Source organism: Rhinolophus hipposideros, assembly GCF_964194185.1.
Source record: "Rhinolophus hipposideros genome assembly, chromosome: 3".
NCBI lineage: Eukaryota > Metazoa > Chordata > Mammalia > Chiroptera > Rhinolophidae > Rhinolophus > Rhinolophus hipposideros.
In genome coordinates, this window is record NC_138049.1 from 105,439,165 (window position 1) to 105,582,022 (window position 142,858).

At 43.3% G+C, this 142,858-nt stretch overlaps 6 protein-coding genes and 1 pseudogene across 15 annotated transcripts; 5 read left to right on the forward strand and 2 right to left on the reverse strand.

Annotated features, from left to right (window-relative positions):
* Positions 1–644: 644 nt before the first annotated feature.
* On the reverse strand, positions 645–36,123 carry LOC308494688 (HLA class II histocompatibility antigen, DP beta 1 chain-like; the record flags this gene model as incomplete). Its single annotated transcript, XM_081042582.1, has 6 exons — positions 645–658; positions 1,444–1,554; positions 2,031–2,312; positions 3,053–3,316; positions 34,077–34,200; positions 36,085–36,123. The coding sequence occupies 6 exons, from the start codon at positions 36,121–36,123 to the stop codon at positions 645–647; spliced, it is 834 nt and encodes a 277-aa protein (XP_080898708.1).
* On the forward strand, positions 15,305–31,882 carry LOC308495489 (HLA class II histocompatibility antigen, DP alpha 1 chain; the record flags this gene model as incomplete). Its single annotated transcript, XM_081043831.1, has 5 exons — positions 15,305–15,404; positions 18,413–18,655; positions 19,015–19,296; positions 19,513–19,659; positions 31,821–31,882. The coding sequence occupies 5 exons, from the start codon at positions 15,305–15,307 to the stop codon at positions 31,880–31,882; spliced, it is 834 nt and encodes a 277-aa protein (XP_080899957.1).
* Positions 36,124–43,431: 7,308 nt separating the features above from the next.
* Positions 43,432–44,784, forward strand: LOC308494690 (immunoglobulin alpha Fc receptor-like; annotated as a pseudogene). Its single transcript has 2 exons — positions 43,432–43,451; positions 43,982–44,784. The product of its transcript is annotated as an immunoglobulin alpha Fc receptor-like (transcript).
* A 14,947-nt stretch (positions 44,785–59,731) lies between these two features.
* LOC308495483 (HLA class II histocompatibility antigen, DO alpha chain) lies at positions 59,732–64,773 on the forward strand. The gene is made up of 5 exons (XM_081043814.1): positions 59,732–59,818; positions 61,273–61,521; positions 61,944–62,225; positions 62,319–62,454; positions 62,679–64,773. Exons 1-5 carry the CDS (start codon positions 59,737–59,739, stop codon positions 62,683–62,685), a joined length of 756 nt encoding a protein of 251 aa, XP_080899940.1. The 5' UTR covers positions 59,732–59,736; the 3' UTR covers positions 62,686–64,773.
* Positions 64,774–79,944: 15,171 nt separating this feature from the next.
* Positions 79,945–91,786, reverse strand: BRD2 (bromodomain containing 2). 7 transcript variants are annotated; one of them, XM_081043451.1, is made up of 14 exons: positions 91,332–91,472; positions 87,517–88,822; positions 85,664–85,967; positions 85,324–85,415; positions 84,921–85,058; positions 84,297–84,435; positions 83,999–84,213; positions 83,528–83,902; positions 82,882–83,010; positions 82,442–82,690; positions 82,032–82,297; positions 81,101–81,405; positions 80,745–80,867; positions 79,945–80,649 (listed from the first exon to the last, which is right to left on the reverse strand). In XM_081043451.1, exons 5-14 carry the CDS (start codon positions 85,029–85,031, stop codon positions 80,513–80,515), a joined length of 2,049 nt encoding a protein of 682 aa, XP_080899577.1. In that variant the 5' UTR covers positions 85,032–85,058; positions 85,324–85,415; positions 85,664–85,967; positions 87,517–88,822; positions 91,332–91,472; the 3' UTR covers positions 79,945–80,512. The 7 variants fall into 7 exon arrangements, with proteins under 7 accessions (XP_080899577.1, XP_080899576.1, XP_080899572.1 ...); XM_081043450.1 differs by lacking the exon at positions 91,332–91,472 and adding an exon at positions 89,222–89,941; XM_081043446.1 differs by lacking the exon at positions 85,324–85,415 and having other exon boundaries at positions 91,332–91,786.
* Positions 91,787–103,769: 11,983 nt separating this feature from the next.
* On the forward strand, positions 103,770–107,559 carry LOC308495470 (HLA class II histocompatibility antigen, DM alpha chain). Its single transcript, XM_081043757.1, has 5 exons — positions 103,770–103,921; positions 105,166–105,450; positions 106,328–106,606; positions 106,850–106,978; positions 107,304–107,559. Exons 1-5 carry the CDS (start codon positions 103,834–103,836, stop codon positions 107,306–107,308), a joined length of 786 nt encoding a protein of 261 aa, XP_080899883.1. The 5' UTR covers positions 103,770–103,833; the 3' UTR covers positions 107,309–107,559.
* Positions 107,560–116,176: 8,617 nt separating this feature from the next.
* LOC308495433 (HLA class II histocompatibility antigen, DM beta chain) lies at positions 116,177–123,082 on the forward strand. 3 transcript variants are annotated; one of them, XM_081043634.1, is made up of 7 exons: positions 116,177–116,486; positions 118,283–118,345; positions 118,943–119,224; positions 120,447–120,731; positions 122,078–122,194; positions 122,356–122,391; positions 122,714–123,082. In XM_081043634.1, exons 2-7 carry the CDS (start codon positions 118,291–118,293, stop codon positions 122,731–122,733), a joined length of 795 nt encoding a protein of 264 aa, XP_080899760.1. In that variant the 5' UTR covers positions 116,177–116,486; positions 118,283–118,290; the 3' UTR covers positions 122,734–123,082. The 3 variants fall into 3 exon arrangements, with proteins under 3 accessions (XP_080899760.1, XP_080899759.1, XP_080899761.1); XM_081043633.1 differs by lacking the exon at positions 116,177–116,486 and adding an exon at positions 117,807–118,092; XM_081043635.1 differs by lacking the exon at positions 116,177–116,486 and adding an exon at positions 118,071–118,179.
* The last annotated feature ends 19,776 nt before the right edge of the window (positions 123,083–142,858 follow it).

A 142,858-nucleotide genomic window follows, 5' to 3' on the forward strand; every position in this document is an offset into this window, starting at 1 on the left:
AGAGAACTGTGTTATGCTCTTGTACCTGTTATTTATAATTCTGATCTTATGCTGATTGTTACTTGGAAAGCATATTCTTAGTAATGGACATGCTTTATCAGTTCTGTATGAATTGTAGTGGTAAGTTCAGGCTCAGTGTCACTCCCATCTGGGATCATTACAAGTGATAGTTCCACTCCTCACTGGTAAGAGTACAATAGGAATTTGGGCACCTACAATGAAATAAAGCAAATTTTAGGAGGTCTGTTCTCAGCTGCCTTTCTATTCAACAGGAAGGATTGATCACCGTGGAGAAGTTTATTTCTCCGTGCCTGGATAAAGTAACAATGGCAACCCCAGGCTCTTCACTGGACTCAGTGGTCACCAAAGCCTTTCGACATAAACATGGCCACAAGAACGTACCCTTCCTCAGGAAGAAAGGAGGACAATAATATTGGATTTAGGTGGTTCATGTTCCTCAGGAAAGGGCTCTCTACAGTTTGGACAACTTGAGAAACAGGAAGTACTTTTAATTAAAATGCAGACACTCAGAAACTGATGTCAGGGGTACAGTTTAGTCATAATGGCCTTTTTGGAGGTGGGAGCTTGCTGGGCAACAAAAGTATCAGAAATTCTTGTTCCAAGGCTTCCTGTGATGTTTGGGATCAGTTCAGGAGCTCTGGGAAGAAGAAGAAGAATTAAAAACAACCCAAGCGTGGAGGCTACATTTCCTTTCCCTCTAGAGTCCTAGGAGGAGAAAAAATATATAGAGAGGCTGAGTGTGGGCCTGGTGAAAAATGGAAGAGAGTTTCCTTCAGCAATGGGGCAAAGTCATGTTCACTGCTTATACCCGCCAAAATATGAAAATGGGTCCAAGAGTTGGGGGCAACTGGCTCAACTTGAAAAAGAGAGACAGCCACTGAGAGTTTCTCTTTATCCTCAGGGCATTTCCTATGATATATCGTGAGCATAGAGTACTCATTAAGTGTTCCCAAACTCATGTTGCAGTGAAACAATTGCACCACAAGAAGGAAGGGAGCAGAAATACCACCTACTGGTTGAGGTCCTGGTCTGCCTGAAATGAAAGTAAAAGGGACGACGAACTCAATAATCGAGAGAGTAAAGAGCAACAACATCTTAGAAAACTATACAAACATTTGCATCCCATCCCCCTGTCACTGGGAATCAAAGCAGGGCCTAATCTGTAGATGTAAGCCTACCCCAGGTGTTAAAGCACACACTACAGAATAGGGTAACTATTCAGCAGTCTCAGGTGTGTTACTGGGCCAAGAGCTCAGTGTAGGCAGCTTGCTCCCCATAGGGCTGTTACTGCCTTATCAGAGTCTGATGTCAGTGGCCTCGTTTTCTCTGCCATTTTGCTTTTCTGTCTCATCGTCATCACTAAAGAATAGGAGAATGAGATAGTGGAAAGGCAATATCAACCACTTTCCAGGAATTTCTTACCTCGTCGGCCTTTGAAATGGAGAACGAAGCTCAGCATGAGGGCAGTGAGCCCCAGCACAAAGCCCCCGAGTCCAGTCAGCATCTTGCTCCTGGCAGAGGCTGACTGTGCCTCTGGGAAGAACAGATCTTGGGTCAGTCTTACCTGTTGCGCTGCAACCCCTGGCCCTGTCTGACACTCAGAGCCTGAGCTAGTATACTGTGGAGAGAAAGGGAGAGGGTAGAGCCAAACTTGGAATCGCTATGGAGAAGGAGCAGATGTGGAAAGCATCCCAAAGTTCTGGGTCTCAGACTAGTGACGTTCACAGGAGGCAAATGCTAATTCTAGGTGAACCCATTAAGTCCAAGCTTAATGAACAGAAGGGAGAGGCCGGGTCCCATGTCTGAGGGCTGATTGCTTTTCTGGGGTTTTCTGACAAGGAGAGATTCTTTAGGACCACTCAGGGCAGGGATAAATGTCTGCTAGAATCACCAGATCTCCATTGCCCCCATTCCAGACCACACTTAAGGCGTTGATGGGGACACATGGGGGTAATGTGACTCCAATGTGTAGTGAGCAGACCCCAGAGTGTCATCAGGGAGTAACTCACTCCACTCTACAGTGACAGGACTGTCCAAGCTGGGGTGTTCCACTTGGCAGGTGTAGACGTCTCCCCTCTGGGGGGTCATTTCCAGCATCACCAGGATCTGGAAGGTCCAGTCTCCGTTATGAATCAGGTTGGTGGACACAACCCCAGCTGTTTCCTCCTGTCCATTCAGGAACCAGCGGACTTGAATGTCACGTGGATAGAAATCTGTCACGTGGCAGACAAGCAGGTTGGGGTGCTGCAGGGCTCCCTTCTTGGAGGGAGAGACGTTCACTTTTGGCTGGACTAGGAATGGAAAATGAATCTTGTTATGACAACTGAGACAGCTAACGTAGCGATTTTCTTGACAAATTGACTTCTGAATGTTAAAGATGAATATATCATCAACCTATTTGGAGGCAGAAGATGAGGAACAGAGTAGGAAAAACAGAATAAAACATTCAAATGTTCCAAGAATGACCTTGTCATACACAATAAAGAAAGAGCAGGGAAGAATAGGAGACAGTCAAAGGTGGCACTCTATAACACTTGTGCCAGACATGTAAAGCTAGTGACTACTGTTCTTGGAACAGAAATGTTGAACCAGCTATGAAACTGCCTAAATTTACATTTCCCTGTCTTCTTCAAAAGGATGCATAATTCTTCCAAATATTATCTTGAAGTCAGAGTATATTTAGTCACCAGTATTCCTTTGATCTATCAGTCTGATTTCCTCATTAAAAAGAAAAGATGAAGAAATGAAGTACCTTTATTCCTTCTTCATTTAACCTGTATAGCTCCTGGCCATCTCTACCCAAATTTTGTAGCAAGATCCACAAACCAAATATTCTTAGCTCTTTAGTGTTGGTTTAGCAGGGAGTCTGGCACCTTCCCATGTGATCTGGCCCCACGCCCCAATGAAGCCCTTTGGATTCCAGCCACCCAGCCTGGGGCACATTGGGGCTTGGAGATGGGAAAGAGACCCCTCCCCTCCTCTGCTGCCCAGCCCACCCCTTCCAGGGTCTTTTTCCCACCCAGGCCCTCACCTCTGCGCTTCAGCGTGAAACCCTTGTCCAGCTCGTAGTTGTGTCTGCACACCGTGTCCACCGCGCTCTTCCTCAGCTCCAGGAACTCCCTCTGGATATTCCACTTCTTGGCAGTTATGCGCCCGAGCTCCGTCACGGCCACAAACACCCCCACAATGCTGTCAAATTGGATGTACACTTCTCTGTTGTAAATGTATTGCTCCAAGAAGCGGTGCGTCCCATTGAACTCAAAGCAGTCACTCCTCCTCTGGTACACGTAAAACTCTGGAGAGGGAAAGGCCAGGTCAGGGCAGAGCTGGGAGAGGCCCCAATGCCCACAGGATGCTCTGCCCTCTTCTGGTGTAAGCCCTTCACTGGGAAGTTGAGAGGCTACATCCCGGGCCATGTTTTTCCCGTCTTTTGCCTCTTTTCTCCTGGGTCGCCATCTTCCTTCCAGCACAGTGCCCAGTTACAGAGCTCAGAGGGGTCACTCTGCCCTCTGTCCAGCAGCACTGACCCAGGGCCTCGGGCATGGCCAAAATAAAGACTTTGTGTTCACCACGTTCTCAGTATTTTCTCTATCTCTTCCCCTCACCTCCACTCTTAATAAACCAACAAATTAATACTATATTTATTACTGTTGATATAAAGGTATTTTGCTAACTACCCCTACACCTGTCACCATCCAGGATTAAATTATAAAATATACATTTTCTTATCCCCAATCATGTGATCTTGGATAAATCACAGAACCTCTCTGACTCAAAGTTTTCTTACCCAATAAGTGGGGGATTTGACCGAATAATAAAGAGCCACACCTCAGAGAACCTAAGGTCTAAGGGGGAGACAACAGGTGAACACAGCGAGGACATGGTGACAGGAGGGGTCTCAGAGGGATGGAAATAGGGGTATAGGAGGGCAGGGAGAGCGTCTTGAATTTGCTTAGAGTTGGAGGCAGAAGGAGATAGAGGGCTTCCGGGCTGCCGAGGGAGTTGGCATTCCACCGGGGGTCTAAAAAGGAGCAGAATCTCACCAGAGAGGAGAGAGTAGTATGCCAGAAATGCCCAGAGACCAGAAGGGGCAGCAGGAGAGTGAGAAGTGTGTGGCTGAGGTGACAGGAACCAAGGATGGCGGGCAGTGGTGACTGCTTGCTGTCTGTACCGAGAGTTCAGGAGTTTGGGGACGTTTCCTGCAGGGAACAGATAAGCGGGAGTGATTTCATCTGGTCTGCTGTTCATTAGGAAGGCCATCCTGGAGGGAGCATGGGGAATGGATTGGACGTTTTTCCAATAACAGGAAAGAAGTGATGAGGGCATAGACCAGAATTAAGAATATGACAGAGAATATGAAGCAAAGGCTGTAGGATATAGGGAGTGGAAGGACTGCCTCTTTCCTTCCATAGCACCGAGGGGCAGTAAGTGTAATGTTTAAGACCATGGACTCTGGGGAGAGAGGACCTCGCTCCTCTTCTGTCTCAATGACTTATTAACTGTGTGACCTCAGTGAAATATAGTGTCCTCAGTACTAAAATGTGGACACTGATGTTTCCCTTCCCTGACAATGCTGTGTGGGTTAACTGAGGTCAAGAAGGTAAGATACAGCACGGAACTAAGGGTTCAGTTTACAATGACTGTGATCGCGTGCAGGCTTTTCTTCATGAATCTGGAGTGAGAACACAGAATGATAATACTCTTTCCACTCGACATTCTTGCCTGGCGACCACTCATCTCTGCTTTATTCACTTTCAAGCTCCTTAAGAGTATTGAGCATCTGCCAGGTCCACTTCTTCCCCGAACTTTCCCTCCTCAAACTCACACAATTGGGCATGTGCATTCCCCACCCCTCACTGTTCCAAAACTGCCCTGACAAAGGCACATGTCAAGGGCATCTCACGATCTGCCCATGTGCCCCTCACTTGTTGGTGTATCCTCATGCGTGTTCCTGACACACTTATGCACATTCTCACTTGGGGTTATTTCACTCACATCATTCCTTAAATATCAACCATAATAAGTAGCTCATGTGGGTACATTTCCACCCTTGTTCTCTTTTCTGAGTTCTACATGTGTCTGTCCTCATGGCTGCTGGACATGTCCTGCTGGACGTCCCATAGGAGCTTGGGCTTCTCCCTCACAGCTGCTTTTCCTCCTAAGTTCTTGGTGAATGGTATCACTGTTCACCCATCCTCTAGCTAAGAATTGCCAGTCACCCGGAACTCATTCTCTTCCTCACTCACTACTTCTGATCAGATACGAAGACCTGTTATTTTGCCTTGTGTCCCCCATCCACTGTAATAGTTAACACCGATTGCCATCATTCCTAATGTGGATTAATTCAGTGGTCATTTAACCTTTCTCCCTGGCTCAGCTTTGCCTCTTCTGGTTCATTCTCTGCCTAAGCCTGAAACACTTAAGGTCACACATTGCCTCAGTGTGACCCTAACATGGTGAGCAAGGCTTTTTATGATCTGATCCCTGCTTATCTAACCAGTGTCCTCTTCTGCCCCCAGACTCTTTTATTCAGTCATTCTTAGGGGTTTGTCTTTGTGATATATTTGCCTTTTTGCACTGCATATTTCACATTGCATAATATTTGCATATTATCCCAATAAAAATAAACAAACATACAAAATACATAATATTTTTTGGTTCTAATGCCCAAACTAAAAATGCCTAATTCCAACGTATCCTTCAAGACCGAGCTGGTGTCAACATTTCTGAGAGATTTTTCCAGTTTTCTGCTTCTACTCCCCTCCACTTTAACTCCTCTAATGTGTTGCAAATGTTCTCTGTGTATAACTCAACATCATGATTCTGACACTGTTTACAGACTGAACTCATAATCTTCATTCTCCCCTTGAAGTTCTTCTCTTCCAACGATCCCTGGCTGAGTCAACACCACCATCCATTTCCAGCAAGCTGGAAATGCAGTAGTTAACTTTAACCCTTTTTCCTTTTCCCACTCCAAACAGGTCCTGGGAGTTTATATCCCATGTTTCCCCTACTATGTGACCTCTTAGAAAGCCTACATAATAAAATCAGTGAAGTATTGGCACAAAACATCAAGAGTGAGGCAGAACAGAATGGGAGCTCAGTGTTTATGAACATATGAGATGGAAAACACAACAAAAGGAGCCCCTTAGCATATGGGGGGAGAAAAGTTATTTGGTAGATGGGGTTGGGAAAACTGGTTTATTATATGGAGGAAAAAAAAATCTAGATCTGTACTTAACATAAAAACTTGGACCCTAGATGGATTAAAGACCTAAATAAGAACAATAAACTATAAGGTTAATATAAGAACGTACAGGAGGCTATAATTATGAACATGGGGATGAGGAAGTATTTCTTAAGCAAATATAAAAACACAAAGATAAAATATAATCAAATGAATTACATTAAAATTTAATACTTCTGTTAAGCAAAGGGTATCACTAATAACTTAATAGACAAGGAATAAAAAGAGACTCACAATGTCTAAAACTGAGATAGGATTAATACCCAAAATATATAAGCAACTCTTAAATAAAAATGCAAAATAAAGGACTGCAATAAAAAAGTGAGTGAAACTGGAATGGGAATCAATAGGAGAGGAAACTTGCAAGGCTAACTATAATTCACCAGTGGAAAGAAAATTGCAAATTCAAATAAAAAAGAGAGAGAGACTGAGATCTATTAGACTTTGAAAAATTAGAGATCTGGATAACTCCAAGCCCTGGTGGATGGGGCATGGAGAAACCTTCACAGATTGCCGGTGGACTGTAGACCACCACAGATGATCAGAATAGCACCCAGGATATTTGGTTAAATTGAGTGGATTTCCATAATTTGCAATGAATCAAAAATGTTCACACTTGGGGCAGCTGGATGGCTCAGTTGGTTAGAGAGTGAGCTCTCAACAACAAGGGTGCAGGATCAATTCCCGCATGGGATGGTGGGCTGCACCCCCTGCAACTAAAGATTGAAAATGGCAACTGGACTTGGAGCTCCGCTGTGCTCTCTACAACTAGATTGAAAGACAATGACTTGGAGCTGGTGGGCCCTGGAGAAACACACTGTTCCTCCTAATAAAAAAATAAAAAAGAAATGTTCACATTGGTCCATAAAGGGACATTATTTGTGAAACTGAAGATTGGCAGTGATCAGTCAGTTTGATCATCCCTTGCACAGTAAATACCTAAACTATTGTCAACACGCACCATGGAAGATTATGCAGCCATTAGTTGAAACCATATAGCTGTACTCTTCACTAGTTAGTCAGATCTTAAAACCATTATGCTGTGTGAAAAAACAAAACAATATACTTTATAACATTGTGTAGGAACATTAAAAACACAGGCACATAAAAATACAGATTTTGAGAGAACATATACAAACAAAAACTATGTAGGAAACCCATTAGAATAGGTGGGTGCATTCTCTATCTATGTGTCTTTAAATCTAATCATAATGATCACACTTGGGGACATAGACAATGTGATTTTTTTTTCATGTCTGTTCTTGTTCTCTACACTTGAACATTTTAAGGCAAGTTGTTCTCTTATTCATATTTCTATACATCACCTAACCTAAGCCTTAGTAAATACTTATGAATCAAACAAAGAGTAAGCAGAGAATTGATTTTATTTTTAAAAAAATGTTTCCAGCTTTTCTCTTGGCAATCAAGAATTGTATATATTTAAGGTGTGCAATTTGGTGACCTGATATACGTGTACAATGTAAAACATTGTACCACAATATTTCAGCACAACCAAGCCAATCAACATATCCATCACCTCATACAGTTACCAGTTTCCTTTTTGTCTCTATTTTTTTTGTATTGAGACTACCCAAGATCCACTTAGATTTCAAGTACACAATAAAATATTGTCAACTATAGTCACATTGCTGTATGCAGTGCTCCAGAACTTATTCAGCCTGCATAACAGAAAGTTTGTACTCCTTACCAATATCTCCCCATTTCCTCCTCCCGCCAGCCCCTGGTGATTACCATTCTACTCTCTGTTTCTGTGAGTTTGACTAGTTTAGATTTCACAAGTATGTGAGATCATTCAGTACTTGTCTTTCTACATCTGGTTTATTTCACTGAGCATAATGTCCTTCATGTTCATTCATGTTGTAGCAAATGGCAGAATATCCTTCTTTTTAAAGGCTGAATGATATTTCATTGTGTATATAGACCACATTTTCTGTATTCATTCATCAGTCTATGGACATTTAGGTTGTGTGTATATATTGGCCATGTGAATAATAATGCAGTGAGCGTGGAAGTGCAGATATCTTTTCAAGATCATTTCCTTTGGCTAAGTACCCAGAAGTGAAATTGCTGTATCATAGGGTAACTCTATTTTTCATTTTTTGAGGAATCTGCATATTTTTTCCATAATAGCTGTCCCAATTTACATTCCTACCAGCAGTGTACAAGGGTTCCCTTTCCTCCACATTGTCACCAACATTTGTTATCGCCCATTTGTTGATAATAGCCACTCTAACAGGTGTGAGATGATATCTCATTGTGGCTTTGATTTTCATTTCCATGGTGATCAGTAAAGTTGAACACCTTTTCAAATACCTGTTGGCCATTTGTATTTCTTCTTTAGAAAATATCTATTCATGGCTATTATCAACAAGACAAGTAATAACAAGTGTTGGTGCAATTGTGAAGAAAAAGGAACCCTCATGCACTGCTTGGTATAACCATTATGTAAAACAGTGTCAAAAAATTAAGAATAGAATTACCATATGACCCAGCAATCCCTCTTTTGAGTATCTACCAAAAAATCTGAAAACATTTATCTGTAAAGATATATGTACCTCTATGTTCATTGTAGCATTATTCATGGTGGTCAAGACCAATCTAAGTGTCCTTCGATAGATGATTGGATAAAGAAGATGTGATATATATATATATATATATATATTATATATATATATATATAATATGTATATTATATATATATTCCACTATATATGTATATATATATGTGTGTGTGTATATATATATATATATATATATATATATATATATATATATGAATGATACTTGGCCATAAGAAAACATCAAATACTGCCATTTGCAACAACATGGATGGATCTTGAGATTTTCATGCTAAGTGAAACAAGTCATAGAATCATACGATTTTACTCCTTTATGTCGGATATAAAACTGAAAGTAACAAATGAACAAGACAAACAAACAAGCAAAATCTCATAAACACAGACAACAATTTAATGGTTACCGTTAAGGGGAGAGGTAGGGGAGAGGTAGAAGGGGGTAAAAGGAGTCAAATATATTGTGATGGAAGGAGATTTGACTTTGGGTCATGAACATACAATGCAATATATAGGTGATATATTGTAGAATTGTACACTTGAAACCTATATAATTTTATTATCCAATGTCACCCCAATAAGTTTAATTTAAAAAGTAGAGATTGATTGCCAAAAAAATTTGTCTATTCAGGTCCTTTGCTGATTTTTTAATGTTTTTTTTTTTTTTGGTGCTGTTATTGAGTTGTATGATTTCCTTATCTATTTTGGATATTAACCTCTTATCAGATATATGGCTTGCAAACATTTTCTCCCATTCCGTAGTTGCCTTTTTGCTGTGTTGATTGTTTTCTTTGCTGTGCCGAAGGCTTTTAATTTGATGCAATTCCATTTGTCTATTTTTGCTTTTGTTGCCTGTGCTTTTGGTATCATATCCCCAAAATCATTGCCCAGACCAATGTCAAGAAGTTTTTCCTTTATGTTTTCTTCAATGAGTTTTATGATTTCAGATATTACATTTAAGTCTTTAATCTATTTTGAGTTGATTTTTGTATATGGTGTGAGATAAGGGTCTTATTTCATATTTTTCTGCAGGTGGATACCCAATTTTCCCAACATCACTTATTGAAGAGACTATCCTTTCCCCATTGTATGTTCTTAGCACTCTTGTTGAGTATCAGTTGACTGTGAATGTGTATATTTATTTCTAGGTTCTCTTTTTTTTTCTTGCCTAATTGCTTTGGCTAGAACTTCCATAACTATATTGAAAAGAAAAGGCAAGAGTGAGCATCGTTGCCTTGTTCTTAGGTGAAAAGCTTTCAGTTTTTTCCCTTTGATTAAGTAAGCTGTGGGCTTTTCATATATGACCTTTATTGTGCTGAAGTAAGTTCCCTCTATACCTATTTCATTGACATTTTTAATCATGGATGGATATTGAACTTTGTCAAATACTTTTTCTGTGTCTATTGAGATGATCACATGGTTTTTTCTTTCATTTTGTTTTATCACATTGATTGTTTTCCCTACCATCCTTGCATCCCAGGGATAAATTCCACTTGGTCACAATCTATGATCCTCTTAGTATGCTGTTGAATTTGGTTTGCTTTTCTTTTTTTTGAGGATTTTGAATTTATTTTCACCATGGATACTGTAGTTTTTTTTTTCTTGTGTTGTGTTTGTCTGGTTTTGTTGTCAGGGTAATGGTGGCCAGAGAGAATTGATTAGAAATGACTGGCTGCCTGGAATCTAATTGGAAGTTGTTTGTTGAAGGAGTCTATAAATTGTAGCGTCTCAATACGACTTATAAAATGCATCATAAATGGAAACTCTAGACTGAATTTATCACGCAACTTCTCAGACCCCAGAAATGAGGGCAGAAGGAATTGGAAGAGTATGTCAACATGAGGCTCACCCTGTCAGTTCTGGATTAAGCTCAGGAAACCCAGGCTCCAGATGAAGCTCTTCTGCATGCTTTTCCTGCTACTCAGAAGCCTCCCTGACTGGATGTCCAGGAACCTTGAAGGTCCAGTAGGAGGAGGATGAGGATGTGAGGGTATCTGGCCATTGTCTCTGTCACTGCAGCCACCGCCAGAGTTAATCTGGGTGATCTGGTCAGTTCCTTCTCCTTCCACAGTGCTCTACATGCCCGAACTTGGAGCTGAACAACTGGTAGCTCAGACGGGGAGGGAATGGAGTTGGCATTAGGAGACCCCACTCCAGCCTCAGGGAACCCATACAACTGTTAGCCTACGAGGGTTCTAGTAGCATTTCATTTTTCTCTGATCTTCTGAGCCTGTCTTCCTGCCCCTTGCCCTGCCCCTCAGCCTCTGAGTTCCTGGCCTCATCCAGTTTGGGGTCTCTGTGACAGATGTTTTCTACCTGCCCTCCCCACTTTACTCCCCCACGTTTAATTCCGTTTCCTGCTCCACTAATAGGTTTCCCCACCTGTTTTTCAATCAGAACACATTTCTGTTAGTTCTAAATAGAAGTTTGAATTTTTTCTTTTAAAAAGCAATTGACTTTTGTCTGTCTAATGAAATCTCATTTGCAAAGCAGATAAATGTCACACAAAGTTCCCACAAAACAACTTATTGTGGTGTATGTGAAAAATATTAGTTTGTGAAACTCTTGAAAGCATCTGAACTTTCTAGTGTAAAGCCTGAAAACTTGTGTAAAATAAATCAGAACAGACTGTATTAAGAATATACAATTATCATAGGCTGTAGATAATATGGGCAGCACAGTAAGGATATCCACAGACCAGCTCTGTGACCGACAGGGCAAATACAGAACCTCTCAGAGTCTCAACCCTTTTACTTATAGAAAAGAATGTTATGTATTTTTCTACTTTGAAGGACTACTGTTAAAATTAAATAAGATGATGTAAATAGAGAATCTATTTACAATCTAGAGAATAGTGTCTGTCCCTGCTCTCTGGAGGTGAGAGCCCTTCCCCTTGTCAAAATGTTATGGGTTAGATTATGTGGCAACAAAGAGAAACACAAAGGACAAAGCCCTAGTTTGTTCAGAATGACTCAAAAGGAGCTGCCCTTGAGGCATGGCCTTAATGCTTGAAAAGAAGCTTTTATAAACTTACCGCTGATAGTTTCTTTGTTTGCACCTCTTCTTTCACTTGGGAAAGAGAGATAAAAGAAATGGAGTAAACAAATGTTTAAATCCCCTGGCTTCTGCTGCTGCCCAAATGGTGTGATAGGGTTGAGTTGCCCAGGGTTTAAATACCAGGATGGTGAATGTCATGAACAATGGATTTTTTCAAGAGGCTGTTAGGCTACAGGTCTGTTGCACCCATGGGTGGGATGTTTTCTTTCTCCATAATTTTCTTCATGACCCAAAAATCACTAGTGTTTTCCCAACAATTACTGCTTCATCCAGGCCTGTAAAGCCAACTTCTCCCCTTTCCATTTCTGCTCTGTTGGAAGTTGAAACCCTGAGGAGTTGGAGGAAGAAGGAAATGGAAGAATCTGCCCAACCCATCGGAACCCAGGCCCTGGACTCCACATTTTAGTCACCAATGAGTTCCTCAGTGTCAAAACTGTGCAGAGAGCTCTGTACCTGCTGTTTCTCTTCCCTCAGGAGCCTCTCTCACATGACGAAGAACACTCATTTCATTGCTTTTACTAATCTGAACCCACTGCCCTCTCCACCTCACCCCACTTCACCCACCTTCATCCACCTTCACGCTGCTCACTGTTCAGCCCACAGAACACCTGAGCCCTCATTTCCAGTAATTTCATACAGATGTCCACCGTTATCCCTGCTCTCGAGCACAGCATCTCCTGTGCCCATCCTGCACTTGCTCTCCTCTCACCCCGTTGGACACTGTCCCATCTCACCAGCTACTTCCATAGCCCCTCCTGATCTCTAAGACTCAAACTTCACCATTTCTTCTCTCATCTGCAGGCACAAGCTCCACAGTTTAGCTGCCCGTCTCCAAATTTCTGTCCATCCGAATGCTAACTGTCAGAAAATCTTCCCCTTCCCTCTATCTGAGAAATAGGTACAATGGGATGGGGTTGAACAGATAAATTTGAGAGTTTCAAATGCTATTAACCCTGGAAATTTGGGAAAAGCCTTAGAGAACCTGACTCTCAGGAAGAAGTGGGTCTGGCTTTGTGAGTTGAAATGAAGAAGTTGGGGAATTTTAACATAAACTACTTCACTGTTCTATCATACATGGGCTTGGTAGTAAATTGGAACAAAAAGATTCCATTTCCTGTTCCTCACTCCCTCTCTGGTCCTGTCCTAATGTGCTGGATGGATACGGGAGTTCTGGACTTGGGGACGTGGGGGACAGCCAGCTGCAGTGGATATCCTGCTGGCCTTAACCACAGCTTGTCACCATTATCCTCCTCTGCTCCTCTGGCCACCCCTGGTCAGGGGGAGGGGTCCTGCCTGGTTCTGTGGCAGGGGCCTCCACCTGGAGCATTCATCTACAGTGTGATCTTGGATCCCGGACACTGCAGACTAACCACCGTTTCCCCTTTCCGACTTTGACATTGAAATGTCGTCTAAATGACCCCTATATGAGACCCCTGTCCCTCCAAAATCATTCCAGACCACCAGGTACCATTGTGCCCTACAGACACACACACTGATTTCCTTCTCTCTCTGGTGGCAATAGTGGTCCCCGGGCAATGTTGGACCCCCAAAGCCTTTCTGTGGAGTGGGCCCACATGGAAAGCCCACTAAGGTCATTTTCTTGAGCTGGGCCCTGTAAGAGTAGCAGCTCTGCACTTACCTGGGGTGTCTGTGCCCTGAACCACAGGGGAACACAGCATTGCCAGGGACACCATCAGATTTGCCATCCAGAGGACCCCAGTGAATGGCAGGACCACCATCCTGGAGTTCGGGAAAGTGTAGAGAGAATTACAGTCAGAGTAGCTCTCACTCAATGTGCTTCACTCCTAAAATATTAGAGATGATGAGTTAGGACAGATTCATACATCCCCTGGGTGTGGCCAGATTCCAAAAAAGTAACCAATAGTAGGAACTGTCACTCTTTAGGCAGAGGTTTGGTGTAAAGCACATCGTATTTCCAGGTGTAAGATTCACTGGAGACAGTATAAGAAAAGGGATCCTCATTTTGAGCAACGGAGTAAGTCACGCGTTTTCGTTTTTAATATGTTTTCCTTGCTCTGGTACAGACACCAAGGCGTCATTCGCCCTCCACAGTGAATGCCACCCCCCTTGCATTCCCCAGAGCAAGTCCTAAGCAGTATGTTACAGATCTAGGGGATGAGATTGCCCACCCAGAAGTCTGAATTAGTCCTGGGGCTGCACACACAGTCATGCAGGGTCTGGAGTGCGTATTCTCCTCTCAGAGGTTCTGCTTGATCTCAGAGGTAGGTATTGAGGATACAGAATAGGGTCTCTGGGTTTTAATACCAGAGAAGACATGGAAGTAGGTGTACAATTTTGGGCAAATTCCTTGTCCTTTCTAGGCTACATTTTCTCATTTTTGAAATGGGGATGACAGCACCTGACTTCTTGGTAACTGTGAGGGTGAAGTGAGAGCATACATATAAAATGCCTCAGAAACTTAAAGATCTGAGTGTTTTTGAATAGGCCAATGAGCTTATCAGGGACCATCCTTTTTTTTGCAATTCAATATTTTTTTTGGTAACTTTTAAACACCAAATAATCCCCAACAAACAAATTTATAGAATTTTAGTTCCTGAATATAGAATATAGTTCCTGAAATGAAGTAAAATATACTCCCCGAACACAAACTTAAGAAAGAAAATGGCAAATGAGTATAATTTTCAACAGATTTATTAAGTACTTAAATATATAAAGTTATTTGACTTAGATTTTCCATTGGGAACAAGGATGCATTCTATTAATAGTAATGTGGTTAGACACAGGTTTAGAGTGAAATTTCCTGGCTGTGAAGCCCTTTCTTACTGTTTTCTGGCTTTCTGACTGTGGACAAGGCATTTAACCAGCTGTGGCTTAGTTTCCTCTCATGTAGAATGGAGATTATTGTGGAGCCTATGTCATTGGTTTATTGGGAAAACAAATTAGAATAATATTCAGTATTTGTGAATCTCTAAAACAGAGCCTTGCACATATCAGGTATCAAGAAACTTTCATTAATATAATGCAAGGCTAGTTCAGAACACCAAACAAGAAATACTCAAGGCTCAACTTCAAGGACATGTTTCTAAACAACCCCATTAAAAGGAAGGTGATTATGTCTCCATTTCAGTTTTCCACCTCTTAGTCCCGATCCCACGTAGGTTGAGGCTTTCTGGGCCATGTCAGTCCTGACAGTTGTCTCACTTCCTCTCCCAGCCATTCTAGCATGTTCTTTCCCAGCCACAGAGATGCCCCTTCTGACGTTTTTGGGTTGGCAGAGCCCATCAAGCTGTTCATCTCCACCCCTCCGCCCTCCACAGGGTACGGAACTAAGTCCAGGATTTAGCCCCCTGCTCTGCTCTGCCTCGTTTACTCCTCAGTGTCTGGCTCATGGCGGCCACTGCAGATGCCACCTGAAGACAGAAGGAGCCAGACCAGAGTCATGATGCTGAGGGCCATCACCCTGGCTGCCCTGCTGAGTCCCCATGGCACTGGGGCCATCAGGGGTGAGTGCTCAGGTGGGCCAGAGCGGGTGGGGACTACAGGAGGTTTTGTAGCCCACAGGCGCTGTTTCCATCCTGTGCCTCTTCTCTCTTCTTTTTCTTCTTCCGTGAGGTCATCTTTTACTTCCTCTCCTTCCATCAACAGTAATGGCCATCGTTTATTGAACACCTACCAAGTGCCAAATCTCATTTCATTTTCACAACAGCTTTTCAGCAAGATGTTTATTATTCTGATTTTAGAAGTGAAAAGGCTGAGGCTCAAAGAGAATAACAAATGTCTCATGAGCCCCAGGTCACAGCGCTGATGACTGAAGAGCCTCAGCTCTGCATCCTTCTCAGGACGGTCTCTCTCTTTGTCTCTCTGACATTTCAGAGAGGAACTTCTTGATAGGAGTCTGCAGTGTCTGTTTTTTACTTTCTCCTGGTTCATTCAGTTCTCAACCCACTGCATTGTCCCTTTGCCTCTCCCATCTCTGATGCCTCCATACAAACCAAGCCAGTGATCACTTCTCTATGTGTGTCTTACCTGTGTTATCAGTAATATTTGCAATGTGACCACTTCCTCCTTCCTGGACCTTTTCTCTTGTTCCTTGTCTTTTATGAACACACTTCCTCATTGTTTCTTCCTACTCTTTAAGCCTGTCCTTTTCAGCCTTTTAAAAAATATCCATATTTGCTGGGACCACACACTCAGATCCTGCTGTTATGCCTTTATGTACTTTTTCTTGGGTGACCTAATCCAAACTTATAACTTCCCCTACCATGAGGACTCGTACTCTACGTCACTCGTCCAGTCTAGCCCTTAGAGCTATCCACTTATTTCAATTTCCCTCAAATCAACTCTACGTTGTCCCCTGGAGATTGTCCTAAACTCAGAATGTCTTAAACAGAACATTTTCTCTTCTCTCAATCACTTTCTTATCCTCCATTACCTTTTCAGTCACCGAAGCCACAATTCTCCATATAGTCTGGTTCTCCTGGACTCCTTCACATCCCTGCTTCTACCACAATGATTACTGATTCCCGTGGCTTCTCATCTCTTTACTGCCATCCCAATCCACCTGCTCTCCTCCTTATTCTGTGTTACTGCCCCATCTACACACAAGTCACTTCCAACTTGATTGCTGAGAAGGCCTACTGGTCTTGCTTTCAAACTAGCCTCCTCCAATACATCTTTCCTGCTGTTGCCACCTCCAGGTACAAATCTGATCCTGTCACTCTCTTGATTCAGAGCCTTCCACGATTTCCTAGGAGCTGTGAAATAATGTCCAAACACCTGCAGTCGCACACAGGGCTAGTCGCAAGGGAGTCCCACACCCCTCTCAGCTTCATCACACGACTTGTACTTCTCCAAGCTCATTCGCAGCTCTCCACTCCTGAGCCCACTTCTCCTGCTAGAAATGCCATTTCCCCTTTCTCTCTTTGCTAACTGCAGGTGAACACCAGCTCTAAGAAGCCCCACTCAAATCTCATTTTGACTTTGATGCTGTCCTTTTGCTCCCAAACATGTGTATACCTTTTCATTACTCAGCAGTGATCAAACCATACTCGTATGTACAATAATTGTCTTTTCTTTGTCTTTCTCATTCTTTGGATTCCAAGCAGCTTGAGGACAAGCACCATGTCTTCTGAGTTTTACCTTTACAGCCTGGAGAGTGAAGCTTCACAACAAGTATTTCTTTGAATAAAAATTAACATTTTTGCTTCAAAATGTACAGACACTTAGTTCTAAGAATTTGTGAAAATGATAAAAATGAAATATCCTAAGTTTAACAAAGCACATCCATATAGCTAAGTCTGTACTCCATTTGCTCTCTCTTTTTTTTCTTTCAGCGTTTTTTCTGTGGGCGAGTGATTCTCTAGACACTAAATTAAATGGAGGACCCCAAGCAGTCATATGTGATGATGAATCCTGTCACTAGAAGTGTCTAAGGAGAGAATTGGTTTTCCAGTGTTGGGGCTATTCGGGGGAATCTTTAATTAGGGAGTTAGACCACTGAACCCTGCAATGTCATTTCTACTTAGTTCCTCTACCTTTTTCAACCCCAAACGCTCTCATTTTTATTGTTTTCCTGTAATACTAATAGATTTTTTTTTTGGTCAACCCTTTGTTGCTTCTTACAAATCAGTTAAAACTAAGATACTATCCCATAGGTGTTTTAAATACAACAACTTTTGTTTCCAATGGAAACTACACTTAAAAACATAAATTCAACAAGAAAACTTGTGAATGTTGTGTGAGTATTAAAACTTTTAAATTCAATATGCCTAAAATGAATGTGTTATGAACAAAATTACATAGCCTACCATTTTTTATTAAATGAAGAAAGTAACTTGAAGTCTATCAATAGCACCAAGACTCTGGAGGTCTTTTCATTTCCTTCACTACTGAATAAAATTTCCACTCTGAAAAATTTTTGTTCCCTTCTCCCCTCTTCCCTGCCCCACTCTGTGATTTGAGAACTAATTATATGTCTGATCTTGTAAGGATTCTGAGATCTCGTGGAAGTGGAGTAAGGAGGACGATTCAATATTACTTCTACCAGGAGTTGTGTTATCTTGAGCCAGTTACCTAACCTCTGTGGTCAGTTCCCTAAATATGCAAAATAAGGCTCTCCATAGTGGGAGTGGTGGTGAAGATTCAGTGAATAAGTTGAAAACATAGTAAGTATTCAGTAAATATTATCTTATTGTGCCCAATATTGTTACTGTTGTACTGGAGTGACAGATGCTTAAGTCTTCAAGAACAAGAGAAACAACATAAATTTTCAATAAGTCATTTCTCTCATTGTTTTCTCCCATTTCTTGTCTTGTCTTGTCTTGTCTTGTCTTGTCTTGTTTTGTCTTGTCTTGTCTTCTCTTCTCTTCTCTTTCATGTTGCATTTCTCATATTCTGTGGTATTCCTTCAAGTTCCCAATAACCTTCCCTTTATTTACTTGCTTTCTGTATTCCGTTTACTTTTCCTACTTATCGACCCATTCTCCAAACTCCCTTCTTCCACTTCATGCAGTCCATGTGTCAACCTATGCCGAGTTTGTCCAGACACACAGGCCCTCTGGGGAGTACATGTTTGAATTTGATGGGGATGAGCAGTTCTATGTGGACCTGGATAAGAAGGAGACTGTCTGGCACCTGCCGGAGTTTATTCATGCCTTTGATTATGATGCTCGGAGGGGTATTGCTGACATTGTCGTGGCGAGGAAGAACTTGAACACCTTGATCCAACGGTCCAACTACACCAGGGACACAAGTGGTACTGCTTTCTTTTGCTTGTTCTTCTACAGCCCAGCTGCAGGGGTGGGAGAGTCCCTCTGCTACACAGAGAATGGGAACCCAGATGCCCACTCATGATGAGTGGGCAGTACTCGGTCCACAAAGCAGGGCACAAAGGCTGTCAGAGTAGGCATATTTTCTTCTTATTCAAGAAACGTTGGGTTGAGGGAAGCCAGGTCAGAAGCATGAGAAGCTGGGATTCTGGCCTGGGAGCCCTGGGAGCAGGGGGAAGAGCCTGAGACAGGTGAACCCTAATCTGGAGAACATTGGGCTTGAGGTGGGGGAGCCTTTGAGATGCAGCCAAAGGCAGTAGACTCACCAGGTCCTGTGCCTCCTCAGAGCCCCCTGAGGTGACTGTGTTTTCCAAGGAGCCTGTGGAGCTGGGTCAGCCCAACACTCTCATCTGTCACGTGGACAAGTTCTTCCCACCTGTGCTCAATGTCACATGGCTGCGCAATGGGCAAACGGTAACCGAGGGGGTGGCTGAAACCATCTTCCTGCCTAGCACAGAATTCAGATTCCACAAGTTCCACTACCTGACCTTCCTTCCCACGGCCAATGACGTCTACGACTGCCAGGTGGAACACTGGGGCCTGGACGAGCCACTCCTCAGGCACTGGGGTATGGAGCTCTCTCCCTTTGCCAATACCATCCTGATATCATCTTATTTCCAGGAGCCACCTCTCTCAGCACCTACTTTCCTTAAAACCATGGTTTGTTGTCACTTTGTCCAAATGTCACCATCCCATGCTTTCTAATTCTAATTCTATGTCCTCACACCTGAGGCCAGCTCCTGCTCTCTGCACCTTCTGACTCCATCTTTCCTTTGTGCCCTAGAGGCCCAGGAGCCGATCCAGGTGCCTGAGATGGTGGAGACTGTGGTCTGTGCCCTGAGGCTGGTGGTAGGCCTGGCAGGAATCATCACTGGCATCATCATCCTGAAGACCAGGCGACCTGACAGCATTTGCGGGTTCAGGGGCCCCTGTGAGTCATCTCGGATGTGGGGGTATTAGGGACACCATGGAAAGAGGAGGTGGCATGTTATGGGGGGTGGATGTGTTACCTAGCAAGGGTCCACTGCCCTATGTGCATAGAAGCCAATACTATGGCACTGGCTTTTGAAAGAAGAAAAGGCTTTTATTTGACTGGCAAGGAGATAGGAGGCAAGGCTCCAATCTCTCTCTCTCTGATCCAGGTTTCGGGGCAGGGTTTTAATGGGTAATAGTTAAGGGTTTACAAGTGTTGCTTATAAGTGATGTATCCAAGGTTTAAACTTTGGTTCTGGGTCTTCTTAAAGCAGGATAGACCAGTTTGAGCTGCTTCTGCTTTACAGGTGGGAAGGAGAAACACTTCAATGGGGGTTCTTTGGGCCCTTTATGGTTTAGAGTCACTGAGCTAGATGAAAACAATAACAAATACCATGATAAAGAACATCAGCAGAGTTCCTTACTGTGTACCAGGCACTATTCTAGATGATTCTTATGTGTTCACTTATTTATATAGAGGGGACACAGACATGAGGAGAGGTGAAGAAATCTGTCCAAGATCACACAGCTTGAAAGATACAGAGCCTGGATTTGAACCTGGGCATGGGGGGAAGGGGCTCCAGAGGCTTACTATTGTACTGGAGTGACAGATGCTTAAGTCTTCAGGAACAGGAGAAACAACATGAATTTTCAGTAAGTCATTTCTTTCACTGTTATCCAATATGTAGATTATATCAGCAGCAGCCAGTATATCTCTCCCTTACAATCTTCAAAGCCTTGATTTTCTTCTGTTTTTATAGTGATGTCTAGAACCTCCAATACTAGTTAGATTTTTTTTTTAAAAAGCAATTTAACTTTATTTTTTAAATAATCTTTTATTTTTTCAATTACAATTGACATACAATATATTAGTTTCAGGTATATAACATAGTGATTAGACATTTATATGTTATAACTTACAAAGTAATCACCCTAATAGATCTAGTACCCATCTGATATCATACATAGTTATTACAATATTATCAACTATATCCTTTATGCTATACTTTACATCCCCCTGACTATTTTGTAACTACCAATTAGTACTTTTTAATCCCTTCCTCTTTTTCACCCATACCGCAACACCCCTCCTATCTGGCAACCATCAATATGTTCTCTGTATCTATGAGTTTCTGTTTTTTGTTTGTTTGTTTGTTTTTAAGATTTTATTGGGGAAGGGGAACAGGACTTTATTGGGGAACAGTGTGTACTTCCAGGCCTTTTTCCCAAGTCAAGTTGTTGTCCTTTCAATCTTAGTTGTGGAGGGTGCCGTTCAGCTTCAAGTTGTTGTCCTTTCAGTCTTAGTCGTGGAGGGCGCAGCTCAGCTCCAGGTCCAGTTGCTTGTTGTTAGTTGCAGGGGGCACAGCCCACAATCCCTTGCGGGAGTCAAGGAATCGAACCAGCCACCTTGTGGTTGAGAGCCCACTGGTCCATGTGGGAATCAAACTAGTAGCCTTCGGAGTTAGGAGCACGGAGCTCCAACCGCCTGAGCCACAGGGCCGGCCCAGTTTTGCTTTTTTTATTTGTTTTTTAATTTTGTCCTTTAGATTCCACATATAAGTGAAATCATATGGCATTTGTCTTTCTCTGTCTGACTTACTCCACTCAGCAAAATACCCTTTAGGTTCACTCTTGTTGTTGCAGATGGCAAGATTTCATTCCTTTTATGGTTGAGTAATGTTCCATTGCATATATGTACTACCTCTTCTTTATCCATTCATCCATTGATGTATACCCAGGATGCCTCCATATCATGGATATTGTAAATAATGCTGCAATGAACATATGGGTACACATGTCCCTTCGAAGTAGTGTTTTGGGTTTTTTTGGATAAATACCCAGAAGTGGAATTACTGGGTCCTACTTTGTCTCTTTTATAGCTTTTGTATTAAAGTCGATTTTGTCTAGTGTAAGTATTACTTCCCCAGTTTTTTTGTTTCTATTTTCTTTCTTTTTTAAAAAGATTTTTTTTTAATTGGGGAAGGGGAACTGGACTTTATTGGGGAACAGTGTGTAGTTCCAGGACTTTTTCCAAGTCAAGTTGTTGTCCTTTCAATCTTAGTTGTGGAGGGCGCAGCTCAGCTCCAGGTCCAGTTGCTGTTGCTAGTTGCAGGGGGCACAGCCCAGCATTCTTTGTGGGAGTCCAACCGGCAACCTTGTGGTTGAGAGGACGCGCTCCAACTGACTGAGCCATCTGGGAGCTCAGCGGCAGCTCAGCTCAAGGTGCCGTATTTAATCTTAGTTGCAGATGGCACAGCCCAACATCCCTTGTAGGAGTCAAGAAATTGAAATGGCAACCTTGTGGTTGAGAGCACACTGGCCCATGTGGGAATTGAACCGGCAGCCTTCGGCATTAGGAGCACAGAGCTCCAACAGCCTGAGCCACTGGGGCCAGCCCCTGTTTCTATTTTCATGAAATATTTTTCATCCCTTTACTTTCAGTCTGTGTGTCTTTCAATCTAAAGTGATCCTCTTGCAGGCAGCATATGTAAGGGTATTGTTTCTTAACCATTCAGAGACCGTGTCTTTGACAAAGCATTCAATCCACTTACATTTAAAGTAATTGTTGGTAGATATTACAGTTATTGCCATTTTGTTATTCATATTTTTTATCTTCCTCCTCCTCTTTCTCCTTTTCTCTCTCCTTCACCTTCTTCTTCAATAAGACCCTTCAACATTTCTTGTAGTACTGATTTGGTGGTGATGAACTCCTTTAGCTTTTTCTTGTCTAGGAAGCTCTTTATCTGTCCTTTGATTTAAATGATAGCTTTGCTGAATATAATAATCTTAGTTGTAGGTTCTTGCTTTTCATCACTTTGAATATTTCCTGCCAAATCCCTTCTGGCCTGCAAAGTTTCTGTTGAGAAATCAACTGACAGTTTTATGGGAGCTCCCTTGTAGGTAAGTAACTGCTTTGCTCTTGCTACTTTTAAGATTCTCTCTTTGTCTTTAACATTTGGCATTTTAACTATAATGTGTCGTGATGTGGGCCTCTTTGGGTTCATCTTGCTTGGGACTCTGCACTTCCTGAACTTGTATGTCTATTTCCTTCTTCAAGTTAGGGAAGGTTTCCATCATTAATTATTTCTTCAAATAGGTTTTCAATTCCTTGCTCTCTCTCTTCTCCTTCTGGTACTCCTATTATGTAAATGTTGGTACACTTGATGCTATCCTTAAGAGGCCCCTTAAGCTATCTTTGTTTTTTGGATTCTTTTTTTCTTTTTGCTGTTCTGGTTGGGTGTTTTCTGCTACCTTACCTTCTAAATCACTGATTCAGTCCTCTGCTTCATCTAATCTACTGTTGATTCCCTTTAATGTATTCTTCATTTCAGTTATTGTATGCTTTATTTCTGGAGATTTGTTTTCTATCTCCATTTTTATGTTTCCTAGCTCTTTGTTAAAATTATCCCTGAGTTCATTGAACATCTTTATAACCAGTGGTTTATTTTTTATTTTTTATGAGTGAGAGATTTTCTTTTTTTTAAATTATATTGGGGAACAGCATGTTTCTTCAGGGCCCATCAACTCCAAGTTGCCCTTCAATCTAGTTGTGGAGGGCGCAGCTCAGCTCCAAGTCCAGTTGCCATGTTTAATCTTAGTTGCAGGGGGCGCAGTCCACCATGCCATGTGGGAAATGAATTGGCAACATTATTGTTGAAAGCTCATGCTCTAACCAACTGAGCCATGTGGTCGCCCTTCTGGAAGTTCAGTGGCAGTTGATCGTCTTCAATCTACTTGTGGAGGGCACAGCTCACTGGCCCATGTGGGAATTGAACTAGCAACCCTGTTGTTCAGGGTTTGCACTCTAACCAACTGAGCTATGCGTCTGCCCTGTAACCAGTGTTTTGAACTCTACATGTGTTAGATTGCTTGTCTCCATTTTGTTTAGTTCTTTTTCTGGAGTTTTGTTCTATTCTTTCATTTGGGACACGATTTTTTGTCTCATCATTTTGGCTGCCTTCCTGTATTTATTTTTATGTATTAGGGACTGCTGATGTGTCTCCTGGCCTTATGTAGTAGGTGCCCTGTGTGGCCCAGTAGTGCAGTCTCCTTGGTCACCTAAACTGAGTCCTCCAGGTATGTTTGTTGTGTGGGTTGTGTGTGCCCTTTTGTTGTAGTTGAGCATTGGTTGCTATTTGCATGTCATTAGAAGGGATTGACCCATGGGTTTATCCGTTGTGAGGACAGTTGTGACTACAGTGGAGGAGCTGTTGTAAAGGCGCTTACACTATGGAGTAGGATTCACTTTAGCAAGGCTCTGGTGCCTGCCCCGTCTGCCTTTTTAGTATATCATCCTTGGAGGCAGCTGAGTGGTGGGTACTCTGTTCAGTCTGAAGCTGGCCACCGGGCATGCTGGTCCCAGGGCCTCCTGGAAGGGACCCCACTGCATGCCAGGTTCAGCAGTGGCCTGTGTCTTGCCTGGGACCACCTGGCATGAGCCACAAAACAATCTACAGGTGGCCGCCACCCACACTGGGCTCAGACGTGCCTTGAGAGGCCGAGTAACAAACTGAGACTGGCTGCTACTAGTGGCAGGTTTGGGGTTCCTCAGCCAGAGGTGTGGGCCATGCTGAAGTCAGATGCTGTTGGTTTTGGGTTTAGTGAACCTTGAGAGATTTTAGGAAAGTCTGCAACATGAGCCAAGACAGCCCATTTTTATGGAAAAGCCACTGGAAGCAGCTTGGGTGGGCCTGCAAGTGGTTGGGGCAGGTTCTCAGGGAATCATCAGGGCAGAGTGAACAGAGTTAGACAGTTTGCTGGAGACTCAGATATGGCACCCGCCTTCATTTGCATACCAGGAGTGGGGAGGCCTCAAAAAAGAAACAATTGATTCTGCCAGCACTTCTGTCTGGGAGAAAGCTGCACCTCCAGCCTTCATCCTGAAGCCAGACAATACAGTTCCTCCCCATGTGTCCCTGGTGCCTTTTGAGCTGCTGCCCAGTGCTGGAGCTCAGAGTGAGTCTGTTGGCAAATAAGTCTCTGCACAGGCCTTTTAAGAGGAATGCCTGGGACTCCCGCCACTCTTCATCTCACTCAACCACAATCTCCACTGGTTTTCACAGCCAGAAGTTGTGGGGACTTCTCTTCCTGGCACTGGAACCTTGGGCTGGGGAGCCTGGTGTGGGGCTGGGACTCCTCACTCCTCTAGGGGGGACTCTGCAGCTGAGATATCCCTCCTGATTTTCCATAGTCACACATAGGTATGAGACCAACTTGTTCCTCATCTCTGCCCCTCCTATCAGTCTTGAGGTGGCTTCTTCTGTATATCATTAGTTGTAGGACTTATGTTTAGCTAGACATCAGGTGATTCTCAATGATGGTTGTTCTGTAGTTTAGTTGTAATTTTGATGTGGTCATGAGAAGAGGTGAGCACAGTGTTTACCTACTCAACCATCTTGATCAGAAATCCTAATTAGACATTTGTAATAATAAAGGGCATCCTACCTTTTGCATAATCTCAAAGGGAATGTATCTAATTGCTCTATAAATATATTTGCTATAGATTTTTGGTTTATAGTTTTTACCATGTGGTGAAATTTATCAGATTCTGTTCATACATTTATTGAGTTGAATTTAGTTGACATTAATATTAATTTTCTTTTTTGGTTTACTAATTTTTTGGTCATATTGTAAGTTTCTTGACATTGAACTATCATTGCATTCCTAGGATTTTTGTGTAGGTCTCAGCCTATCAATACTGATGCTATCAGGTAGGAATGCCTGAGGCACTAACCTGGGCCCCACAGACATTCCAACAACCAGAGCCAATGTTGTGGCTGGACTGGCCCTTGTCCGTCTATTATATTGCAAGATGCATCTCAGTAACGACCATCAGGGAACTTTGAAAAAACAAAACAAAACAAGATTTATTACTGATATGTTGTAGAAGATATACAGCATCATGTCCAGGGCAGCACAGTGAGGTTTCTGGGAGGGAGGGAGAGGGGGATCAATTTGGGGGTCTTCCTTTATTGGGGTTGAGGGTGTGGTGCCAGGGTTTCACAGGTTGACTATTTATTGGTGAATTTAAAACAGTAGAGCAAGAATTAAAGCAAGGGAAGGGAAAAGCAAGGTCACTCAAGCAGTCAGTTATCTAGGTCAGCCAGAGGTTTCTAAAAGGGGAGCTTCATGGGTGGAGCGGTCTGGCTTTCTCTGGTTGTGTAGCCAGCAATATGTATATTTGAGGTAAATGACTTTGAATAGATGCCTCTGCAATCAAAGGCTTAATGTCAGGCACTTACATTACAATAAAAAAAGCTAATTGTAAGGCATCTACGTTATACTGGGATCAATCTTATTTGCTCAAAATGAATTATTTTTGTATGGATGAAATTATTTCATTATTTTCTTCTCTTGCACTATCCTTAGCTCTCTCTGGAAATAAAGATGCATCAGCCTCATAAAATGAATTGGAAAACTTTTGTTTATTTCTATGTTTTAGAATAACACATAAAGGAGTGGGATGATTTGTGTGCTTTTTTTTCTTCACAGTAACAACCAGATTTGTGGCTAATGCTCCAGTCACAGAGTACAGGCATTGGATCTTAACAATCATGTATAAATAAATAATAATGAGGTTTTGGAAGCCAAGTGTTTTAAATGAATTAAAGCTGTGTTATCTGTTAACCTAGTAACAACTTTCCAATTGAACAGATTACAGATGGGTAGCAAACCCAACAGTAAGAAGAATCTAAAAGACTATAATGAGTATGTTGTCTTTTCAGGGATTTTCATTGTTTCTGTCAGGGAAAGAACGCTTGCTGCTAGAATGGCTCCTGTGATCCCCAAATGTTTGTTCTCTATACCATGGGTGCATTACCAAAGATTAGGGGCAGATTCTTTTCTGGTCAGGGTAGGACTTACCAGGTTCCAGTTTTTGGAAAGAGCTGAAAAGAGGACCAAAGAAATCTGGGACTTACTCTCCTTAGGGATGCCACTGACATGTCACTTCACTACAGCCTGTTTGCTTTTTGCCTTGACAAAGTTGCAAGGGTATAATGTTATGGGACACCTCATTGATCTAAGGGCTGTCACTGAGGAATGATTTGTTTTTGAAATGTGGTTGAACTTTCCCACCTGCAATGTTATCAAGACAGGGGTCTTTGGGAAGGTATTCTTTGCTTCTCAGTTCAGTGTCTTTGATGTTCATTACTCTATTTTAGTTTTCTATTTCTTTTTGTAGTTTTGATCTTTCTAGAAATTTATCCATCTCATCTAAAATTTCAGACTTATTGGCATAGCATTGTTCATAACAATTTTTCTTTTCATTTAAAAATGCATGTATATATAATTATTTCTCCTTTTCATTCTGAATCTCCTACATTTTCCTGAACAGTCTCTCAGAGGACTATAAGACTCTTTAAACGTTCCATTGAATCAAAATTTGATTTTGTTTATCTTCCCTACTTTTTTTCTATTTCATTGATCTTGCCCTGTCTGTTATTTACATACTACTTTGCTTTTCCTGTTTTTCTACATTTTCAACCTCTTACTGGAAATGATTAGCTCATTTATTTTCAGGCTTCCTTTTCCTAATAAATTTGTTTAAAAGCTAGACGTTTCCTTTGAGCTATTGCTTTTGATATGTAAGTTTTCATTGAGTACTAAGTCTTCCATCATTTGTACTTTCATTCCCCTTGTTATTTCCTTGCATGTTTTAGGTATATGCAATTAATTTATTTATATTTTTAAATTGATTTAGGATTCAATTGCATTATGGCTAAAAACAAAGTTTATGTGATATTAATTTGAACATACTGAGGTTTCCTTTGTGGCATACTAAATGTTAAGTTTTCAAAAATATTCCATGTTTACTTGAAAATAATGTGTATGTTATATTCTCTTTGTTGGTGGTAGAGTTCTCTATGTAACTAATTATTTGAGGCTTTTAATTGTGTTATTCAGATCACCTATAACTGTTTATTTTCTCTTTGCTTCAGCTCTTAGTTTTTGAGGATATGTTAAAATCTCTAGCTACTATATTAGGTTTTCCATTTTTAGAGTCTTTTCCATGTACTTCTGTCATTTGTTGTTTTTTTTTTTAAAGATTTTATTGGGGAAGGGGAACAGGACTTTATTGGGGAACAGTGTGGACTTCCAGTCAAGTTGTTGTCCTTTCAATCTTAGTTGTGGAGGGTGCTGTTCAGCTTCAAGTTGTTGTCCTTTCAGTCTTAGTTGTGGAGGGTGCAGCTCAGCTCCAGGTCCAGTTGCCCTTTAGTTGCAGGGGGCACAGCCCAAGGGGAGTGGAACCAGCAACCTTGTGGTTGAGAGGACACGCTCCAACCAACTGAGCCATCCGGGAGGCAGCTCAGCTCAAGGTGCCGTGTTCAATCTTAGTTGCAGGGAGTGCTGCCCTCCATCCCTTGTGGGAGTCGAGGAGTTGAACTGGCAGGCAACCTTGTGGTTGAGAGCCCACTGGCCCATGTGGGAATCAAACCGGCAACCTTCGGAGTTAGGAACATGGAGCTCTAACCACCTGAGCCACCCGGCCGGCCCCAAATCATTTGTTGTTCTTATATTTTGAGGTTTTATTTTCAGGGACATATGTGTTCGTGACTATTATAGTTTTTTTTTTTCTTTTGCTTTTAATTTTCTTTTGGCAGATACTAGATTTGTTATGTCAGCTATGTTTGTTTCATATCTGCCTGAAATATATTTTTTTATTATTTCAACCTTTTTATATTCTCTTATTATGTTTGAATTTATTAGATCTTGTTGAAAATACAATCTGAGGATTTCTTCTTTTTAGTTGGTTAGCCAATTTATAGCAATTATTATTATATTAAAACTTTATTATCATATTATTAAAATGTATTTAATATACTTCATTCTTATTCATTTTTCTCATTTCTTCTATGCTATGCCAAATTCTGCTGTTATAAAAGTTGTATGTTCTAATTATACTTATAAAATGGTTTATCTTAATTTACATTTATTTACTGTATTGATTTTTAAAAAACCTGATGAGTTCCTGTATTCTCTCTGCTTCGTAAAAAAGACAAGTACTTTGCAGTACTTTTGTTTTCCCCTATTATTACCACTTACCACCTCCTCTATGTTGATATTAACTACAGTTTTAGTTTTTTAAATTTATTTATTTATTTATTTATTTATTTATTTATTTATTTATTGGGGAACAATGTGTTTCTCCAGGATGTCAAGTCATTGTTTTTTCAATCTAGTTGTATGTGTGTGTGTGTGGAGGGGCGGGGTAGGGGTGCAGCTCAGCTCTAAGTCAAGTCATTGTTTTCAATCTAGTTGTGGAGGGCACAACTCACTGGTGACCCTGGTGTTATGAGCACCCACTCCAATCACTGAGACATCCGGCTGCCCACTGGCAGCTCAGCTCTAAGCTCAAGTTGTTGCTTCTCACTGGTCCTTGTTTTTTTTTTTTTAATTAATTTTATTGGGGTGACAATTGTTAGTAAATTTACATAGATTTCAGGTGTACAATTCTGTATTACATCGTCTATAAATCCCATTGTGTGTTCACCACCCAGAGTCAGTTCTCCTTCCATCACCATATATTTGATCCCCCTTACCCTCATCACCCACCCCCCACCCCCTTACCCTCTGGTAACCACTAAATTATTGTCTGTGTCTATGAGTTTTTGTTTCTCATTTGTTTGTCTTGTTCTTTTTGGTTTATATACCACATATCAGTGAAATCATAGGGTTCTCTGCTTTTTCTGTCTGACTTATTTCACTTAGCATTATACTCTCAAGATCCATCCATGTTGTCACAAATGCTCCTATATCATCTTTCCTTAACGCCGAATAGTATTCCATTGTGTATATATACCACAACTTCTTTATCCATTCATCTATCGAAGGACATTTTGGTTGTTTCCATGTCTTGGCCACCGTAAACAAAGCTGCAATGAACATTGGCGTACACGTGTCTCTATAGAGAAATGCTTTTATATTTTGGGGGTAGATACCCAGGAGAGCCATTGCTGGGTCATATGGTAATTCTATTCGTAATTTCTTGAGGAACCTCCACACTGCCTTCCATAGCGGCTGCACTCACTGGTCCTTGTTGTTAAGAGCTTGTGCTCTAACCAACTGAGCCATCCGGCCGCCCCTTTGATTTGTTTTAAACACAGTTTTTCCTACCTTTTAAAAAATTCAGTCATAAGATAAACTTTGTTGAATAATTTGATATTTCTTATTTCCCACATTTCTTAGAGCATCCTCTTGGATGTGTTTCTCTTGTTTTTTGGGGGGGAGAGGAGGGTACTTTTTCTAAAAATATTTTAAAAGTGGTTCTTTGACTAGCCAAATATCTAAGGTTGAAATGTTCAAGAATATCTACATTGCATTAAAATGACCTTTGTTGGGGTATGTATTTTGGGATCGAATGTTCTTTTTCTTCACATCTATGAAAGTAACAGCCCATTGCCTGCTGGCATTAAACGTTGTTGATAAGAATGATGTCTATCTCATTCTTGTTCTTTTACAGATGGATCTGTTCTTGTTCTTTTATGAGTGGAACTTCTCTCTCTGCAAGTGTTTAGAATTTTCTTTGTTTTTGAAGTTCTTAGTTTCCTTATAGTATATCTAGATATGTGTGTTTTTTAAAGATATGCATTTCTAAATAATTTATTTGTCACTCAATGCACCATTTCAAACTAAATTATTTCATCTTTCTTTAAACACTAGACAGCTCTTCTTTTTTCCAGACATTTCATCTCTCTTTACTTTTCATCTCCTACTTTCTTAGTGTCAAATTATCAAGATATCAGAATGTCTATTTCTATTCTTCATGTCTCATAGCTTTTCTTTTATATTTCCTATTATTTATTCTCTCATACTGACATCAGGAGTTTCTCAGTCTGACTGTGTATTTATTAATTATTGTCCCACTGCAAAAGTCCCACTAGTTATCTCATTTTAATGTTCTTTGTTCCAACCATTATTAAAACTCAATATTTCTGCTGGATTTATTGGTTTCTTGTTTTTACTTCAAATAACCAATATCCTTCTTTACCTCTCTCCTTAAACCCTTTTTACTGTCAACAGAAGACATATGTAAGAAATACACAAAACAATAATGTACAGCCAATGATTATCAAGCCAACACTTATATAACTAGTATCTAGGTCAAGAAATAGAACATTGCCAGCATCCCAGAGGCCCTGTTTTGACCAGAAGATAATTGGTGAACTTTGCAGGAACCAGAAGCTTTTTTTGTCTATAATGCCTAGCATAGTTCCTGGTACATAGGAGGTCCTCAGTACATGTCTCTGGTGTAAATGAGTAATTACTTACTTATTTAATACGTACGCACTGAATACTTTCTAACCTCCAAAGACTCCAACTCATTTGATTCCAAATCACATATCCATGTGACGTGCTTTGGACAATGGAATGTGAGAACTGATGTGTTATTTCCAGGAGGGATCATTAAGAGCCAGTGTACAGAGTCACTAGGTTCTCTTCACTCAGCTGGAGAGATTATGCGAGCAGATGCTGAGATAAAGGTCTGTCAACCTGGCTCCCCGAGTACCTGTGATCGCCAGAGCTGCTCTGCTGACTCTCACTGGACATGTGGCATAAGCAAAAACTAGATATCAGGGAATTTTTTACTTCAGCTCTGTTATATTATTCTTACTGTACAAAAGGCATAGAAAGAGAGGCATTCACAGAGACTTAGAAGAAGCAGAGAGGCAGGAAAATTACAAAAATATTTCATCACACATGTCAAGGGAGCAGCAATTTCAGGAAGGAGGACATAGTTACTAATGTTAGATGTTCACAAGCTGTAGCTAAGGGACGTGTCACTGAGCCTGGTAGTAAATGGCTATTGGCGCCCCGCTGTGCAGGCTCCCACGGTGTGCAGCTACCTCCTCCAACTTTCGTCAGCTCGCTGTTGGGCTTCGCTGCCTTTGGAATTTCAGAACGTGTGGGCTGTGGAGAGCTGGAGGGAGGGAAATGACATGTCCCTCAGGTGCCCCTGACTTCTCACTGATCCTCATCTGGGGCTAGCAACATCTGCTGGGAAGACCACCTTCTCCTTAGGGGCCTACGAGGGAAGAAAATGAAGGGAGTAGCTGTAAAGGGGTAGAGGATGCAATGCTGCATTGAGAGTCCTAACCCCCTATGTTTATCCTGCTGCAGGTGACAAGCTTTCCGTGACAGAAGAGGACATAGGGGAGACCCCAGGGTCAGGTCTACTTTAAAGCTTGAATCGCTTTGAATCTCTGCTCAACACCTCCAAACCCCTCCAATTCCTGCCTGTATGTGATCCTACTCACACGTAGCAACTTGCAAAGTCCTGACACATAGAAAGTACTCAATAAATGTTGAAATTTGAAGTGTGGTGAAAAGTGGTCCCCACCCTGGATGGTCTCTAAGCCCCGGTCTCTTCTGGGACTTCTCCCTACATAGCATCCTTCCTGAGAAATCCCAGAGACCTATAAATACCTGTGTGTCACAGCTAGATGTGTCTGGTGCCTTCTTTGCGACTCCAGGGCCTTTCTCCGGTCTCTCTATACTTCACTTTCTATGAACATGTATCCTGGACCTGCAATATAGGTGCGGACACTGGTGTCTGACTCTGCCAGGAGGCAGGTCTAGAGAATGTTCACTCTGCCCTGGGTACATCTCTAGCCTACAGTGTGAGGTAGAGACAACAAGGATGGTTGGTGCTCACTATGCAGCTGATTTACCCTGAACTATTCCTCACATCATCTCTGTGCAACGCTCACCTCCTTTGAACCCCCTGTCTTATTTCACCCAGAATTCTGATTGCTTCTGACTTCCGGGGCTTCCCACCTCTTCTAGGCCCACTAGACCCACTATTTTGCAGGAATTTCTCATAGTAAAGGTATTAAGTCCTTAGTGACTTAATGTTTTCTTTTACACCATAGCCCTCTCCCAGAACACAGAGACGTCTAAGAAGGGGCTGGGTCCAGGAGAAGGACAAGCGCAGTGTCATCTATACCGTATCCACTGATATCCCCGCCCCATCCCGCCAAGCTTTACTTTATTCCTCCCATTTTCTTCCAGGAGCATTTGCAATCAGCTTTGAAGATCCCCAGTATGTTATCTGGTTTACTGATGTATAAATCCCAGTTGTGGATTAAAGTCATATCTCTCCCACAAGGTACCTGGCCCAGAGCAAAGTGTGGAAATATAGATGAGAATCTGTTTCAGTTGTAGAATTTTAACATAAACCACTTTACCATTCTGTCATGCATGATCTGGGTGGTGAACTGGAACTAGAAATTAAGAAGTGCAAGGAGGAACCCAGAAGTCATAATTTTAAATTTTGCATAAGAGGCAACTTGAGGAGGAGGCCATTTCCTGTTTCTCATTCCATCTCTGGCCCTGTCCTAATGGGCTGGATGTGGCAGTTCTGGACGTGGGGACGTGGGGGGCAGCCAGCTGCAGTGGGTATCCTGCTGGCCTTAACCCCAGCTTGTCACCATTATCCTCCTCTGCTCCTCTGGCCACCACTGGCAGGGGCCTCCACCTGGATCACTGATTCTACAGCGTGATCTTGGATCCTGGACACTGCAGACTAACCATGGTTTCCCCTTCCCAATCTTTGACATTGAAATATCTTTTTTGTTATATTTTTTTGTTCTTGGTTTGTTTGTTTTTTGTTTGTTTTTTTTTGAGGTATAATTGACATGCAACATTATATTAGTTTCAGGAGTTGCTAAGAGTGTAAGTCTTAAAAGTTCTAGTTTCTGTTACAATTAATCAAAATTAATGACCAATTAAGAATTGTCAGGGGGTGGCCGGATAGCCCAGTTGGTTAGAGCAGGGTGCTCTTAACAACAAGGTTGCCGGTTGGATCCCCTCATGGGTCACTGTGAGCTATGCCCTCTACAACTAGATTGAAACAACTGCTTGACTTTGAGCTGATGGGTCCTGGGAAAACACACTTAAATAAATAAAAGTTTAAAACAATATATGTTTTTTAAAAACTTAAATAAAAAGAATTGTCAGATGCCTTTTAGAATATGTGGAGAAACAATCCGTAATAAAGATGCATTTCTCCCCTGAAAAAGAAAAAAAAAAAAGTTCTCATTACAAGAAAATAATTGTAACTATGTACAGTGATGGATGTTGATTAGACTTATTATGGTGATCATTTCGCAATATATACAAATATCAAATCACTATGTTGTACACCTGAAATGACCCTTCTGTGAGAACCTTGTCCCTCCAAAGTCATTCCAGACCACCAGGTACCATTGTGCCCTACAGACACACACACTGATTTCCTTCTCTCTCTGATGGCAATAGTGGTCCCCGGGCAATGTTGGACCCCCAAAGCCTTTCTGTGGAGTGGGCCCACATGGAAAGCCCCCTAAGGTCATTTTCCTGAGCTGGGCCCTCTAAGAGTAGCAGCTCTGCACTTACCTGGGGAGTCTGTGCCCTGAGCCACAGGGGAGCACAGCATTGCCAGGGACACCATCAGAGCTGCCATCCAGAGGGCCCTAGTGACCTGCAGGACCACCACCCTGGAGCCCGGGTAAGGCGGGGGCTGAGAGAATTACAGTCAGAGCAGGTCTCACTCAATGGGCCTTGCTCCTAAAATATTAGAGATGATGAGTCAGGACAGCCTCACAGTGTGGCCAGATTCTGAAAAAGGGGCCCATTAGTAGGAATTGTCACTCTCCGGGCAGAGATTTGGTGTAAAGCCAAACTTTGATAAGATACTTCAAGGCATAAGATTCATCAGAGATGGTATAAGAAAAGGGATCCTCATTTTGAACCACTGGGTGAGTCATAAGGCTTGTGGTTTTTGTTTGTTTGTTTGTTTTGTTTTGTTTTTAATGTTTTCCTCGCTCTAGAATGAGTCCCAAGGAATCTCATTCCCACTACCCGGTGATTGTCGCGCCCACCTCCCTTGCATGGACATGTTCTGGGAATGAGCAAGTCCTAAGCCGTGTGTTAAAGGTCTAGGGGGATTAGACCCCCTACCTCAAAATTCTGAGGACCACCTTTTCTTTGCATTTCAATATCTTTTTAAAAATAATTTTTAAATACCAAATAAATTCCCCCAAACAAATTTATAGACGGTTCCTGATATGTGGTAAATATGCTCTTGCCTAAACACAAAACCCAAGAGACAAACTGACACAATGAATATGTTTCCAACAAAAATGTTAAGTACTTAAATAAAAGCGAGTAAATTAAACAAAAGCATTTAAAATTATTTAACTTGTGGTTCTATTTGAGTGAGGATTCATTGTAGCAAAGTGATCAGACACAGGTTTAGAGTAAAATTTTCTGGCTGTGAAGCCCTTTCTTGCTACTACCTGGCTTTCTGACTGTGGACGAGGTATTTAACCAGCTGTGGCTTAGTTTCCTCTCATGTAGAATGGAGATTATTGTGGAGCCTATGTCATTGGTTTATTTAGAAATCTAATTAGGATAATACTCAGTATTTGTGAATCTCATAAAACAGAGTCCTGCACATAGCATGGTATCAAGAAATGTTAATTATTATAATGCAAGGCTAGTTAAGAACAGAAAAACAACAATTGAATAAATATAACACAATTAATTTTAATAAGTTCTATCATTTTCTTAATAAGTACCAGTGGCTTTTACTACAGTTCTACACAAATTTACAATAAAACAAAGAATTTATAAAGCAAAGAGTAAATTTTACATTCTGGGAAAATGTTAGGGAAACTAATATTTTTCTCTTATAAAACTAATAGTTTTGTCTTATAAAGAAGATAAAAATTTCAAGAAGAAATAAAAGTAAAAATAATTAGAAATTAAATAAATAAAATTTTACATTCTGATTATATGTCTGGAAACATCAAATTATTATCATATTCCTCCAAAATTATCAAAGATATGAAAGAGTAAATATCATGTCACTTGATAATCAAATTAATTCCTGTTGATACTAAGAATTAACATGAAATTATGAAAAAAATGATCCATTCAGAAAAATCACTACAAATGAAAAATACTCAAGGCTCAACTTCAATGACATATTTGTAAATAACCCCATTAAAAGGTAGATGATTATGATGTCTCCATTTTAGTTTTCCTCGTCCTTAGTCCCAGTTCCACGTAGGTTGGATCTTTCTGAGCCATGTCAGTCCTGACAGTGGTTCCACTTCCTCTCTCAGCCATCCTAGCATGTTGTTCCCCAGCAACAGAGATGCCCTTCCTGAAGTTTTAGGGTTGGCAGAGCCCCATCAAGCTGTTTCACCTCCACCCCTTCTCCCACCACAGGGGTGGGGAAATAAGTCCAGGATTCAGCTCCCCACTGCTCTGCTCTGCTTTGTTTACTCCTTGGTGTCTGGTTCACAGCGGCCACTGCAGGTGCACCTGAAATAGATAAGGAAAAGAAAACAAAACCGTGTCCTCGTCCTTGAGTTATGAGGATTAAATGAAGCCGTACATGAACTTGGTTACAGGAGCCATAGTTGATGTGCCACATCCGGGGCTTCTCTTCCTGGACTCTTTCACTTAATCTCTCTCTCTTTTCTGCAGGCCCCCACTGTATCTACTTCTGGGTCAGTCACACCCAGTCTGCACCTTCAGCCTCCACCTCTCTTGGAAATGGGGGAGCTGGTCCAAGATGCAGAGGGTGATTGGGGAGGGGAGCTTCATGAGGGGAGTACAGCCCTGGGAACTGACCAGGGCAGGGGTTGGGGAAACAAGATGCAGGGGCTGCTCCTAAGGACCCAGGGAGAGAGAAGCGTCCACTCAGCCCATCAGACATCTGAGCTCTCAGCACGTGCCTTGGGAGATAACACTTTATACTTTGTGTGAAAGAAACACTTTGACCAAATATGTCCCCTATCTTGACCTCAGGATAATTTAATATGGAACACAAAACCTACCATCAGTTTGGATTTAAAAGCAGGCCTATGCTTGAGACAGAGTGCTGCATATATTGCTTTGAGCCTTTTAAACAACAGGATGCATGTCCCCTTGTGTGAATTACTAAGACAGGAGGTCTGGGGGTGTCTGATGCATACAGACCTAGAGTTTGAGTCTGTGTCTTCTATGTGTCGTGCATTAAAAGCTTAGCCTTTTTTTTTGTCAAGGATCATTCATTATTGTATGTAAAGAAAAACGTTTACGTTTATTACATTATATTTCTAATTTTAAATTCTGATCTTGATTTACCATTTCTAAATGGTAATGATAAAACATGCTCTTAATAAGTTATAGGTTGAATCAGTGCTGTGTGAATAGGGGTTGTATAACCCAGCATTCATGGTCTGCTCATCCTTGAATAACTAAGAATAGTGGTCCCCAACCTACCTGGATGAAGTAGCTTCATGTTTTCTACCAACAATCTACAGCAATTTCACAGGGGCCGCTGTCCAATTCGCCACCTTACCCAATAGCCAGGATATCCCCTCTCTTCATGTTTTTCTTCTTGCCTATGTATAAACAATAATGAATTTCTTCATTAACTCTTACTGTTTACCGAAATCCTCAGAAATGAAAAGCAATGGCAGAGACGACTTGGTTCATATTCTTAAGAGAAAGCTGACACTGACATTGAATTTTTATTATTTGTGGAGTTAAAAAGAAGGGAACTTGGATGGAGGCCTTGTGAGAGAAATTTTGCATGAAATTAAAGAGAAGAACTATAAAAACTAGTTTTAGAGCAATTACTTGGCATTAACATCCTCTTGGGAAGCTGGGGGTCTGTCCCACCCTCTGAGACTGAAGAAACCCAGAAAAACACTGGTTCCAAGACACGTACAGTCTTTTGGGTCAGATTAGGTGGAGGTGAAAAAAAGGTGGAGGTAAAAGAAAAAGTTATCCTAGGTTGCTGACCCCTCTTCCTCTGAGTCCCAAAAAGAAAAACTATGGTGAGAGACTGAGTTAGCCTGATGAAAACCAAGAGTTTTTCTGGGTTTCCTTCATCAATGGAGCAAAGTAATAATGTTCATTTCTCACAGTCACCCAAGGGCTGAGATTGAAAGACAGGTTCAGGCCTAAGACTCTTCCCAGTAAGTGCCTCAGAGTCACAATACAATGAAAAGACTGACATGCATCTGCAACCGCACCTCCTTAAGACAAACAAGGCAGGAATATTACCTGTTTTTCAAGGGTGTTGTGAAACTAAAATGAAAGGAGGAAAGAGAATGTATTCAGCCATTAATACTACCTTAGACGACTAGATAAACTTTTCCATCTCATCTCATGATCCCATCACTGGGAGTTCAGGCGGGGGCTGTGTGAAGACTAAATGAACCCCCTGCACGAACCTGAGCCCCTGGAGACCTCATACATTTGGCTGGATAATGGACCAGCCTAGGGATTTCTCTCTTCCTATCCGCCATCTTTTTTCCCTGACAATCTAATTTCAGTGGCCTCCAGAACTCTCTGGCATTGTTTTTCTGTGTCAGTCCCTTACCATGGAAGATGGGTGAATAAGTCAGGGGAAAGGCAAACCTCAGTTATCTCTCAGGCTTTCTCACCTTTCTTGCTCCTCAGATGCACGAAGATGCCCTCTACAAGGAAGATGAGCCCCCCTCAAAGCCTAAGGTCCAGCCAACATCTTGCTCTGGGCCGAACAGACCACAGGGTCAGTCTCACCTCCACTTGCTGACCCCCTTAAGTACTGTCTGAGATTCTGGAGCCTGATGTAGAATACCAGCATGAGAACCAAGAAAGGTACACACCTTTCTAAATGGAGAAAGGACCCCTAAGTGCTGGGACTTTGGGTGTGGCCTCAGAAACAGCACACATGCTGATTCTGCTGATTCAGAAATGGCTAAGAGGCTGAAGGAAGAGAACAGTTCCCAGGTGTGAGGGCAATTCAGGAAGATGCTTGAGTTTCCTAGATTTTCCGACGAGTGTGGAGATCTATGAATCCTTAGCACCCCCTGGGTCAGGGATGGGCAAGTCTCCATTGCCCCCAGCTCTGAACTACTCTCAGGAGCTTGTATAATAAAAAGGTGGGGGCAGTATGACCCCAGCATATAGACTCATAAGGCAAGATTAGTGGACCCCAGAACCAAAGCATCCCTGCTCTTCAGAATGTGGAGTCCGGATGGTCATCAGGGAGTAACTCACTCCACTCTACAGTGACAGGACTGTCCAAGCTGGGTGCTCCACTTGGCAGGTGTAGACGTCTCCCCACTGGGGGGTCATTTCCAGCATCACCAGGATCTGGAAGGTCCAGTCTCCGTTATGAATCAGGTTGGTGAACACAACCCCAGCTGTTTCCTCCTGTCCTTTCATGAACCAGGGGACTTGAATGTCACGTGGATAGAAATCTGTCACGTGGCAGACAAGCAGGTTGGGGACCTCACTTCTTGTCAGGGGAGATGTTCACTTTAGGCTTAACTAGGGTGGGAAATTTTAAAAAAGGCAATGGCCTTTGAGATGATTATTTCGTAGACGTTTTCATTATAGAACTGATCTCTAGATATTTAAAACATAAATGCTTTAATTAGGTACTGAAAAGATGGAAGCAGAGCTTCAAAAGGAATATGCATGACCTTGAATTACATACTAAAGATTGAGAAGAATGGGAAAGAGACAAAGGCAGCACTTTGTGGCACATTTAGCAGAAACTTTAACTGTAAGTCATTAATTAATAGACACTGGACAAAAAAATGTTTAACCAGCTGTGAAACTACCTATCTTCTCAATGCAAAATTAATTTAATAATTAATTAATTAAAAATTAAATATACAGACAATGGCATTCTCTTGTCATATCAATCTAATAACTTTATTTTATTAAAAAATATAAAGAAAATATCCAGACTGAGTCAGAGTTGTTCCAAGATTTGTGCCTGAGAAGCCGCAAGCCCAAAGAACACACCAAGTGGCTGAGTGCAGGACGTAGGTTTATTGAGACTTGTGACTGGGGAGAGTCTCTGGTGGTGGCTGGCCAGAGGGGTAGTGTTCTGCCCGCAGGCAGAGAAGAAGCAAAGTTATACAGGTACCGCAAACAAAGCACATCCCATGACTGAAACCATCTGGCCGTTCCTGCAGGCCTGCTCTCGTGCACACAGCGTCCCAATGAGCCGGGAGACCCTGACTGCCTACAGCACATGTGACTGTGGGGCCAGGTCCTTACAGCAAATGAAGCAAGTTTGACATAACTTATTCTTAAAATAACTTAAAAATTTTCTGGACTCCTGTACAAAACCCCCAAATCTTCATATTTACACTGATATCTCCAAACCCAATATTCTGAGCCCTCATGTTAGATGAGTAGGAATTCCAGTCCTTTCTCAAGTTCCTCCTCTGCAATATGTCCTCTCAGGTCCCCAAGGGATCCCCCAAATGATCAAGGGTTATCGCACCTCTGCATCTCTCTATTTGATGTCCCTTCTTCTCCTTGTCCATCTTCTGTGTTACTCACAGATCAACTTCCAAGCTGCTGCCTGCTTCCTGGGACCTCCAGACACCCAGCACAGTTATTTCTTTTGGAAATCTGCCACTAGTTCCACTCTTCCCTCCAGAGGGCAGAAAATGCCCACGTGCCCCTAGAGAACAGGCTATTCAGAGGAATGTCCCAAATCAGAGTTTCTAGGTCCTTCATGATTTACTTCTTTTCTTTTTACTGTCTTTGTACACAAGCACCTTAGGGTGGGGCTGGATCAGGTAAAGGTACGGTAACTATACCTGCACCCATTGCTCCCTGTGATAGTTTTGCCTTGTGCTCAGTCTTATCCAACTGTCAGCTTTCTTCATTCAAAGTGATTTTTATTTAGGGACACTTTTTTTTAAATCTAAGCCTACTTCAACCACTTTTGTAATTCACAGTCAGTTCAACCCATGTTTGAATCCTAGTTGTGGATTAGGTTCAATTCCTCTCCCATAGGACATCTAAGCACCATGCAAATCAGGGGACATACACCTGGAAGTCAATTTTAAGGTCCCAGAACATTCCATGATTAGCCACTCTGCCTGGACTAGGAGCTGCTGGAGCTAAGTCTAGAGGCCAAATGGTTACATCTCTGAAATGTGACATGCAGCTCATAAGTGTACCTGTTGAATGCCCACAAAACATCTCAACTACTTCTCAAAGTTTGTTAGTCATTCACACTAGAATTTCCACAATTCCCCCTTCTCCCTTCCCCCCTGTTTTCTTCATCATTCTGATTTATGCTGTCATTATATATCTCTAAACAATAACAATAATAATTTCTTACACCATCGTCCTGATTCCAGTTTCTACTCTCCCCAATCCACTTCACATTTCTCTGAAAACACAGCTCTGATCTTGTCATTTTCCTATTTAAAAAAAATCCTCAGGGGTGAGTGATATCAGCAAGGTGGTGAAAGAGGAGGTTCTGGACTCCCCCGCCCCCCGCAGACACATTAAATCAATAGTTACACATGGATCAATTCCCTTTGCGAGAAATCCAGAAATTGTTCAAGAGTCTTGCGTACCAGGAAAGTGATAAAATACCTACAACAAAACTGATAGGAAAAACTTGCCATAAACCATGTGCCCAGGACAGCACCATACAATCAGGAGGAAAACCCCAGTTCTCAGTTTTTCTTTACGGAGCAAAGAGTTTGGACTGCACATGTATCACCCTAACTTTTCTGGGGCTACCTGAGGGTCTGGTTTCTAACTCACCTGTCTCAGAGAATTAGCAGGCCTAGTATTTGCTAGTTTTCAAGGGACACAGAGAACGAAGAGGCAGTTTTGAATGGGCGTGTGAGCACTTCCTGGAGCTCCTCTCTCTGGCTCAGCACAGAGAGAGCAAGTGGTAAAGCCCAGCTCCCAGATTTTCCTGGGAAGGGAGGAGACTGAACATCTAACACCCTAACTTCTCCAGCTGCTGACTGAGGGTCTGGCTTCTAATTCACCTGTCCTTGGCAGGGGGCTTGGAATTCCCTAGTCTCCTGGCGATTACAAAGAACAAAGGATGGTTTTGAATGGGCCTGTGGGTTCCTTCCCACCTCCCCTTGCTCCAGTGATTAAAGCCCAACTCCTAGATTTTTTCTAGAAGGAGTCAGACTGCACATCTACTATCTTGACTTTTCCCTTTGCTGCCCAAGAGTCTGGCTCCTAACCCTCTTGTCTCTGAGATCTGATGGGACAGGTGATCATTACTAGTCCTCTGGGGAGCTTGACCAAGTGTGTGGACACTCCCCATAGCTCCTCCCCCTGGGTGGCTCCAGCAATAAAACCAAGCCTCCAGCTTCTCCCTGGAAGGAGTTGGATTATACATTTAGCCTTCCAACATTTCCAGTTGCTACTGGAGGGATTGGCTTCTAATGCTCCTGTCTCTGAGAGCTGACAGAGCCTGGCATTTTCTAGAGAGCAAAGCAACGGTATAAAAGAGTGTTTGAATGAGAATGCAGGCATATGCCACAGCTCCTCTCCCTGGATCAGTGCAGAGTGAGCAGCTTCTTCCTGAGGTGGGAAGGAATTGGACCACACATGTAGTGCCCCAACTTTTTCTGCTGCTCGAGGTACTGGCTTCTACTTCACCTGTCTTGGGTCACTGACAGGACTCGTCACACTCTAGAATCCTGGGGGCTGCTAAGACCAAAACAAGAACAGAGGAAGTTACTGCAACACAATGAAAGTCATATATGAAAAGCGCACAGCTAACATCAAACTTAGTGGAGAAAACAGGAAAGCTTTGCTTTTAAGATCTGGTACAAGGCAAGAATGCCCACTCTCACTACTTCTATTCAGCATACTACTGGAAATCCTAGCCAGAGCAATTAGACAAGAAAAAAAAATAAAAGTCATCAAAATCAGAAAGGAAGATTAAAATTTTTAAAAAATGGAACTAAAATGGATTAAATACTTAAATGTAAGTTCTGAAACCATAAAATTCCTTGAAGAATACATAGGGGAAAAGTTCCTTGACATTGGTTTTGGCAAATGTTTTTTATATGACAACAAAAGCATGGGCAACAAAAGCAAAAAACAGAGACATTGGATTGTATCACATTAAAAAGCTTTTCACAGCAAAGGGAACAGACAACAGAGTTAAAAAGGCAATACATGGAATGGGAGAAAATATTTGCAAACCACATATCTGATAAGGGGTTAATATCCAAAATATATAAGGAACTCATACAACTCAGCAGCAAAAGTACAAGTATCTTGATGAAAAAATGGGCAAAGGACTTGTATAGACATTTCTCCAAAGAAGACATACAGATGACCAGTAAGCATGTGAAAAGGTGTTCAACATCATTAATCATCAGGGAAATGTAAATCAAAACCACAATGAGAAGAGAGATCCCCTCACACTGGTCATAATGGTTATTATCAAAATACAAAAGATAAGTGTTGGTGAGAATGTAGAGAAGAGGGAATCTTTGTACATTATCGGTGAGAATGGAAATTGGTGCAGCCACTATGGAAAATGGTATGAAAGTTCCTAAAAAATTAAAAATAGAACTAACATAAGATCCAGCAATCCCGCTTCTTAGAATACATTCAAATGAAATGAAATCTGAATTTTTGAAGAGATATCTACACTTCCATGTTCATTCACAATAGCCAAGACATAAAAACAACATAAATGTTCATTGATGGACAAATGGATAAAGAAAATGTGATATACACATACACAATAGAATATTATTCAGCTTTAAAAAGAAGGAAATCCGGCTATTTGTGATAATATGGATGAACCTGGAGGACATTATGCTAAGTGAAATAAGCCAGACAGAGAAAGACAAATACTACATCATCTCACTTATATATGGAATCTAAGATAAAGATAGTCAAATTCACAGAAACAAAGAGTAGAATAGTGGGTACTAGAGGCTGGGGGGAGGTGGAAATGGGGAGATACTGGCAAAGGTACGAAGTTTCAGTTATGTGAGATGAGTAAGTTCTGCAGATCTCTGTACAGCATGGTGATTATAGTGCACAATACTTGAAATTTGTTGAGGGTAGATCTTAAGTGTTCTCGCCCCCCCCACACACACACATAGAAAGAAAATGTGAAGTGATGGATTAGCTTGATTGTGGCATTCATTTCACAATGTATACGTATGTCAGAATATTGAGTTGTACACCTTAAATACATATAACTCCTATTCATCAATTGTACCTCAATAAAGCTGGGAGCGAAACAACTTCAGGGTCTGCCAACACTTACCTGGCTACATGGGAATCAGCAGGGAGCTAATTAAAAGTATAGATTTCCATGAACCAATCCTGTGGGGCAATACATGTAGACATTCTCTGACATCAGGCTTTGAGCACACGCTTCCTGTGCATCTCAATGTCTTGTAATGTCTGTCATGTGCTACTGTGTGCTAACGAGAGGCACACTGCTCTGAGGCTGTGTCAGAGTTATGGCCCCCAGAGACACCGTTTCTCCAAAGTCTCGTCTGTCTCGTGCCCTGTCTGACCCAGAAGATTCAGGCACTGGAAGGGGGATGTCCCATTCCTAAGACACCTGCGGTGCCCAGTTCTGTGATTCCCTGGAATGAGTCTGTGAAGGTTCAGTGCTGTGGAATCCCTGAGTCTTACCTGTATCAGCTGGAGATCCTGCAAAACTCCACATCCAAAGTGGTGGCGAGGAGATGGGGATTTCAGAAGGTAGCCGAATTCGTCATTAAGCACATGGATACAAACACTTCAGGGTGTTATCAGTGCTGACACAGGAAAACACTCAGCTGGTCAAAGCATAGCGCAGCCCTGGAGCTGGTGGTGACAGGCTTGAATGACAAAGCCTTCCTCTCCACTGATGAGGGCCTTGTGGTGATGAGCGGAGAGAATATTTCCCTCCAGTGTGGTTCAGCACACATCCCACTTGATAGATTTTTACTGACCAAAGAAAGAGCAGCTGCCTTGCCACAGCACCAAAATGGGGAACACCAAGGCAATTTCACTCTGGGTCCTGTGAACCTCAGCTTCTCAGGGAACTACAGGTGCTGTGGTTGGCAAGTGGCAGCCCTTACGTGTGGTCAGCCCCCAGTGATGCCCTGGAGCTTATGGTCACAACTACCATGACCCAAGGTCTCATGGTGGAGAATTAGATCCGAATGGGAGTGGCAGGGCTGGTCCTCGTGGCTCTCTTGGCCACACTGGCCGAAAACTGGCACAGCCCTAGGTTCCACACAAAGCACACTTAGAAGACTTACCTGAACTGACCTCAAGTACACAGAAGTGTCAGCCAGAATAGACCTTTGGACTTCCCCCTAATGACCACCAGGTTGACACTTGGTGCTGCAAGTGGAAATGAATCAGCACTTGTGAGGTCCTGCAAAGCTGCTTGGAGAACACAAGGGAGAAAGAGGCACTAAGAAGCTTGGGTCCATTTCCAAGCCAACCAAACGGTATTTTCTTATTTGGGTCTGATATATGTGCACCCCACCTTCCTGGACGTTGGTGATAAAACGTTGGTGATAAAACGCTCACTGTAGTCTTGGTTTAACTTACTTCCTGTGATAAAAATAATGCAAAGCATTCTCACTTCTCATTGCAGACGGGTTTTCACCCTTCCTCTATACGAGTTCTAGCTCATAACTTCAGTTTGTCTTGACTTCATCAGCAAAACCAAATATCCTTACATCCTCCTTTATAAGACCTTAACACTTAGAATTCCATTAATTATTAGTACTAATAATACATTAATTATTAATACTGTTTGCTAAGCACACCATATATTCCATGATATGTGTGCTTCTAGTTTCCCTACACTAAAAATTGTGTATTAACACAAGCTTTCCCCATTGTTAAAAAGGAGAACTAACTGGGTGGTGAACACACAATGAGATATATAGATGATGGATTATAGAATTGTACACTTGAAACCTATATAATTTTACTAACCAATGTCACTCCAATAAATTTGTTTTTTTCAATAAATTTAATAAAAATTAATTTAAACATAAAAAAATAATATAATAATAAAAATACAGATTTCCAGACCTCACTACCCACCGAATCTGAATCTCTGGGCAGTGATTCTGGGGAATTTGTACTTTAAAGAAGCTCCCAGGAGACTGGGACCAGTTGGCCGAGAAGATATGCCCAAGTTCCTTAGGATGGCAGCCAGGGCTCTCTGCAGTCTGGCCGCTGATTACTGCCAGAGAAGATGATGTCATGTAGAAGATCTGTGACCTTACAAAGTCTTGGTGACACCAGTGACAATTTTGCCATTCCTATGTCTTGTCCTTGGGCATTCCTCTCACCTTAGCAACTGCCTAAATACATGTCACTCTTAACTCCTACCCACTTTGTCCACCATCTCACTCATAGCAGATGACCTTGCCTTCCACTTTGCTAGAAAATAAGAAACAAAAAATGTCTGTCCCTTCTCCCACCCCTCATCCTTTCCTTTGTTTCTGTGACAGGGGCCTTATCTCTGTGATAAGGTTCATGGCTTTGCTCAACCTCAGCTTCTCTGACACTTTTCTGCCTGATGCTCCTAATGCCCGCTCTTTACTTTCTGGAACCTTTACAGGCTTTTCTCTTTAGCCAACATCACAATTGTCCACATTCCTAGGAGTCAGTGCTTTGCTCTCTCTGCTCTCTTCTCACTGGATCTCCTCTCCTGGATGATCTCATCTCACCCAGAGCCTTCTCCTCAGCTCCAGGCCCTTTATTATAACTGTCCATCTGACAGGCCAATGGCATTGTCCCTCAAGCATCTGAAACCCAAACGCTGCCCCCTTCCAAGTGTTTCTCCTTTACAGTGCCTGCTCCATCTCCCACAGTGCACACCTGGAAGTTATCCCCTCACCCCTACATCCAGTCAGTGGCCAGACCTGATATACTCCTGCCGATCTCATCTCATTTCATGCTCATATTCGTTCTGGTCCTCGGACTAGCTTCCTCCTCCAGCAATCCCCAGCCTCAAAGTCCCCCTTCCTGCTCCATGCGACAGCTTGCGGGCGGTTAGGTGGGCCCGGCTGCCCCTGCTCTCTGGGCGGGGCCCCTGCGGCTGTCGGTGAGCCCCAGCCTGCAGCCCTCACCTGGGCGCTGTCAACACTAAGCCTTCGTTCAGCTCGTGGTTGTGTCTGCACACCGCGGCCGCTCCAGGACCTGCTTTTCTGCCCTTTCCGGTCCTTGGCGATGGGCAGCCCCACTGCGGTCGCCGCCGGTGCCCCCAACGTCGCTTTCCAAGCTCAGGAACTCCTCTCGGTTGTAGATGTCTGTGCGACCGGCGCTGCGTCCGGTGAGATGCCTGGCACTGGAAAAGTCTCTGCAATGGTCTCTCCGGGGACCCGCACACCCTCCGAGCTCCCCAGGGGGCCAAGCGGAGCAGCAGCGACAGTCCCGCGTCCTGCCGCCCGGCCCATCCCGTCCGCTCCCCGGCTCGTGCTGAGAGCCCCGACCCGGCGCCCGCTGGTCTTCGTGCCCCCGAACCTATCGGCTGGGCTTTGTGTGCGCCCAGCGGGCCCTGTGTCTCCGTCTCGCATTTGTTGCGAGATATGTTATATCTAATGCATACGGTTCTAATTATCCTCCCTCATATTTGCTACTTCAGGGCTGGGATTTTAAATACTATCTCTTCTAACAGTGAGTTAGGGGAACGTCGGCAGGTCACAGAAACTTTCTAAGTCTCCATGTTCTCACCTCTAAAAAAAGGGGATTTAAGTAACCGGATTTCTGAGGTCCTTCCTAGCTTTGAATAACAGAAAGGGCATTCACAGGGAAAAGAAGTTAGTAAGTAAATAAACAAACATGCATAAATGCATGTTTATGCATATATATAATGCATATACATTTATGTACATGAATATATAAAATGTGACAACGCTACGGGGCGATTCAGTGATCTTTAGAACCTGATGTTGAGAAAGCGATCAGTTCTGCTGGAGGTGGTGGGACGCGAAGGCTTCAGAGGGAGGTGATGTTTCGCGTGGGGTCTCGGGGAGGAGTAGAATGTCACTAGCTGGGAAAGGCGTCAGGCAGAGGCACAGCAGGGACAGAAGGAGCTGGGGAAATGGAGGGTGGTGCTGTCCCTGGTACCCTTCCTGCCATTGGCATCTAGGTGACACTCTAGGCTCAAATGTCACCTCCTCCAAGTGTCCTGCGGGGTGTCCGGCGGGGCGGCCTGCGGGGTCTCTGCTCCTCCTCCCCACATAAGAACGCAGGACATGGTGAGGCCAAAAAGGAACACGCACGGAGCCATAAGTAGGGGAGTCATATCACTATACCCTCACTGGCGGCATCCGCCTCTCTGCAATCCGCTCTTGCTAGCCCCCATTCCTTCTCCTAGCGTAGCCACAGCAGTTATATTAGTGGCCAATGGCTTACGGGTTACAGCTGACGGCCAACTAGCCACAGCTGCTGGCCATCTGATCACAGTTGATGGCCATTTACTACCCGAGCCAGCACCTTTCTATGTGAGGCCGAGAGCCTGGAAACTGCTTTTTGGGGCTTTGTCCCCACACCATGCAACTCCCTTATTTCTTTCTCTTAGGTGCTCTCTCTTCTGTGCCAGTATTACATCGTGAATACACCTCAATTTTGTTGTGTTGCGTTGCTAGAAATGTGGAAATAAATTTCTTAAAGCTTGGTATAAGAAAGGCTTCCTAGCCTGAAAGTTAATGTATCTTTTCACTTTTCAAGCATGAATGTAGTGAGACTTGAGTTCAAAAGGTGACCCCTGGGGGTGCATGCCATGTTCCTGGAGGCACTGATGATGTCATTTTTCATATAAGAATGAAGCAGCCTTGGGTGGCCAGATGGCTCAGTTAGTTAGAGCGCGAGCTCTGAACAATAGGGTTGCCGGTTGGATTCCCACATGGGCCAGGGAGCTGTGTCCTCCACAATTAGATTGAAGACAAGAGCTGCCGCTGAGCTTCCAGAGGGGCAGCCGGATGGCTGAGTTTGTTAGAGCGCGAGCTCTCAACAACAAGGTTACTGGTTCGATTCCCGCATAGGATGGTGGACTGTGTCCCCTGCAACTAAGATTGAAAATGGCAACTGGACTTGGAGCTGAGCTGCGCCCTCCACAACTAGATTGAAGGACAATGACTTGGAGCTGATGGGCCCTGGAGAAACACACTGTTCCCCAGTAGTCCCCAATAAAATTTAAAAAAAAATTAAAGGTTTATTTAAAAAAAAAAATGAGGCAGCCTTTACCACACTGCCCTTCCTAGGGAGTGCCACCAACAGGGTTCTGGCAGGTGCTATCTACACAGAAGTGACAATGACTTAGCACGTTTCTGTTTGCTTCTGTCTTTGTTGCTCTGGGCCTGCTCTGTTCTTGGTCACATCAGAGAATCAAGGTGGTGTGATTGTTTTGCATATCTGTTTCATTTTCTTCAAGTTAATTTTCAAGTCAAATACCTACTGTCTTCTTTTCTTACTGAGTGTCTAACATAGTGCTTAGTAAATATTTGTACATTAGTGATTGAATGAACCAATAAATAAAATGGACTTGGAACATAAGAGGGATCTCTAAAATGTTTATTACATGTGTTTTTTATATAGCCGTCTCTGTTACCTCATTAGAAAGAATATCTCAAATGTAAACAGTAGCCTAATGTATCACGCAAATGCTGAGATATCGTTTAATTACAAGTGTGGTGGGCTGCAAATGTGTTTTTAAGTAGGGTGCTCACCTGTTTTTCACCACGACAGGGAGAGGATGAGGAGCGCTGGGAAGGGGTGAAGCCAAACATGAGAAGTGTAAATCCCCAGATGAAGATGTGCTGCAGTTCCAGCCCTAATTATTGGAGGACCTTCCTGAGGGTAAAAGAAAATAGGAAGGAGGTTTTAGGAGCAAGAAGGAGGCTGTTGTAGGGGTAATCTGACTGCTACATCTGTCACTGTAGTGATGGCCAGAATACCTTCGGTTCATCTGGTTACTTTTGTCCTGCCTCACTGCGTACTAGAATCTGCACAGCCGGAGGCAGAGGACAAAGGAGAAAGGGCAGGGTAACCTAAGGGGCCACCATCAAAGCCTTTAGTTCAGTGTCATTGCTAAGGGCAGATCCCACTTCTTGGCTCAGATGTCCTGAGCTGCTTCCTCTCCTGGTGCCTTGTGCCCAGTACCCTGAGCCCACAGCCCTTTCAGTCCAGAAGTCTTTCTCATTCTGCCAACCACATGTCTCTCTTCACCCAGCTGCTCTAGTTTAGAATGTGTTTCCTGTATTTTTAGTCAGTCAGTCCTTGTTTCTCCTCCACATTTATCAATCAGGGAACATTTGCCAGTTTAGAAAAATAATTTTGAAACTTTTGGGGACAATATTTACCTTTTTAAAATGGAATTTTGCCTGCAAAGTAGACACACACGATGCATGAGTTCTTTGAGCAATTTAAAATCTTCTTGGTTTTTTTTTTTTGGTATTTGAAAATTTTTATACTATTTGTGGAACCCCTGAAGCAACTCTGGGTTGTGCAAAATAGTTTGAAAACTATTGATCTAGGTGAAGTTGTCTCTTATTCAGAACAGAATATTTTAAAAAATATTTTTAAGGGGATATAATAGAGGCATGTTACAAGTATGGGCTCAAGTCCTAGCTCTACTACTTATTAGCTCTGTGACCTTGAGCAGGAAAAACCTTTCTAAGTTTCCATTTCTTGACATGCAAACTAGTAATAACACTGTTTACGTTGACGAACTAACTGAGAATTAGGTAAGTTGACATGTATAAAATATGTAGCATTCTGTCATCTAGCACTGCGCAGTACATGGTATCTCCCTTCCCCCTTTCAATGTGTGACCTGTTTTCATATGTGCAAAATGCTAAAGAAACTTATAGGAGAGATGGACCAGTGTAGCCCACGGGCCACAAGAAAATCTCAAGAGCAGTTGCCACCTGGACCAGACATTAACTGTTGAAGTTTTTTTTTTTTTAAGATTTTTTTTTGTTGGGGGAGGGGAACAGTGTGTACTTCCAGGACTTTTTTTTTTTTTTCTCCCCAAGTCAAGTTGTTGTCCTTTCAGTCTTAGTTGTGGAGGGCACAGCTCATCTCCAGGTCCAGTTGCCGTTGCTAGTTGCAGGGGGCGCTGCCCACCATCCCTTGTGGGACTTGAGGAATTGAACTGGCAACCTTGTGGTTGAGAGGACGCGCTCCAACCAACTGAGCCATCTGGGAGGCAGCTCAGCTCAGGGTGCCATGTTCAATCTTAGTTGCAGGGGGCGGAGCCCACCATCCCTTGCGGGACTCGAGGAGTTGAACCAGCAACCTTGTGGTTGAGAGCCCACTGGCCCATGTGGGAATCGAACCAGCAGCCTTCGGAGTTAGGAGCGTAGAGCTCTAACCACCTGAGCCACCAGGCCAGCCCCAACTGTTGAAGTTTTTGTTGACTGTTTGCAGGTTAAATCTTCCCACCTCCCATTTTTCCTAGTGGTTTTTATTTAGTTGGGAGATAAGAATGACAAAAGAGTAGGTAGACAAAGACTCAAATCCACAATCATTTTCTGCAACTGCCCAAGTGGTGGTGGGGTACTTGGGAGTGTGGCCTGAAAGCTCTGGGGTAGTGAGTGTGGTGAAGGAGGAACTCCATTCAGGAAAGCTCATTTAAAAGTGTCAGAACTAAAAGGATGTCATCTCCATAGGTTTCTTTAAGACCATCTGCTGCCTCACCTCGTGCTCACTAGGGCTGTTGCTCCTCCCACTTAAGCCAAAGCCTGCCCTTTCAGGCCTTTTCTCTTCTGCCCTGTTTGAGATTGGGGGTGGAGTTGGAAGACTATGAAGGGAATTATAGAATCTGCCCTGCCTACTCTTCCCACATTTTCCCATGACTCCAGCTCCTCTGCTAGCAAGTTCTTATTGGACATTTGTGCTGGTAACTACCCTCATCTCTCTACACACCTACACATTCTTAACTCATTCTTACAAATCTCAATCCACCTCTTGCCTCTCCACCCCATCACATGCTCCCTTTGCTCTCTGTTTACCCCATGTCTGGGGTTCCTTGACAACTGCCACCACTGTCCATTATCCCACAGAATAGCTTCTCTTATGGGATCCTGGCACTGCCTCCCCTCCCCTCCTGCTAGACATTATTCAGTATCATCTAAGCACTGCTATAGCTTCCTCTTTTCCCAGCTGCATCTCTCTCCAATTCCCAGGATTCTGAAGACACAGGCTTCACAACTGAGCTGCCCTGCTGGTTAATTCCCAACACCTATGTGTGACTAACAACTGCAAGTTCTCCCTCCTGTCCTATCAAATGGTCCCAATAGAATAGGGCCTTCGGCTATGAAGGGATGCACTCAGGAGATTTAAGAGCTGTCACTCCTGGAAATTGAGGAAGCAAAATGAAGACAGTATATCTTAGGTGTAGTCTAGAAGGGGGTGTGGAGAAGTCTAAAAGAGGAAAGATCCGTGAAAGAGAAGGTAGAAGTTATTGGAAAAATAAGAATACCTAGTTTATAGCCCTTCTTCTCATGGTGTTGGGCATAAAAATTTGAACTAGGAAGTTAAGAAACCTTCTGAATAATAAACATGCTATCCTAGAAGTCCTCATATTAAATGATTCATAGGGAGGCAACACAAAGAAGAGGTCTTTCTCTTAGTTACTATTTCCTTGGCTTTCTTATAACCCACCCTCAATCCCTTCTACGTACCTACACCTTCTCATCTCATTCTTCTTACAAATCTCAATCCACCCTAATACTCTAACAGGATGCAGTGAAAACAGTGCTAAGGGGGAAAATTATAGCTGTAAATGCTTATATTAAAAAAGAAGACTTCAAATCAATTACCTACTTTACAACTTTAGGAACTAGCAAAAGGAGAATTAAACCCAAAACTAGTCGATGAGAGGAAATGATAAAGATTAGAGCAGAGATAAATAAAAAAAAAGAGAATAGAGAAACAATAGTGAAAATATATGAAACAAAACATTGGTTCTTTGAAAAGATTAACAAAATTGAGAAACAATTATATAGCTTGACTAAGGACAAAAGGAGTAGATTCAAATTACTAAAATCAGAAACGGGGAGGGGACACTACTACTGATGCCACAGAAGTAAAAAGGATTAAAAGAAAGTACTGTGAACAATCGCAAAACAAAAAATCGGATAACCTAGATAGAATGGACAAATTCCTAGAAACACAAAGTCTATCAAGACTGAATAAACAAGAAATAGAAAATCTGAGTAGACCTGTAACTAGGAAGAAGATCGAATCAGTAATCATAAACCTTCTGACAAAGAAAAGACCTGGAGTTGATGGCTTCACTGGTGATTCTACTAAACATTAAAGAACAAATACCAACCCTTCTCAGATTCTTCCAAAGAATTGAAAAGGAGAGAACATATCCTAACTCATTCTATGAAGCTAGCATTGCCCTGATAGTAAAGTCAGACAAAGAAAAGACTCTATAAGAAAAGAAAACTACAGACCAATATCCTTATAAACATTGATGCAAAAATCAACAAAATACTAGCAAACTGAATCTAGTAGCATGTTAAAATCATTATACGCCAAGTGGGGTCAACATATGAAAATGGATCAATGTTATATACCACATTAAGAGAATGAAGGAAAAAACCCAAATGATCATCTCAATAGATACAGAAAAAGCATTTGACAAAATCCAACAATTTTTAATGGTAAAAGCACTTAACAAACTAGGAGTAGAAAGAAACTACCTCAACATAATAAAAGCCATATATGAAAAACACACAGCTGACATCATACTTAATGGTGAAAGACAGAAAGCTTTTCCTATAATTTCAGGAAGAAGACAAAGATGCCGGTATTTGCCACTTCTATTCAAAATAGTATTAGAAATTCTAGCTAGGCAATTAGGCAAGAAAAAGAAATAACATGCATTCAAATTGGAAAGGAAGAAATAAAATGATCTCTGCTCACAGATGACATAGTCTTGTAAGTAGAAAACCATAAAGATTACAGACACACACACACACACACACACACAACTTGTTAGAATGAATAAATGAATTCAGCAAAGTAGCAAGATACACATTTAATACACAGAATCAGTTGTGTTTCTATACACTAACGGTAAACAATACAAAAAAATTAAAAAAACAATTTCACATATAATAGCATAAAAAAATTCTTAGGAATTAACCGAGGAGGTGAATGCTATGTGCACTGAAAACTATAAAACACTGTGAGAGAAATTAAAGAAGACATAAATAAATACAGACATTCCATGTTCATGGATTGGAAGACTTAATATTATTAAAATGTCAATACTATCCAAAGCAATCTACAAATTCAGTTCAATCCCTATCACAATCCTAATGATGTTTTCTTCAGAAATAAAAATATCCATCCTAAAATTCATATGGAATCTCAAAGGACCTCAAATTGCTAAAACAATCTTGAAAAAGAAAAAAAGTTAGAAGGCTTTCTCATTTGAATATTTACTACAAAGTTACAGTAATTGAAACAGTGTGGTACTGGCATAAGGACAGATACATAGACCAATGGAGTAAAATAGAGTACCCCAAAATAAGCTCTTGACTACATGGTCAAATAATAATTCAACAAGAATGTCAAGACTATTCAATGGGGGAAAGGACAATTTTTCAATAAATTATGCTGAGAAAACTAGATATCCAAATTCAAAAGAATGAAGTTGGGTCCTTACCTAACACAAAAATTAACTCAAAAAATTAAATGTAAGAATAAAAACTATAGAACTCTTAGGAGAAAATAGGAAAAAAGCTTCAAGATATTGGATTTGAAATGATTGTTTTGGATATAACATCAATACACAGGTAAACAAAAGAAGAAATGGATGAATCAGACTTCATCAAAATTAAAAACTTTTGTTTATCAAAGAATACTATCAACAGAGTAAAAAGTCAACTCACCAAATGAGAGAAAATATGTTAAAATATTTTAAAATTTTTGCCGAATATACAAGTTTTAACAATTAAGTTTACAAACTTCTTGCAACAATGTTGCTAATCTTTTTGATATCAGAAGGATTATTCATTATAAATTTGTACCAACTGGACAAACAGTAGCCACATTTACTAATTGGAAGTGCTGAAACGGCTGTGTGAAAAAGTGAGACGACATGAACTCTTCGCCAACAATTCATGGCTCTTGCATCACGACAATGCACCAGCTCACACAGCACTGTCTGTGAGGGAGTTTTTAGCCAGTAAACAAATAATTGTGTTGGAACACCCTCCCTACTCACCTGATCTGGCCACCAATGACTTCTTTCTTTACCCAAAGATAAAAGAAATATTGAAAGGAAGACATATTGATGACATTAATGACATCAAGGATAATATGACGACGGCTCTGATAGCCATTCCAGAAAAAGAGTTCCAAAATTGCTTTGAAGCGTGGACTAGGTGCTGGCATCGGTGCATAGCTTCCCAAGGGGAGGACTTGGAAGGTGACCATAGTGATATTCAGCAATGAGGCATGTAGCACTTTTTCTAGGATGAGTTCGCAAACTTAATTGCCTGACCTCGTATAGTGAACTACAACAACAAAAACAATTCAGTTAAAAAATGGGCTAAGAACAAGAATAATCATTTCTCCAAAGAAGGTATACAAATATTCAATAAGGACATGAAAAGATGCTCAGCATCACTAATCACTAGGGCAAGTTTTATCCAAACCACAGTGAGTTACCACTTCACGCCCATTAGGATGACTCTTACCAAAAAGCAGAAAACAAGTGTTGGCGTACATGTTGAGAAACAGGAACCTGGCCTTTCCCAAAGAGAGATGAGTTTTTTCAATAATATTTCCTTTAAACAGAAAGAGGTACATTTGTACTTTTAAATGGCAAATTTAGGGGTTTTCCTACCACCATTTGGATTTTTGCTCCAGAGTGTAATGAGACCAGTTATGTATTTTTTAAAAGTTACTTTTTTTCACATATGAGTATTAATGTGTAAATTTCAAACTATCTACAGATAAAAGGATGAATGATTTTAGCTTAACATTTTTCAGTTTCTTCCCAGAAGATAGAGGTCTGAAGCCTTGACCTGAAGTGTCACTTGGTGAGGTGACACCAAAAGGGTAGTAACTGTGGTTGCAGGCTGTCCTAGGCCTCTGGACCTTTCCTCTCTTTACATTCATGATACTGACACAGATGGACACTCCCAGGCCACAATAATAACTCCCTCCCTATAAAGAGCACCACCACCTCAAAAAAACAACAGACAGGCACATATGTGTCTTTAAGAAGGAATATTAGAAAACATAGAGCCAGCCACTTAAAATGAGCATGAAAATGCCCTTAGAAAATAGGAGAAGCTATCATAATATGAAAAACCATAGGGAATACAGGGAAATCTACACAGAATTTTGAGGTGTAAAAAATATGATCGTCAAAATAAAACAACATTAACGGAAATAAATAGTGGGATAGATACAACTGAAAAACAGTAAGTTGGAAGGCTATACTGAAGAACTCTCCTAGAATAAAAAAAGGAAGGATAAAGAAATTGATATAAAGTCAGACAAAGACAAATACCATATGATTTCACTGACATGAGAAATCTAAAAAACAAAATAAGTGAACAAACAAAACAGAAACAAACTCATTGATACAGAGAACAAACTGATGGTTGGCAGATGTGAGGAGAGTTGGGGGACTGGGTGGAAAAGGTGAAGGGATTAACAAGTACAAATTGGCAGGTACAAAGTAGTCATGGGATGTAAAGTGCAGCATAAAGAATAGAGTCAATAATATGGTAATAACTATGTATGGTGCCAAGTGGGTACTAGACTAGTCAGGGGGATCATTTCATAAATGTTATAGAAGTCTCACCACTATGTTGTACACCTGAAATTGGTATAATATTGAATGTCAACTGTAATTGAAAAATAAAACATTTGAATATAGAGAAGAAAATTCAAAAGACATGGAGAGAAGTGCCCACATATGTATAATGTGAATTTCATAGAGGAAAAAATAGGAGAAAGAGTTATAGAAATACAAAAGATGAATTTCCAGAATTAAAAGATAGAGAGGACCCATAATGCCCTCACCAACAGAAGGAAAAACTCATTTTAGATACAATAAAATGAAATTTAAAAATACCAAAACAATGAGAAAATTCTAACAGATTCCAGAAAGCAAGACTGACATCAGATTTCCTAACTGCAACACTGGATGCTAAAAACCATTCGGATGGCATGATTTAAAATGTTAAAGAGAGAAAACTTCAAACTTAGAATTTAACACACAGCTAACCTTTATTCAAAAGTCATGGTATAATAATTTTTTTCTCAAGCACACAAAGCTTCAGAAGGTTGGTCATACAAATACCGACATTTAAAATAATTTTGGAGAAAGTATTCCAATAAGAGAAAAGATTTCAGGAGGGGCCAAAAGATATTGGAAATAAGTTGATCAAACACTGGTAAAGAAAGAGAAATATATAAATGGAGTTGAAAACATACTAAGGTTCTTATCCAGTTAGAGAAAAGATAGGAAAGGTATAGAAACACTTTTTAAAAAATGATGAAGACTGGGGGCGGCTGGTTTGCTCAGTGGTTAGAGCACAGTGCTCATAACACCAAGAGGGTTCGATTCCCACATAGGCCAGTGAGCTGCGCCCTCTACAACTAGATTGAAAACAATGACTTGATTTGGAGCAAATGGGTCCTGGAAAATACACACTGTTCCCTAATATTCCTCAATAAAAAAAATTTTTTTTAATGATGAAGACTGAAAAAGGAAACTTAAAAAACAGAAGTATTGAAATAAATAAGGCATTAGAAACGAGTCCAAATACATCAATAATTAAAATAAATATAGTTTGGATGGGGCAAAGATGGTGCCACCTGGTCACCAAACTATCACATTTTCCTGAATACACAACTAAACTATGTTTTCTCAACTTGGGCAGGGACATGGTTTGATTCTTACCAATGGAACGGGAGCAGAGATGGCATGTAGTTTCTGGTCCAAAGCCATAAGAACAGGTGTGCCGTCCCTAGGCTCTCTCTTCTGTCTGCAAAGCTGGAAGCAGTTCTTTTCAGTAGTGGAGATGCAAGATGAAGCTAGGCTGGGTTCATGAGTTCTGGAGAAGAACTACAGAGAGTACAGCCTGACTTGAGCTGCACATGGGTGAAAAATAAACCTGTGGTTTGTCAAACCATGAGGTTTCAATGTTTATCTGTTGCAGAAGCAAGTTCGCTCACTTTGACTAATACATGGATTGAACACAGGGATTGTCCGATTGAATCAAAACCAAAATCTATTTTTACGATATTTACAACAGCTACATGTAAAGCATCGGTGCATAGAAGTGCATATATCAAACAAATACTAACAAAAAGAAAGCTGTGTAGCTGTATTAATATCAGACAGAACAGACTTTAGGACAGCAAGACTACCAGGACAAATGGGAAAAGGCTCAACTCACTGAAAGTATAATAATGTCAAAAAGCAAGAACCTACTAATATAGTGGGCAAAAATTGATTTAAAAAATAGAAACAAATAGAAAAATCTACAGTCATAAGAGGAGATTTAAACATACCACTCTTAGTTATTTACAGGTCAGTCCAAATATAAGGAAAGATATGATAGATTAGAATGACAAAATCTACACACTTGATCCAAGAAATATTTATAAAATTCTCCATCCAACATTTAGAGCACATGTGAAGTATTTACAAATATTGGTCACATTCCAAACTATAAAGCAAGTCTCAATAAATTTCTAAGCTGCATCATACTGATAAGATTCTTGGATTATAATACAACCAAATTAGAAGTTCATAACAAAAAAAAAAACCCATACATTTAAAAAAACCCACAAGTATTTTGAAATAAAAACACTCAATATCCAACTGTTACTAAGCAAGCAACATTCTCTATTGTGAGCTTTCCATGATTTACCGATCTATTATGTCATTGTCGTGTGGCTCTAGCTCCCCCCACCAAAGGAGAAAGGTGGTGAGGGACCCAACCAGAGCAGGACCATTTGTTCTGGTGCAAATATCTATTGAGCACCCACGATGTGTTGTATTGGGGATGGAAACAGAAAGTACTAAAGATAGAGTACCCATAAATGGTACCACCAAGTCTGTTATTGGTTGTAATGCGGTTAATTTAATTCAGAAGCCATGAGTACGATCTGCTTCACTCAGTGTAGGGATCCCTTATTCATCGAGCACAGAGCATCAGAGAACTTTGGTTGTTTGCTTGCTTGTTTTGCCAGGAATGAGTCCAAAATTCACCTAGGGAGAATGCTAAACACACAGGTCCCCTGGCCCTACCCTTGGAAAGGCTGATTTAACTCAGGTCAGGATGGGACCCGGGAAGCTATATTTTTAACAAACTCTGTAGGTGATTCGCTTGTGCAGCCAGGTTTGGAACCATGTCTCGGATGATTTCTTAGATTCCTTCCAAGTTGAAAATCATTTATTTCATGATCTTTGAAAAATGGTTTTCAGATATTTGGGTAAACTTCTTTCTATCTGGATGGACAGTTAACTTGATATATACTTTTTATATTGGACAAAATTCTGCCAGTGCCTCCCACTGGCTGAGCCCAACCAGAAGCCTAAGGCAAGGCTCCAAGCAGTGTGAAGAGTGCCCAGGGAACCTGGGGGACTTTGGAGGTTACACGGTACCCTCTGCCCACCTCTGAACAGCCCAGTGAAGCTCCTTACAGTTCTTCTTTAGACTAAACATCTGCAACAATTAACACATTTTTTCTCACACAATGAAATAAAGTAATATTTTCTAAAGTGATTTAAAGCTTTAAAGGATTTTTATTTTACTGAATATCCACTGTTTCCATTTTCAAGTTTCTTGCTAAAATTTCTATTTTTGACCCCAAACTTGTCTGCAGAAACTTACAGGGACAGTGATTTTCTACACCACAGATCAGGATTGAGAGGATTCGTCGGAGCTCAGTTGTGTGGTGTTCTGGCGGCCTTTTCTCCCCCTTCAGAGGGTGCCTTCTGGAGTATGGATACCAGTTGATCTAAGCCCCTCCTATTCCCCCAAAAAGAAACTTTCTTTCGAGTACCCTGTGGAGGGAGCCTCCCTGGTGTTCATGGGCCTAGTGAATCCTCCCATCTTCTCACCCAGGCTCTTTACTTCTTTGCCTAGCAACAGCTATATTACCTCAGAGGATTTCTCTGATTGGCTGAACACAGCAGGGGTCTCCCCCATCTGAGAATCTGTTTTCTTCCTCTTTACCTCTTCCTGTTCCTTTACCCCCAACACCGACCTACCAAGACTACCAGAAGGCAATGGTCCTCAATGGGGGGCTGGTCCTGGGACTCCACACCTTGATGACCCTCCTGAGCCCCCAGGAAGCTGGGGCCATCAAGGGTGAGTGCTGTGGTGACTGGGTGAGGAGAGATTTGGGGTGTCAGCTTACATAAGAGATGGTACAGAGCATGAACTGCTCCTCTCCCTCTGGTTTATATAAGGGCAACTTCCTTTACCAAGAGATCCCCATCCCTCTCACCTCTCATGTCTGTTCTGCACTGAGAATACAGGTACAGCCTAGCCCAGCCATGTCCGTGTCTTGCTCAGGCTTTTTCAGGTTCAGGTACCTCCCCAATTCCCTCCTCCTTTCTGAGACCCAACCCTCCATCCTACTGCCTCCCAGCATCCTGATTTCTCTGCCATTTCCCGGCTTGCAGTGCACCCATTCAAGTCCATTTCTCTTGTGGTATTTAGCACCATGTCACTAGTTACCAACTCACCTGTCATTGTCCTGCCTCAGACGTGAGCTCCTTGTGTGTGGTTTGTCTGTATTTCCTGGGGGCCTGGCGTCGAGCTGGGCACACAGTAGTCCTTCAACCACGACTGAACAAACAATTTCTTAGAATACAAAAGGAATTTTACCAATGAAAACCTAACCCCTAATTTCCAGAAAACTGAGCTGCAGTTATGAGAAGAGGCATATTGAACCATAATGCTCTGAGATAGAAGAGCTGGAACACGAACCTCAATTATGCCCTTTCCAGTGCTCTCAGCAATACCTGGGGCCACCCCTAGGGCCGCCTTCTTCTATCCCGTTGGTCCCTGTGTCACGAGTCTTTTTTTTATTTTATTTTAATTTTTTATTGGGGAATATTGGGGAACAGTGTGCTTCTCCAGGGCCCATCAACTCCAAGTCGTTGTCCTTCAATCTAGTTGTGGAGGGTGCAGCTCAGCTCCAAGTCAGTCGCTGTTTTCAATCTTAGTTGCAGGGGGCACAGCCCACCATCCCATGCGGGAATTGAACTGGCAGCCTTGTTGTTGAGAGCTCACGCTCTAACCAACTGAGCCATCTGGCTGCCCCTCTGTGTCACAAATCTTACTCCTACCAGCCATCACTTGTTTTCCCTCACATCCATCCACTCTGCATCTCCGTGCCCCAAGCTCCACCTTATACTCCTATTTTTATTTTTCCCCTCACCCTGTGCCCCCCTCCCCACGCCCATCTCACACACAAGGCCTGAAAGCACACTTAGAGCAGATGACCATAGCCAAGATCTAACCTTGGGAATCCCGGACACGATTTTAGGCAGCCTCTCCTCTTCCCAGACTGATGTGCCAGGCTGCACCTGTATATTTGTTGGCCGGCGTGTTGGCCATATGCCTGTTTCCCTCTGTCCTCTCCCTTCCGCCCCCCAGCAGCCCTTCCACTCTCCAAGGACCAGCTCAGGTCAGAACTGGATTCTGCCGCCCTCAGAGCCCAGGATGTGGCACAGGTTCAGACTCAACAGCACGTGTTGTGTGTGAGACTGACATATTTTCTTCTCTCTCCCTGGTCCTGAACTCACCTGACACAGCTGACCACATGGGCTCCTATGGACCAGCTTTCTACCAGTCCTATGATGCTTCGGGTCAGTTCACCCATGAGTTTGATGGGGAACAGCTGTTCTCTGTGGAGCTGAAGAAGAGGGAGGCTGTGTGGCGTCTGCCTGAGTTTGGCGACTTCACCCACTTTGACCCCCAGGGTGGGTTGGCCAGCATTGCGGTGATTAAAGCTCATCTGGACGTCCTGGTGGAACGCTCCAACCACACCAGAGCTGTCAACAGTAGGTTCCTGGCCCTTCCTCTGACCCCCCCACCCCTCAGTCAGGCAGGGGAGGCCCAGAGAAGCCTCTTCCCCACCTCCCAGGCCTCTGTCGGCTCTGGCACACCGCTCCCAGAACCTGTGACTGTGGTGCTCAGCCCTTTCTTTCCCAGGAGGCTCTAGATCTTTCCAGACCTGTTCAAACCCCGTTCCTTCCTGAGGAAGGAACCCCCCACACCTGGACTCCCCTTCAGGGTCCTGTCAGTTATAGAAGCCCCGGGTGCCCCCACTGCCATCCTCAGCCTCTTCTCCCTCTGTCCCCCACTCCTGCCCCAGAGGTTACCTGCCCGCAGATGGCTAAGCAGGAGGAAAGCTCCCTCAGCTTTCCTCTAAGGCCCAGCTGTAGAGATGATCCTTTGGGACTCAGGGCCTCGTGTCTCCTAGTGCCTCCAAGGGTGACCGTACTCCCCAAGTCTCGAGTGGAGCTGGGCCAGCCCAACATCCTCATCTGCATGGTGGACAACATCTTCCCCCCTGTGATCAATATCACCTGGCTGCGCAATGGTCGAACAGTCACCGAGGGGGTGGCGCAGACCAGCTTCTATTCCCAGCCCGACCATCTGTTCCGCAAGTTCCACTACCTGACCTTCGTGCCCTCAGCAGAGGACGTCTATGACTGCCAGGTGGAACACTGGGGCCTGGACGAGCCACTCCTCAGGCACTGGGGTATGGAGCCCCCTCCCGGCCCACTTCTCATGCCATGTTCCCTGTACTCTAGAATCCCCTTTCTGCAACCCCTGACCTTCCTTTCTCTCCCAGAGCCCCAGGTACCTTCCCTGCTGCCTGACACCACAGAGACCCTGGTCTGTGCTGTGGGCCTGGCCGTTGGCGTGGTGGGCTCCCTCGTGGGCACCATCCTCATCATCACTGGCAAATGCTTGTCCCGCACCCCCAGGTGCAGAGGCCCCGGGGGCTGGGGAGGAAAGTGATGACTCTGGACAGGATGAGGGTGGAAAATCTGAAATTCTCTGGGGAGGAATGGGGCAGAGAAGGTGACATAGACAAGTGGTGGGCAGGGAATAGAAGAGCAGAGGTGAGGTGAGGGGGTGAGGTTTGGGGGAGGTGGCAGTCAGAGATAGGATCCCAACAACCTTGGTCATATGGTTTTTGCTCCTTTAGGTACTGACCCTTCTGAGAGAAATGGATTGTGAGAGACATCCTATGGATTCCTTGAAAGTTTCTGGCAGCTCTTGCATGCTCAGTGTCATGGTCTACTAATTACGTCCCCACTGTGCTGACTCTAAATGGGATCAACCTCTGTCTTATAGCTCTCCTCCTTTTTGGCCCCGGTACGCATGGCAGGACTTGTAGGCCACCAGCTAGCAATCCTTCTCACCTCCAACACACACACACACACACATTTTCTTGCTCTACCCAAAGCTGTGGCTAGCAGCAGTAAATTCATTAGTGGTGTTTGCACTTGTACCAGTTCTTGGCCAATTTGCTCAGGGTATCAGAGATGCTGGGACTTAGAAGAGGGGATTCTGGGTGATGACCACTGAGCATGACCACCCGGTACTGGGGAGTGGTCATTATCCTTAGGCTGATCCAGCTATGTCTTCCTCCATTTGACTGATCAACTCCGCTGTGTGTGTTACTTAAGAATGGGCTACTGCACAAGGATTTCAAGAAATTTGCCTTCTGAATTCAGATTTTCCCTGAAAGGGATGCAGAGTATCTTGTTCATTATAAGCCCCTGCAAACAAAAACAGTTCTGAGGGCACTGGGAAAGGAAAGGTTCATGAGAATTCTACTTTTGTCCAGATTTACTCTATAATGAAGAGGCCATTGGTGTCTAGCCATAATCTATGATGCATGACAAGAGTGGTCTGAGGCTTGATAAGATGGCTACTTCCTCAACCTGGGGTCAATTATATCAGTTAGTAGGGTAGCAGAGTAGATCAGCAGGGTATTTGATAAGAGAGTTATCTAGATCTAAGAGAGATCCACTTGAATGCTCTCTAAATATGTGGCATGGAAAATTTTGGCTTACTGTGAACAAAATTAAAAATACACACAGAGAAATAGAAACCACACAAACTAGTTTATGTCAAGTACCAAATGAGTGGTACAGATTAGTGGTTTTCAAACCAGAATGAACATAAAAAAATCACTTGGGTGCCGTTTAAAAAGTATAGGCTTCACCTGGATCTACTAAATTAGAATCTCAGGATTGGGAGGAGTGGGGCCAGTGAGTCTGTGATTTTTGATAAGTTCCAGATCATGCTGATGTAGCTATTCTGGGCCCAGGCTGTGGTCTGGTAACTGGGACCCACTGACAGTCTGGTGCTACTGGCAGTCATTGGAAGAGGGAATCCTTGGGGTTTTTAGTGGTCCAGGAGGCTTTCTGGAGAAGCTGGGTCTTTTAGGGCATAAAAGTCCAGCAAGATACAAGTAAGTAGGAGCAAGATGGGGATTTGAATTGTGAGCATTTGGTCCTGGAAAAGAAAGATACCAAGAGACTATAGGGAATCTGTGGACTTCCCAAGAGAGAATAAGTTGGGAGAAATCAAGACTGATGAAAGTGGGGAGGATCCTCCTACTCAGGGTTTTGTTTCCAGCAACAGAAACCCTCTTAGGAGGATCACAGCCAAAGGGAGAGGGTATTTACAATAAAGACAGAGGAGTGGTGCCCAGAAACCAAGGGTGGGTTTTAGCCAGGCCTCACAGGGAACAGAACTCAGAACAGAAAATCCAGCAGCACCTAGAGCAGCCCCTCTTGCTCTTTCTCTGGGCCATATGGTCTGTGTTCTCCAAATCTCTCTGTGTGCTAGATATGTTAGCCACATTTCTCTCTGTGTGTGGACTGTCCTTTTCAGCTAACATGCCCATCCTGCAACTCCTGAGTTTGTATATTACCTCAGCTCTAGACACCCACTGAGACTACATTTTCCACTCACAACTTAAATTCTTGGAAAAATAAATGACTGGTCAAACTTGGACAGGTGTCCATCCTGGTCCAATGTACCATGACCAGGGGGACAAGCTCCCACAGTACAAACATGGCTGCCGAGTACCCACCTCTGAAGTGAGGGGTCGGGTCGTTCGCAGAGAAAGAAGAATGGGTTGGTTCTCAGAAGACACCACAAGATATGTCTGTCTGTAACGTGCCCTGATCTTTGCTGATTTTCTGTTTAAAAGTTAACTTGATGTATCCTTGGAGAGGCATTTCTCTGATCTCTGGCCTAATGTTTAATAAAGTCATTAAATTGTCTTCTTTTGACCAGAAGTGTGCTTTTTTCACCATGTATATATTACCCAGAAGTCAGTGGAAATTCTAGGAACAATTCCAAATATTTTTGATTTATGTTTCTGCCCTCATACTCACATTTTTTTCCACTTCCAGTCTCAGAGTAAATAGTCTCTCATTAAAAAAATTATCTTCTTGCATTCTTGATGTGGCTCCCATTAATCTCTTTTAGAATAGACACTTAGTAGTTACTTCCTCTTCTGTATTTCAAACTCTTCCTCTTTGCAGGGTTCCCCCCCATCACAAATAATAAACATGTCATCTCTCCCATATAATAAGACATCAAATCCTGTCTCTGTTCCATAGCCAAACTTCCCCACCCCAAGACCTCCTCCCAGAACACTGTCAGTGCTCTGCCTGGGCTCCCTCCAGACCTCCTCTTCCTAGCCACACTCTCTTTTAATTTTTAGCAAAGTTATGCTATATATAACGTAGTTTAAAGAGTCAAAAATGCTGTACTTCTATAAGATTTGCTAAAAAAACAATTCCAGTCTCCAGCCCCCTCTACTACCACATCTTCACCTCCACAGGTGATAACTTTCAACTGTTTTAAACCAATTCTACTAGTATTGACCCCCACACATGTCTACATGTTTGTGTTCCTACAGCATGATTTGGTTTTGCAGCTTTAGGCTTTATCTCTTTACTTCCCACTAGGGAAGAGGAGGATTTAGATTTTCTTTATCCTCACACTACACACACGCTCCCTTCTCAAATCCCTTTCCTTTAACATAGTTATATTGATATTTTGGCTAGATTGGTGTCCAGTGTTTATGATCACGGAAAGGCTATTATTCACAGCCAAACCATAGGGTAAACCATGCTTGCTCTTCCTTTTCTAGACAACTTTTTGTTTTCCCTGGAGTTAATAATTGTCATGTTTTCTCTTTGCTTGGTTTTGTATGTACCTATCATTAATGAATCACAAATTTATTAATCCAAAATTCATTCTCAAATACAATCAGACACACAAGGTATTCTGTCAATTTTATCGTTGGATAAAACTCATTCTTAACGGAGAAGACTGCTCTGCCCTCAGTGACACAGCTGTCATCATCATCCTTGTCAGGATTTGTCTGTCCTTCTGTTTCTTACATTCAGTAATGACCCTTTTGTGGTCTACTGCCTTATTTTAGAGAGGCACTCCTCTTTTAGCTTCCTGAGAAAGAGTGCATATGAAGTAAACTTTATATGCTTTGCATATGTCAGAAAACGTATTTATTCTACTCACACATTTGAATGATCATTTCATTGGGTATAAAATTTAAGGTTGGGAATAATTTTCATCAGAATTTTTAAGGCCTTTTTTGATACTCTCTTAGTTTCTAGTATTATTTTTGAAAACCAAAAGATACTCAGAGTCCTGAAACTTGCATGAGGTCTGTTGTTTTTTTCTCTCTGGATGCTTATAGGATATTTTCTTTTTCTCTTTCTCCAGCTTTAAATTCCTTCAGGTGTTTCATTACCTACAGGGTGAAGATGCTTCTCCAACTGCCCCCAATCTACTTTATTCCCAAAAGCTGCCCTAAAAATAGTCAATAAATGTTTACTCCTCTTTGCCTTGCAATACTATTCTTGGTGCTGAACCTGCCTTCCTCTGTCAACCAATCAAAGCTTTACCTATTTTGCCCCAGGTCCAGATTAAATGGCTTCTGTGAAGCCTTCGCTATCCCAGACCCTAATACTCTGCCCATTCTTTCACTAGTACCTGCCACACTCTGCCATGTGTCAGAGTTAACTGTGTATGTATCTTCCTGTACCTTTCCTCTACGCCAAGGAAAGTCTGTGTCTTACATTTCCAACATCTGTCCTATTGTTTGGAACATACTGACTGGAACATTGAGACATTTGTAGAATTCTACTTAATTCTATTTCGTTTGCTTCAAAACCTGCTTGCACTAGTTTTAGTAACACTGGCTGTTATTTACTGAACACAAATAATGTCCCAGGCTTTGTGGTAAATGCTTTTCATATGTAGTGGATTTTACTCTTGGCCCACAAAATCAAGAAACAGTGCACAAAGAGCAAGAAGTAGTAAATTTCTATAAGTCATCTTAAACTGGACTCAAAACATGCCTCCTACCTCCATGAGACCAGTAGTAAATTCAACCTCAATTATAATTGGGGCTTCCCTCTTTCATGGTTGTGCAGAAACACTGGACAGCCCCTTCTGTCTTCCTGCATCTGTCCAGACTGATACCCCCAGATGCCTAGGTCTTAACCTGGATGGTCCTTTCAGAGTGGCTGTTCTGTGGCTTCTGCATCAAGCTTGGGGCAAAGGAATCTTTGATGAGGAGTAGTCCCCACTGCTTTGGGATAAGACCGCAAAGCTGCACCTCACAGCCAGCTTTCTTCCCCACTTGCTCTGGGTGCTGCAAGAGAACAGGGTTCTCTTATGACTCACAGATCTCTATGCCCTCCACAGTTTGGGACAATCTCTATCTTGCCTTCCTACCTTTCAAAGGCATCCCCCTGCTTTCTCTAGTATAATGTCTGAGACGTGTGGCATAACGTCAAGAGTGCTTCAAGCTTTGGGGAATTCAAAGCCAGAAGAAGAAGGGTCTTAGAGGTGACATCTGCCATTGCCCTGTATCACAAGCCTAAGTACAGAGAAAGAAGAAAGAAAAGCGTTATTCTGCTACCAGACGTTATTTTATTTCTTCCTTACAACCAACCTGCAAGGTAAGTGTAATCATACCCTTTTCACAGAGAAGGAAACTGGGATGCAAACTATATAACTTGTGCAAGGTCAGACAGCTAGAAGGTGGCTGGGAAGGTCTGCATGATGCAAATTCTTTTCATGGCACTATCACTACTCAGAGTACACAGAAGCTAGCCTGCGGAACATGAGGCAGGATGAGCAGGGTCAGCGTTACCAGGAAATGCATATGAGGAGGTTGTAGCCCCTTTTGAAGTTAACTTCTGTTGAGGCTTCTAATAGATAGCAGGAAATGAGGTGACGAATGGCCAGTTTGAGGAATTACTAAAGAGATTTTCCTTTTCCCACCTGCATCATTTATATCACTCCCCTATGCTCAGACTTCCTTTCTCACTTAGAATACAATCTGCATTCCTTACTGGCTAAAGCTCTTACTGGTCTTGAATCTCTCCCCAACCTCACTTCCTTCCACTCTTCCTTCTTTCATTAAGTCACAGCCACACTATCTTTCCTTGGAATTCTACTGCCCAAGATCTTAATGTCATGACTCCAACTCATCATCCATTCACAACTCATGTGGTTCAAGTTCAGAGATGCTTTCCTGATAAACTTCGCTGAGTAAACCACCTATCTGCAGTGTCTCTGTCACATTATCCGATTTCCCCTTATAGACTGATGCCTCACCCTGAATGGGGCCCCTCCTCTCAGGCTTCCTTTATTTATTATTATTATTATTATTATTATTATTTTAAGATTTGATTGGGGAAGAGGAACAGGACTTTATTGGGGAACAGTGTGTACTTCCGGGACTTTTTTCCAAGTCAAGTTGTTGTCCTTTCAATCTAAATTGTGCAGGGCAATGCTCAGCTCCAGGTCCAGTTTCCGTTGCTAGTTGCAGGGGGCACAGCCCACCATCCCCTGCAGGAATCGAACCGGCAACCTTGTGGTTGAGAGGATGCACTCCAAGCAACTGAGCCATCCGGGAGCTCAGCAGCAGCTCAGTTCAAGGTGCCTTATTCAATCTTAGTTGCAGGGGGAGGAACCCACCATCCCTTGTGGGACTCGAGGAATTGAACTGGCAACCTTATGGTTGAGAGCCCACTGGCCCATGTGGGAATCAAATCGGCAGCCTTTAGAGTTAGGAGCATGGAGCTCTAACTGCCTGAGCCACCGGGCCTGCCCTTCCTTTACTTTTTAACCTCCTGAAAAGCCTTCCTGGGAAGTGACCATGCCCTTAGCGAAGCGGAGCGGAGTCACTTCCTCTCTTCTCTCCTCACATCTTCACACAGTTGCCATTAACAGTGATCTGGCTCCATCTTGTGGTTTCACTCATGCAGAGGCTCCAAATCTGAGCAAACCTGGGTCTCCTGAGGAGAGGACTTCCCAGCACTGCTGGCCCCTGGAAACTTTCTGCTGCTTCCTCCCTGGAGCCCAACCCCACTCCTGAAACACGGTTGGATCTCCAGTTGCCCTTCATCCTTTCCTTGAGGTCTTCAGTCTATTGCTCTGCTCCAGGTCCAACGTCTTACCATAACGCCTAGAACGTGGCAATTACTCAATAAATGTTGAAACAACTGACCGACTAAAGAGTAAAATGTAGTCCATTCAGGTTTTAAAATGTCTGCTGTTATTAACACTATTGCTTTTATTATTACTATTATCTCTCACTTAATTGAGCTCTTCCAGTGTGCCAACCGCCAGTCTAAGCAACTTGCATTTGTCAAATTTACTAGTCTGCACACTCACCATGAAGCACACCTACGATTTCCTAAATTGTTCCATGAAACTCAAGTGTTCTGAAGAATGTTAATAACGTAATTAACAACAAATCAATACAAGTAATATTTTTCTCCTAAAATATATTTTTTAATGTAGTTGTTATTAAATAATCATCTGCCTTTTAAGACTGATGTGCCAGTTTTTTGTAATAGCAAAAGACTGGAAACATATCCAGTAAGATTCGAATGGTTGAAAACGCTATGGCTCATCCACACAATGGAGTAACATAAAGCTGATATATGGAAGACCTGTTTGAATTGATGTGGAGGGATATCTGGGATGGAGTGAAAATGCAAGCTACAAAGGAATGTATATCGTATGTGCTAACTTTTGGGTAAGAAAGAGGGGAGAGATATATTTGTAAAAAGCCACACTGGAAAGATAAACCAAAGACTGACAAAAAGGAGGGGAAGGAAAGGAGAATACATTTGAGGGAATGGGTTTAAGGCAACAGTGAATATTGAGTTTTGAAACATATAGATGCTTTACAATTTTTATAAAAATTAAACAAAAAAGCATAAAATTTAAAACAAGTGAACCACACAGAGAAAATAATTGTTTTAATTAATATTAGAAGGCAATTCTGTATATCCTTAGTGGAATATCTTCCAAGGACAAAAACAACTACCAAAAAAGTAAAATGTCATTGAGTAGTTTTAATAGCCATTGTTATTGAGTAATATTGTATATTATTTTGAAACTATGTTATGTATATTACAGGATAAAGCAAATCAGTAATTACTGATATAAGATCTTCAGTGTATAAAAGGTAAAAAAAAGAAGTAAATTAAAACAAATGTCAATTTTAACTAATGATTATCCTAGCCCTCCAATGAAAGAACCTGGAAGCAGTGATACCCAGTAGTAATGAGTCCCTAGTGCACAGACTGTGGTTTCTAAATACCACTATCCAATAAAAGGAAATGGAGCTTCTTAGAGAAGTGACTGATTTCAGGTCTGGGTTAGGGAAAATACAAGGCAAGCTTGTTTTAGAAAAGAAGGACGTGTTCAGAGACTAATAGAGTCATGTCGAAAGACAAGAGCAGCCAGCTTGAAGGGGTTCTCATTGGCCAAATCTGGGACAATTTGAGCATCAGAAAAAATGATCATACTCCACTTGAACATATTGAACATATAAAAATCCATGAATCCCTAATAATAATCAAATAAAGATAAAACAATCAACAACGACAAAACTTTACTGTCACCGCTGGATGTTATATTCGAATTCCTAACACAGAAAATTAGTACTTAAAGAAAACATATATCCTGATGTTTCAGAAAGAACTGTAGTTCCATTGACAAGAAAAGTTCCGCAGTTTAGATGACTGCCAGCTAATAAATGTACATGAAATAATAGAATTAGAAAAATCAATATTTTGCACTCTAATATGATCACTGATTCAGGGAAGGCATCGTAGATGTTTAAACCATTAGGAGCAAAGATGATGGGGAACCAGAGAGCCACATCATATGAAAGTCTCACGCCCAGAGATTGTTTGCTATTGACAAAAGGGAGAGAATACCTTTACGGAGGAGAGAGACCTGGCTGTCACCACCTCAATTCAGTGATCAACTTGGCCTCATCAGTAGCGGGACAGTAATCATGTGCTTCCTGAGGAGGTGAAAAGTGAAGCACACAACATCACATATCTTTAATATGAATCGAATCAAGACTTTGGTTCAAAGTTCCAGTTTATGGAGAATACATTAGATAGGAGAATACGTCAAATGAAACCATGAAGAAACATCATACAAATTCAGAATGTGAGATATTCAACAAGATGATTGGCCTGCTCTCTTTAAAATGGCAGTGTAATAAATGGTGGGGTGGAGAGGGATTAAGATGGAATTAAGAGACATTACAATCAAATTTAGTGGGTGATCTTGGGCAACATCTTTGGGGGGAAGAAAGATATTAATACATTTTTGAGAAAAATAGGAAAAATTTAAATATGGACTGGGTAATCAATTGTATTATAAAATTATTTTCAGTTTTGTTAGTATGATTATGGTACTATGGTACCCTAAGATGTCGGCAGGCAAGACATCTTTACACTAATGTATTAAGACATGAAATGCCATGAGGTCTTTATTTGGAAATGGAGTCAGATACACTCACACAGTTGAAAAAATATATATTGAAATCTTGACAGTTGTTGAATCTACATTATGGGTATTTAATTATTCTTTGTACTTTTCCCAGCTTTTCTGTATGTTTGGACTTTTCATAATAATGCATGTGTGTGTGTGTGTGTGTGTGTGTGTGTAATGCTGTGCCATACTTGAAAATAGCAGAAGATTAAATGACATATCACTGAAATCTTGAACCCATGAACTGATGTATGTCACCTACTGAATAGTCGAATTACTCATCTGTAATAGATATTTTATAATTTAAATATAAGTAATTTTAATATTTTATTTTATTTTAACTAAAATAAGCATGATATAATGCCTTTAACATTTTGCTCCATAACATGGTTATTAAATACACACATAAAATTTGACCATTTTTCCAGCAACTTTTTCATCCATGGGTGCAAAGTACAGTCTAATTTTATCTTGGAGTCCTACAATTACTTCAGTGACATCTTATCCTTTGAAAAAAAATGTTCTGCCGTCAAAAGTTACCATAACACTATCCATAGTCATTTCATGAACACCAAGAATAAGTTCAACTGTAAAAATGTTAAGATGGTTTGTAATTTTGTACTTTTGTCCATGTTTGAGGTCTTATTGTCAACCCCAACAGAAAACAGACAAATTTTTTAAAAAATAGTAAAAATGGAGAAGATAGAAAGTTTCGAAAATCTTACAAAAGTCTTATGATTTTTATTTGTGGTCTATAATTTTTGTCATCCTTTTTTTGTCCTTACCTGGCCAATACCAGCCCAGTGATTATCACCCGCACTCCACTTTCCCCTCATAGACCTACTCAACTGGTCACAGCTCCATCTCCATCATCCTGGTTCCTGCAGTCCTCGTCCCTCATAAAGGTCCCAGTCTCTAACCCACACCTGAAGTGATGGTTAGGAGGCAGGTAGGTATGAATAGTCACCATTCAGCTATTGCCAAGTCCTGAGGAATAATTTCCACTCAGCCTGCTTTCTCTTCATACAGCAAAAGCAATCATTGGGAATCCCCTCGCTTATTGTGGAATGAAGTTGTCTCATTTCTTCTTTGTGTCTTCATACTTTCTAATAGTTCTTCAACTAATCTCAGTTAGTTGGGCTTGGTGGAAAAAAATTAATTTTCTACAGCATGGAGGAATCTTGGGTGGAAGCTACACTAAAAAAGGTATAGATTGACAAATATGTAGATAGATAGAAGTGTGCGTGTGTGTGTGTGTGTGTGTGTGTGTGTGTGTGTGTGTGTGTCCAGCCTTATTCTTCGGTTCAGGTTGGTGGAGTTAACAATATCTTTTTTCTACATTTCATTTCTGAATTCCTTTCTTGCTTAAATCTAGAACATAACCAAAGACTTTTGTAAACTTTGAAACCAGCTTTAGCCTGTCTCACTGGCTCTATGAAGTTAGAGTTTCCTCATCTCTAAACCAGGAATAGTAATGTGTATGTGATAGGGATGCTGAGTGGACTGAAAGAGATCACTATAAAAATACCAGGCAGTTAGCAAGAGCGCAGTACTTTTCAGTTTCCTTTCCCTGACTTTCGCCTTCTCTCTCAGCTTCCCCAGACTCTGTGGAAACAAGGTCCTTTCTGTTTTGTTTTGGACCTTCCTCTGAAGTAAGCCTTCACCACCACTCCCACTCAGGGACCTGCTCTGTGAAGTAGCCTCTCCACCCCAAGCTCCTCCCTCAGTGGCTCATCATTCTTTCCTGCACTCAGTTTTGTCTCCTGGCCAAATCATTGGTTCAATCACTGTGAGGCTGTGCAGGGTCTGAATGTGAAGCCAAAGGCAGTGAAGCAGAACAGATACTGGGGTAAGCCTGAGGGGAGGCAGATGGATTCAAGAGGAGCAGATCAGAGGGTTAGGTCACTGTGGTTGAAATCAGGATCAGAACACAATGCAAAATTTTAAGGGGAAGTCTAAGCACAGGTTCATGGCCAGTGTCTGCATCAGGTCGTTGACCAGACCGCAGAGAACTGGGGGCCAAGTAAGGAGAATTCCTTAGAGAAGGCAGCTGGTACAACCAGAAATCTGATACAGGAATCGTAAGGGGAGTGGGCAGCGCTGTGCTGTCTCAAAATCAGGAACCGTGAATCTAGAAGAACAACCATCATTCTATTTCCCACCAAAGAGCACGAGGGTGCACTGTGACAGCGCCGCAGGACTATCTGGCCCTTTGTAACTATCGCTCTTTTTGGTAGGCCCTTTTCAGCTTTCATCGCCCTGCGGTTACTTAGAGATGAAAGTACACAAACTTAGAAAACCTTGAAAACTGCTGCCTTTTTTTTTTTTTTTTGAGAGAGAGAAAGAGAAAAGGAAAAAGACGAGGGAAAATGTCTCCTTTTTTGCAGCTTGCAGCAACTCTGGCTGAGAAATGCAGATTAGGCAAGCGGACAGGTAATAACCATTTTTTGAAGAACTCTCAGTGTCTCTACAACCTGCCTTTATGGGAAGCCAGTTCCAACATACACACTGCAGTGCAGAAGAGGAGAAAGTACTCATCGATTGACTCGAGTTACATTCTCACAGTCTCAGAAATAATAACAGGGGACTCTGTGAAGTCTGACTTTAGCAATATTCTTTTCAAATGAACACCTGGCAGAAAGTCTTATCCCTGGAGAATCCCTTTTCTCCTCCAACCTTAAATCAAACATTAGCTTAACTGACAAGATTATCAATGCCCTCTTTTGGCAAACCCATATGAGAAATATGTATAAATATTTGTTATACAAGGACACAAAAATACATGACATTTGGCACGGATGATTGGTTACTCTTAATTGCACAAGGAGTTATTCTTATCTTGGCCACCTTGGGCTACAAACGGCCAGGTGGGGGTGGGGCAGGGCATGAGAGAAGGTGGTTGATGGGCGCCCGAGACAACATGGCACAGCAGAAAGACATGGACTTTGGATTTAGGCCAAGTTAATATACCTCTGTGAGCCTCAGTTTTCTCTTCTATGAAGTGGGTGTAATAAAATCTAATGATCAGGAATTGAATGTGAGAATCACGAGATGGTATATGTAAAGTGACAAGCACAGGGCCTGGAAAATAATAAATGTCTAGCGTACGTTAGTTCTCACTGTCTCCCTACATGGCCAAAGTGATGACAGTGTCTCCCATTCATGAGGTAAACGCTTGGCTCAGTTTGCCTGGGATTTTCCCGATTTTATTGCTACAAGTCCCTTGTCCTGGGAAGTGCCTCAGCCTGGGGCAAACCAGAGATGGCTGGTTGCCCCATATTTACCACATCTCGATGATACACCTGTCCAAACCTCAGCTCCTGGACCTGCCAGTCCTCGAGCAAGGCTGGCAAGCCTCCTGTTGGAAACTGTGCTGGGGTACCTGGATGGATACGAATGCTGAGAGGTGGTATAACCATCATTTGTGCTTATATTTGAACTGTTTCCCCAGGCACTGGGCAGGTTAAGGCTATAAAGAACAAAACACGGTCCTTACCTCACAAGGGAGCTGTGGGAGACATGTATGCACAAGGGGACAACATTAAGGAGGAAGGAAGTGTTTAAGTGTGAACTAAAAATGGAAGTTCAGTCTACTTATTCACTGGGAGAGTCCTCCAAGGCTGATGAGTGGACAGCCATGACAGAAAGGCCACGTTAACTCAGTGCTAGCCTCCTCTGGAGTCTGGAGACAGGGGAGTGGAGAAGGGCCCAGTACAGAGTTAGCAGCTCAGTGAGGTCCCTTGGAAGGTGTGTGTCTGTGTCACAAAGGATAGAGGACAGTTAGAAAAGTCTTTATAGTGGGGGTAACTAGCTGTTTGGGGGATTATGTAGACTTTGCTGGTAGGAGAAAAAGGATATTCCGGGCAGAGAGCAGCGTGTTCCAAGGCCGAGTGCCCATCTGAGAAGGCCCATCTTTTGCTCTGAGTTGAGCATAGAATTCAAGGAAGGGTGAATGAGGGACATAATGTTGTAGAGGTGACAAGGGCTAGACAGAGGCTTGTAGGCTTTGCGAAGGACTTTAAACCTTAAGGGTAATAAGCAACATGATCAGATTTATTTTTGAAAGGATCTCTCTGACAGCTACAGTGTCGGGGGTGGATTACTCAGGTGGAAATAAAACGGCAGATAGAAGACTCCTAAGAAGAGAGTTGTGACAGTACAGCTTGATGGGGGTGGAGGGCACTGATAGGAGAGAAGTGATAGAGGCAATCTCAACAGGCCTTGACGGATGACCAGGGAGGGGGTGAGAGGGCAAGGGGCAGAATTCTAGGCAGACCAGGCTCTGGCCCAAATGACTGGGAGAATAATGATACATTAATAATCCTGGCTCTGCTACCACTTATTTATAGTAGAACTGTTACTGAATATCTGAGCCTCAGTTTCCTCATCTGTAAAAGGGTGATGAGCGGACAATCTCATGGCCTCATTGTGACGACTTGACTGTAAAGGCACTCCTACGTGTCGGGTACATTAGCGAGTTCTGTATGAGTGCTTGTTACATAAACAGATAAGTCACAGAGGGACATATTTGGGAAAAAAGATAGGATCTTGTCTGGACACGCACTGAGTGCCAGGAGCCTATGGGACACTGCCATGAGGCAGCTGAAAAACAGACTTGGAACTTTGGAGCAAGGTCTGGACAGAGACAGATTTTGTGGTGGGAGTTGCCTCCAGAGGAATGGGTAAAATTGCTTAGAAATAACTGTGCAAATAAGGAGAAGAGGACCGAAGAAGGTTAACCCAACGGACAACATCTCATGGAAGGCTGAGGGAGACATAAGACTAAGCTGGGCTGTCTGAAAAGTATGAGAGCTGGGAGCAAGGGGTGTCAGAGGAGCCAGGAGCACAGGAGATGCTTCAGAGGTCAAAGGCGATAAGGCCCTCTGCGTCAGAGAAGTGAAGCTCATGTTTCAAAGGCAGAAGTTTAAGGAAGTAAGAAGGAAAGTATAATAGAAACTAAAGATGGGAGGGTGGGCACAAAAGTGCCTAGAATAGATTCAGGAGGAAGTCGGGGTAACGTGCTCACCAGGTGGCGCCAAAGACCCTCTGTGGCTCTCACGTCAACTAGCGCTTCAAAACTCCGCCCCTTCCACCAGCCTTGGGGGAGTTTCATTCACACCTGCGCGTCAGCCAGAAGGCACTCGTTTAGTCAAGAAACTATATCAAACGTCCACTACTGCAAAGCTCTGGGACTGAGGAATCCCACAGATATCCACAACTCTGCCCTTTGGTGTGTGGAGAGAAAATAAGACCTTTCAGATAGTCCCATCAATTCTGTCTCCTACGTAGTTTTCAAATCTGTGTCTCTTCATTTACATCGTTGCCTCTCCATTCCAAACCACCATCTCCACCTGCTGGGACCCACCGCTGCAACTACTTTCTAAATTATCACCCTACAGCCATTCTTGACATCCCACAAACCCGACATGATTCTTACTGCAATTTCTTCGGAGTATTGTTTCCTAGCTCCCCTCCAGCCCACGGTATTGGGATTCTAGTTGTAGTAGTTCCTGGAGACAGAAGGCTAAATTCAAATCCCACCTCCAGAAACCACTGGCTGTGTCGCAACTTTGGGAAAATTCCTTAACCTCTTTTTGTGCCTCATTTCTGCACCTGTTAAATGGAGATAAATAAGACCTCACAGAACTATGAGGATGAAATGAGTTAACAGGGTTTGTTTTTGTTTATTTTTTTATTTAGTACATTGCTTGGTATAGTAAATGCTCAATACATGTGAGCTACTATTAAAGTCTTTGGGATAAAAATTCAAACCCTTATTGTGGCCCAAAGTGTTCTCCTTGCTCTAGCTGTCTTTCTGGCCTTATCTGAAAGCACTCCCCTTTTTATTCTTGCCACTTCAGCACCAGTTATGGGCAAAGAAGCAAAGATGTGAGATCATGGCAACATCAGAGCAGTTCCCTTCTACCATTCTCACATCTCCTTCCCAGCTTTCTGTCACAGTCCCTCTCTTGTTGCTCAGGGAGACCTCCGGTAAGGTTATTTTGGGTGAGTCCCAGAGAATCTCTGTCCTTGTTTTGGGAGCCCCTCATGCTGGTCCCTCAGGGAAGTAGTCGTGAGAGAATCTAAGAGCAAGCTTGGCAGGGCTGGGACTGGTGTTCAATAAGGATGAATAGTCTGGGTAGACCAAGTCATGCGTTTATCTTGGAGCCAGTCAATACAATCACTGTAACAATGATAGCTAATAATTGGACTATTGGTAAAGCAAGCTTCACGAGGACGAGGCCTGTCCTCTATCTTCATCTCCACACCTCCTGACTTAACAGAGCTTGGCAGTATCTAGGTCTATTGACCTAATAGTGTTTGTTGAAAAATAAAAAGCAATCAAAGGAACTCAGTAAAATACGTTGACTGAATTATTCAGAGGAGCAAATGGCATGATATGAAGGCAAAAAAAGCAGAGGCAGTGGAGCAAGATACCAAGAGCTGGGAAGAGCATGGGAGGAAATCATGCCCACGGCAGGGCTCCAGAGTTGCAGTCACAGGACTCCTAGTTGTGCTAGGGATTGGTTACTGTGGAAACAGGTCATTCCAACCAAGATGGCACTGACTCCTGAGGGGATGGGATAGGGTAGAGCTGCGGCTTGGACTAAGGCAGAAGGTAAATCAAAGCACAGACTGGCCCAAACTGAAACCTCAAGGGTCAGGAAACGGGGCAAGGACTCAAGAGTGGAGGTCAGGAAATCCATGTATGTATGTAAACTGCCTACTAATGTGTGGTGGGGGGGCAGGGAAGGGAAGGGAGGTGTAACGCAGGTCCAGCCACTTTCCGTCTTGGCCTGTTCTGCAATCAGGGGTGAGCCAGGCCTCCTCCTCACAGTATTTCAGATTGTTCCCAGTACAGATTATAAACTCTGCAGTGCCTCCCAAAGTACAATGTCAGAAACACATCTTTTGATGGCTGAAATTAATTTTCCCGCTATAATTTAAAAAAATCTTAGAATATATAAACAGAAGGGGATGCAGCTCTAGCTTAAGATTTTGTCACTAGCCTTCTCCCCAAGCTAATCCAATTCAAACCCTAAATTCCTTCTGAAATGAGCTGTTATATGCCAGAGTCAGCTGACTCCGGGCAACCAAATGTCCTGTCCCACCCTCAGCAGCCCTGCTCAGCTCCTGCAGACTCAGGCCTATGGCTTCTTTATGGAGTCAGTCCGTCTCATACTTGGTCTCCGTTTCCTGCTGTCTTCTTCTCTTCCCAGCATTGTATTCTCTTCCCAAACCCCCTGCCTTCTCATGACGTGTTTGAAGTAGTCCTAGACATAGACATGCACCTAAAAGGAGTAACCTTAGTACTTCCCTTCCAGACTTAATTCCTTTCTCACCTCGACAACAAAACTATTAGTGAAGTACCTGAGTTTTCAAAATTTTCTCTTCTCAAAAGGACCAGAGTTCAAAGTTCACTGAGCTTCACACTTAAAATTGGTAAAAAAAAAACCCAATCACCGGCCTCCTCCCTTTCAAAACAAGTGTGAAGCGCTTTGCAAAACCTCAGTGTATCACCATTTCCTGAGCTTTTGAAAATTGTTGCCCAGGCCCCAACTTGCTGAGAATTCAAAACAATAGGATCCAGAAATAAGTGCAGTTTTTAAAAGCTCTGTTGGGAGTCCAAATATGCAACGAGGGATGGAGAGGCACTGCAAGGGCCCAATTTATTGCTCTTTTCAAACATTCACAACTATCTCCACCAGAACTACCCTATACATTGTTTCTTCCAGTATTTATGGCAGAATAAACTATTTGCATTATTCTTAATTTGAAGCATTTATTTCCAAGTTCAGGCTTCCTTCTCTGGCCCACTATACTAAGCTACCATGTTTCCCTGAAAAGATCTAACCAAACCATCAGCTCTAATACATCTTTTGGAGGAAAAAACAATATAAGACCCAGTCTTATAATACCAGGTATTATAATTTTTGCTCCAAAACATGCATTAGAGCTGATGGTCCGGTTAGATCTTTTCGGGGAAACATGGTAAATATGTAAGCCCCAAATCCCAGAACCCACCCATCTCAGCTCCTTGAGGCACCCCTCTCCTTAGCAATACGAGGGAGTTTGACTTGTGGAGATACTGTGATTTGAATTTGGTTAAGAATTGCTTGAATGCTCTAAACTGCCATTCTATTAATGAACTATGCAGGGCTGTCCATCTGCAATTTGAAGCCAAAACAGCCAGTTAGTTACCTTCTCAAGGCAGCTGCCCAGTGCCGAATACTGGCTGTGGGATGCCTCCCCTCCACCACACCAGTGCGTATCCAATACCCACCCAGCACTGCAGAGGACAGAGGACACTGCAGAGGCTATCTCAAGCGTTGAATCCTAAACTCTTGTGGCACGAACGAGCCAGGGGGGTTGTTTAATCGAAACCAAAGCAAATCATGAACTTAAGGTTATTTTGAAGGATTCACTTTACAAGGGGCAGATGCATTTATCACCGTAATAACCTACTGGTTTAAAAGCTAAGACCCAATCCAACTTCAGATGGCTCTACCTTTTTCTCGCTTCAGGAATACTTCCCTCAAAATTCTCAGACAATTCTATCATGTTCCTTTTGAAGCACCACAGAAACATAATTGACTCAAAACTTGAATAATATTTTCTTTATTTACAAGTTAGAATTAACAAAGAAAGACAATCCAGGGGACCAAATGAGGAGATGACAGAAACCCCCAGGGGCCCCAAATGGAGAAGGAAAACAGAGTAGAAAAAAAATGTCAACGTAAAAAATGAGCTCCCTCTTCCCTCCCCATGGAGGCCGAGGGCACCATGGCCCCACACACCCCTCAGCCTTGCCTAGCTTAAAATAAATTAGAACCAACCTCAAAACTGGGCCTTTACACGTCAACAGGGCAGCTATGGCCTCGGGTAACTCCCTGTCCGGGCCTTTGCTCACTCACCCTGTAGCCCTGCCCCATTTTGAATGGGGGCTCTATGCCCAAGAGGTCCCTCTCAATGGGGCTGGGAACTCACTGATTTTGTCCAATATGTCCCTCCTTCAGTAATGTCCCTGCACCCCTGCCCCCTGCAGAGCCAGCTCTCCTACGGTGGGGGAGGGAGTGAGATGAGCAAGTATCACAGCAAGGGGGAGTGGTGGGGCAGAGCGGTCTAAGGGTCCGGGCCTGCGGAGCCTCCCGCCCCAACTGGCCTGGCCCCTCAGCCTGAGTCGGAATCACTGGTGTCTGAAGAGGAGGAAGAGGACGAAGAGGAGCTGGAGTCTGAGCTGGAGCTGGAAGCGCTGAGGCGGGACACCGCTACTTGCTGTGCTGACGACGACTCTGTTTTCTCATTCGCTGCAGAAATTAAGTTGAAGGTTAAAGATGTCGTTTGTCAAGTCAGTCAAAAGGGCAGAAGATAGTGAATTTGCAGTGGTGTCCAAGATACTCACCTTTCTTGGGGGGCTTTTTGGTGGAGTTGAGCTGCCCGCTAACATCCTGTAACCGCTTTTCTAGTTCCCGCTTTTTCTCCAAAGCTAGTTCCTCCTTTGTCTTTCCCACAGGTTTTTTAATGGCTAGAAAAAGAAAACACATCAGGACTGCGATTGCTGTAAACACCCTGAAAGTTTTATTGCACCCTGGGGCTGCCAAGTTTCTTTCTTGAACACCAGGAGGGAAGTGATGGCGGCCCGCCCCCTCCTGGGAGCTGCAGACTGAGCGCCTCAGGTCTCCACACCCCACCAGCCTTCTCTAAACTGTCCCGAGGTGTTAGAACTGCTGCAGTCACAGGGGCCTCATTCACACTTACTGTAGGGCTTCCGAGGTTTCTTTCGTAGGCAAGAGAGGACATAGCGTTCAAGCTCTCTAAGCGTGGATGGCTTGAGAGTTTCAAAATCAATCTCAATCTCTTCTGGGTTCGAGTCACGTAAAGACGGCTCCCTGGCTTGGATTATGTGAACAACTCGACCCAGCTTCTCCCCAGGTAGTTTGTTGATGTCTAGGCTCAACTGCCGCTTCTCATCGTAACTCATGGGCCTGCTTTCTTCTTCCTCCTCCGAATCATAGCCTGTAGGCAAGGCAGGTGGGGCCGCCTTGGTAGTCTTTTTGGGCAGTCTACAGGCAAAAGAAAACTCAATTATAGAAGCATCCTTAACCCCTCATCCCAACATGTTCCCACTGTTCAATCCAGTAATTTGGATTTCCCGCTTGGTGTGGAGCTTTCTTTATAAATGCAAATGACTGAGCCAGAAATGGGCTTTTGGGGCACTAATAGGGAAGCAGATTCTTACATGCCAACCATTTTCCATTTATTTTGGGCTTTAAGAACTAAACATAGGTATGCTGGCAGAAGTGCATCTTTTGTTCTTAAAGCACTACTAATCCACTCTACTATGAAAAACAAAAAACAGACTGGTTTAGAGAAAGGGGTGGGCAAACTATGGCCCTGGGCCACATCTGACCTACCACTTGTTTTTGTAAATAAAGTTTTATTGAAACATTCATGTTCACATCTTTATTGCCTATGGCTACTTTTGCACTGTCCTGTCAGAACAGAGCAGCTTTGAGACCCTACGGCCCTCAAAGTCTGTGTCTGTCACCTGGCCACTTACAGGAAACATTTGCTAAGTAACCCCTGGCTTAGAGAAAACTGTACAAGGAGTGGTAGAAAGCATCCTTCCCCCGAAGAGATTACAGAAATAGCCAAGCTCGCCTCTGCCTCCTATCCTGTTAGAACTCACTTGGTGCCACTTCCTCCAGAAGGTCCAAAGCCTGTGGGGCCTAGTGTAGCAGCACTGCCACCCCCAGAGCCACTTGCTTTCTTGGACTTCTTGGGCTGAGAGAGGCGGGGTGCCCGAGGCCCCTTGTCATCTTCATCTACCCCAACCCGGCCGCGGTGCTTCTCTGCTTTCCGTTTCTTCTTCTTTTCTTTTTTTTCTCTCTTCCGCTTGGGCTTAGATATTGGGCCTTGGGACAGGGCAGCCAATTGTTCATGTACTGCCCGAAGCTAGAGAGGAAAAGGAATCAAGATGTGAAATGGGAAAAACACATCAACAGACAATTTAAAAAGAAAAAGACTAAGAGAGAAAGTCACGGCAAAGACTGGGCTCGAACGTCTTGCTCAGTAAACTGAACAGTGACAAAGAAGCACCTGTTCCTGTAGTTCAGCTAGGCGATGAGCCCTTTCTTCCTCCGAGTCAGAGCTTTCACTCTCTTCTTCCTCTTCGTCTTCTTCCTCTTCCTCCTCCTCCTCCTCGGAAGAGCTCTCACTGCTGCTTTCCTCACTTGAGGACTCGGAAGAAGACTTGGCCAGGCCAGCAGGCAAGGCAGTAGAGACTGGCAGCGGCCCTGGTTCCAGTGGTTCATCTGGCATCTTGGCATAACGGAACTCAAATACATCCTGAAAGAGGGGCAGACTCAAAACCATGCTGGGAGACAGTGCCCCTATTACCCACACCCAGCCACCTGACGCTTTAGCTCGTTTCCAACTGTAAGGCCTACGAGAGCCTCACTGAGGCTGTGCACACAGCCAGATGACAAAAACCTCTCCCCAGACCCATTGATTTTTCCGACTCCGACCTTGGCGCTCACCTGCAGCTTTCGTGCCATGGCCACAACATCGTGGTCTGGGGGGTTGTACTTATAGCAGTTGGAGAACATAAGCCGCACATCAGCAGCGAACTCCTGCGCATCCCGGTAATCCCGATTCTCCATCTTCCGCTGCAGAAGGAGGCAGCATCAGAAGCTGCACAGGCAGGAGCCTCACCTTTCCCTGCCAACCCCAGACACCGCAAGAGAAGCCCTCTTTTGAGAGCACAGTAGGGGTGACTTTAAGGATCTGTGCCCTGAGGTTCAAGTTTGAAGTCAAAGGTATTTGGGTGGGTTGAAGAAATATCTATGTTTGGGAAAAAAATCATTTCAAAGTGATAGGGAGGGTGGGTGGCCCTGACTATCATCCCAACCTTTTAACTCCCCAAACCCAACACTCCCAATAAGCAGGGTTTAATTGTAGATGAGTCGTGTTGCTTTGAAGACAAAACCCTACAGTTTCAAACTCCCAGAATTAGGGACTCTTAACAAGTATTTGACCATCCGCCCTGCTCCACTACTATTTTGCAAAAGGAAAACACCAACAATCAAAGATTGCTGTGTGCCCATGAGGAGCAATGACTGCTTTTATTGCTCCCTGGGCTCCAGTCACTGCCTAAGCAGCCCAGCTGCCCCATGCAGTGGGTACCTTGACAGTGCTGAGGTCCATGGGATGCTTAATGATGTCATGGTAGTCATGCAGGCCAAGGGCAGAAGCGTCCACGGGTTTATAGAAAGGCCAAGCATAGGCAGCATGCTTCTTAGACAGTAACTCCTTTAAAATGCCATTGCAATGTTTTAACTGTTCTGATAGCTTTCCTTTCTTGGAGCTCTGATGCTGTTGCTGAGAGTCAGGCAAGTCTTTGCGTGGGGGCTTGATGGGGCGGCCACTCTCTCTGCGCATCGGAGGAAGCCGTGCTGCCTTAGGCTCGAGACCCCCAGGGGGGCTAGCTGGGGAACCAGGAGCCAGGATGGCTGTAGGTGTAGGGGTGGTAGTATCTGCTTTCCGCTTTACCCCTTTTTTCTGCAGACAAAAACAAGATGGGAACCTTTTATTCCAGATTCACCTCATTCAAGACTTTCCTGCCCCACTGCCCCAAAGAATTCCACAGATCTATACCTTGGCAAGGGGCTGGGCTGGAGGACCTGCAGAGACAGCAAGGAGCGGGGGGCCGGCGGAATGCAAGGACTTGAGAAGGGGTGAAGAGATGACCGATGGATGGGGAATGTTGAGGACAGTGGTAGGTATCTCAGGAGGTGGAGTATACAGGGCTGTGTGAGACACAGAAGAGACAGCAGGCACCTGATGGGCACTGGTGATACTGCCCTGGAGCGCTGGGAAAGAGAAAAAAAAAAGATTAGTTTGATCATCTTTCCCATCTTTTGGTCTCCATTAGCAAAAGTCCCACTCCTCCTACCTGCCAATTTGGCCCCCTTCTTGTGGCTGTTCTTAGGGATGGTCACCACAAGCTCTTGTTCCTCTTGTGGCATCGATGCCACTTTCTGTAGGAATATCTTTTCCAGCGTTTGTGCCATCAAGACAATATCATCAGTGGGCTACAAGGAACAAAAAGGTTCAAATGCCAGTGAAAGATAGATGGAACTACTTTTCTTAAAAACAATTTCTAGCTCTAGGCACCATCACCACCCCCTTAGATAAATCCACCACCTAGGACTAAAAACTACCTTCACTGGGCCACTAATCCCCCATTTTCTCTTCCAACTCTGTCCCTCAGGCAGAATATGAGTAAATTAAAAAATAAGGGAACAGATCCTGTTCTACTCAGGTCTCTGGAAATTTCTGAGAAACAGGGCCATCCCCAAGTATGAAATGTGTTCTACTGAAATAACCTTTAACACTGGATTTCTGAAGCCCCGTCACTGTTCAGTGGCACCCTTTGGAGCTCAGACTTTTTAGATCCTTACTACTCTGAGAACACCTTCTGTAGTAAAACTTCAACTCTGTGTAGACAAAACATCTAGCAATAGGAGCACTCACTGGCTCTCCGCATCTACTAAGGAACACGTACAGAAAAACTCACCTTGTTGTAGATGTAACAGTTGGTGAACATGGTGTTAAAATCCTGCATACACTCTGAGGCAGCCCAATAATAGTTGTTTTCAAGTCTTCTCTTAATAGTACCCATGTCCATAGGCTGCTTTATAATTTTATGATAATCCTAAAAAAAGAAATACCAGGTCAGAGCCACTGAAAAATGCCTGTTCTCCCAGGCAAACTACTAACCCCAACACACATTCACGCACACACACACCCCCCTATGTGTCAAAAGACTAAGCAGTCCCCTAAACTGCGGCCCCAATTAAACTGTGGGACAGACAAAAATGGAACAGAATTCTTAACACCCAGCAGGAGGCCCCTACTGCCTTTCTCTAACCACCCACCTCCCACCCAGCTCTGGAAAGTTTCCCATCCTGTGACATTACCTCTGGGGCTGGCTATCCATTGGCTGCATGAGGGAGAGGAAGAAGCTAAGAATTTTGGCCACCGTGGTCCTCTCCCAACCCGGGGTGGGAATCTGTAAAATGGAGCCAGGGCACAAAAGTTAAGGAAGGACACATGGAGGGCACAATGAGAGATGCCAAGGTAGCAAACGGTTGGATTAATCACAAAGGACCAAGAAGGCAGAAATCTGGTGGTTATCTACCCTATAAAGGAGAGACAGGGAATCCCTAGGGGCCGCAGCAGCTACACTATAAACAACCCACCTCCACTCACACACATTCGTGTTCATTGCCACACCCCCACTCCAACCTCTCTACTCACCGGCAGACCCAGTTTGACGGCATCCACAGGCTGCCGGAAAGGCCATGCAAACTGATGTTTCCACAGAGCCTTCATCACTACCTTGTGCAGGTACTGCAGCTGGTTGGTAACCCGTCCTGGCTTTTTGGGGTTGGACACCTCTGGAGGCGGTGGGTTGGCAGGGGTCAGTTGTAAAGCTGGCACTGAAGCCATTGTGGGGCTTTCAAATCCTTCATACAACAAGGAGGGCTTTCGAATCCTTTTCCCTGGTGCTGCAGCCTCTGGGCCCAGCCCCAGTAACCCTGTATTCCCCTCCCCAGGGAGCCTGTGAAAATGGGAAACAAAATTAGATGTAGTAAGCTCTTAAAAATTAGGGAGAGTGCAATTTACACTACACACCCGATAAATCCAGGCTTGGGAACTAGTGACAGGTGGGCAAGTTTATGGAAGTGGACATTAACTACAAGCAGTATTCAAACATCCAGAACTTTTATTATAATCTCCCCTCTCCTTGTTTTTGTTTATTTTTAGTGTATCTACCCAGATCTCCCATCTTCCAGAGTCTGATGAACTCTATTATTTTTTTATTCAGGGGAAAAAAAAAAAGCCCCAAGATGGTTTCTTATAGCACACAGCATCTGAGAACCACAAGCTCATGGGGATGGGACTTAACTAAAATGGGTGTAGCAGAGAAACTCAAGGCTGAGCTCACTAGGGGCTTGGTGGTTGCCATGGTGGATGAGCCTGAGAGTAGCAGGTGAAAAAAGGGAACAAAACGGAGAATTTTGTAGAATGCCAATGAGCTGCCTAAGACTCCCTCTGCGCAGAAGAGATCAGCACCCTCCACAAGCTCTGCATAGTTAACTTCAAAGCAAAAAAAAAAAAAAAAAAAAAAATCTAACGGAAAACCACACCAACTCAAAAAAAAAAAAAAATCAGACAAGGAGCGTGTCAGACTTCACAGCCTGGAATAACTCCACTGCCAGTCCCCCAAAACAATCTGCAAATTCAGTCTCCTTTCCAAGGGATTCAAAAAAGAGTTGCCCAGTCAAGGTCAGCAAGTTCCTTGATAACAGACCACCCCCCAATCCTGCCAAAAAAACACGGTTCCAACAGTTCCCACTGTAGCATCAACTCTGGAGATCAAAAGCCAAGAGTAGTTCAAGTTTACTTTCTGGCGCTCCTCAGGACCAGGTGTTTTCCCCAGGACCTAAGACTAAAGACACTACCCTGAGATCTCATTGTTTACATGCCAAGAGAGCTGAACGAAAGAATCCTTAGCTCCCCCTTCCCGCCTTAAAAAACCTCTCAATGCTGTCAAATCACCCTCCCCCCACAAACACAAAACCGATCCAGTCACTGAAAGGCAAGCCGTTTAACGACCTACCCTAGACAGTAGGAGCTCACAGGCTGAAACAGTAATCCCTCTACCCTACTCTGGGAATTCCCGTTGCCAGTCCCCGAAGCTCTATCACCATGGCAACCCTATAAGGCACAAAATACGACCACGAACCCGCAAAAGACTATGACAAACCGTCTCTAAACACCAGACCCAGAGGCTCCGCTGCCCAATCAATGTCGTCCTTCTCCATTACGTTCCGCCACCGACCTAGCTCTGCCCGGCTCGGTTAAGACTGGACCACCGCGGGGAAAGTACCGGACACTGACAACCTGCACTCCCCCCGTGCGCAGTGTCTGGGACGCTACCAAGATTCCCAAACCGTCGCTCAATCCCTGCCGCGAGCCCCGAGAGCCAACAGTCGCGCCAGCGGTCAGCGACGCGCCCGAGTCGTTCCGTATTCCCTCCGAACCCAACGTCCTACATCCCGGTGCCACTATCCCCCAACACCCCTTTCCCACTCCCGGCGACGTACTTGTTATGGGGAGTCACGTTTTGCAGCATCTTGACCGTGGGGAACCGGCGCTGCCCTCAACCGCGGAAAGTCCGGGTGGCCTCGGTTCCCCTTACCGCCCGGTCCAGCATAACCCGGGAAGTGGGGGGGGCCGCTGCCCTTGCCCTCCAGGCGACAACCCCCCCACCGGGCTGGCACGAATGCAGTCTCCTCCGCTGCTTCTCGGAAAGCTCCCGGCAGCTTGGCGCGCTCTGCAGGAGGCGGACAGCGAGAAAATGGCGGCGGCCTCAGCAGAGGAGGGCGAGCAAGGGGGGAACGGACTCTTCAAACCCTAAGAAAGCCCCCAATCCCAGACACCGTCGTCAATATTGCCTGCTGTTGGTCTGCAAGGCTCCCCTCTTCCTGCTGGGACCGTCCGGAGTGGACGAGGTCCCGTTTCGATCTCGATGGAGGCGGATGAACACGAAAAGTGGTTTAGGGAGCCGCCGCCTCCATCTTTGAAATCCTCTTGAGGGCGGAGTAGAGGGGGTGGACAGATTCCGAGGATTGGGCGGGGCCCGAAAAAGGGGAGCTTCGGGGGCTTCTACGGGGTCTGTACTGTCCGCCGGGACCGGTCATAGGCCGAGACGAAGGCCATTTCCAAGCGGATGGACGTGGATTGTAATGGCGGGCCCCGACGACCCGAAGGCTGTATCGGTAGGCAGAATCCTCCAGCCCGTTCTAGAGGCTGCTCCACTCCAGCGCGAAATGGCGCCGCCGAGCCCCGCGCCAGCCCTTTATATATAGGCAGGGGGGAGGAGCTTCGCCGCTCATGCGCGCCACCGTGCTCGAGCTTTCCCCCACCCTTTCCGCGCGCGCACGCTCGCTCACGCGCGTAAAGATGCCGAGTCGAAGGGGGAGGTACGCCTCTCCGCGGGAGCGTTTTCTATTGGTCAGCCGAAGGGATGACGTCACAAACTTCATTTCCAAGGCGTCAGTCACCAGGCAGAAGAATGCCGCATAGACCCATTGGGAAGAGGCAACCCGCCATATCTCCAAGCCAATTGGCTGCGCTGTGGTTCCGCGACTCCAGGGAAAGGAGGTTGGCAGGGGCGCAGCACCCTCTCCCCAACTCCCCTTCCAACAAAGTCTTCCCAGGAGTCCAGGCCGGGTGCGACTGGCGACTGCCAAGCTCGGACAGGTCGTACCATTCGTTGCTCCTCCATTGGCCAAACCGGCAGGACTGGAGGGGCCTGTGTGGGCGTAGCCAACCTCGGCCGCCAGGGTGTGGCCGCAGGACGCCTGGAGGGTGGTGGTTCTCGGCAGTGAGGCCGCTGCAGTGAAGAATCTGAAACGAGGAAGGAGACGCCATCTTAAAAGCCGCGGCCTGGTTCTCTGGATAAACGGTTAAGGGCTCCCAAATGTAGTGAAAGCGGGATCTAACGTCCCTATGTTCCACAATAAAAGATACAGGCTTGCCAGAGTCTTAAAATCGCCCCCGCCCTTCCCCAGGTCAAACAACCAAAGACAAAACGGTCCTCTGAATCGATCTTTGAACTCTCCAAAACTCTACCAGCAAAATAGCCAAACCTAAACGACGTTCCAAAAACTTGCACCCCAAGGACCTCTCCAATTTCTCCCCACTCATACCTTCAGTTATTAATACAAATATCTGCCTGCTCAACAAAAGCTCGGCTTCCCTTTAAAATAGGAGCAAAATCTCCAAACACACCTGTCTGAAACCCACCTTCTCCCCAAACTTCATTCCGGTGTCTGGCTCAGAGCGGAAAAAACAAGTACTGCGAGGGGCGAATCAGGGTGAACACCCCCCCCACCACTAAGAGAGCTCAGACTTCCTCGCGCTCCCCGCCTCCTCCTCCCCGAGGGCATGCCCACAACCCCCTTAGGGTCCCTTCCACCGTGGGGGCGGAAGGGCCCCCACCCCCCACCAGGGTCCGGAGTCCTCCCCACGGAGCAGCTGGTCCATCGGTCAGCGCCAGGGAGGAGGGCGAGCGGAGGAGGCGGCGGCTGCGGCTCACTAGCCCTCCCCCTCCTCTCTCCCCTTCTCCCCTCCCCCCGGGCCGTCCGCCTCCGAGGAGGGGCAGGAGCCATTTTGGGAGCTCAGTTTCGCCCCCTCCCCTCCAACCCACTTATCTAAGTTTTCCCCATCTGATCTGAATAGGGTTAAACTACGAATGAAGAACCAGAACACAAGGTCTGGATCTCTAAAGCCACCTCTGGGGTTCCCCCCACCCCAAATGGGAGAAATAATTTCCCCCATCCGGGTTTCAGCGGGAGGTGCCCCCCATTGCCTTTTTTTCTGGACACCAAGGAAGATATACTATGCCTATCAGAAAAAAAATTAATGCAAGTCAACGAATATTTAAGAACGCCCTCCCTCTGGAAGCGCTCGTGAGGGCCTAGAAGATCCTTGAGCTCCTACCACATCACCCTCCTTCAATAGCTCGAGCCCTAACCTCGGTTACTGCGTCTAAAATGGCCGTCACTCTCCCGTCTCCACGACCTCCCTAGTCGTGCAAACCCTGCAGGGGGGAAGTGCGCCTGGGAAAGTAGATTCGTACCCCACCCCTTCCGCAAGGTATCGGGCTGCGGCCCGAAAAGTACATGCGGGTCCGCCCGGTAGCCGCGCGGAGAGCAATGACACAGCAACTTTGCAAGGGCCTTCTCCCCTCCCCCACTGCATTCCCCAGTGGCTCAGCCTCCCAAATCTGTTTTTCTCCACCCGGGGCCTTGCAAGTCTGCACAAAGGCCGGCCAGGAAAGAAAAATTTAGGAGGGCGAGAAAATAGTGGGCCTTAGAAAGCGAAAGGGCAGCCAGGCATTACTCTGGCTTATTTCCCTGCATTCCGGAAAGTCACTGCTCCCCTCTCCCTCCCAGTCCTCCCTTCCCCCACATGAGTCACAGAGGAGGCTACTGCTACTCAGTAATTTGGAAAAGTAACTCTTCCCTCCTTTCCGTTCCCTCCCCCGCAGTACACAAGGAGAGAACTGTTCAGGAATGGGGGAGGGGATGGAAGCAAAAAAACGCCACCCTGGAGAAACCCGAAACCTTGTGATTTGCGAAATGATTCCAGATCCTAAGCCTCACTCCCTCAAGTCTCAGACCACGCTTTTTACCGCCCTCCCAGCACCGACTTGGGGCCTGGTTTCTGCTCTTAAACTGACCCCTAGCTTTCAGCCTGTAAGCCCTCCTCAGCCAGAAGTAGGCATATGCTCAGCTAAGACCCCAACGGGGCAACAGTTTTGTGCACAAGGTTCCATAGGCCGTGTCCACGTGAATGCACCCAAATTCGATAAACGACTCCAAGAGTCACCTCCAGCATGCCATGTGATAACCGAGCTTCCTAACGCTGGCACAAAGGAAGCACAAAAATGCTCCTGACAGAGTCCGGGGAGAAAGGGAGTGGGCTCCTGGGAACAATCTCAGTTCACACCCCGGATTGTCCACTCAACCCTAAACCATCACATCCCAAAAAGTAGGAACTAGTCACCATTCCCACTCCTCAGCCCACTAAGTCACCCTTCCCTCCGACCGCCGAAAGGAAACCTCACCTGGCTCCGGACTCGTGTACCCCCCAGGGGACGAATGGAATGGGGGGGTACACACCGCCCCCGCCCCTTTGCCCTCCACTTGGTATGGAGGTTTGAGGTTGGCCATTCCCCTCCCCCATCAGCAGTGCCCTCTCCCGCTCGCCCCTCTTCACTCTCCCATTGGCTGTGAACTATTAGAAGGACAAACCCACCCTCAGGATTCTACTCTGAACCCCAAGAATTTCCCTCCCGGGCTCCCCCCCATTGGATGACTGGCAACATCCCCGTCCAAGGTCCCCTTCTTACCTGGATGGTGGAACCTTCCAGGGGGGATCCAATGTTCCCCTCGCCTTGGTGCGGGGGGAGGATGTAATCCGGGGTGTCACCCCCCCGGAAACTGAAACTGTGTTGGGGGAGGGGGCGTAGCCCCCAGCCCCTCCCTTCTCCACAGAGCTGGGGGGGTGGGGAGATCATCGGGGCCGCGCGGCCACGTAAGCAACACCGAGATTGGCTGACTCGGGTCACGTGCCAGCCGTCCCCCCCCACCCCACGGGGCCAGTTTTCCGAAGGTTCCTGGGGGTCGCGCAAGGGGCCAAGGGAACTGCCTGGCCCAGGCCTGTTTCCAGAGACCCGGTGCAATCTAATTCAGCTGCTTCTCCGTATCCCGGCTCCCTATCCCACTGTCAACGACCCTGTCCCCCCCCAACTCGCCTCTCCGTATGGGTTCAGCATGGCTGCCGCAGCCCGGGAACGTGCACTGCGCAGGCGCAAGGTGCGACCGGATTGGGGGAGGGGAAAGGAGGCCGCGGGCAGAACAGCAGTGCGCAGGCGTCCAGGCGGGCACCTCAGCTCCCGCGGCGGGTCCGGGAGCGCGCGCTGTGGGTGGGGCGGAAGCGGGCGCGGTGCGCCGACCTGTTGTGATGGCCTTTTCCCTGCTGTCTGCGGTCTCACGGGGCGTCCTGCGGCGGCTGCACTGTATTCATTTTCCGCAGGTGTAAGGTGCAGCTTTGCACGTTCTGGCTGGGGTCCAGCGGAAATGCGCACCACCGAACTGGCGTCAGTGAAGTAGAATGGGGCCTGGATCTGGAGATGTGAGGGTGTGCAGAGTGAGGCCCTTCCCCGGAGTACTGTCGTTCGACCACGGGACAGGGAGTGCGTTACCCTCGGGGTGCCTGCCGCGCGCAGGGAGGTGAGGTGCGGACGCTAAATGTGGGCGTTGTTGCGCAGCTTTGTCTGCAGCGCTTTCCCAACCTCTCAATTACCTTGCACCTACTACCCGAACTTGAGTACTTCATTGAGACCTGCTAGTTCCTGGTAGTTCTACAAAATTTACCGGCCTTCTGATCACGTTTACTTCTGTACTCAACTCGGGCTGGACCATTTAAATTAAAATTCTAATCGTTTTTCCTCAGGCTTTGCCCTCTCTCGATCTTGAACCAGTCCCGTAACGATCTAACTTAGGGACGTTACGGGGATTAAGTTGCACCTGAAGCAGACCTTTTACTTGTTGGTAGCCAGTAATATCCCTTGACGCTCAGAGTGTGAATTTTCATTCTGTAGTCCGCAAACCCCCACGGCCGCCACGCCCCGCGATCAGAACGGAACAGAAAGGCCCACTTGCAGCACTCCGCTTTCTCTCTCGTAAACGGCCATGTCTATCCCTTTACCGTTGTACCAGAAGGCCTCTTCTGTTTAAGGAAATCCGTTTTCTTTTGACCTGGTCAGCCTTATCTATTACTCTGAAGCTATCCTCCATTTTCTACCAGTTGGTATTTTCAACTACTTTCTACGAGTTTCCTGGTCCAGAAAGAAAACAAAGGGAAAGAAAGAAAACCTTATTAATATTGTGTCCCCTTATAGACGCGTTCGCCTCTCAGCTCCTCTGTGCAGTCAAGACCTGAAATGATGAAATGCCCCTCTCTCTGCCCCATCCCCACTGCTCGGTCCATTTCTTGCACTACTGAAACTGTTCTGGCCAGTGTCACCAGGGGCCTCCTAATTGGCGAGAGCAGGAAACGCTTTTCAGTTCTGGCTGTTTGACCTCTGTGAGGCATTTGACACTTGATGACGCTTCCTTCTTGAAATTCTCCACACCCTTGATTTCTGTGACCAGTCTCACTTGTTTCTCTTCCTACTTGCCCAGCTGTTCCTCTCCAGTCCCTTTCATGCGCTCTCCTTTAGTTCCTTCTTAAGCGTTGGTGTTTGCCAGCATTTTGCCTCAGTTTGCCTCTAGTTCTGTTCATCTTCTCTAACTAACCTCACTCAATGACCCAAAGCCTCTCAAATCTGTATCTTTAGTTCAGAAAACTCTCCTGAGCTAAACTTGCTAGCAAATATTACCACTTGGATAACCCTCAGACGTTTCAACCTGTTCAAAAGGGTTGCAATCTGGGGAGCATTTGAGATCTGGCTGCCCAGCATATGTTGTCAGTTTGGTTCAAACAGACTCATATATAAAAAAAATGGATGTGATCTGTATTCACACTAGACTTGCTGCTATATTATCCTGGCCAATGGCAGCTATTCAGTGACAAAGTCTGGAATCCTTGTGCTGTCACCTGAGCTACATCAACAGCTTCTTCCTAACTGATATTCCCTATCACTAAAGCTGCACTGTCCAATAGAAGCCACTAGCCACATGTGGCTATTCAAATTAACATTAAATGCAATTTTAAATTTAGTTCCTCAGTTGCATGAGCCACATTTCAAGTTCTTGTTAGCCACATGTGGCTAATGGCTGTCATATTGGACGGCACAAATTACAGAACATTCCATCATTGCAGAAAGTTCTGTTGAACACTGCTGCTCTAGATTTTCCTCTCTGCCTCTGCCACAATACTGTCAGGAGTGAGCTTTCCAAAATACAACTCTGGCTATGTGCTGCTGTTTAAGCCTCATGTGAATTCCTCCTTGCTTGTGTGATAAAGTCCAAATTCCTGAGCTTGACAGAAAAGTCTGCCTACCCTTCAGCCTGTGTAGCCCCTTCTTGTGTCCTGTAATCCAGCCATAATGAACTGTTCCTATTGCATTATGCCTCTGTATTTTACACATACTGCAGTCTAACGGAATAGACTTTTCCCCAGTCCATCTAAGCTCCCAAAGCATCATCTGAAAAGCCTACTCTTGCTTCCCAAGTTGAGCTGACTGCTCACTCCTTGGTGTCCCTTTTATGATTACACGTTTCACAGTGAATAGCATTTATGTGATTACATTATTTCTCTCCCTTATTAGATTTTGATCTTGAGAACAGGGCCACGTTGTAGTCTTTTTAAAAAAAAATATGTGTCTCAGCTCCTGGCATAGTACCTGGCCAATAGGGGGTGCTCACAAAGCGAGCAAATGTTGAAGGAAATTGATGCTTAAGTAAGTATGTGACTTAGGTAAGATTGTAATGTATACATTTACAGGGCACCACGCATAGTATTGGGGACATAACCATAATAAGACAATCATTGCTGTCAAGTACATATCTGACACATTAGAGTGGTGAGAAAAGACAAGTAGAACAGCATAGGTCATGTTTACAAAGAGCAGTTCTGTCCAGTCTGGCCAGAATAGAATATAAGCTACAAGAAGTAGAGCGAGAGGAGAGGAGACTGGAAGGTGGATTTATTTGGGGCAGTGTTGGGAAGGATTTCTAGTACTGTTAAGTTTGGGCTCAGTGGGGAGCCACTGAGTGTGTTTGAACAATGACTTGATCAGGATTATGTCATTTGATAGGAACCCCAGCTTCATATCCCTAATGGCTAGCACTGTACCTGTTCATAAACACCAAATAAAAATGTTAGGTTGGAAAGAGATGAGGCTGGTGATAGCTGACATTTATTGAGTACTTAAAATGTGTCAGGCCCTGTTATAAATACCTTACATGTATTAACTCTCTTAATCATAACCCTACAAGTAGATACTGTTATCACCCCCATTTTTCAAATGAAGCAACTGAGCAAGAGATGTTAAATAATTTGCCCATGGGCATGCTTTTAGTAAGTGACCAAAGCTGGAATTTGAGCCCAGGCAGTCTGCCTCTGTATGGTATGTCATTCTGGTTGCTAAGCACACCAGGTAGTTTAAGATCTGGAATTGAAGATGGAGCAAAAAAGATTAGGAGAGGTAGATTTGGGAGTCATCTTTGAGGCAGTGTTTGAATCATTCATGCAGGGAGGTGATATTTATAAAGGAGGAAGTAGAAAACAATTTAGTTGTGGGTCATGGATTGAGCTTTGGGTTAGATCCCCATACAGAGAGCAAGAATGGGAAGTGGAACCAACAGAAGAGCATCGAACGAGAAGGAAAAGCAGAACAACGTAACATGAGTAAGCCAGCACCAGAGAAAGCTCCAGTGACATGGTAGTTAAATGAATGGCAGTTTGGTGGTGCCTGTGGACCTTGTCCAACATATCTGTAAATGCATAACCAAAATATACAATTATCAAAATATTTTTAAAAATGTATGATGGTCTACTAATGTGTGTTTCATTTATTAATACAATATGACGTGTGATTAAAAAAAGTTACAGTGACTGCTGCTGCTGAGTACCATCCAACGGAAAGGTGGGGATTTTCAATATGGGAAGCAGCACATCAAACCTTAGTAACAGTGTGTGACAAGTTTCAACTTGTTCTGGGCAGTTGGGTGTGAGCTACAGTTTAGAGAAGGTGTGTTTTAAAGTGTGCCATAAGTCATGGGTCACAAGCAACATGAAATGGGCAAATGGTTTCATTCTCCATCATGACAATGCTCCATGTCACACATCGCTTCTGGTACAGCAATTTCGGTCAAATAAAAATATTACAGTGTGTCCTCATCCACCTTATTCACCCGATCTGGCATTGAGCAACTTCTGGCTCTTCCCCAAAGTCAAAAAGACCATGAAAGGTAAATGTCTTGAATCTATTCAGGACATTGAGGCAGCCACGACAGCATTTATATAGTGGGAGAATAAGACACAAAAGAGGACTTCCAGAACTGCTTCAGAAAATGGCAAGAATGATGGGATAAGTGTGTTGGAAGCAGGCAGGGGTGGGGGTGGGGAGTATTTTGAGGGGGATTAATGGCAATGTGTCTTTTACTGTAATAATTTTTATTTAAACATTCACCATATGTTTCGATCCCACCTCGTACTTGTGATTCTTAACTAACACATTAAATACAATGATTTGTTGGCAGGTCTAACAACTCCCCTAATTGTAGAGATACTTTGTGATGTCTGTATGTGATATAAAAATATGAATTGATGATGATTCCTATTGATGACAACATTAAGGTACTGCTAGTACTACAAAGATTTATTTTCTAACATTCATAAAACTAAATTTCAGTCAGATGTTATTGAAAATAAGGTCACTTTTTTTTTTATTCCATCCAAGTTGATAGATCCTTGAATTTTATGGCACGTGAATTGCAGGTTAAGAATCCCTGTTCTGATGGATGAGGAAGTGAGGTCCCACAGGTAGGTGTGAGAATGAGGAAAGGGGAAACACTCACTGGTTGGTGTGGGGGGTTCGCTGTTCATATCGAAGAACAATTTCTGTCATCAGGGGATGGAACTCAACAGTATGGGGGACCCAGCCCAAGTAATTCAGACTGAATATAGTGGAAAGAAGGAGGCTGTTTAAGTTTTGTGATTGGAGAAGTGAGAGCTTCCTTTGTAGGAAGATTGACTAGGCAACAGTGAGCACCATGGATTGACTTTGGCAAGACTGGAGGCTGGTCAGCTAGAAGCTTAGCACACATTCACACGTGAGATGAGAGGAAATAGAATAGTTGCAGCATCAGAACTCATTGCACTTAGAAGAGAACCCTGCACTCTCTGTGGTCCACAAGGTCCCACATGGTTTTGCTTCTGCCTGCCTCTGGCCGCGTCTGCTGTCCTAGCCTACTCACTAATTATGCTCCAGCCACACTGGTCTCCCTCACTTCCTTGAAGGAGCCGCCCCTTTCCTCCCTTAGGGTCTTACACATGCTATTCCCTCTGCTTCTCACTCTGCTTCGCTAACTTCTCACTCTTCAGATCCCATCTCAATATCAGTAGGTTCCCAACTCCAGTTAGTCTCTCTTAGGAAATCTTAGTTCTTTCCTTCATAGTATCTTCTATAATTTGCCTTTATAGATTTGTATGTTTACTTGTTTAATGTCTCTTTATTTTCATTAGATTATAAGATTGATGATGATAGGTGTCTGGTGCCCAGCAGACAGCCAGGTACATAGAGGGTGGTCAATAATATCCACCAGGTAAATGAATGAACCTTTTTGAACCAGTTTTCTTGTTTATATAGTGGGAGAATAAATTCCAACCTTGTAGAGCAGTTGAGAGGATTGCTACATCCTAGTAATGTAGCTAAAAGGGAAGGATGAGTATGGATATGTAGAGGCACACTGAGCTGGGAATGAGGGTAAATGTGGGAGCTGGGTGGCTGGCGTTGCTCTCTGAAGTGGGAGGTGGCCGGGAGTAAGAAGAAGGTGGTAATAGGGAGGGGCCTAGAATGCAACGGGAAGAGTGGTGGGGTGCACAGGGCAGGCAGTGGGGGTGAAGGTGTTTGTAGAGTAGCCCACAGACATGCTTGGTAAGATTTACTGTTGAAATCTGTTAGACCGGATGATGTATTATTCATCTAAAGCTTGAAGACTTCCCAGCTCTGCCTCAACACCTTCACTAACTAGCAGCCCGTTTATTTGTCCAGTGAGCAGTCATTTGCTGGTAGGCCTTCTTGGTGGATGCTGAGAATGTAAAAAAGAACAGGATGTGATCCCTTAAGGACCCCGCAGTGGGGGTGGGATGACTGTGAAGCAGACACATAAATAGCAGAGAATGATAAAAGTGATGGGTAATGGCAGGCACAGGGTGCTGTGGAAGCATGCTGCAGGGCTCCGCGCTAATCTGCTCAGTTCCAAGAAGCCTTCCTGAGGGAGGTGAGATTTCGTCTCAAAGCAAAATAGAAGTAGGTTAAGTAGCATCCAGATCGTTCAGGGTCATGCCAAGGAAAGCAGAGTACAGAGAATCATGGAAGGTTTTCATACAAAGTACCTATGATGGGACCAAATACGCATAATATGTAGATGTCTGGGATGCCGTAAGTTGAAGAGACCTGCACTGAGGTGGAGAATCATGCTGATTTTCCCTTCTCTGGAAATAGCTCTAATGCATGGAGGTGATATTGTGCCTGGCCACAGCTAATTGATCTGGAGCTACACACCTAATAATACCAGCTGAGCCAGTCAGGTTGTCTCTCCAGCTGTGTGCAACTTGAAAGATGGAGGCTGGAGGCCTTTGAAGGTGAAGCATATTAATGACAGCTCAACCCCTGCTGCTGGGGCCCCTGTGGCTCCCCTTCCTGAGGTAGCTTATTCCACTCTTTCGATTTCATGAGTTAGCTCAGTAACCTCTTAATAAGTTGCCATTTTAAAAGTTTAGTTAGCCAGAATTGGTTTCTGTTGTTTCCAAGTAAAATAGTCTTATTACATATAATAACCTATTGCATAATAATTATTATGTAAATGTGTTTGGTGTTGAAATAAATTTTAAAAACAATACATTTAAAAAAATTGCTTGAAGGGCAGTCAGTTGGCTCAGTTGGTTAGAGCGCACGCAGTGCTTACAACACCAAGGTCACCGGTTCGATTCCCACATCAGCCAGTGAGCTGCGCCCTCCACAACTAGATTGAAAACAACAACTTGGAGCTGATGGGTCCTGGAAAAACACACTGTTCCCCAATATTCCCTAATTTAAAAAAAAAATTGCTTGAGGGAGACTTTTGTGGAGAATACAGTTGGAGAAGTGCTGTTGCACAACATCCCAGTGGAGCTGCCTGAAGGCAGTTGGGTGCAGGGTGGTGTGAAGCTCAGAGCAAGAGCTGAGTGGAAGGGGTAAGCTTGCATGACGTCAGCAAATGGAAGGCATTGGGAATAAATGCTATCCAGGACATGTACAGTGTAAGGAGAGAAAAGGTTGAGGACAGAACTCCAGGAGTTCTAGCTGAAAGAAAGGAATCTACAGAGGAGACTGAAAAGAGGGCGCCAGAGAAATAGGAGGAACAAATAGGAGAGAGTGCTGTCAGGGATGCCAAAAAAATAGGCCTTTTTAGGAAGGAGGGCGTGGCCAACAGTGCCAAATGTTGCCGAGACTGCAAAGAGTCGATTCGATTTGATTTAGCCACACAAAAATGCTAGTGAACAATTTCACGGCTGACAGTTAAGCATTAAATGGCAAGTATAAAAGTAGAGAGATGGTTGCCCACTACTTTTTCAGAAAATTTGGCTCTGCCAGGACAAAAACAAGATGTCCAAAAAGTAGTGCTAGTAAGGGATGGGAGAGCTGAGTTTTACAGTCATGGCCTACTGGGTTTCCAGTGTTTCCCATTATTTTCAGAGGCATTCATCCATATCTAAAGACCAATGTAGACAGTTACTGGGATGCTGAACTGACTGCCATGCTCCTCTCTTGCCCAGGATTATCAGTTCCCCAAACTGATTAGAGACTATTTTTAAGTTAATCTAGTATGGAGGTTGTCAGAGGGTCCTGACAGGAAGCAGGATTACATAGAGGGAAGGGTAGTTATAAGTGTTTGAACTTGTTACCATTTACACCAAGTGAGAAAGGAGTTAATCACACCTCTCTCCTATCCTGGTGACGGTAGTTTTATTTCTCCTCATGCTGGTCTTGTCTACCCTCTTGCTCTGTGGAGAACTTGGACCATTTTGCCTCGTTGCAGCCAAGGTAGTTGCAGTAACTGCTAAACCTGTTCCTGGCCGTCCCACCCAGTCCCTTTCCTGTTTTTTAACCCAGACTTCTTCCAATCTGTTGTACCTGGGGCATAATGTATTCATTATCCAATGGTCATCCCCAAGGGCAAATGGGGCTGTTCTTTGGAGGGTGGTTTTATTTTGGGTCCCCCATCCCAATTCTGACCACATGCATAGAACAATGTTTGGCAAACTGTGGTTTGTGAGCAAAACCCAGCCCATCGTCTGTTTTTATATGGTCCGAGGACTGAGAACAGTTTTTACATTTTTAAATGGTTAAAAAAAAGCAAAAGAATTATATTTCACAACTCATGAATATTACATGAAATTTAAATTTCATTGTCCACACGTAGGAACAAAGTTAAGAACAAAACTCCAGGGAACACCAATATTTTAAAAAGTAGCTGAAGGAGGGCCGGCCCGGTGGCTCAGGCGGTTGAAGCTCCGTGCTCCTAACTCCGAAGGCTGCCAGTTCGATTCCCACATGGGCCAGTGGGCTCTCAACCACAAGGTTGCCGGTTCAATTCCTCAAGTCCCACAAGGGATGGTGGGTTGCGCCCCCTGCAACTAAGACTGAACACAGCACGCTGAGCTGCCGCTGAGCTCCGGGATGGCTCAGTTGGTTGGAGCACGGGCTCTCAACCACAAGGTTGTCGGTTCAACTCCCGCAAGGGATGGCGGGCTGTGCCCCCTGCAACTAGAAACGGCAACTGGACCTGGAGCTGAGCTGCGCCCTCCACAACTAAGACTGAAAGGACAACAACTTGAAGCTGAATGGCACCCTCCACACTAAGATTGAAAGGACAACAACTTGACTTGGAAAAAAATCCTGGAAGTACACACTGTTCCCCAATAAAGTCCTGTTCCCCTTCCCTAACTGAAAAAAAAAAAAAGTAGCTGAAGGAAAGTAACACAGGAAGGAGACTGAGAAGGAGATGTCCACAAAGTGGACAGAAAAACTAGAAGGAGGCTGGGAGCACAGCCATGCTCTTTCATTTACATGTTGCCTATGGCTGTTTCCTAGCCAGGCTGAGTATTCAGGTCAGACAGGGTGGCCCACAAAGCCAAGAATATTTACTATCTGGTCCTTAACGGCAAAAGTTTGCTGATACCCTGGATGGCGGATACCCTGGATGGCGGTGTGTCATCTATCTCCCCCTCCAGTCCTGGTGATGTCTCACACTTGTATACTTTCCTAGGAGCCTGAATCTTTCCACCGCAGGAACTACTGAATGGGTTAGTCCATAAAGGGAGGGACATTGGGAACATGTTCTGTTTTTTGGAGTGTAACACAAGGATTTCCAAACCTTACGCCAATCCTGGTGCTCCCCCTGCCCTTTCCCCCTCCTCAAACACACATTAGTTTTAGACTATCCAGGAGGTTATGAGGTGGTTTTTGTTTGGGGCTGTTATTGTGCTATCTTTTTCAAAAGGGAGTATGGATTTTGAAAGTCTCAGAAACATGGGTGGACCATATTCACATAGATTAATTTCTAAGATTACTTAATTGCTACATTAGTTCTTTCTCACTGCATCTTCCCCCAACCCTTCTGTCTTTCTCTTTCTCTTTTCTATCAAACTTGCAGCATATACACTGACAGTTTCTTCCTCACCTCCCACTTACTGCTCAGCCCACCTCAATCTGGAGTCGACTCCCACTACAACACTGAAACGGCTCTCAGCAACTTTGTCAGCCATCTCCTAAGTACCAAATGTAAGGACACTTTCCAATCCTTCCTTGATGTCTGAGAAGCACCTGATAATGCTGACCTCCTTCACGGAGCACCTCTACTTCTCGGAATCTGCTTCTTCCGTGTTCTTTTAGCTCTCTGGATGCTCCTGGTGCCACCAGATTCTTACACGTCAGTGTATTTCAGTGTACTGGTTATCACCTAGGACCTATATGGTGTTTCAGAAAGCTCAGCCTAGGCGTCTGCAAGGTGTGTACTTCCCAGCCTTCCCGGTGGCTTCCTATTAGATTCTCTCCATAGGAGGCAGGAGATCAAAAGGCAGGAGAAACCGAAAAGCTTCCTGCTTTAGTTTCTAACACAGTGGCAGTTGCTGGTAGCTACAGCAGCAGCAAGAACCGGGTAATTCTGGACTCTCGCCTCTTGGGCACAGGAAGTGCGTTCTCAGTGATCCAGCCTTGATGGCGATGGCAGCTTTTCAGTAGACCCAGAGCTGATGATGACAGCGTCTCTCCCAGGGCACCACAAGTAGGCGTGGATTCCCGCTCAGGGGCAATAGCATCTTCTGATTTCCAGGCATTCCTTTCCTATTTGCACCTCCAGCCATTCTCTTTTTCCTTTTTGCACTTCTTGCCTTTTTAACACCTTTGTAACAAATGCTCTATATTAAATTCTCTCAGTCTGGAACACCTTGAGTGGATATATGTTCCTGACTGGATCTTGGATCCTGACTGCTATGAGGTTTGGGGTTTGAACTCACCCAGACATATGTCCTTGTGTCACTTTCCGCTCATCTCTGCACGGTTCACTTGGGTGGCCTTATCCACCACCTCTGCTTCAACATTTGTGCTGATGATTCTCAAATGAAGGTTCTTCAGCCCATTGCTGAAATCCATACCCATATAGCTCACGCTTCCTGCATGGCTGTTCCACAGGCATCTCAAATTCAATATGTACAAAACTAAATTCATTCTCTTCTCCATCAAACCTGCTCCTATGGCATTCTATTTCAAATCAGCCCATTCACTGACCACCCACCCAGCCACCCAATCTAGAAACCTGTGTGTTATTCCTGACCCCTCCATTTCACTTTCCCACATCTAACCAGTAGCCGAGCCCTTAGATTTTTCTTCCTAATTATCTTAATATTCGATTCCCTCCACCTCCTCTGTTCATGACTTAATTCAGCTCTTAACATTGCTCACCTAAATTATTACTGTATTGCTATAAAAGGGCAGTGTGTGTGTGCGCGCACACACACACACAACTTTTTATTTGATGTCACATACTACAGACTCTTGACCAGCAGTTTTGCCTCAATTCTTTCTAAGCTCAAGTCCATTGTTTGAAATATCGGAACAATTCTTTTAAAATGTTGAAATGATTGTGTACTCCTCGATTGTACTGTCTCCATCATCTACTAAGTAAAAGCCAGACTCTCCTTGTGGCATAACAGGGCTTATGTGATCTGGTTCTTGCCAGAGCTAGCTCATCTTGACACTCCCCACCTTCTCCCCATGACCAAACAGGGTCACGTGAGCAGTCTCCACGACATTCACATCCATCTTCACAGAGGTCTCCAAAGGAAGGGTCTCTGAATCCCTTTAATTTTTACACATTTGCCTGTCCCTTGACTTAGAATGCTTTTTTCTTCCCTCATGTTCTGCTGGTCAAATTGGTTTTCCTTCAAGAGTCTTAGAAGCCTTCCTGATTATGTCTCACCTATTCTTTCATTTTCATAGAATTACTACTTCCAAAACACTTGGCATATTCTTATTTGAATACATTACATTGTAGTGTATTTATTCATTGACCCCTCCCCCACAAGACTTTAAGCTCTTTAAAGACAGGAATATGCCTTATTCGTTTTTGTGTTTCTAGTACTGGGCCCAATAGTTAGCACTTAATAAATTTTCACAATATTTCTGTAGAAAGAATTATAGCTAAGGAGAGTGTCTCTCTGAGAAAGAGCAGGAGTCTGAAGAGCCCTGGCGGTTGCAGTGAACAGGCGCTTCCCCACTGCAGCCTCTGGCACTGGGTGGCGCTGCTCTGAAGAGCCCGTGGGTTAGATTACAGGCTGAGGCTTTTGACCTGATATTACAGAGGGATCCCCACCAGGAGGCAGACATTCCTCCACACCTACCCAGACCAGTTACACACCCCACTGTGGCCTGGTGAAAGAGCCTTCTTCAGGAGGTTGCTCTCCCCAGGCCTCCCTCCCCAGCGACTGATGATGTTAAACCCTTCTCTTCTATGATTGGCTGAGCCAGAAAAGGCAAGGACGCTATTGGAAGTGAGCTGGCAGAACGTGATCTGGGAGGGAGTTTGGGGACCTGGGTCAGCTGGTTGGTAGCTTGTGGCCCACTGTGTGGGTGAAACATGGATCATGAGAAGAGTCGGGGAGCTGCGCTACTGCGGCTGCTACACCTTCTGTGGCTGCTGCCCCACTCCTGGACCGCCCTTCAAGGTATGACAGCACCTCCCCTTTACTTCCATTCTGAGGGGCAGGAGCCTAGGGAGCCAACTCAGCCTGTGAAGAAGAGCCCTGGGCTTTTAAGTGGTGGGAAGTACTGTGGGATAGTGGAAACTAACCGAATTGGGGAAGGGAGCTACTATGAATGGACAGCAAAGGATGTCAGAGGTGCTTTATATGTTTCCTTTAAGAATCTCTTGAAGCAGAGATTAGTATATCCATTTTACAGATGAAGAAAAGAAGACTTAGAGTTTAAGTAACTTGTGCAGGTTCACACAGTTGGAAAGTGGTAGAGCTGGGATTTGAACAAAGCAAATGTTATTGCTACTGTTCTACTCAAGAGTCTACTCTGCGCTGTCATCAACTCGCCTTGTCATTCTTGAGAAGTCTCTTATCTTCATTGGTCCTTAATTGCCTTCTCTGAAAAGGATGGGGCAGAATGGAAGAATAATCTGGAAGAACCTTCTTATTCTAAATGTCTATTATTCTAGGTATGACGTATTGGGTGGAAGGTTACCTACTGGTTGGGGGATTCCTGCCTGATGTTTTAAGGAATAGGGTTATTTCTTGCAGCTATAGGGTCACTTTCCCCAGTCCTCTCAAGGGCTGGAAAGTTGAAGGGGGGGGAAACGTTTTCAGAGAGGACTGATGCCAATGAAACGCCTGAAAGGAAGCCTGGAGACTGGTTATTCAGTTTACCATGTGTGTCTAGGCGTAGGAGGGAACAGTGTCATCTATAGCTTGGGGAGCCGTGACCATTCCTTTGCTCTGCATTCTAATACTGGGGACCCCATCCAGGCCCTTTGCAAGTCAATGTGGAGGCTTCTATGAATTAGACAAAGGTCTCCGTTTTGGGAGGATGCAGCCCTGTGCCGGATACATGGCGGGGTGAGCAAAGTGCCAGCTAGATTTCAGCCTCCAACTACCTCGTTGGCTGGATGCCTTTGTGTAGTGCACAAACACACAACCAACACTGCGGCTGAATCTGTCACTTGAGACAGTGGACCTTTTTTAGTTTTTAAAACTTTAGACAGTTGGCCTCTTCATGGGCAGAGGTAGTTTGGAGAGATAATGTAATTGCTTTTTCACCCCACTGGGTGGGAGAGCCCAAATAACAGACACCAGCGGGGGTTATGGCCCATCCCAGCCCTCTCTTTGTAGCAGGCCTGGCTGTTTTCTAAGCTGAAGAGGAAGAGAAGACTCCCACCTTCCTGAACCCCGCCCTGTCTCCTTTGCAGTTCCTACTTCAGGATGGCGGAATGATCTGCAAAACCACACATTCCTGCACACGATGTTCTGTCAGAATGGGAGTCCCAGCGTGGGACTTTCTGAGGCCTATGACGGGGACCAGCTTTTCTCCTTCGACTTTTCCCGGAATACTCGAGTACCTCGCCTGCCTGAATTTGCCGACTGGGCGCAGAAGTCTGGAGATAATTCTACCATTCTCTTTGACGAAAAATTCTGCCAAACCATGATGCACAAAATAGGCCCAGTACTTGAAGGGCAAATCCCAGTGTCTAGAGGTCAGGGATTTTTCGGGAGTGGGGGGCTACATTGTTAACCTAATTAATCTATACAATGAATTATTCCCCTTCACACCAGCCCCGCACCTCTGGTGCCTCTTGGTTCTCCGCTAGGACCTTTAGTTTTCTACCAGCCATGGGCTGCACTCTGTTTTTGTTGTAAAGCAGAAGACAAGTGCCTAGGATGTATAATAGAGGCATTCAAAGCTACCGTGTTTCCCTGAAAATAAGACCTAGCCGGACAATCAGCTCTAATGTATCTTTTGGAGCAAAAATTAATATAAGATATGGTTTTATGTTACTATAAGACTGGGTATAATATAATATAATATAATACAATACAATAATGTAATATAATATATAATATAATACTGGGTCTTATATTAATTTTTGCTCCAAAAGACGCATTAGAGCTGATTGTCCGGCTAGGTCTTATTTTCTGGGAAACACGGTATTTATTGAACTTGATGAATTCAGCAGGGAGCAATTAATGTGCACTGAATATTAGTGCTTGTGTTACAGTACTATGCTCAGCAAGATAGAATAGGGGAAAGGGAGCATCTGATGATATACCTGTGTTTTAATGAGAACACAATGTGTGGTTAGATGCCGCTGTGAGGTCTGGACAGGAAGTGTTGCAGGAAGTCAGGGTGGAGAGGTCCAGAGTGGCCTGGATCTGGCTCTGCCTCTTGGTCCAGCTCTGGTTCTTGCCTGGAAGAAGACCCCTTCAAAGCCCCAGCACCTCCCTCATCTCACCTCTCTAAGCCCGTCGCACTGACTGTCTCTGCCCACTTGTCTGTATGCCACGTCCCTTCCAAATACTGGGGTACCACCTAAACTAGTCCTTTCTTTTCCTCATTCCTCAATCCCCCACTAGGGTTTCCTGTCGCTGAGGTGTTCACGCTGAAGCCCCTGGAGTTTGGCAAGCCCAACACGCTGGTCTGTTTTGTCAGTAATCTCTTCCCGCCCACACTGACAGTGAACTGGCAGCATCATTCCACCCCTGTGGAAGGAGTCGGGCCCACTTTTGTCTCAGCCGTTGATGGACTCAGCTTCCAGGCCTTTTCTTACTTAAACTTCACACCGTCACCCTCTGACCTTTTTTCCTGCATCGTGACTCATGAAATTGACAGCTACACAGCAATTGCCTACTGGGGTGAGACCCTTCTCCCTGGAAGCCTGGTTCATTTGGGGACAAAACGGGATAGACCTGTGGGAGGGCCTTCTTTCTCTCCTTGGACCTGGTTTAGTCCATTCTGAGCTTGTTTAGTCACTCTGAGCCAACCTCAATCTTCCATGCCTCAGTTTCTCCCTTGTCAGCCCAGACACCTACATCATTCCCTTGGGTGGGGCGCTCCCCAGCCAGGCTCCAGGCAGACCTGCTCCCCTTTTTCTCCAGTGCCCCAGAACGCGCTGCCCTCAGATCTTCTGGAAAACGTGCTGTGTGGTGTGGCCTTCGGCCTGGGGGTGCTGGGCATCCTTGTTGGCTTAGTCCTCATAATCTACTTCCGGAGACCTTGCTCAGGGGGTATGTGGGGGCATCTGGAGGGCAGCGAGCGCGGCGGTGTGTGTGCGTGCCAGGACTGCCCTGCGGCACGGGGCGGTCCCTGAGTGGGGAGGCCTGTCTGGGGCACCGTGCGGCATTCTCCTTATTGGGGTCCCAGTTACACGCAGTGACGGGTCACAGGAATGGCTTGAGTGGGAGAGGTGATGTGGGGAGCTGTAGGACGGGTGCTTGCAGATGATTTGGGGACAAGGAGAGATCAGCTTCTGCAGGGTGTGCTGCAGGTAGGGAGGGGCTTCGGGGAGGAGTGGGATCCCCCTGATGGCTTTCCTCTGTCCTTTGTCCTCAGACTGATTCTTCCTGACCAGAGTCTGATGCCAGCAACTTCGGCCATCCTAGCAGGGTAGCAGGGGGTGCTCAGCTTTCTCACATCCTGCCCAGGACGCTCCTTCCCAGAGCAGAAGGCCTTGGTACGGCCCGGGGCGTGTGTGTATGTACAGGAGGGGGCTCTGCCTCCTCAGGCTTGCACCCAGGGGAACCCAGCGTGGTCTACCTGTCATGACCACATCCCTTCCCTCTTCAAGGTAATAAATCTCATAACTTCATATCAGTGTGGCTTCTTTTTTAACTCATGATATTTATTTTTGGATATCTCAACTTGAGCGGGTTGTCATTTCAAATTCAACATGCCTTAACCTGAACACAGCTTGCCCTCATCAGGGAGGGAAATGGGAAAACCCCAACTCCTCCGCTGCCTCCTGTCCCCTGGTTCAGCACCACACAGTGGCTTTTACTCCTATGGGTTTATGCAAAATATGTGAGAAATGAAGGCAGGGCTCCTTTCTGATAATCTCCCAAAATGGTGAAGGGAGCTGCTTGTGGGAGTTTTTTGCATTTTACTGTTTGTGAAAATATTTATACATAGCATAGGCTGCCTTGAGAAATATATAACCCCCTGCAAACTTCACCAGGGGAAACAGGAGCTAAGGAATGGGAAAAATAAGCCTTCAGATGCTATTCTAATTTCACCATATCGGTTCTGTGAAACAGTTTAAGCAAACTCCTGAAGTGAAGTTTGAGCAGCCTGTAAGGGCCCAGAAGTCACGTGCCCTCCCAAATGGTCTTTCTTTGGCTTGAGTGGATCGTCCCAGGAGAACTGACGGTGCTGTCTTGGGTGGATAGTGGGGGAAGGGAGCATGTGACTACTGGGGGTAAATTACTTTGCATGTGCTTTGCTTCTTTCTTGAGGGTCTGGGAGTTGCTTTGGAGGAGAGGGTGGCATTAAGGTTAAGAGTGAATTTATTTTGGTAATAGTAAGGGAGACTCATTGTACTAGAATCTAAGGGAAAATATCCAGTTCTTTCCAGGAGTTGGTACTTCTCTGAACCATCTCATTTCTGAGAGCAGCATGTGTACTGGTGTGTGTATGGGCTATGGAACCAGGCTGCTGGGAATTCAACTGTGACTGTTAAATTTTAGCTGTGTGCACTTGGACAAGTTACTTAACCTCTCTGTGCCTTATCATTTTCTATAAAAAGATGCTGATCACAATAGTGCCTACCTTAATAGGGTTGTTGTTGAAACTTAAATAAGTTAGTATCCATAGAATGCTTAGAACAGTGTTTGGCACATAGAGAATGTGCTCAATAACTTAGCAAGGATTTCATGGGAACTTAGCAGCATCTTTGACTTCTTTCTCTTTTCTGGAACCTACTTGGAATCTACCCTCAATTACTGTATTTTCTCCCTTTGAGATGTTTTTCTGTTTCTCTTCACTTTACCATTCTACATCTATATATTATTGCTTTCTACTTCTTCCTGATTTCTATCTCTCTATTTTCCAACTTATCCAGGAATTCCCGCCAGTCAAGCCTTACAGCTGTTTTTGTTATGCTGTGTGACCTTAGACAAATCACATCCGCTCTCCGGGACTCAAATTCCTCATCTGTACAATGATGGGCTTAGGTTAGCTGCACTCTGATCAAGCATTCTATTAGACAGTCACTTAGAATACACGAGAAGCAGTCAAGATCCTCTTTACTCTGGTGTCCCCCTTCTAATAACAAATATTACTCACTCTTCCCAGCGGGAGTCCTGTTCTGCAACGAATGTTTCCACCCACTTCCTTGACAATATCACGTCTGTCTTCACTTTAGGGCATTTGCCCAGGCTTTTCCCTTTCACCGGAATACCTTCTTTATTCTGCTCCATTTGTTCCCCTCTTTTTTTTTGTATTTTTAAAGGTTTTTATTAAAATATAGCTAACATACAAAATTATATTAGTTTCAGGTATATATCATAGTTATTCCACAGTACCCACCTAACACAATACAGTTATTACCATATTACTGATTATATTCCCAATGCTAAAGAAGTGGTCACCATGATAAGTCCAGCAACCATCTGACACTGTACCACGCTATTGATCTTTCCCCTCCTTTTAGATTTTTAAAATTAGAGTTGACATTCAATATTATTTTATATTAATTTCAAATATACAGCCTACTGGTTAGACATTTATATAATTTAGGAAGTGATCCCCCTGACTAGTACCCACCTGGCACTATACATAGTTATCACCATGTAATTGATTATATTCCCTATATTTTACATCCCCGTGACTATTTTGTAACTACTAGTTTGTATTTCTTAATCCCTTCACCTTCCCCCCTGTCTCCAACTTCTCTCTCATCTATCACCCCAATAGATATAGTACCTATCGGGACTATACGTAGTTATTACAATATCATTGACTATATTCCTTATGCTTTACCCTACATTCCCATGACTACTGTGTAAGTAACAATTTGTACTTCTTAATCCCGTCTCCTTTTCAATCACCCCTAACCACCCTCCTATCTGGCAACCATCAAAATGTTCTCTATATATGAGTTTGTTCCTGTTTCATTTGTTTGTTTATTTTGTTGTTTTAGATTCCCCTCATACGTGAAATCATATGATATTTGTTTTTCACTGTCTGACTTACTACACTCAGGACAATACCCTCTAGGTCAATCCATGTTGTTGCATACGGCAAGATTTCCTTCTTTTTTATGGCTGAGTACTATTCCATTGTATATATGTACCACCTCTTCTTTATCCAGTCATCCATTCAGGGACACACGCCCAGGTTGCCTCCACGTCTTGGCTGATGTAAATAATGCTTTAATGAACATGTGGGTGAGCACATCCCCTCGAAGTAGCCTTTTAGGTTTGTTCAGATAAATATCCAGATATGGGATTACTAGGTCTTACTTTGTTTCTTGTTATAGCTTTTGTTTTAAAGTCTATTTTGTCTAGTATAAGTATTGCTACCCCAGGTTTTTCTTTGTTTGTTTGTTTCCATTTTCATGAAATTTCTTTTTCCATTCCTTTACTTTCAGTCTGTGTATGTCTTTCCACCTGAAGTGAGTCTCTTGGAGGCAGCATATGTAAAGATCTTGCTTTCTTATTCATTCAGCCCCACTATGTTTTGATTGGACCATTTAATCCATTTCCATTGAAAGTAATTGTTGATAGGTATGTAGCTTTTGCCGTTTTATTATTCACATTTTTTACTTTTTTTTCATCTTAAAGAAGTCCCTCTAAGATTTCTTATAATACTGGTTTGGTAATGATGAACTCCTGTAGCTCTTTCTTGTCTGGGAAGCTCTTTATCTGTCTTTCAATTCTAAACGATAGCTTTGCTGGGTAGAGTAGTGTTGGTCATAGATCCTTGCTTTTCATCACTTTGAATATTCCCTTCTTGCCTGCAAAGTTTCTGCTGAGACATCATCTACAGTCTTATGGGGGTGCCTTGTAGGTAACTGCTTTTTCTGCTTTTAAGATTCTCTCTTTGTCTTTAACCTTTGGCATTTTAATTATGATGTGTCTTGTTGTGGACCTCTTTGGGTTCATCTTGTTTGGGACTCTCTGTGCTCCCTGGACTTGTATGTCTATTTCCTTCGCCAGGTCAGAGAAGTTTTTTGTCATTATTTCTTCAATAGGTTTTCAATTCCTTGCTTTCTCTCTTCTTCTGGTACCCCCATAATGTGAATGTTGGTATGCTTGATGCCCCTTAAACTCTCCTCAATTTTTTGGATTCTTTTTTCTTTTTGCTCTTTAGGTTGGGTGTTTTCTTCTGCCTTATTTTCTACATCACTGGTTCATTCGATCCTCTATTTCATGTAATCTGCTATTGATTCCCTGTAATGTATTCTTCATTTCTGAACTGGTTCTGTTTCATGTTTTCTATCTCCATTTTTATGTTTCCTATCTCTGTGTTGAAGTTCTCCCTGAGATCCTTGAGCATCCTTATTACCAGTGTTTGAAACTGTGCATCTGGTAGATTGCTTGTCTCCATTTTTAGTTCTTTTTCTGAAGCTTTGTTCTGTTCTTTTATCTGGGAGATGTTTCTTTGTCTCTTCATTTTGGCTGCCTCTCTGTATTTGTTTCTGTGTATTAGGTAAGGCTGCTATGTCTTCTGGTCTCAGCAGAGTGGCCTTATGTAGTAGGTGTGCTGTGGGGCTCAGTAGCACAGTCTTCCAGATTACCTGAGACACGCACTCCAGGTGTGTCCCTTGTGTGTGTTGTGTGTGCCCTCCCCTTGTAGTTGAGCGTTAGTTGCTATTTGCACATCAGTGAGAGGGACTCATTGGTTGTGAGGACTGGCCATGACTACAGTGGAGGAGCTGTGGTACAGGGGCTGACCCTACAGAGCAGGATCTGCCTCATCAAGGCTCTGGTTCCTGCCCAATCCGCCCCTTGGGTGTGTCTTTCTTGGAGGTACCTGGGTGATGCTCCAGATTGTTTTGAAGCAAGCCACTGGGGCTGCCAGCCCCAGGACCGCCTTGGAGGGGATCCACTGCAGGTCAAGTTCAGCCACAGCCTGTGCTCCATCTGGGGCCACCCACAGGAGCCACAAAGCAATCTGCAGATGGCTGCTACCTGTGCTGTGCTTGGAAGCTGAGAACCAAGGCTGGCTGTCACTAGCTGTCACTAGTGCTGAGCTTAGGGCTACTCAGCCAGAGGTATAGGACATGCTCAAGCCAGATTCTGCTTGTCTGGGTTCCACAAAACTTTGAGAGACCTTAGGAAAGTCTGCAGCATGAGCTAAGGCAGGTTGTTTGTATAAAAAAGCCAGTGGAAGTGGCATTGTTGTTCCTGAAAGTTATGTGGGCAGGGGCCTCGAATCACGAGGGCATGGTGAATGAATGGTGGAGATTTAAATATGGTGGCCGCCTGCGACTGACTGCACACTGGGGAGGGGAGGGCTGAACAAAGAAACAATGGCCTCAAACAGTTCCTCCGTCCAGGAGAAAGCTGCCACGTCAGCCCTTGTCCCGAAGCCAGACAACTCAGTTCCCCACCATATGTCCCTGCTGCCTTTCTAGTTGCTGCCCAGCACTGGAGCTCAGCGTAAGTCCTTGCGTGGTCCCTTTAAGAGAAGCCGCTGGGACTCCAGCCACCTTCAGTCTCTCTCAGCCACAATCTCCGCTGTTTTTCACAACTAGAAATTATGGGGACTGCTCTCCCTGGCACTGGAACCCTGAGTTAGAGGGGGGCTGGGACCTCTCACTCCTCCAGGGGTAGGAGGACCTCCACAGCCAAGATATCTTTCCTGATTTTTAATGGTCACCTGCGGGTGCAAGACCTGCCCATTCCACGTCTCTTCCCTTCCTACCAGTCTCAAGATGGCTTCTTCTGCATGTTGTAGGGCTTTGGTTCAGCAAGATTTTAGACGCTGTCAATTACAGTTGTTTTGTAGTTTAGTTGTAATTTTGATGTGGCCACGAGAGAAGGTAAGCACAGCGTTTACCTACTGCACCATCTTGACTGGAACTTGGAAACATCGGTTTGGCAACCCTTGCACAAAAGAAAAGTCAGACATTCTTTGGATTCGATTCAGATGATGAAAGTAAATCATCTATTCTTTTAGTAGATGTATCCAATTCAGAAGTAGCCTCAGAGGACTTTTGAGCGTTCCCAGGGGCTTGGCCAGATGGCATGGAGGAAACCTGCTTGTTCCCATCTTAAACCAAGACTATAGATTCAACACTATAGATTCTTCAAAACCTCTTCCATGAACCTATCCCTAATCCTGCAGCCCTATTTAGTCTTTATTGAACTCTTCCAAGACTTAGCACACAAGTCTTAGAAGCTCTCAACCCAGAATTTACTCTCAAGAATATCCTGCCTTGTTTCATATGTTAATTATTTTTACCCCACTAGTTTGTAATTTCTATAATTCAGGGATCACAGTTTATACCCCTACCAACATAGCAAAGTAGTTCTCATTTTCATTTACCATAATTGAAACTTGAAATTATTTGACTTTCAAATATTGGCAATATGGTGGGTGTAAAGTAGTATCTTGTTTTAATTTGCCTTTGCCGCATTACTCGTGAGGCTGGGCATCTCTTCACAGGGGTCTCTCTCTGTGAATTGCTGATTCATATCTTTTGTCTGTTTTAAAAATTGAATTTTCTTGTCTTTTTCTTGTAAATTCGTGAGGATTTCTAATATATTCTATATACTAATCTTATTCCAGTATAAATATTTCAAATGTATTCTTCCAGTTTGCTGCTCATCAGTTAAATTTGTTCTTTCCCTGAGTATAATTATTTAATTTTGACAGTCAAAACCCTTGTGGTTTGTGCTTTCATGATCTTATGAAATTCTTTCCACCTGCGAGGCAGTAAAGTTACAATTTTTGCTAGAATATCAAGGGATAAGGTAATACTCCATTTTCTCAGTAAGGCTATTTTAAAAGTTTTTGACCAATTTTAACATACACAATTTTAAGGATATAGAAGTTATGGGGAAATAGTCAAATAGTCAAACTACCTTTATTTAGCTACCAACTCACTAATGTAAAAATCACAGTTTGTAATCTAATATGTTAATATGGGCATATTGCTGTTTCTACATTCATATTCCATAAAAACAATTTTATTGTAATTCTCATGGATTTGTTACTTGAGATCATTTTAGGATAATGTAATGTCTCCAAACAGCTTTGAGAGGGGGGCCTTAATTTGGAAAGAACTTACATATAAGGTAGTCCCCTCTTTTCTGATAAATAATTTTGGGTAGACTTACATATATTTTGGGTAGTCTACATACATAGACTTACATATACATATTTGGGTAGACTTACATATAAGGTAGTCCCTAAGGACTTACATATAAGGTAGTCCCGTCTTTTCTGATAAATAATTTTGGGTAGAAAGCTTTTCCTTATATTTATCTGGCTATGCATGATATTCCACTATGCTGTTCTATTAATGGTATTGTTTTGCTTTCATATTTAGATCTTTATTAATCTTGAATTTTTCTATGTGGTGTAAGGGTACAACTTTTTTCCTCCAAATAGTAAATCAATCTTAATACCATTTACCAAATATTCCATTTATTTCCAGAGACTTTATACCAAGTTCCCCTCGATGCATGGGTTTGTCTCTGGATTATTCAATTCCATTGGTTTGTAAGTTCATACTGTTTTAATTATGGCTTTTTAATGTCTTCATATTTGGTAGGGCTCATTTTCATTACTTCTTTACCACCTCACTTCCCCCCCAAAAAACTCACTTTGCTTTTCTTTATCAAAATTGTCTAAGAAATGCATGGATTTTATTTCCATCTACACTTTAGAATCAGCTTGTCAAATTCTCCCCAATCCTGCTATGATTTTGGTTGGGACATCATTTTGGTTAGAGATATTGGGGGCAATTGACTTTTTTGTTATGTAGGATGCCCCATCCATGAAAATTATGCCTCTTCATTTCTTGAGGTATTCATTTATGTAATTTAATAAAGTTTTCTTTTTTCTCATAAAGTCTTTACTCTTATTTTAATTTCTAAATGTATTATGTTTTTTATTACTATTATAAATGGTTGTCAATTTTCAATGATTTTTTAAAATAAATAATTAGGAGTATAGGACTTAGAATCATAAATCTGAGTTAAAGTTATGGTTTTTTACTTAGTATTTGGGTAAATCTGGGCAATTCCCTCTGCCTCCATTTTCTCATGATGAAGATGGAAGATAAAACATTCTTCAAGAGAGTGGCAGCTGATCAGGTAAAATATCCTCTAGTAGTTCAAGTAATTGGGCTGCAGGATAGAAGGATGATGAATTGGTGACAGCAACGTACCCCAGGAGTTGGGGGTCTAGCGTAGTGGATCCTGACAGAGAATAGAGAGTGAGAGGAGAGGGGTGGAGGTGGGCGGGGGCAGAGTGGAGAGTGATGTAATCCTAGCAGGGTGCAGGCGTGTGTAGTTTTGAAGAGATATGGAAGGAAGTCAGAAATGTGGTCTCATGCTACTGGTTTTAGCTTACAAATGATTGATGGGTTGAGCAAGTTTTGAGTTTATAAAGGGGAAGCATGAGTTAAAACCATCTGTCTACAAAAGTAACCTGAGAACTTGTAGGGAGCAACGTTAGGAAGTACCTAGAAGAGATTTATTATTATGGCCATACTCTCAGGAAAAGCATGAGACCCCATTTGTGACTTCCTTCAGTGTGCAGTACCAGTGATGGTATTATAGTTCATTTTTGTTTTAGCCGGCTCAGCCTCCTGGTAGACCTCCCACAGCACCTCACAATATCGCCAAGCTCATGGATGGAGCTGTATGCCAGGTCTGCGATGCCAACCGCCTTCTTCTTCTCTGACATGAATCCAGCCCAGTAGTGAAGGCTCCAGGCGCCCTCCATGGACAGGACCCCCTATCCACCATGCACACAATGACTTCTCTTTTCTATTTTAAGTCCACTGGCCTTTTTGCCTACTCGCTTGAACATAAATTCTTTTCTTTAGAGATGTTTATTCTCACTCCCCAACTGACCTGTAAGCGAATGACAAATGACATGGGGCAGAGTCCATATCTCCTAGCTCTGGGTATCCCATTAGTGCTTTGCACATAAACACGGTGGTCAGTCCACTTCTGGCATGTGGTGGCCTGGCCAGGAGAGGCAGTGGGAGCCGGAGGACTCACTCTTTGGGCCCTTGCATAGTGGCAGTGAAATTGGAACAGCATGTGGGAAGCTGGCTGATGCTCTCAGTCCTAGTCTACATAAATAGTTATATCACCAACAATGGACAGGGCAGTTGAAATATTCTTTTGGGTTCCCTGGAGGTGGGGGATAGATAGAACTATGTCTGTACAAAAAAAAAACAAAAAACAAAAAACAAAACAAAACAAAAAAGAAAAAAAAAGAAGTCGGGTTAAGAGGAAGAGAGAAGGGAAGAAACGGCTTCGCCAAGCACAGGTCTCAGGTTTTTTCTGTCCGGCTTTATTCTAAAAAATCACCCTCAGTCTTCTCATTAATGGAGAAGTGAAATCTACATTTCCTGCCCATGCCTTACTGAAGGTTTCACATCTCCTTTGGCTGCCAGAGCAGAGACCTAGGCACGAGAGGGAACTCCACTCAGCCTCAGCACGCTGGCGGAGGGCCACACCTGTGTGGGCACAGGACCACACAGTGGGCATGCCTGTGCCAGGGCAGGCTTTGTAAACCTTGGAAAGGATCCCAGGACATCCTTCCCGCAAGGTTAGTCTCCCTCCCACCTAGGGGTGGAGGAGAGTGTAAGGGGAAAGTGTGTGTGTGTAGGAGAATTCAGTTTGAAACTGTTGAAAGAGAAAGTGAAAGGTTCTAAGAGCAGAAGGAATTCTGACAACAGGAAAGATAAGACTTGGGTGGATCGGATGGCTCTTCCCTTTGTCCTGTGCTCAGTGGAAGCCACCACTAGCTACCTTTATGTGGGTCATCTCAGTCCCAGGAGGTAGCGAGTGTTTGGGCACGCCTCAGCGTGTGTGTGTGTGTGTGTGTGTGTGCCTCTAGCCCTGGGGTGTTTATCTTTGGACCTGTTTTCAAAACTGTAAAATGAGGACAATTAACAGGCCTTTTAAGATTAAATAAGACAGCGTTTAAAGGGCATACCCAACGTAGGATCTGTCACAAAGTAGAAGTTTAACAAATTTTGGACTCCCCACCCCCTTTTCTGCCTATTTCAACCCACGTGAGGCCCATTCCAACCCACCTGATGGTCCATTGGAGGAATCAGAGTACAGACCAATCTTATAACCACAGTGGGGTTGAGAGTGCGGGCGGCTGGGAAACATGGGCACAGCTTCAGTTAAGCATAATTATACAAAACACGTCTCTTGTTTCTGATATTCATCTTTGCATTTACTTTTGGTGCATGTGCTTCCCCCCCACTTCCATTTTTCTTCATAAAGATCACAAATTTCTTAGGGTCAGGGACTGTGGGTGAGGACAGATAAGTGTGAAGATAAGGGGCTCCCTCCTAATCCTTTCTTTTAACTCTGTCTTTTCCAGGGGGAGAGAAGTAGGGAAGCTTTACTATCTTATTGTTCTAGTGGCTTCATACTATAGGGACCTGCCCTCAGTCAGATGGGACCAATGGGGCAAACACACAGGGGAGTTTCGAGTTTGGGGGAGACAGATGAGCTTTGGGCACTGGCCCATCACCAGCTATTTAGCAAGGGGTTTAAGTGGAGTTACCCTGCGGTCTGACCTGACATGGGTCAGGTTCCAGAAAGCAGAAAGGAGGAAATGAAGGTCCACTGGCTGGAACAAAAGAAGCGCCGGAGGCCCAGGGAGGGATTTGCAGGCCTGTGTCCTTGCCCTCTAAGGTGGAACTGCTTTCGTTATTCTGCTGTCTTGCTTTGAGCCAGAGAGAACCCTGCACTCTCCCTGCGCCTCCTTCCTTCTCAGCAGCCCCGCCTCTGCCACCTGCCCCAGAAGGCCCTGTGTCCTCTGTCTTCTGGGTGACAGGGCAGACCAAGGGTTATGTAATATCTTCCTAAGAAACCTCCCTTTAAGGAACAAAAGAGGTTATCTAGGCCCAATCTTTGGGAAGGACAGTAAGAGGAAACAGTTAAATCAGCGGGCAGTCCGCATCCTGGGAATACTGGGAGTATTATCTCCACTGACCCAGGGAAATCTACCTACAGACTGGTTGTTCTACAAGGAAGAGTTAAAAAAGAGACCAGTGGTTAAAGCCTAGGACAGGATGACATTTACCTAGTAACTGATGACGCTAGGCTGAGGCACTCAATGATTTGTCTATGTTTGCCCCGGCTACCCAGGCAATCTGACAACCCTCAGTTTGGGACGCGACTTAGATGGGCTGGTAGGAACAAGTTTAGTATCTAGGGGCTGGGTAGGTCCAAATCACTCATTTAGTCAAGAGACCCGGGCAATACCATATTCTGCTCAGGTCTGGAGATCATCTACTCAGGCTGGGGTTTCTGGGGCGGGTGAGGACACGAGGCCCCCTGGAAGAGCTGGTCCAGGGGACCGAATTCCCTGCATCTCTCCAGAGCAGATCATGACCACACTCCTGCGGCTGCTGCTGGGCCTCAGCCTGGGCTGCACCGGAGCAGGTAAGGACATTTCTTCCTGGGCCTTCCTTTGCTCTGCTCCTGTTGTAGGCTGAGAACGTTCAGTTTTGTTACTGGATTTGGACACCCCAGACTATGACATACTCCTATAGCACTTATACTGTGCCTTTGTGGCAATTTTAATAGTAATGAAGCTGTGTGATTATTTGTGTAATATGGATCTCCTGCTGGAATGTAGGCCAGGACGTCTGCCTTGTTTGCTGCCCTGCCAGCTCCCAGCGCAGTGCCTGGCACGTAGTGAATGCCTCACAAGTATATGTGGAGTGAATAGTTACTAATATATCCAGCACGAAACAAGGCTGACTCTTTCCCTTTACCCCCATTCCCACTCAATAATTTGCCTTATTAAAGGTCTTGTCCTGGGTAAATTGTTGTGTTTAAACATGTAAATAATCTTGGGCCACCTTCCATAAAACAGGATTTAACAATATCTCGCTACTGCCAGCTAATCTGTTAATCGGGGCTCTCAGGGACCCTAGTACATGAGCTGGGTTAGCAGATGCTGCCCGAGGTGGGAAACTGTGCCCCACGGTGTAGCCGAGCCTGGCCTCTGAACTGCCTCCTCTCTGGCTCCTGCAGGGGGCTTTGTGGCCCATGTGGAAAGCACCTGTCTGTTGGATGACAATGGGACTGCACAGGATTTCACCTATTGCATCTCCTTCAACAAAGATTTGCTGACCTGCTGGGATCCAAACGAGCGCCAAATGGCCCCTTGTGAATTTGGGGCACTGCATCGCTTGGCCATCTTCCTGTCAAATTACCTCAACACCCACAAAGTCCTCATCCAGCGATTATCTCAGGGGCGCCAGGACTGTACCACACACACAGAGCCCTTCTGGGGATCACTGACCCACAGGACACGTAAGGAGGGAGCGATGAGGGGCTGAGAGGAAGCACAGGAAGAGAAGAGAGGCCAGGAAGGATTCCTTAGCAGGCAAGGGGGTTGAGATTTGGGCAGAAAAGAAGCAGAAGATGTATGGACCTGGATGTAGAAAGAGGGTGGGTTGACCCCAAGGGGAAACAAGGTGGTTGGTGGGGGTAGAGCAGGAATAAAGAGAAGGAGGGGATGTGTGAACCAGAGGAGCCCTTGCGGGGAGGGTCCGCATGTTTCCTCCTAGGCAGGGCATCCCAGGGTGCAGACCACAGTTCGACCCGGGCTGTGTCAGAATAACCAGAATGGTGTTGCTCAAGTACGCATGCCTTTTTATCCTGGGTTCTGATATTCTAGGTCTGGGATGGGCCTAGACATAGGAATATTTGGAGAGCCTCTGATGTGTATGCTCCCTCACCCTTACCGCTTGTATTGAGAATGACTTGAGATTGGTAGAGGAAAGCTTGAAGATCTCCACAGGACAAAGTAGTGTGTCCTGACATGTGATTTCTGAACCACCTTTTTCTGAATTGCCTGGGGAAGGTGCTTGTTTCAAACACAAGCCCTTCAGATCCATTAAACGAAAACATCTGGAGATGCAGGCTAGGGAATCTGCATTTTAACACAATTTCTTGGATTTTTATTTAAGATTTTCTTTGAAAAGCAAAGACAGAGGCAAGCAAGAGGGTCACCTAGGAGAATAAACTAGTAAATAATGGCAGTATTAACAATCTCATTAATTTGGACTATGCTAATCCAAATTTAAGAGAGCCCTGAGTTAGGCTTGTTTCCTTAAACTATCTGAGGAAAAAAAGCTTTATTTAGCAACTTAATTTGTTAACAAGATTTGAGGACAGAAGTCTTTCTACCTTTACATAAACCCCAACTTGCAACTCCAGACAACTCTTAGCTTATGTGCTTGAAATAAATACAGTGATTCCTGAAACAGTTTGCAGTTCAGACTCGGCTTCTCCTTATTTTGATCAAACATAATTTTGGAGGAGAAAAGAAAGGAAGGGGCAGTGAAGGAATGGGAGAAAAGGAAGAGCGAAGCAGGAGTAAATTCTAATTCCCTATTTTCAAAGGGATGTGTGTTGGCATAGGGTGGGGTTGGGGAGGGGAAGTTGGCACAATCCATGAAGAATTGAAGCAGGAAAGAAGTCAGGTTGGAGGAAAAGCCCTCTTTTGTGACCACGTTTTCCTCCTATGCAGGGCCACCATCTGTGCAAGTAGCCAAAACCACTCCTTTTAACACAAGGGAGCCAGTGATGCTGGCCTGCTACGTGTGGGGCTTCTATCCAGCGGACGTGACCATCACGTGGTGGAAGAATGGGCAGCTTGTCCTTCCTCATGGCAGTGCCCAAAAGATTGCCCAGCCCAATGGAGACTGGACGTACCAGACCCTCTCCCATTTAGCCACCAGCCCCTCCTTCTGGGATACCTACACCTGCGTGGTGGAGCACGTTGGAGCTGCAGAGCCCATCCGTCAGGACTGGAGTAAGGGCATGGCAGGCCGGAGGATTAGGGCCAAAGCAGAGCCATTGCAAGTGGGTGGTGGAAAAGAACAGCAGTATTTTGGCAAAGGGAGTGAGATGTGGAGAGGTCCGTGGCATATGGTAGAGAGGGAGATGATGAGAATGAGAAGTGGGTCTGAAGGAATGTATGGGCAGTTTCTGACGGGAGATGGGGCAATGGGATACAGGAACGGAAAGTTCTCTGGTGTCTCTGTTGCTATGGTAGTGTGGGTGATGTGGTGTGCTTGTCCGAGGGCCGGAAGGAAGCAGGGCTGTCCTGAAAAGAGGATGTACATTTCAGAACCCCAAATTGTGATGCAATATTCCAGGATCCCCAGATTTCAGCTATTCTGTTGTCAGGTCAGGAATGGGAATTAGAGAAATAAAGAAGGTCGCAGAAGAAAAAGGACTGTTTCTTGGTGTGGGGGCAATACTGAATGTGGGCTGCTATATCAGGGAGGAAAAGCCATAGCTGCTAGACACTTTGCTTGCATGCTCAGGGCTAGTGAACAAGGAAGCAGTCACCAGGATTAGAAGGAGTTAAAGGAACTGAGAGAAGTGCACACAGATTTGGGGATTTTTGGGAAAGAGAAGAAGAAAGGAGGAAGAGGAAGGGTGTCTGAAAAGGGCCAGTGGACAGAACCCCGGACTGGCTGCTGAGACCAAACTTTCCCCTGTGGGGAGTGTGGTGTCTGGCTGGGCAGCTGAGAAGGGCATGAGGAGCGGAGAGTGGAACCCGCAGGCTCACCTGAGCTCTCCTGGGAAAGTCTCCTTCATACCCTCACAGGCAGTTTCCTTTGGTGGTGGAATATTCATTTTAGCATGGGAAAGGGATCCAGGTGGGACAGGAGTTAGAGTAGGACCAGCTCTGGAAAGGGGATGGAGACAGGTTCTGGAAGGACACATGGGAAATCTGGATGTGGACAGGTAGGAGACACATTAAGACACATAAGACACATAGCTCATGGAATGGAACCATTGGACTTTAGAAAAGATGTTTTAATAGGAAAGTACTCAGATAGAGCAAGTAAGGGAGCAAACATTGTCACCATGGAATACTTGTATTTTGGGTGAAGGAAGAAAGTAGGGTCCCTTGAGAGGTCCTGCTGTATTAAGAGGCAGGCGCTACCTCTAGGGAGAGTGGTCCCTCGGGGTTACTCTAGGAGTAGAGATTCACAGGATGGGGGTTTTGAGGAGGGGTTGGTGTGAGCCAGACCCTTGGGGTTGGAATTAAGCACCTTTGCACCTGCTGGGTGGAGGTCGCAATAAATTAAGTTGTTCTGGGAATGAGCGACAGAGATCGGTTCTAGTCAGTTTGTGTTTTTGCAGCACCTGGGCTGTCCCCGGAGCAGATAGTGAAGGTTTCTGTGGCTGCGGCGACTCTGGGCCTGGGCTTCATCATCTTCTCTCTCGGGGTGCTCAGCTGTCAGAGAGCTGGCTCCTCTGGTGAGTGACCCTCCTGAGCTCCCAGCGCCACTCTCACTCCCAGTCTCTGCTCACATCCTGTGTGTGATTGGTTTTCCCAATGCTACCCCATTTGCTGTGAATAATGCCAGCTACTTTTATCTACAAAGACTGTCCTCTAATCAAGTATCTTCCTCTCCTAGGCTATACTTCCCTCCCTGGGGCCAATTATCCGGAAGGTAACATCTGTGTTGGTCTGTTTGCCTACTGGTGCTTTGGAAGGGGTGAAGTTGGAGGGGGTCAGCATTGGGTTCAGCTGATCGTGCTTATAGTAGGGGTGAGCTACCCAGGATCTAGCCAAGAGCACGTTTAAGCCGCCATTGTTGGGATTAGGAGCAGGAAAGAGGAGAGCCTACCCTTCTCTTCTAACCAATGGAGTGCCTGTGGGGAGGAGGCTGAAGGTGGGTGTCACTGTATTAAAGGCTCTGGCATGATGGTTATAGAGACAAATGATGGGGTAAGGGGGTTTGAAGGCTTATTATGTTCTTTTTATTTCTTCAGCAGGTCGGCACATTTCCTAGAGGCAGGATTCTACAACTTCCACGCCGAGTGAGAAAGAGATTCATACTTGTAGTGATACTGCAGTGCCCCTCCAACATCCTCAAAGCCTCCAGATTTTTCTGGATCTTATGATTTCTCCATCCAGTTCTTTGAATTTCCTAGTACCCCTCTCCCTCCATGTAAACTTTAGCGACTTGGGGGAACTCATTGCTGGGAATATTTTGTAACCAAGTTATTGTCCGAGGCTTATTTCTGGGTGAACATAATCTGGGGAGGGAAGTTAAAGGCCCCTCTGGGGGCCCCACGTGCCACAGAGGGTGCTGAGTCGCTGGTGATCATCTCTGAGGAATAAACTCTGGTGGAAGTATTGCTTTCCCATGCTTTTTCCTGAGGCGCTAGGGAAGCCCTACGGGCAGAGTTAGTGGCTGGGGTTGATTCTCTCCTACTCCAGTGGAGGAGTCAGTGCCTCCTCCCATTTTCCCATCTAGACATGACAGAAATTGGGTTTTTTATTATTATGATTTATAATTCATAAGAAGAAATTAAACTGTCTTGGGATGGAGTGGCAGAGTAAGGTAGAGGAAGGGAGTAACTATTTTCCTTACCTCATCAGGGGTAGGTCTTGTGAGTTCTTACTTGTAAATGGCTGACATTGTGGGGTACTCAGTGAGCCCACCATAGTGACATGAGCTGTTTGTTGTCAGTTACTCAGCTTTGGGGCCAGGCATTGTACCAGGCGCTTCACATGCATGACTTTATTTGGTCCTCATCCCCGTCCTGACACAGAGCCTCAGGGGGCAGAATTTACCTTCAGGTCTGAGTGTCTGGGTGGTTATTTCTTCCATACCCAAGTGGGGAAGGGAACCTAGTTTGAGTGCATGTCATGACCTGGGAACTGGGCTTTATGTTTGTATCTCACAGTAACACCATACGAAACAGATTGTCTCCCTCCATGTCACAGACGAAGAAAGTGAGTGTCAGAGAGGTTGAATCACTTGTCTAAGGTCAAAGGACAAATTCTTTGTAGGGTGTTTGGCTACCTGAGCGGGAAGCGACTGGATTGGTTTTTTTTCTGAGGACCCTCGTGCCGGTGAGCACACCACTGGTTAGAGCCACCCTTCCAGTCCCTTCTACCCAAAGCACAAGGGTCATCCACTGTTGGTTGGAGTCTAGATTTCAAACTAAAAGCGAGGTGCTGTTTGTTTCCAGTGAAAGGCGACACCTGCTGGACACAGAAAGCTGGGCAGTGGAACTGTTTTTGGAATGAGAATGGGATACTGGACTTCAGGCAAAGAAAAGAAACCAGAAATGTAGACAAGTATTGGGGGAGCTTAGCTTAACAAGGATTGTGGAGGGAAGACAAGGGGTTAGGAGGCATGTTTGTGTGGGGGTATCTATGCAGGAACACATACCATCGGAGGCTGATGAGCTGGGGAGGGGACAGAAGACTGTGGAATCTTCCTGTGGGCTGCTAGCCATGGCCGTGGGTGGGTGGGTGGGAGCCGTGCTCATGGGGGCTAGAACCCTTCATCCTTGGACCGTTTCTATGCTGATGGGGGCCTGGATAAGAGGATAAGAGTAGGGGTAGCACTGTTCATACAGACTCGATGTCCAAAGGAGGTGCTCAGTGTTTGTCCAATAAATGAACTGCTCTCCACATCCATGGTTTCGCCAGAAGGATTCTGTGGTCAGGACATCTCTGCTGGAAGGAGTTTACTGAAGAAATCAATGGGAGGGGAAAGTGCTCATGAATTCAAAATGGTTATTCTCTGAGCAAGGCCAAATAAGGGAGGAAGACAGAGTGCTGTGTGTTGTGCTGGTTGATAAATGTAGCTGAGAAATTACTCTCTATACATTTTATCAGTTTTATGTTTCATTTTTATACACCATTTAATTAGCTTGTGCACCATGTAAATAATCTTCCACCTCTGCTTGCCTGTGTGTTTTCTTTCATAACTTCCTGTTTGAAGTCTTGTCATGTTTCATTTTCCTTTTTCCATTCACTGTTCTTGTTTGTTTGTTTGAGAAAGCAAATTCCATTTGAAATTCCAGTCTAGTCCGGGGGTGGGGTTTCGGGTCTTGTCTGACTGGCCAGTTGTGAAGAAGCTGCACATACAATAGTCTGGGTCTGGTCACACCAATGGGAATCAGAGTGACAGGACCCCAGAGGAAGGAAGGAGAGAGGCAGCTAATCGGACAGTTTGCGGTTTCCCTCCGGAGATTCCCATGCAAGCTTTTCTCTGCCCTCACCTTCTAGGTTTTTGTTTTGTAGGGAAGGTTGTTCCCATCCAGTTAGGGAACAGCAAAAAGTGCCATGTAGGTCTCCTGGAACCCAGGAAGCCAGCTTACAATAGGGAGAAAAGGGAGGTTACACACGGGAATGAATGGTGCCTGGAAGGAAGGAGAGGGGTAATGGTGGGCCATCTCCAGGACCCTTCGAGGAGAGGGGAATGGTAAACAATGAAATGCCAAAAGGGGGGGGGGAGAGGAGAGAGTTAGACTTTGGGTTATGGGATATATCTAACCCAAGTGGCACACAACAAATGGTTCTCTCCCTTCAACGTCTTGTTTGTTTTAAAAGCTGAGCTTGGAACTGGAATTGACTCTGAAGTCCATCTAGTCCAAATCTCCACCCACAAGGAACTGGCTCTGTGTCCACGAGGGCACACACAATGCAGGGAATCCCTTCAATCCTTGGTGCAGATACCAGCACTTTAGAGAAATGTGTTGACGTCAAGTTTGAGGTTCTTCTTTTGACCGTTAAAGACAATAGGAACAAAGCCTAAACATGCAACAGGCATGTATATGCTCAGTGTTGTTTCCTGAGGAGAGCGGCGCCTGTCTTCAGTACTCATGCACAGTCATGTGAAAGAAACAGACAAGGATTGGTATTTAACATCAATATCTATTGAGGAAAATTACATTTAGCCCATCTTCTCAAGTAATTGTTTCCAAAGTAAAATTGGGGAAATCAGATGATAAATGCGAGTGGGGGGTTTAACGTCACCCTCACTTTGGTTTTGGATGGAATGCCTGCCATTCCCAATAGCTCTCAAACTGTTATGAACCAGGGTATGGGGGACTCTTCCTTGGTGCTTCCCACCATGCCTTGGACGAACCAGTCCCCGGGAGCTGCAGGGAGTGAAGAGGCCCCAAACCCACAGAGTCTGCTCCCAGACGAGGACTAACTGGCTTTCCTGACCCTTCTTCTCCCACCCTTCCATTGTGAACAAGGTTTCCAAGAGCCGTTGGCCAGACTGGTCTGGGGCAGGGAATGAAGAAATAAATGGCTTTTCTTGCATCAGGGCTGCAGCAGAAAACAGATGGCACACTCAGAATAGGATAGTTCAAGGGGAGTCTATACACAAGGAAGTATTTACAGAGAAGTGGGTGAAGGATAGTACAGTGACCTGGAGCTAGCAGCAGCTGAGCTGTCACTACCGCAAGGCCTGAAGAGGCAAGGGACTGGAGCTGTTACCAGAAGCAGGAGGAGGGCAAGTCCTACAGAGTCGCCACCTTGCCAGCACAGTGCCCTTCAGTCAAGGGACACAGCCAGCCCGAGGTGGCCTCATAGGGAGGGAGCCAAGGGAACAAAAACACTGACCTCACTCTGTCCTCCCTCTGCTCTTGGGACAGGGCGGAAAGCAGGAGGAAGCAGAGAGCTCAGGAGCCTGTGATGTCATAGGGTCAGCACCTGGGGCAGTCACCAGGGTGAAGTGTGGCTCCGGAAGGACAGATGGAGGACAGTTGGCACATTCACAATATGAAGGAAAGAAGCCAAGGTGGACGGAAAAAGATACAAAACGTGGGCTTCTGTGGGCCTTGGACAGGGACAAGCCCTCAGGAGCAAGGGAAGAGTAAGTTTGTAGTTTCCTTCTGAGGGACCAAGGAGAGTATGCATTTCTAGTTCTCACCTCCACTTCGAAGGTTTGTGTAACTGTGGATCTTTAGTTTTTAACACATATTTTACAGTAAATTTATTGAGTTCCTCAAAATTAAACTTGAATTTTGATTGAGGTTATATTGAATTTATAGAGCAATTTGGGGATAATTGATTTCTTTTTACTATTAAGTCATCCCATGCAAAAACAGAGGGTATTTCCCCATTTCGTCAAATCTTCCTGTTTGTTCTCTATTATGTTTTTTAAAATTCACTTTTTCATAGTGGTCCTCTGTATGCACAGTTAATTTTTTTATTTAAATATAGTTGATATGCAATATTATGAGTATATTGGTTAAATTAGTTTCAGGTGTATAATATAGTGATTTGACATTTTGGTAACATTTGACAATGTTAACACTCCACTAATTTTAGTAATCATCTGTCACTGTGCAGACTTATCACAATATTATTGACTATATTACCCTTTCCCTTTTCACCCATCCCCCAACCCGCTCCCTTCTGATAACCATTCCTTTGGTCTCTGTTTCTATGAGTCTGTTTATTTATTTATGTTTTTAGATTCCACATATAAGTGAAACCATACAGTATTTGTCTTTCTCTGTCTGACTTATTTCACTTAGAATAATACCCTCTAGGTCTATCCATGTTGCAAATGACAAGATTTCATTACTTTTTATTGCTGCACAATATTCCACTGTATATGTGTACCACATCTTTTTTTTATCCACTTGTTTCGATGGAAACCTAGGTTGTTTCCATATCTTAGCTATTGTAAATAATGCTGCAATAAACATAGGGGTGAAACTAAAGAAGACAATAGAAAGTAAACTCCAAGAAGACAATAGGAAGTAAACTATTTGACATTAGTCTTAGTAATATCTTTTTGGATATGTCCCCTTGAGCAAGGGAAACAAAAACAAAAATAAATAAATGGGACTTCATCAAATTAAAAAGCTTCTGCTCAGTGAAGGAAACTTTCAATGAAACAAAAAGGCAACCTACTAAATGGGAGAAGATATTCACAAATGATGTATCCAATAAGGAATTGATATCCAAAATTTATAAGAAACTCATATGACTCGCTAACACAAAAAATAAACAATCCAATCAAAAATGGGCATAGAACATGAAAGATTTCTCCAAAGAAGACATACAGATGGCCAACAGACACATGAAAAGATGCTCAACATCACTAATCATCAGGGAAATGCAAATGTAAACTGCAATGAGATACCACCTCACACTTGTCAGAATGGTTATTATCAAAAAGTCAACAAATCACAGGTGTTGGGGAGGATGTGGAGAAAAAAGAACCCTAGGGCACTGTTGGTGGGACTGCAAACTGGTGCAGACCCTGCGGAAAACAGTATGGAGGTTCCTCAAAGAACTAAAAATAAAGTGATCAGATGACCCAGCAATTCCACTTCTGGATATTTATCCAAAGAAAACAGGCACACTAATTCAAAACGATACGTGCACCACCATGTTCAACTAATTCTTAGACATTTTACAGATTTTGCTGTGATTGCGATTGGTATCTTACTGTATTTTTATTTTCAAATCAGTTATTTATGGTGTAGAGAAATGTTACCAATTTCTTAAAAATTTTGGTAACAAACACATAACATAAATTTACCATCTTAACCATTTTTGAGGGTACACTTCAGTTGTGCTAAGTATATTCACATTGTTGTGCAACAAATCTCCAAACCTTTTTCATCTTGCAAAACCTCTGTACCCATTAAACAATGACTCCCCATTTCCCTAGAATGGTGGTAACCACCATTCTGCTTTCTGTTTCTATGAATTTGACTATTTACTTCATATATTAATAAGTGTAATCATACAGTATTTGTCTTTTTTGTGCTGGCTTATTTCATTTAGTATAATGTCCTTAAAGTTCATCCATATTATAGCATGTTACAGAATGTCTTTCCTTTCTTAAGGCTGAATAATATTCCGTGTGTGTATATACACATTTTGTTTATCCATTCATCCATTGAGGGACACATGTGTTGCTTCCTCATCTTGGCTATTGTGAAGTGCTGCTATAAATACAGGTGTGCAAATATCTCTTCAAGTCTCTGCTTTTTTTTTTTTTTTTAAATAGTAGCCATCCTAGTGGGTGTGAGGTGAGACTTGTGGTTTTGGTTTGCATTTCTTTAATGATTAGTGACGTTGAACATCTTTTTATATACTTGTTGACCATTTGTGTATTATCTTTAGAGAAATGCCTATTCAAGTCCTTTGCACATTTTATAATTGTTTTTTTGTGTTATTTTATTTGTTTTTGTTGAGTTGTGGGAGTTCTTTATATGTGCTGGATATTAACCCTGTATCAGATATATGATTTGCAAATATTAGAAATTAGCCAATTTTTGTAGGTTGATCACATATGAGGCAACCTTGCTGGGTTCTCTTACTGATTTCAGTTGTTAATTTGTTATTGACATTCTCTCTCTCTCTCACTCTCTCTCTCTCTCACACTCTCTCTCTCTCTTTCTCTCTCTCTTCTTTCGAGGTAGATGATAATATCAGCAAACACTGAAAGTGTTGTCTTCTAATCCTTAAAACTCTTAGTTTCCTTTTCTGACCAGGACCTCGAGTGCTATGTGAAACAGTGGCAGTGACAATGAGCATTGCTGAAGGAAATACAACTAAATGTTCTTCACTAACTACAATGTCTGCCGTGGGTTTTCTTTTAAATAAACTTTTAATTTGAGATAATTGTAAATTCCCATGCAGTTGCAGAAATAGTACAAACAGATGCCATACACCCTTTACCCAGTTTCCCCTGATGGTGATGTCTTGCAAGATTATGTACGATATTACAACCAGGACACATTCATACAGTGAAAACACAGAACATTCCAGAGAGATCCAAGATGGTGGAGTAGATAAATACTGTGCCTGGTTCCTTTTGTGAGCACATTAAAATTACAACAAAATTACAGTACAATCAACCTGGAGAACCATCTGAAGTCTACCTGAACAGAAGTTTTATAACTAAGCTATGAAGAAGAAGCCACGTTGAGACTGGTAGGAAGGGCAGAGATGCAAAACTAGCTGGCCCCAAAGCTCCATGTGGTGGTTGAGAATCAGGAGGGATATCTCTGCCATGGAAGTTCCCCATGGAGGAGCAAAGGACCCTAGCCCCACACTAGGCTCCCCAGCCCAAAGTGCTGGTGCCAGGAACAGAAGTCCCCGCAACATCTGGCTGTGAAAAACAGTGGAGATTCTGACCATCTGGGTGGGATGGAAGGCTGCAGGAAACCCAGATGTCCTCTTAAAGGGCCAACACACAGACTAACCCACTCAAAGGCACTCACCCTGGGCTCTGGTGGAAGAATGGTGACTCAGGGGGCATCAGAGGCACATGGGGGTTGGGGGGAGCAGACTGAGGGCTGGAGGACAGTTACCATTTTCCCTGTGTGGGGTCCTTCTCCCATGAAGCTGGCAGGAAGGTGTCATCTTTCCTGTGTTGAGCCCTCCCCCCACACCCATAGCCAAATCTGAATCTGAATTGGTCTGGTGAGCTCTGCTGGGACCCCGTCCCACCAAACTCCCCCAAGGCACTTTCTTGGTGAGCAGCCAGCCCTGTCTGATTACATTCTTTCTTGGAAAACTATCAGAATCTGCATGCCCCAGGTGGGTGGCGACTATCCTCGGTGTACTCTGAGACTCTTGCTGAGTAACTCCAGCTCACAACTGGCACCAAACCAGAATCTACATTAACCTGGTGATCACAACTCTTCCCACTCTAGTGACTCTTTGAGATCCTGCCTCACGCAATTTGTGTACCGCCTGATGCTTTATCAGCGGCTGGACCTTAAGGGAGCTGGCAGGTGGCAGCAGGCCTTAAGGTTTCCTAGCTTTTTGAAGAGCTACCCCAGATTGGGTACTGGTGGCAGACGTCCTCAGTTTGCAAAATGTCCTCTAGGTCCAGCATAGCAAATTTACCAAATACAAAGAAACAAACACAGAGAGGCAGCCAAAATAAAGAAACAAAGAAATATATCCCAAATGAAAGAACAGAAAAAACCTCCAGAAAAAGAACTAAATGAAATGGAGGCAAGTAACCTGCCAGATACAGAGTTCAAAACAATGGTTATAAAGATACTCAGTGATCTCAGTGAGAATTCAACAAGGTGATAGAAAAACATAAAAATTGGGATAGAAAACATAAGAAAAGAACCAGTCAGAAATTAAGAATACACTAGAAATGAAGAATGCACTAGAAGGAATCACCAGCAAACTAGATGAAGCAGAGGATCAAATCAGTGATTTGGAAGACAAGGTAGCAGAAAACATCCAATTGGAACAGCAAAAAGAAAAAAAGAATAAAAAAACATGAGGATAGTTTAAGAGACCTTTTGGACAACTTCAAGTGTAATAACATTTGCATCACAGGAGTACCAGAATGAGAAGAGAGACAACAAGGAATTGAGAAGCTATTTGATGAAATAATGACTGAAAACTTTGCTAACCTGATGAAGGAAATAGACACACAAGTCCAGGAAGTGCAAAGAGTCCCAAACAAGATGAACCCAAACAGCTCACACCAAGACACATTTTAATTAAAATGGCAACACTTAAAGACAAAGAGAGAATCCTAAAAGCAGCAAAAGAAAGGCAACTAGTAACTAATAAAGGAGCTCCCATAAGATTGTCAGCTGATTCTCAGATCAAACTTTGCAGGCCAGAAGGGATTGGCACAAAATATTCAAAGTGATGAAAAACAAGGACCTACAACCAAGAGTACACTACCCAGTAAGATTATCTTTTAAAATCAAAGGACAGATAAAGAGCTTCCTAGACAAGAAAAAACTAAAGGAGTTCATCACCACCAAACCAATATTACAAGGAAGGTTAGAGAGACTTCTTTAAGATGGAAATTAAAAAAAAAAATTATGAATAATAAAATGGCAATAGCTACATATCTATCGACAAGTACTTTTAATGTAAATGGATTAAATGCTCCAATCAAAAGACATAGGAGGGCTGAATGGATAAGAAAACAAAACCCTTACACATGCTGCCTATAAGAGACTCACTTCAGATTGAAAGACACACACAGATGGAAAGTAAAGGGATGGAAAAACACTTCATGAAAATGAAAACGAAAATAAAGCTGGGGTAGAAATACTTATACCAGACAAAATGAGTTTAAAACAAAGGCCAGAACAAAAAACAAAGAAGGACCCAGTAATTCCATTTTTGGGTATTTATCTGAGGAAACCCAGGGCACTGGTTCAAAGAGACATATGCATTTATGTGTTCAGTGCAGCATTATTTACAATAGCCAAGATGTGGATGAAACCTAGATGTCCATCAATGGAAGCTCCCTTGTAGGTAACTAACTCCTTTCCTTCTGTGCCCAGGCCAGGTGTAGGGAGGGCTCAACAAAGGAACAATGACCTCTGCCAGCACCCCAGTCTGTGAGAAAGCTGCTCCTCCAGCACTCTGCCCCAAGCCAGATCATTCAGTTCCTTTCCGTATGCCCCTGGCATCTTTTGAGCTGCTGCCCCAGCGATGGAGCTCAGAAAAAGTGAGTCCGTTGGCGAGTAAGTCTGTGCTCGGGCCCTTTAAGAGGGATGCCTGGGATTCCAGCAGCCCCCCATCTCACTCAGCCACAATACCCACCGATTTTCACAGCCAGATGTTGTGGGGCTCCTCTTCCCAGCACTGGAACCCTGGGCTGGGGAGACTAGTGTGGGACTGGAACCCCTTGCTCCTTAGGGGGGGATCTCCACAGCTGAGATATCCCTCCCGATTTTTAACTGCCACACGTGGGTGTGGGGCCAGCCTGTTCTGTGTCTCCACTTCTCCTACCAGTCTCAACGTGGTTTCTTTTGTGTATCACTAGTTATGGGACTTCTGTTCAGCTAGACTTCAAGTGGTTCTCCATGACGGTTTTTCTGTAGGTTAGTTTGTAATTTTGGTAATTTCTGTAGGTTAGTTGTCATGTGGTTGTAGGAGAAGGCGGGCACAGAATTTACCTGCTCTGACATCTTGACTCCATCTTAAGTTGATCTGTCTTCCTCTTCTCCTGCTCTTTTTTCTTCTCTTCCTTCTTCTCTGCCTATAGATGTTCAATTGTTCTAGCTTAATTTGTTGAAAAAGCAACCTTTCCTCCATTTAATTGCTTTTGCACCTTTATCAAAAATGAATCGGGCATATTTGTGTGGGACTGTTCTTCTTTATTTTGTTCAGTTGATCTTTGTGCCTTTCCCTTCACCAATAACAGACAGTATTGATTACTGTAGCTATGTAATACGTTTTGAAATCAGATAGACTGAATCTTCCTACTTTAACATTTCTCAAGGTTGTTTTAGCTATTTCATTTCTTTTAATTTTCCTCATAAATTTTACAGTACTATTTTCTAGCTCTATAAAAAATTCTTGCTGAGATTTTGATAGGAATTGCATTAAACCTGTATGTCAATTTGGGGATAATTGGCACCTTTACTATACTGAGTCTTCTAATCCATGAACATGATATGTATTTCAATTTATTTCATTTCTATATTCTTTCATTTCTTTTCTCACTGTTGTGCAGTTTTTAGCATACAAGTTTAGCAAATGTTTTGTTAGATTTACACTTAAATATTTAATTTTTTAGCAATTTTAAATTATATTGATTTTTAATTTTGGTATTCATGTGTTCATTATTAGTTTATAAAAATATTATTGATTTTTAAAATATGTTTATCTTATATCCTATAACCTTGCTGAACTCACTTATTAGTTCTAGAAGTATTTTGGTAGATTTCCTGGGATTTTCTGTATATAAAATCATGTCATACAAAAAATTTTTAAAAAAATTTCTTCTTATCAAATCTATTTATCTTTTATTTTATTTTCTTGAATTATTGTACTGGCTAGAACTTCTAACATTATGTTGAATAAGAATGGTGAGAATGTGTAGCTTACCTTGTACCTGGTCTTAGGGCAAAAGCATTTAGTCTTTCATCAATAAGTACAATGTTATATCTAGGTTTTTTTTAGATTTTTTTAATCAAATTGAAAAGTTGTCCTTATTCTTATTTTATTCTGAGTTTTTTTTTAAATCATGAATGAATGTTAAATGTAATCAAATGCTTTTCCTGCATTGATTGATGTGATTATATTTCTCTGTTAGCCTGAAAATATGGTAGATTACACTTATCGATTTTTGAATATTGAATCAGCCTTGCATCCCTGGGAAAACCCAAAATGGTCACAGAGTATACTGTTTTTTATATATTATTGAATTGTATTTGCTAATAATTTGTTAAGGATTTTTGTGTTTATATTAATGAAGGATATTGTTATGTAATTAAAAAAAATCTGGTTTTGATATCACAGTAATATTAGTTTTATAAAATGAATTGGGAAGTATTTCCTCCTATTCTTCTGGAAGAAATTGTGTAGAATTGGTGTTCATTCTTCTTTAAATGTTTGGTAGAATTTTCCAGTGAAACTATCTGGGCCCAGAGATTTCCTTTTTGGAAGTTTAAATTTCAAATTCAATACCTTAATAGTTTTATGGCAAATTCTAATTTATGGCTATTTCTTATTTCTTATTTGGGTGAGTTGTAATAGTTTGTCTTTTTTGAGGAAGTGGTACATTTTGTCTAAAATGTCAAACTTATGTTTGTAGAGTTGTTTGTAGTATTTTCTTATCCATTTGCTATCTGCAGGGTCTGTTGTTTCTTTATTGATATTGATAATGGTAATTTCTATCTTTTTTTTTCTTTGTTGTTTGTGTTAGAGATCCATCAATTTGTTGATCTTTTCAAAGCAACAGCTCTTTTCTTCTTATGTTTATTGGGGTGACAATTGTTAGTAATATTACGTAGATTTCAGGTGTACAATTCTGTGTTACATCATCTGTAAATCCCATTGTGTGTTCACCACCCAGAGTCAGTTCTCCTTCCATCACCATATATTTGATCCCCCTTATCCTCATCTCCCACCCCCCACCACCCTTACCTTCTGGTAACCACTGAACTATTTTCTGTGTCTATGAGTTTTTGTTTCTCATTTGTCTTGTTCTTTTGTTGTTTTTGGTTTATATACCACATATCAGTGAAATCATATGGTTCTCTGCTTTTTCTGTCTGACTTATTTCGCTTAGTATTATACTCTCAAGATCCATCCATGTTGTCAGAAATGGTCCTATTTCATCTTTTCTTACCACCGAATAGTATTCCATTGTGTATATATACACCAACTTCTTTATCCATTCATCTATCGAAGGACATTTTGGTTGTTTCCATGTCTTGGCCACCGTAAACAAAGCTGCAATGAACATTGAAGCACACATGTCTTTATGGATAAATGTTTTCAGATTTTTTTTGGCAGATACCCCAGGAGAGGGATTGCTGGGTCATATGGTAATTCTATTGGTAGTTTTTTGAGGAACCTCCACACTGCCTTCCATAACGGCTGCATTCCCACCAACAGTGTATGAGGGTTCCTTTTTCTCCACAGCCTCTCCAATATGTGTTACTATTTGTCTTGCTGATGATAGCCATTCTGACAGGGGTGAGGTGATATCTCATTGTGGTTTTCATTTGCATTTCTCTGATGATTAGTGATGTTGAGCATTTTTTCATATATCCATTTGCCATTTGTATGTCCTCTTTGGAGAAATGTCTCTTCAGATTGTCTGCCCATTTTTCAATTGGGTTGTTTGTATCTTTGTTGTTGAATTGCATGAGTTCCTCTTATATTTTGTAGATTAGCCCCTTATCAGAGGCACTGTTTGCAAAAATCTTCTCCCATTCAGTTGGTTGCCTCTTTATTTTGTCGATGGTTTCTTTTGCTGTGCAGAAGCTTTTCAGTTTCATATAGTCCCATTCATTTATTTTAGCTTTTACTTCCCTTGCCTTTGGAGTCAAATTCATAAAATGTTCTTTGAACCCAAGGTCCATAAGTTTAGTACCTATGTTTTCTTCTATGCAGTTTATTGAGAAACAGCTCTTTGTTTCACTGATTTTCTCTATTGTTTTTCTGTTTTCAGTTTCAATGATTTCTGCTCTTATCTTTATTATTTCCTTTCTTCTGCTTGCTTTGGGTTTATTTTCATCTTTTTCTAGGTTCTTGAGGTAGGTTATTGATATTTTTAATATATGAATTTAATGTTATAAATTTCCCTCTCAGCACTGCTTTATCTTTATCCCATGAATTATGATATATTCTATTTTCATTTTTATTCAATTCAGTGTATTTTAAAATTTTCTTTGAGACTGAATTATTTAAAAATGATTGCCTGGTTTCCAAGTGTTTGGAAATTTTCCTTTTATCTTTCTGTTCCTGATTTCTAGTGTGTTTAATTGTAGTCAGAGAACACACCCTGTATTATTTCAATTCTTTTAAATTTATGACCTCAGAGATAGTCCATCTTGATATATGCCCACTTAAAAAGAATGTGTATCTGCTGTTGTTGAGTGGAGTGTTTTATAAATGTGGATTAGATCCTATTGGTTGATGGTATGAGTTCTTCTATATCCTTGCTTGGTTTCTGACTAATTATTCTACTAATTTTCGAGAGAATTATGTTGAAGTCTCCAACTATAACTGTTGGTTCATCTATTTCTCTTTTCAGTTTTTGCTTCACATATTTTGCAGCTCTGTTGTTTTGTGCATAAACATGTAGAATTGCTATGTCTTTATGGCAGGTTGACCCTTTTATCATTATAAAATGTTCTAATCTGTTTCTGATGATTTTATTCTGTTTGTTTTATCTGATAGTAATATACTCACTCATGTTTTCCTTTGATTAATGATTACATGCTATATTTTTTTCCATCCTTTTACTTTTAACCTGCCTGTATTATTACGTTTGAACAGATTTTCTTGGAGATAGCTTATCTTTGGTTTGTTCACCTTTTGAAACTCTACTCTGCCAATTTGCATCTTCTAATTGATGTATTTAGACCATTTACATATAATATAACTATTTGTATGTGTATTAGTCTACTTGGACTATCATAACAAAATATCATAGACAGGATGGCTTAAACAAGAGACATTTCTTAAACAAGAGAAATTTATTTTCTTACAGTTCTGGAAGTTTGAGATCAGAGGATCAGAGTGCCAGCATAACTAGTTTCTGGTAAGAGCTCTCTTTCTGGCTTGACTTCTGGTTGTGTCCTCACACAGGAGGGGGGTGGGAAGGGAGGAAGGGAGGAAGAGAGGGAGAGAGAGAAAGAGAGAGGGAGAGAGAGAGGGAGAGAAAGTGAGAGAGAGAATAGTCTGGTCTCTCTTCCTTTTCTTATAGGGACATTAATCCTATCAGATCAGGGCCCTCCCCTTATGGCCTCATTTAACCTTAATTAATCCCATTAAGGCCTTATTTCTAAATATATTAGGTGTTAAAATTTCAATATATGAATTTGGGGGGAACAAAATTCAGTCTATAGTAATATGGTAGGGCTTTTTTTCTGCCATTTTATTTTTTGTTTTCTGTTCACTGTTTTTTATTTGTTTACTTCTGCCTTTCTGTGGCTTACTTAAACATTTTTTATAATTCAATTTTTATTTATCTAGTGTTTCTGAGCATACTTTTTTGTATAGCTATTTTAGTGATTGTTCTAGGTATTATACATACATAATTATCACAGTCTATTGTCATCATCATTTACTAGTTTGAATGAAGTATAGAAACCTTACCTCCCTTTATGTCCCTTTTCCCTCCCTCATTTATAATATGATTGTCTTAAATAGTGGGGGTACCAAAATAATATATACAAGTGGACACTTTGGTCAACGTTCCTCAAGCAGTAGTTCGCCATCATCAGAAGTGTCTGGACGCTGATGATGGTGACCACTTTGAGCGCCTCTAATAATTGCAGAAGTCAAACGTGACTTGTATTCATCTTTTGTTATTGGTACATATTGAGTATTACAATTTTAATACAGTTTTCCTTTCTTAAAATGTGTATACATTTTTTTGGCACCCTCTGTATTTCCTCTACATGCATTTAGAACCACATCAGACAGTTATAATTTTTGCTTTGACCACTAAACATAGTTTAGGAAACTGAAGAGGAGAAAATAAATGTATTCACCCATATTTTTTGCTTACCTTGTTCTTTCTTCTTTCTTGATGTTCCAAGGTTCCTATTTGATCATTTTCATCCTGTTTAGAGAACTTCTTTTAGGCATTATCATTATTGCTGGGCAGGTGTGGGAGATCTCTCCAACTCCTCATCTCCACTGGTGTCTTGTGTGGGGGCCTCATTATGGGCTGAAGAAATGAAATTCTTAGCGTCCTAATTGGTCTACTCCGACACCACTGCAGAGTGATGTTTGGGTGTCTCTTACAGTCTCAGAAGGTGGAAGTCTAGTCTTCCTATTTGGTCTTTCTGGTGTGAGCGGGAGCAGGGCCACAGTTATTTCTGTGGTGTTTGCCTGGAATACAGTAGTTATTTTCCAAAAGTTTTCTGTCTTGATAGGCTGCCTCTCTCCTGGTATTTTGGCTATTGTTATCAGACTTTTATTGGGGCTTTTTGTTTGTTTGTTTGTTTGTTTTTGCCAGTTGGCCTTGTCAAGTTTCCAGTTCCTTCACCTGCAAGTCTAGGATACATGAGTCAAAAGAAACCCCTGGGAACTCACCATGGTGTCATTCCTCAAGTCCTGGCATGCCAGACGATCTGCTTTCTTACCTCTGCCTTTCAGAGTCTTATGTTTGTTTTATATATTATGTCCAGGTGTTTTTTTTGTTTTGTTTTAGTTTTGTTTTTCCCCCTTCTTCCACCTTCCCTCCTCTGGTTCAAGCTGTTGTTTCTCAGTCTAGTTGTGTAGGACACAGCTTCCTGGCGCATGCTGGTATTATGAGCCTTATGTTTCCCCTCGTCTGAGGCGGTAGGTTGCTGGTCGTCAGGTCCGCAGCTCACACGGCTGCTCACGCTGGCTGCCAGCTGCTGGCTGCTCTTGGCAGCTCAGCTTCAGGGAGAGCTGTTGTTCACAATCTTCGCTTCACTGGCCCATGTGGGAATCGAACCGGCCACCTCGGCGGTAGGTGTATGGCGCTTCGACCACCTGAGCTACCGGGCCCACCCTGTCCAGGATTTTTAACTGCACTTAGTTGGAGAAATAGGAAAAGTATGTCTATTCCATCTTTCTAAAAGCAGAAATCCTTGCTACAGATTTTTATGTACAACCATTACTAAATTCAGTAGTTTTCCTTTTTCTCTTAGTTTTCTAAGAGTGAAACTAACAAACAGAAAAGGATGTTAAAATTAAAAAAAGTTTTCCATCATTGATTTATTTAATTAGGCGTATTTTCCCTCTTAATCTCTTAATAATGAGTGAATCATACTGAGAGATTGTTTGATGTGAAACATCTTCATTCCTGGGATAAACTCTGTTTCATCATCTTATAGTTACATATTTACTGTTGGTTTCATTTAATTAATATTTTACTTAGGGTGTTGTATTTATTTTTATAAAGCATGGACATCAAACTCATTTTGCTTGTATTCCCTTATTTATTTTTGTAATAAAAATTCCTCTATACAATGAGCTGGGCAGATTGTGTTCTTTATTCTCTTTTCCAGAATAACATTTATATGTATTATTTCAAAGGCCAGCTTTTGTTGTCATTAAATCTTTTATTGCTTTTAGTTCTCTAGTTCATTGATCTGTATCCTTATCTTTATTATTTCCTTCCTTCTTTTGAGAGGTTTGTTCTGTTCCTTTTAACCTAACGTTTGAGTTGAATGCTTAGCTCATTTTATTTATTTATTTTGGATAAGTGTATTTAAAGACAAAAAATTTTCCTCTAAGTTCTTCTTTAAATCATATCCAATAACTTTTAATATGTAGTGTTTTAATTTGTATTCAGTTCTAATTATTCTTTATAATTTTTAACTCAAATGTTATTTATGAAAATTTTAAACTTAGTTTGCAATACTTTTAAATTTACAGAAAAGTTATAAGAATAGTACAAAGAATTCCTATGACACTTTATCTAGATTCAACAATTTTTAACATTTTGCTTTCTTTTTCTCTCTGTCTCTGTCTTTCTAATGGTTTTTCCTGATCATTTTAGAGTAAGTTGCAGACATTATGCCCCTCTACTGCTAGATATTTCTTAAGAACAAGGACATTCTTTTATATAAGTACAAAAGAATGATAACATCAGGAAATTTAACTTTGTTATAATACTATTATCTGATCTACAGTCTATATTCAAATTTCACTAATTTTCACAATAAAGATCTTTGTGGTATCCCTACTTGCCCTAATCTCCTGCCTTGCAATCCGGAATCACACACTTTAGGAAGTTGTCTAGTTTCTTTAGTCATGCTTAATTTGGAGGAGTTCTTCGTTTTCTTATTTATTGAGGCTTGATTAATAAACTGAGCTTAAATAATTTATTGTTCTGTTCAAGATCTCTGCTTATTATTCTGAGTACCTACTAATTTTTGAGAGAGGTTGGTTAAAATCACCAATGGCAATTAAAAAAACCCACCAACTTCTCCTAGTCATTCTTTCAGCTACTGCTTTATAAATTGTGAGGATGTATTGTTGATGTTATATATATTTATGATTACTGTATCTTCTTGCTGTACTGTTTCTTTTAAATTATATAAAAGTCTTTTCTTTCGTCCTTTATTCACTTTTATTTAAATTTTAAATTCTATTTTGCTTAAATTCTGGTCTATTTTGTGTATTATTGAGATTGTTGCCCAAACTTTCTTTTTGGTCCTAATTGCCACCTGGTAATTTTTTTTCTCCTTTTAATTTCAATCATTATGTGTCTTTCTGTTTTAAATGTATTTATTATAAATAACGCACGGTTTGGTCTTTTTTATTTCCTTCATTAAAAGAGAACCTTTCTCTTTTCATTTGTAACTGCTGATGCATTGACTTAATTTTGAAACTCATTTTACATTTTATATTTATTGTACATTGTTTCTTCCTTTTTCTTGCTTTCCATTTGATAGACTGATTATTTTTTTCTGCTGGATTAAAAGTTATCTCTACTGATTATGTTCTGATGATGGTTGCCTTTGATTTAAGAAATACACTTATGTTTGCTTACCTTTATTAATTTCTTAAATATCTTAATATTTATATCTTGCGCCCAAATTCTTTAGCATACTCATATGTCCTTTTGATTTTCTTTTAAAAATATATTTATTTTAAAACTTTCTTCCAACCTTTGAGGTATGGATGACAAATAAAAATTGTATGTATTTAATTTGTACAATGTGTCTTTTTAAAAAGTGTACAATGTGCTGATTTAATATGTGTACCTATTGTGAAATGGTTATCGCAATCCAGTTAATTTAATACACCTATCACCTGTCCTTTTGTTTTTTTTCTTCTTTCACTCAAGTGCCAGTCCCCCCACCAAGTGAATATTATCTAGATTTTTAAATCTGAATTTACGCACACACACACACACACACACACACACATTTTTCTTTAATATGGTCCTGCATTTGTTGACAAATCACCCTTATTCCTATATTCCTTGTTGTAACGTCCTTGATTTGACTCTCTTTGTATGGGATTTGAGTACTTCCTCCAAAAGTGGTTATAATATCGCTCTGGGTCCTAAGGCTTGTATGCATAAGAATATGTTTATTATGTCACGTTATTTGAATAGCAAGTTAGACATATATGAGGTTCAAGCTTATTTTCCCTCATTACTGCAAACTATTATTTTATTTTCTCCTTGCATCCATTGATGCTGTTAGAAAGTCCAATATCAATTTGATTGCTTCTCTGTTGTAGGTGATCTGTTCTTTCTGTGAGCTTTTTGCATATTTCTTTGTTTCATTATAATGAGCCTCGTGTGGAGCTTTTCTTATTGCTCTTGTTTGGTACTCTTTCATCCTTTTACTCTGAGGTCTTTCATCTTTCTGTAATACTGGTAAATTCATTACTCATTATTTCCTCAAATATATAGTCTTCTCTTTTTCTCTCTCACTGGGAGACCTCTCATTATCCAGATGTTAACACTTCTATTTCCATCCTCCATTTTGCTGAGCTCTCTTTTATATTTTTGATGTCTTTTTTCTTTGCCGCTCTTTTTAGGGAGACTTCTTTCATCTTGTCTTCCACCTCGCTAATTATTCTTCAGCTCTACCCATCCTGCTACTTGTTCCATCTATAGTAGTTGTCATTTATACTGTTATAGTTTTAATATCAAGTATTGCCTCTTTATTTTTATGAATCACTGATTTTGCCTTATGATGTTTGTATGTTCTATTATCTTAGTAAGTGTATTTATCATCTTATTTTAAGTTCTTGGTTCATCTTTTTTCACAATCCTGCGTTAGATAGCATATGGTATTCAATTTGTCATCTATGTTTTGCAGTGGTGTTATTCCTTAGCTGTCTAATTCTGTGGGTCTGTGAGCTCATGGCTCTATGGGGGCAACAGCCAGTTTGTGGGGTGACGTGAAATGGGAAAGAGATGAAGGTCAGTCTCTGAGGTCTGTGCCCTGCCAGGTCCAGTCCTGGTAGAACACTCAGAAACACTCCTGATTTGCACCTTCTCTATCAGCCAACTCTTAGGAAAAGCACAACGGGGAGTAGGCAGGCTATGTTGCAATCCACGGCTCTGATTGTTGAGGCAGTGGTGGCAAGTAACGGGGAAGTGAATACCCCAAAGTTCGCATCTAGCCTTATCTGTTCGTTGACCTCGCAAGACTCTAGTGCTGTTTGATTTCCGTTTCGGTGTGAAGAGGAGGCAATGACCGTCCCGAGGCAGTAGTGAGGGCCTAAGCGTAGAATTGAAAAGGTCTTCCTGCAGCTGTCCTCCCACTGTTGCTTCCATCCTAAGATGCACATCTTCCCACTCCCTATATACACATCAGTTCAGGACAGCATTTTTGTCTCTCCTGGCAAGTTCTAAACACTTTGTATTTGTTGTTTTCATTGCTGCTGGTTCCCCAGATCCTCGCTTACCTTTGCTTCTGTAGCCTAACTGACATTAATTTGGGGCTAGGAAGCCAGGAGCCCACACCTCACTATTTGCCATCTCAGCAGAAACTGGAAGCTTTATATTTGGTTCTCAAAGGACAGAGTGACAGGTGACACCCTATAGCTTGCTGTTGGAAGTTTCCTGATCCCTGGGGTCTTCCATTGTGGCCCCAAAGTAATGTGCTCTCATGCTGGTTCCAAAGGTCTCTTTCCTGGTGCCGAATGGAGCTGTGAGTGGGAATTCTGATGCATCTATGCTGCAGGGACAGGAGAGAAAGGAGACTTGGAGATTCATGACGTAGTGGTGCATG

Bases quoted from the DNA above. Each gene is read 5' to 3' on its own strand.
- LOC308495483 (XM_081043814.1), top strand. From the start codon at position 59,737: ATGGTCCTCAATGGGGGGCTGGTCCTGGGACTCCACACCTTGATGACC. The intron at 59,819-61,272 runs GTGAGTGCTGTG...CACCTGACACAG, and splicing joins GGAAGCTGGGGCCATCAAGG to CTGACCACATGGGCTCCTAT. The intron at 62,226-62,318 runs GTATGGAGCCCC...TTTCTCTCCCAG, and splicing joins GCCACTCCTCAGGCACTGGG to AGCCCCAGGTACCTTCCCTG.
- BRD2 (XM_081043446.1), bottom strand. From the start codon at position 87,545: ATGCTGCAAAACGTGACTCCCCATAACAA. The intron at 85,059-85,663 runs GTGAGTAGAGAG...TTCTTTTTTTAG, and splicing joins CCGTCAAACTGGGTCTGCCG to GATTATCATAAAATTATAAA. The intron at 83,011-83,527 runs GTACCCACTGCA...CTCCTTCTGCAG, and splicing joins TGGACCTCAGCACTGTCAAG to CGGAAGATGGAGAATCGGGA.
- LOC308495470 (XM_081043757.1), top strand. From the start codon at position 103,834: ATGGATCATGAGAAGAGTCGGGGAGCTGCGCTACTGCGGCTGCTACAC. The intron at 103,922-105,165 runs GTATGACAGCAC...TCTCCTTTGCAG, and splicing joins CTCCTGGACCGCCCTTCAAG to TTCCTACTTCAGGATGGCGG. The intron at 105,451-106,327 runs GTCAGGGATTTT...ATCCCCCACTAG, and splicing joins GCAAATCCCAGTGTCTAGAG to GGTTTCCTGTCGCTGAGGTG.
- LOC308495433 (XM_081043633.1), top strand. From the start codon at position 118,017: ATGATTTGTCTATGTTTGCCCCGGCTACCCAGGCAATCTGACAACCCT. The intron at 119,225-120,446 runs GTAAGGAGGGAG...CCTCCTATGCAG, and splicing joins ATCACTGACCCACAGGACAC to GGCCACCATCTGTGCAAGTA. The intron at 120,732-122,077 runs GTAAGGGCATGG...GTGTTTTTGCAG, and splicing joins GCCCATCCGTCAGGACTGGA to CACCTGGGCTGTCCCCGGAG.